At 44.5% G+C, this 144,179-nt stretch overlaps 2 protein-coding genes across 9 annotated transcripts; both read right to left on the reverse strand.

Annotated features, from left to right (window-relative positions):
- Positions 1-241: 241 nt before the first annotated feature.
- Positions 242-29,478, reverse strand: p2ry6 (pyrimidinergic receptor P2Y6). Of its 4 annotated transcripts, none has more exons than XM_029773764.1 (4): positions 29,165-29,478; positions 13,912-14,018; positions 2,217-2,655; positions 242-2,023 (listed from the first exon to the last, which is right to left on the reverse strand). In XM_029773764.1, exons 3-4 carry the CDS (start codon positions 2,636-2,638, stop codon positions 1,318-1,320), a joined length of 1,128 nt encoding a protein of 375 aa, XP_029629624.1. In that variant the 5' UTR covers positions 2,639-2,655; positions 13,912-14,018; positions 29,165-29,478; the 3' UTR covers positions 242-1,317. The 4 variants fall into 4 exon arrangements, with proteins under 4 accessions (XP_029629624.1, XP_029629623.1, XP_029629625.1 ...); XM_029773763.1 differs by lacking the exon at positions 29,165-29,478 and adding an exon at positions 14,789-14,870; XM_029773765.1 differs by lacking the exon at positions 29,165-29,478 and adding an exon at positions 14,311-14,329.
- Positions 29,479-44,410: 14,932 nt separating this feature from the next.
- Positions 44,411-111,364, reverse strand: fam168a (family with sequence similarity 168 member A). 5 transcript variants are annotated; one of them, XM_029773767.1, is made up of 10 exons: positions 111,076-111,361; positions 86,061-86,132; positions 85,224-85,331; positions 82,629-82,720; positions 73,560-73,640; positions 47,120-47,292; positions 45,562-45,606; positions 45,280-45,460; positions 44,892-45,027; positions 44,411-44,614 (listed from the first exon to the last, which is right to left on the reverse strand). In XM_029773767.1, the coding sequence occupies exons 3-9, from the start codon at positions 85,283-85,285 to the stop codon at positions 44,912-44,914; spliced, it is 750 nt and encodes a 249-aa protein (XP_029629627.1). In that variant the 5' UTR covers positions 85,286-85,331; positions 86,061-86,132; positions 111,076-111,361; the 3' UTR covers positions 44,411-44,614; positions 44,892-44,911. The 5 variants fall into 5 exon arrangements, with proteins under 5 accessions (XP_029629627.1, XP_029629628.1, XP_029629626.1 ...); XM_029773768.1 differs by lacking the exons at positions 86,061-86,132; positions 111,076-111,361 and adding exons at positions 96,761-96,766; positions 100,266-100,275 and having other exon boundaries at positions 85,224-85,332; XM_029773766.1 differs by lacking the exon at positions 86,061-86,132.
- Positions 111,365-144,179: the final 32,815 nt, after the last annotated feature.

The raw sequence follows: 144,179 nt of genomic DNA on the forward strand, positions 1-144,179 counted from the left end.
ATATATATATATATATATATATATATATAGAAAACGGGTGGGTCTAATCCAGAGTGCTGATTGATTAAAACCACATTCCAACAGGTGTCTATTCCGCAAGTTACCACTGGCCAAATCTATGACATTAAAATGTCTATTTACTCTGTTCCATCTGACTGCACAATCCACCATCTCATCAACCCAGCCAGGTAATGTATAAACTTGATCTCCACTATAAAAAGCATCTAGACATTATTTCACATTTCTTTTAGATTAACATTCAGTTTTCAACAGGGGAGATTTGTATAAACCTTGCTGTCTGTATCTCCGACATTTGCAACATTGTTTCAATAATTCCCTCATAGCCAGTGTTTGCGGGATATATGGCGTGGTTTGCTGGCACTCGACTTTGCCTCGGGGCTAACAACACCCGTGCCAATATGTCCTTCAAAGACCAGCTTCTCGGCGCAAATATCACTTAAATATCATCATGACAAAGTACACATTTCACTTAGATATGCTCAAATCTAAAACACTGCACCAATTTATTCATCTCAGTTTTCTCCTTCAAGTACCATCTCACAATGCGCACTGTTTGTCTGTGGGAATGGCTCACTGTTGCCATAGCAACGTCTTCTGTCCTCACTCTTGGCAGAGAGGAACTGCAAACACGGTGAGATAGACTCCTAAATTGTTAGTGCAGGTTGTTCAGGTGATTTTACAGCTAACTAGCTACTTTACATGCTGATATTGACTTTGCCATTGTTGTGTGTAGCTATGTTTGCTAGCTAGCCAGCCCAGAAAGAGAGCATTGCATCTTTTGTAGTTGCGTGAGCTGCAAAAGACACCACATCGATTTTCACATTGCTAAAAATGAAACATTTGTTTAAAAACAACATTGTTTTCATATATTAGTGTTATACACTGTTAATCATAGGAATTTGTGGTTTGGGGTGGATTATCCCTTTAAGGCTATGGGACATGTAGGTAATACACGCCACCTAGTGGCTCATAGGGTAAACAACTAGCAGTATGCTCAGACATACAGGATGCACTACATAATACTATGGCAACCAAACACAGTGTTATGGCTGACTACTTCATGCATTTCAGCATACAGTCACAAGCAAACACAGTAACAAACACACTGGCTTGTTGCCATGCTGGCAGAGCAGAAGTCAATGAGGGTTCTGGATTGGTTCTAGGTACCCAGAACCCATGTATCTAGGTGTAATACAACTGTGGACTATGGATGTTTCACACACACCTTAGTTATTTTGTCTCAAAGTGAGTTTACCATTGAATGAACTTCTAGTTAAACACATGGGTTCTAAATAATCAAGGGTTCTTGGTGAGGTTTTTCACTTTCTCACATCTTGGTTCCCTGTCTCTGAGAGTGGTGATCTTGGTGACCAGTATTCTGGTGCTCCTGCGGAACCGTGGCTGTGTGAAATAGAACAGTATAGGATCTAGAACGCTGTTCATGCTGGCGAACGGCCTGGTGCACTTGTAGATCACTGAGAACAGGTTCCGTGTCTCACACGGAGCACCTGGTAAAGTTCGTACCAACAGGTACATGGTCTTAGTAAGGTGGAACGGCAGGAAGCTCACAGCGAAAACCGTCACCACGATGATTATCATCTTCACCGCCTTGTCCCGTTTCTCCATTGAGGCGGCCATGTTAACACCCTGATGGGACGGCGGGCGGCAGAGGAGGCGACCCATGCGACAGTAGCACGCCACCACGCCCATAAAAGGCAACAGGAAGCCCAGGCAGGTCAGAGCCATCCCATAGGGGTAGTAGTCAGCCGAGTGCTCCGGTCGACTCAGGTCGTAACAGACGGTACGGTTACGTTGTGTTCCTGTGGAGGTGTAGTGGAAAGTGGGGGCACAGAGGACGGCGACCACCAGCCACACTCCCCCACAGACCACCCATGCCAGCCTGCGACCCCCCTGCTTGTGCCAGCCGGCCATAGGGTGGCAGATGCCCACGTAGCGCTGGAGGCTGATACAGGTCAGGAACAGGATACTGCCATGCAGGTTACTGTGGAAACAATAAATAATATCACTGATGTTATGACAGGGTTCTCTCTCTACCATCCACTCAAAGCTCTCTCCGCAGAAAGGTAACATGCAGTGTATGACTCATTATTACTTGTAGAACTGTAAGTATGAGTTTTTCAAATAATCTATAAAACTATGATTTGAATATGTCAGTAAATGAGTAGCTATACTACCTGTAGAACTGAAAGCGGACCAGTTTGCAGGCCAGCTCTCCAAAGGGCCAGTAGTCATGACTAGCGTAGTTGTAGATGAGCAGAGGTAGTGACATCACATACAGGAAGTCAGCCGTGGCCAGGTTGAGCATGTAGACATTGCTCCGGGTCAGGTTGGGTCGTGACCTCCAGATCTTCAGGATGACCACCCCGTTCAGAGGCAGACCAATCAGGAAGACCACACTGTAGATGGCAGGAAGTAGGAAGCGCTTAAAATCCTCCTTATAGGTGCAGTCTGACCCTGTGACATTGTTGTCACCCAAGGCGACGAGGTTGTCGCCCAAGTGGGGTTCTGTGTATGGTCCAGAGGAGGAACCTTCTGCTGTGAATGTTCCATTTAGGAACGGTTCCGTAGAGAACACTTCTAGAGAGGATATTGACATGGCAACAGCTTCACATTCTGAAACAGGGAAGAGAGGAGTGGGTTAATTGCATCAAAGTTGACAACCCTGCAGTGTTGCGCAATTAACCAAAACTTTTTTTTTGTGGTTATTAAATAACTAATTGACTGACATCAGTTCAATTACTTGAATTCCATTTAGTTTTTATTGTGAGCCCAAAGCAAAATCAAATAATTCACGAGAGAAATCAAGTCAAGAACTATGTGGAATGCAGGGCTGAAGGCAGTTGTAGTTTTCAACCGAGTTCAAGGCAGAAACGTGGTAATTAACTACAATGACCATAATCCATTGTGCCCGTTCTTTTAGGCTCAGACAGAGATACATACACCTTTACGCTATGTTAGGTCAGATACACACAGACCCACTGGCATCATGAACCACACAAATCTGAGGGGGCACAAAGTACATAAGGATGGCCTGTAGAGGAGCTTGGACCCCCGTCCGTAAATTGGAGAATATAGGATTTTTCAAACACCTGAAAACACCTTTTTCCTGCAATCTACAGCCATAAGCATTATGTTTTATTCCATGTCAAATATCTATTTATTTTTCTGCTGACTAAATATGCTTTCTTCTCTGCATCTCTGATGGGGCAAAAGGAGTGGCTAATAAATGTGACTACAAATTAAGGAATAATGTGACTACACTCAACAAAACAAGGAAGAAACTGTATTATGAAGCCAAGATCAATGATAAATATAAAACAAAAATTGAAATCAAAATGGCTTATTCATCAGAAAACCATTTGATGTTGCCAATTACAGTAATGATTACTTCATTGACAAAGTGGGCAAACGTAGGCAGGAAATGCCAACAAAGAACAGTAAGCCATGGTATTAAGGTATAAAAAAAAAAAAATAATTTCAAGTTTGAATTTTGTAAAGTTAGTGTGGGAGAGGTGGAAACACTATTTCGATGAATAATGACAACCGTCCTGGCATTGACATGTTAGATGGAAAGATACTGAGGATGGTAGCTGACTCTATAGACACTCCTGTCAGTCATATCTTTAATCTGAGCCTAGAGGAAAGTCTTTGTCCTCAGGCCTGGAGGGAAGCCAGTCATTCCACTACCAAAGCGTGATAAAGCGGCCATTACTGGTTCTAACAGCAGACCTATCAGTTTGCTGCCAGCTCTTAGCAAACCGTTGGAAAAATTGTGTTTGACCAAATACAATGCTACTTCTCTGTAAACAAATGAACAACAGACTTTCAGCATGCTTATAGAGAAGGGCACACAACTGCACTGACACAAATGACTGGTGATTGGTAGAAAGAAATTGATATTAAGAAGATTGTGGGAGCTGTACTGTTAGATTTCAGTGCAGCCTTTGATATTATTGACCATAACCTGTTGTTGAGAAAACTTGTGTTATGGCTTTTGGAATAAATCATTCCCTAAGTTGTAGACCTCCACTGAATCTGGTAATGAATGGTGTGGCTGTTGAACAAGTTGAGGAGACTAAATTACTTAGTGTTACATTAGATTGTAAACTGTTATGGTCAAAACATATAGATTCAATGGATGTAAAGATGGGGAGGGGTCTGTTCATAATAAAGAGATGCTCTGCTTTTTTGACACCACACTCCACAAAGCAAGTCCTGCAGGCTCCAGTTTTATCTTATCTTGATCATTGTCCAGTCGTGTGGTCCAGTGCTGCAAGGAAACACCTAGTTAAGCTGCAGCTGGCCCAGAACAGAGCACCACGTCTTGCTCTTCATTGTAATCAGAGGGCTGATATAAATACTAAGCATGCCAGTCTCTCTTGGCTCAGAGTTAATTAAGGAAAGACTGACTGCGTCACTTGTTGTTTTTATAAGAAACATTAATGTGCTGGAAAATCCAGAACAGTAGTTTAGCAGTGGGCCTGTCTGTCTGTCAGCCCCCCACTACCCACTCTTGGATTGTATGCCTGTGGTATCAAGATCTATCGCTTATTCTAGCCCCTTCACCACCACCATCATTGTATTATCCTATCCCCTTCACCCCCACCACCATTGTATTATCCTAGCCCCTTCACCACCACCATCATTGTATTATCCTAGCCCCTTCACCCCCACCACCATTGTATTATCCTAGCCCCTTCACCCCCACCACCATTGTATTATCCTAGCCCCTTCACCCCCACCATCATTGTATTATCCTATGCCCTTCACCCCCACCACCATTGTATTATCCTAGCCCCTTCACCCCCACCACCATTGTATTATCCTAGCCCCTTCACCCCCACCACCATTGTATTATCCTATGCCCTTCACCACCTTCACCATCATTGTATTATCCTAGCCCCTTCACCCCCACCACCATTGTATTATCCTAGCCCCTTCACCACCATTGTATTATCCTAGCCCCTTCACCACCACCATCATTGTATTATCCTAGCCCCTTCACCATCATTGTATTATCCTATCCCCTTCACCACCTTCACCATCATTGTATTATCCTAGCCCCTTCACCACCTTCACCATCATTGTATTATCCTATCCCCTTCACCACCACCACCATCATTGTATTATCCTAGCCCCTTCACCACCTTCACCATCATTGTATTATCCTAGCCCCTTCACCACCTTCACCATCATTGTATTATCCTAGCCCCTTCACCACCACCACCATCATTGTATTATCCTAGCCCCTTCACCACCACCACCATCATTGTATTATCCTATGCCCTTCACCCCCACCACCATTGTATTATCCTAGCCCCTTCACCACCTTCACCATCATTGTATTATCCTATCCCCTTCACCCCCACCACCATTGTATTATCCTAGCCCCTTCACCCCCACCACCATTGTATTATCCTAGCCCCTTCACCCCCACTGTATTATCCTATGCCCTTCACCCCCACCACCATTGTATTATCCTAGCCCCTTCACCACCTTCACCATCATTGTATTATCCTAGCCCCTTCACCCCCACTGTATTATCCTAGCCCCTTCACCCCCACCACCATTGTATTATCCTATCCCCTTCACCACCATCATCATTGTATTATCCTATCCCCTTCACCACCACCACCATCATTGTATTATCCTAGCCCCTTCACCACCACCACCATCATTGTATTATCCTAGCCCCTTCACCACCTTCACCATCATTGTATTATCCTAGCCCCTTCACCACCTTCACCATCATTGTATTATCCTATCCCCTTCACCACCACCACCATCATTGTATTATCCTAGCCCCTTCACCACCTTCACCATCATTGTATTATCCTAGCCCCTTCACCACCTTCACCATCATTGTATTATCCTAGCCCCTTCACCACCACCACCATCATTGTATTATCCTAGCCCCTTCACCACCACCACCATCATTGTATTATCCTATCCCCTTCACCACCACCACCATCATTGTATTATCCTAGCCCCTTCACCACCACCATCATTGTATTATCCTAGCCCCTTCACCACCACCACCATCATTGTATTATCCTAGCCCCTTCACCACCACCATCATTGTATTATCCTAGCCCCTTCACCACCACCACCACCATCATTGTATTATCCTAGCCCCTTCACCACCATTGTATTATCCTAGCCCCTTCACCACCACCACCACCATCATTGTATTATCCTAGCCCCTTCACCACCATTGTATTATCCTAGCCCCTTCACCACCATTGTATTATCCTAGCCCCTTCACCACCATTGTATTATCCTATCCCCTTCACCCCCACCACCATTGTATTATCCTAGCCCCTTCACCCCCACCACCATTGTATTATCCTAGCCCCTTCACCCCCACTGTATTATCCTATGCCCTTCACCCCCACCACCATTGTATTATCCTAGCCCCTTCACCCCCACCACCATTGTATTATCCTAGCCCCTTCACCCCCACTGTATTATCCTATGCCCTTCACCCCCACCATCATTGTATTATCCTATCCCCTTCACCCCCACCACCATTGTATTATCCTAGCCCCTTCACCCCCACCACCATTGTATTATCCTAGCCCCTTCACCCCCACTGTATTATCCTATGCCCTTCACCCCCACCACCATTGTATTATCCTAGCCCCTTCACCACCTTCACCATCATTGTATTATCCTAGCCCCTTCACCCCCACCACCATTGTATTATCCTATCCCCTTCACCACCATCATCATTGTATTATCCTAGCCCCTTCACCATCAACATCATCATTATCAACCACATATCTCTCTCAGTCCAAACCACAAGTCAGCTCTAGCAATCTCAGACAAACATACTCTGGTTCTATTGTCTGAACACTGACGCATGGTTTCACAACATTTCATACCAGGAATGACAAGTGAGGGGGATGGAAAGGGAGTGCCAATATTCCACATCACAGTGTGTGTGTGTGTGTGTGTGTTGGTTGAAGTACTCTCTCTCTCTCTCTGTGAATGTGTGTGTGTGATGGTTGAAGTACTCTCTCCCTCTCTGTGAATGTGTGTGTGTGATGGTTGAAGTACTCTCTCCCTCTCTGTGAATGTGTGTGTGTGATGGTTGAAGTACTCTCTCCCTCTCTGTGAATGTGTGTGTGTGATGGTTGAAGTACTCTCTCCCTCTCTGTGAATGTGTGTGTGTGATGGTTGAAGTACTCTCTCCCCTCTCTGTGAATGTGTGTGTGTGATGGTTGAAGTACTCTCTCCCTCTCTGTGAATGTGTGTGTGTGATGGTTGAAGTACTCTCTCCCTCTCTGTGAATGTGTGTGTGTGATGGTTGAAGTACTCTCTCCCTCTCTGTGAATGTGTGTGTGTGATGGTTGAAGTACTCTCTCCCTCTCTGTGAATGTGTGTGTGTGATGGTTGAAGTACTCTCTCCCTCTCTGTGAATGTGTGTGTGTGATGGTTGAAGTACTCTCTCTCTCTCTGTGAATGTGTGTGTGTGATGGTTGAAGTACTCTCTCCCTCTCTGTGAATGTGTGTGTGTGATGGTTGAAGTACTCTCTCTCTCTCTGTGAATGTGTGTGTGTGATGGTTGAAGTACTCTCTCCCTCTCTGTGAATGTGTGTGTGTGATGGTTGAAGTACTCTCTCCCTCTCTGTGAATGTGTGTGTGTGATGGTTGAAGTACTCTCTCCCTCTCTGTGAATGTGTGTGTGTGATGGTTGAAGTACTCTCTCCCTCTCTGTGAATGTGTGTGTGTGATGGTTGAAGTACTCTCTCCCTCTCTGTGAATGTGTGTGTGTGATGGTTGAAGTACTCTCTCCCTCTCTGTGAATGTGTGTGTGTGATGGTTGAAGTACTCTCTCCCTCTCTGTGAATGTGTGTGTGTGATGGTTGAAGTACTCTCTCCCTCTCTGTGAATGTGTGTGTGTGATGGTTGAAGTACTCTCTCCCTCTCTCTCTCTGTGAATGTGTGTGTGTGATGGTTGAAGTACTACTCTACTCTCCATCTCTGTGGTCATGTAGTGTTGTGATGTTGAAGTATTCTCCTCTCTGTGAATGTGGTTGTGTGATTGGTTTGAAGTACTCTCGCGCTCTCTGTGAATGTGTGTGTGTGATGTTGACGTAACTCTCTCCCTCTTCTCTCTGTGAATGTGTGTGTGTGATGGTGGAAGTAACTCGCTCTCTCTCTCTCCTCTCTGTGAATGTGTTGTGTGAATGGTTGAAGTAACTCTCCTCACTCTCTTCTCTCGTCTCGCTCTCTCTGTGAATTGTGTGTGTGATGTGTGAAGTACTCTCTCTCTCCCTCGTCTGTGAATGTGTTGTGTGTGATGGTTTTGAAGTACTCTTCTCTCTCTCTCTCTGTGAATGGTGTGTGTGATGGTTGAAGTACTCTCTCTCTCTCTCCTCTGTGAATGTGTGTGTGTGATGTTGAAGTACTCTCTCTCTCTCTCTCTCTGTGAATGTGTGTGTGTGATGGTTGAAGTACTCTCTCTCTCTCTCTCTCTGTGAATGTGTGTGTGTGATGGTTGAAGTACTCTCTCTCTCTCTGTGAATGTGTGTGTGTGATGGTTGAAGTACTCTCTCTCTCTCTCTCTCTGTGAATGTGTGTGTGTGATGGTTGAAGTACTCTCTCTCTCTCTCTCTCTGTGTGTGTGTGTGTGTGATGGTTGAAGTACTCTCTCTCTCTCTCTCTCTGTGAATGTGTGTGTGATGGTTGAAGTACTCTCTCTCTCTCTCTCTCTGTGAATGTGTGTGTGTGATGGTTGAAGTACTCTCTCTCTCTCTCTCTCTGTGAATGTGTGTGTGTGATGGTTGAAGTACTCTCTCTCTCTCTCTCTCTCTGTGTGAATGTGTGTGTGTGATGGTTGAAGTACTCTCTCTCTCTCTCTCTCTCTGTGAATGTGTGTGTGTGATGGTTGAAGTACTCTCTCTCTCTCTCTGTGAATGTGTGTGTGTGATGGTTGAAGTACTCTCTCTCTCTCTCTCTGTGAATGTGTGTGTGTGATGGTTGAAGTACTCTCTCTCTCTCTCTGTGAATGTGTGTGTGTGATGGTTGAAGTACTCTCTCTCTCTCTCTGTGAATGTGTGTGTGTGATGGTTGAAGTACTCTCTCTCTCTCTCTGTGAATGTGTGTGTGTGATGGTTGAAGTACTCTCTCTCTCTCTCTGTGAATGTGTGTGTGTGATGGTTGAAGTACTCTCTCTCTCTGTGAATGTGTGTGTGTGATGGTTGAAGTACTCTCTCTCTCTCTGTGAATGTGTGTGTGTGATGGTTGAAGTACTCTCTCTCTCTCTGTGAATGTGTGTGTGTGATGGTTGAAGTACTCTCTCCCGCTCTGTGAATGTGTGTGTGTGATGGTTGAAGTACTCTCTCCCGCTCTGTGAATGTGTGTGTGATGGTTGAAGTACTCTCTCCCGCTCTGTGAATGTGTGTGTGTGATGGTTGAAGTACTCTCTGTGAATGTTTGTCATCACCAGCCCCCCGTAGTGCTGCCATGGCCCTTTGGGGAAAGTGTTTGCCCAACGCCTCATCTTATTGGAAACATCTCTGAAGAGTGTGTGCATTTCCAATAAAAAGCTCCAGATTGACCACCTAACATGGTGTTTTATCCAGAGAATTCTCAGAAAGCATAGACAGGTGCAAACTCAGACTGCAGAAGCTGTCAGACACACGTCATTTGTGCATGCCGAGATTACACACTCAGGCACACGCACTTATTTCTAAACTGCATGAGCAGGTGACCAAAACCAGACACATCAGATATTTTAACAAGATAACATTAAGCCTCATCTTCCATTTGCCCTTTCTCATGCACAGTGATTACACACACACACACACACACACACAATAATGACATTCTCTGATTAAATCCCTGACCATGCGAGGAAGGCATCTTTTCCTCAGCCTAATCAATGACTAATGCTGCTGTCTCCTCTTCAGTCTGATTTTACTGGATGGATGAGAGGGGGTGGTCACCCTGTCTACGGCTCTGACACACACACACACTTTAAAGCCAAGGCCATATCTCATTTAATCAATTTACATCATCAATCAATCTGGACAGACGTTGTAACCTTAGAAACACACCCCATCAATCAATCTCAGGACAGACGAGGTATAACTCTAAAATAGACATAAGAGAGAAAGTGGAAATTACCAGGGTTTATTTTTAACGCAAACCTGACCCTCACCTAACCCAGCGGGGACACCAACACTTCAAGATACTGACCCTCACCTAACCCAGCGGGGACACCAACACTTCAAGATACTGACCCTCACCTAACCCAGCGGGGACACCAACACTTCAAGATACTGACCCTCACCTAACCCAGCGGGGACACCAACACTTCAAGATACTGACCCTCACCTAACCCAGCGGGGACACCAACACTTCAAGATACTGACCCTCACCTAACCCAGCGGGGACACCAACACTTCAAGATACTGACCCTCACCTAACCCAGCGGGGACACCAACACTTCAAGATACTGACCCTCACCTAACCCAGCGGGGACACCAACACTTCAAGATACTGACCCTCACCTAACCCAGCGGGGACACCAACACTTCAAGATACTGACCCTCACCTAACCCAGCGGGGACACCAACACTTCAAGATACTGACCCTCACCTAACCCAGCGGGGACACCAACACTTCAAGATACTGACCCTCACCTAACCCAGCGGGGACACCAACACTTCAAGATACTGACCCTCACCTAACCCAGCGGGGACACCAACACTTCAAGACAACAAGTTGTGTCCAGATTTCTGTGTGCTACTGTGGGTCAATATTACAACAAACAATACCTAACATTACTGTCATCAGAGCTGGCTTCTCCCCCTGGGATGACACAGTTAGGAGAACATGGAGTGACTGGTCAGAGGCTAAAAATCAGATCTGCCCTGCCCGGCGCCCCGACGCCGGTCTGCCCTGCGCCCCGACGCCGGTCTGCCCTGCGCCCCGACGCCGGTCTGCCCTGCGCCCCGACGCCGGTCTGCTCTGCTAGGTGCAACATCAAGCTATCTGATGTCATAGTGAGTAGACCAGCTTATTCAGCATGTAGCTCAATACCAATTCTTCAAACGACTTATTTTTAGTCTCCAACCCCCTGCAGTCTTACAGCTCCTGACTTTCAGTTACAGCCAAAAGGAGATCCTACAGGGGTGTTTAGGCACTTACGCTGTGAAGAGCCCTCTCCAGTGCATCGTCAAGGGATTTGTAGAGATACCTCTGTCACCGAGGCAGAAGTTGTCATGGTTTCACAAGGCGAGGAGGAAGTGAATGTGCAGCTGGTGAAACTACAGAGACATGCAGGACAGTTAACTCTGATCAATAAATGAAAGGACCGTTATTAAAACTACAGAGACATGCAGGACAGTTAACTCTGATCAATAAATGAAAGGACCGTTATTAAAACTACAGAGACATGCAGGACAGTTAACTCTGATCAATAAATGAAAGGACCGTTATTAAAACTACAGAGACATGCAGGACAGTTAACTCTGATCAATAAATGAAAGGACCGTTATTAAAACTACAGAGACATGCAGGACAGTTAACTCTGATCAATAAATGAAAGGACCGTTATTAAAACTACAGAGACATGCAGGACAGTTAACTCTGATCAATACATGAAAGGACCGTTATTAAAACTACAGAGACATGCAGGACAGTTAACTCTGATCAATACATGAAAGGACCGTTATTAAAACTACAGAGACATGCAGGACAGTTAACTCTGATCAATACATGAAAGGACCGTTATTAAAACTACAGAGACATGCAGGACAGTTAACTCTGATCAATACATGAAAGGACCGTTATTAAAACTACAGAGACATGCAGGACAGTTAACTCTGATCAATACATGAAAGGACCGTTATTAAAACTACAGAGACATGCAGGACAGTTAACTCTGATCAATAAATGAAAGGACCGTTATTAAAACTACAGAGACATGCAGGACAGTTAACTCTGATCAATAAATGAAAGGACCGTTATTAAAACTACAGAGACATGCAGGACAGTTAACTCTGATCAATACATGAAAGGACCGTTATTAAAACTACAGAGACATGCAGGACAGTTAACTCTGATCAATAAATGAAAGGACCGTTATTAAAACTACAGAGACATGCAGGACAGTTAACTCTGATCAATAAATGAAAGGACCGTTATTAAAACTACAGAGACATGCAGGACAGTTAACTCTGATCAATAAATGAAAGGGGGGGGACACCTAGTCAGTTGTACAACTGAATGCCTTCAACTGAAATGTGTCTTCCTCATTTAATCCAACCCCTCTGAATCCCCGGGGGGGGGAGCAGTGGGTTAACTGCCCGGGGGGTTAACTGCCCGGGGGGGAGCGGTGGGTTAACTGCCCGGGGGGGGGGAGCGGTGGGTTAACTGCCCGGGGGAGGGAGCGGTGGGTTAACTGCCCGGGGGGTTAACTGCCCGGGGGGAGCAGTGGGTTAACTGCTTTGTTCAGGAAACCATGTTAATGGATTGTATTGTTAGTCCTCACCAGGTCTCAAAGCACTTTAATCTGTAGGAGAGGAACTCCCCAAGTCCACCATCTGTAGCAATGGCACCGACATGTATAGTCCGTCCATCCCTGAATGAACGTTACCCCCATCAGACCAGGAGAGAGGCAGTTAACATAGAATACACATTGCTTCTCAATCTCCCTCCATCCTCTATGTCAACTATGTCTGTGCCAGTGGAGCCAGAGAAAGCAGCCACAGGACCCTGACTAATGTCTGATGTGGTCTGACCCAACAGGACTTTTACTGGAAACACAGCTGTGGTCACTATACACATATTATGTTTTCCATCACAGAAGATGCACACACAGGTGTACACAGACAGACACTATTCTGTTGCTGTGAGGTGTTAAAGAGAACACTGTCATAGCACCAACTCTATATCATTCATCAACCATGTGTTTTATTAAAAATTAGCAGTGTTTCCCCTAGGAATTTATTCAGCAGAGGAGGAAGAGTTAGCAGGAGTCCACGATAAATGTCACTGCTAAACGCATATAGGGGAAATGGGAAACAATGAGTAGCCTAAACATGTCTGGAACAGAAGGATGGAAAGCTGTAAAACTGAGTAGGTGCTGTACTCCATATGCACAACATAGTCCTCGCTGTTTCTAATCAAATATTATTGAATCTCAAACAAAGTGTGTGTGCTTGAGGAAAGAGTAACTCAAAGGTTGGCTTTATCAATGCGCTGCTCTAAAGTGCACCACCAAAACAGCATTTCCTGTTTCTCCGAAACACAGCAATAGAACTACAAATTCCCAACCATTCACCGTGACACAGTGAAGGTTATTGAACAGCAATATTAGGACACCTCGTGTTGTTGACATGTGAAGACAGGTTCAAATAGCTATGTGGTTTAAAGGGGTAATATGCGGATCAAACAATACCATAGGAGTTACCGCACCACTGTTTGGGTAAACAACAGAGAGATTGGATACATTTCTCAAGTCCTCTCTCAAATTCACAGACACCGTTATGGATGAAAGCACTGACCAACCATGAAACAAGATTATAGTTTTAAAACGTGTTTTGAGGCTATACAGTATTGGTTTACATTACTTTATTTACAAACAATGGAGTAAAACAAGTGTATATTTTGTGTTCTGATGAGGTACCACAGTTGAACTAAGCTAATTAGGCATTTATCAATTATATTCTTCAAGAATGAATGGGTCAAAAAATTGTCCCGAAGATTTGATCATATTTAATTCAGAGAGCCATTGCCAAAATGATTTCTATTCTATGGAAACATGTTTCAGACTACTATGGTATAATGACTATACAATGTGCCAAATAGGTTATTTAAAGTCGTCTGCATTTAAATTTAAATTGTAACTCTTACCTCTGCAGCTGCGACAAAATATCGACTTTCTCTGTAGCTGTCAACAAGTGGGAGATCCAACCCTGCGAGGGTGCCTCGGTCTACCTCGTGTTTGACCAGGCAGTCGCCTAGTAGCACAAACAAAGAAGTACTTTCATGAGAAAAAGAAGTAAGCCAATCATTGGAGATCCTTCATAAAGTCCAACTGATTTTTATGTTTTTCGCAACACAAGAGAGCATAATATCAATGAAATGTGGCGAATTCGATTATCATGAGCCGCGCGGCACCGGTCTATAAGGCCCGTGACATGAACTGGCAAAACCACGGAGGGAGGAGCGCCGGTGTCAACAAGGCAGCATTGTGCATCGTCCAGAAACATGCGTATCTTTTCCATAAAATAAATAAATATATACGTTTACATTTTCGAACTACTTTTCATTGCGAAGGCAGATAAAGAGTTTGTCGAAAGCAATCACTTTTGCATGTGGAAACAGAATCCTACTCATTACGCCGTGCTAATTAGTTACATGGGCCTTGAACAGGGCACCTTGCTCACACCCAGGAGGCAGCCCCAGTGGGGTAGTGGAGGGTATACGCCATATACCCACTTATTTTTCAGTGGGCATTGCTTATACTCACTTCTTAATCCCCACTGATACGTATAAAAAAGAATTGCCTCCACGTTTCTATAGTGGGATTTTTGTCTATAGGCTACTTTGAAGCAAGGTAAACATGCCTGATAATACAAAGTAAAACGTTCAGGTTTCAAACAATTAAGGAACAGGACAAATATAGTGATGCTAATGATACCACTAACAGGCTTCTGGTAGATAGAAAGACTTTCCCAAAATCCTTCTCTATTAAATGTTAACTAGCTACAAAGTAGCCCATGCCTACCTGTCAGAAAGATATCACGATTATCTGCATCAATCCGGTGGCCAGTTCATTTGCAAACTCCACCTCACGTGCTACAGAACCACCGCTAATTAAACAGTAGCGCCACGTGCCTGCACTCTTCAATTAAAGGGTAACTACTCTCAAAAATCTTCATTTTATTAGATTTTTTTCCCCCAGACTTCAAAAGTGGTCTCCTGGTGTGGTTTAAGCATTGTTATGGACTTAGACTATATAATTGTTTTGCTGTTAAAAAAAAGTGTGACTTTGAGAACTAAAACCTGAAAAAAATGGTGGAACATCTGATACCTGTGAATTTCTGACTCAGTTTATTTACATTTTAGTCATTTAGCAGACACTCTTATCCAGAGCGACTTACAGTAGAGAATGCGTACATTTCATTTCATGCATTATTTTATTTTTTTCCTCTGTGCTGGCCCCCCATGGGAATCGAACCCACAACCCGGGCGTTGCAAACACCATGCTCTACCAACTGAGCTACAGGGAAGGCCCATGCAGGTGTAACAGTGTAGGTTCCGTCCCTCTCTTCGCCCCAACCCGGGCTCGAACCAGGGACCCTTGCACACATCAACAACTGACACCCACGAAGCATCGTTACCCATCGCGCCACAAAAGCCGCAGCCCTTGCAACGCAAGGGGAAACCCTACTTCAAGTCTCAGAGCGAGTGACGTCACTGATTGAAATGCTATTAGCGCGCACCACCACTAACTAACTAGCCATTTCACATCGGTTACACAGGGTGATTTAGAATTGCATTGGAGCGTACTTATTTCACCTTATGGAACAATGGCATGGGGTGTCAGTGACACACAGAGAAACTCAGCATCGTAGCTCGAATTTTTATTTAACTAGGCAAGTCAGTTAAGTTCTTATTCAGGGTTAACAGCCTTGTTCAGAGGCTGAACGATAGACGTCAGCTCGGGGATTCGATCTTGCAACCTTCCAGTTACAAATCCAACGCTCTAACCACTAGGCAACCTGCCGCCCTACTACTGTTTCAATAGTAGGCCTACTATTAGCCTAATGCATAATACAGCTTGGGTTGGCCTGACTGTGAAAGACCAATATGACCAGTACAGCTTGTGTTGGCCTGACTGTGAAAGACCAATATGAACAGTACAGCTTGGGTTGGCCTGACTGTGAAAGACCAATATGAACAGTACAGCTTGGGTTGGCCTGACTGTGAAAGACCAATATGAACAGTACAGCTTGGGTTGGCCTGACTGTGAAAGACCAATATGACCAGTACAGCTTGGGTTGGCCTGACTGTGAAAGACCAATATGAACAGTACAGCTTGGGTTGGACTGACTGTGAAAGACCAATATGACCAGTACAGCTTGGGTTGGCCTGACTGTGAAAGACCAATATGACCAGTACAGCTTGGGTTGGCCTGACTGTGAAAGACCAATATGACCAGTACAGCTTGGGTTGGCCTGACTGTGAAAGATCAATATGAACAGTACAGCTTGGGTTGGCCTGACTGTGAAAGACCAATATGAACAGTACAGCTTGGGTTGGCCTGACTATGAAAGACCAATATGAACAGTACAGCTTGGGTTGGCCTGACTGTGAAAGACCAATATGACCAGTACAGCTTGGGTTGGCCTGACTGTGAAAGACCAATATGAACAGTACAGCTTGGGTTGGACTGACTGTGAAAGACCAATATGAACAGTACAGCTTGGGTTGGCCTGACTGTGAAAGACCAATATGAACAGTACAGCTTGGGTTGGACTGACTGTGAAAGACCAATATGAACAGTACAGCTTGGGTTGGCCTGACTGTGAAAGACCAATATGACCAGTACAGCTTGGGTTGGCCTGACTGTGAAAGACCAATATGACCAGTACAGCTTGGGTTGGCCTGACTGTGAAAGATCAATATGAACAGTACAGCTTGGGTTGGCCTGACTGTGAAAGACCAATATGAACAGTACAGCTTGGGTTGGCCTGACTGTGAAAGACCAATATGAACAGTACAGCTTGGGTTGGCCTGACTGTGAAAGACCAATATGAACAGTACAGCTTGGGTTGGCCTGACTGTGAAAGACCAATATGAACAGTACAGCTTGGGTTGGCCTGACTGTGAAAGACCAATATGACCAGTACAGCTTGGGTTGGCCTGACTGTGAAAGACCAATATGACCAGTACAGCTTGGGTTGGCTTGACTGTGAAAGATCAATATGAACAGTACAGCTTGGGTTGGCCTGACTGTGAAAGACCAATATGAACAGTACAGCTTGGGTTGGCCTGACTGTGAAAGACCAATATGAACAGTACAGCTTGGGTTGGCCTGACTGTGAAAGACCAATATGAACAGTACAGCTTGGGTTGGCCTGACTGTGAAAGACCAATATGAACAGTACAGCTTGGGTTGGCCTGACTGTGAAAGACCAATATGGGATTTATCATTTTGGCTAATTTAGAGGGAATGTCATATGCACAATAGGTTGACTGGTGAGCTTAATGTGGCTCATTTCACAGAGTAGACTGATACCCCATTTCATGGGTGCACCCTCCACAGGTAATGCTGAACAGTGCATATACAGTGTATATATGCACTGTATGAATGCCCCCAATGCATTTATGCAGTCTAATAAATCCACAGTGGGATTTGAACGTTTTTTTGTTGTTGTTGCTGTTTGTAAAATGTATATTAAAAAAACTTTTAAAGTTATATAAACAACATTCCAACCTTTTTTTCAGCATTGTCTTGTCCAAATATGGCATTATTCCACTATTTGTATCCGTTTTGGATTATTTTTAATTGGAGACTTTTATTTTGAAGGCAAACTGTAAATTCCACTACTGTGACTATTCCTTATTGTGGCTAGCTTCCCACAGGTGTGCTCTGCTTGTATCAATTTCTCACAAGAAGTTGAGTTCACGTGTAAAAAGGAGGGGGAGGGCTGTCACACTGTAAGACTTTTCTGTAATTTCAACAGTAAAACACTAGAATGCACAGTCAAATATCAAAACATTTATTTAACAACAATAATGCTGTAGGTTTCACCGCAGCAACTCTGCTGCCAGTATAATGCTGTAGGTTTCACTGCAGCAACTCTGCTGCCAGTATAATGCTCTAGGTTTCACTGTAGCAACTCTGCTGCCAGTATAATGCTGTAGGTTTCACTGCAGCAACTCTGCTGCCAGTATAATGCTGTAGGTTTCACTGCAACAACTCTGCTGCCAGTATAATGCTGTAGGTTTCACTGCAGTAACTCTGCTGCCAGTATAATGCTGTAGGTTTCACTGCAACAACTCTGCTGCCAGTATAATACTGTAGGTTTCACCGCAGCAACTCTGCTGCCAGTATAATACTGTAGGTTTCACCGCAGCAACTCTGCTGCCAGTATAATGCTGTAGGTTTCACTGCAGCAACTCTGCTGCCAGTATAATGCTGTAGGTTTCACCGCAGCAACTCTGCTGCCAGTATAATGCTGTAGGTTTCACTGCAGTAACTCTGCTGCCAGTATAATGCTGTAGATTTCACCGCAGCAACTCTGCTGCCAGTATAATACTGTAGGTTTCACTGCAGCAACTCTGCTGCCAGTATAATGCTGTAGGTTTCACTGCAGCAACTCTGCTGCCAGTATAATACTGTAGGTTTCACTGCAGCAACTCTGCTGCCAGTATAATGCTGTAGGTTTCACTGCAGCAACTCTGCTGCCAGTATAATACTGTAGGTTTCACTGCAGTAACTCTGCTGCCAGTATAATGCTGTAGGTTTCACTGCAGCAACTCTGCTGCCAGTATAATACTGTAGGTTTCACTGCAGTAACTCTGCTGCCAGTATAATGCTGTAGGTTTCACTGCAGCAACTCTGCTGCCAGTATAATACTGTAGGTTTCACTGCAGCAACTCTGATGCCAGTATAATGCTGTAGGTTTCACTGCAGCAACTCTGCTGCCAGTATAACACTGTAGGTTTCACTGCAGCAACTCTGATGCCAGTATAATGCTGTAGGTTTCACTGCAGCAACTCTGCTGCCAGTATAATACTGTAGGTTTCACTGCAGCAACTCTGATGCCAGTATAATACTGTAAACCTAAAGTCCAGAAGATGATGGATGAGCTTCATCACGTTCTCTCCAGAGGGAAAACAATCGAAATAATACAACACGCCTCTGGCCCTGTCTCAACTTTTATTACCTTTTTATTGAATCTGTCAATACTGAAGCCTGGCTGCTGTTCAGGATCCGGTAGCCTTGAAGAAATATGTCCTCAACTGAAATATAGCTTAACCCACTGTATGTTCTCAATGAACACCATACTGCATCAAATTATATAATGTTTGAATAAAATGCACATTTCACGTTGTCTGCTAATTGAATGAAGGAATAATAAATAAACAAACAGATGAATCCATAAATATATACAGCGTTTTCATTTTAATTTCATGTCCTGCACCAACAATGGCATCATGTGAATGAATAAATGAATGGAAATGAATGGAAAACACCTTGATAGAGATGGTTAACCCAGAGCAGAATAACATAATAATAAAATGAACTAACAGCCTTGCCGTAGTTACAGTAACACTGACACTACTGTTCTCACTAGAGGTCGACCGATTATTATTTTTTTTTTACGCTGATACCGATACCGATTATTGGAGGACCAGGACAATTACAACAATACTGAATGAACAATGAACACTTTTATTTTAACTTCATATAATACATAACTAACATTTATTTAGTCTCAAATAAATAATGAAACATGCTCAATTTGGTTTAAATAATGCAAAAACACAGTGTTGGAGAAGAAAGTAAAAGTGCAATATGTTCCTTGTAAAAAAGCTAACGTTTAAGTTCCTTGCGCAGAACATTCCCAGTTAAGAAGTTTTAGGTTGTAATTATTATAGGAATTATGCCGCGTCGACTATTTCTCTCCATGCCATTTGTATTTCATATACCTTTGACTATTGGATGTTCTAATAGGCACTTTAGTATTGCCAGCCTAATCTCAGGAGTTGATAGGCTTGAAGTCATAAACAGCATGTGAATCAAGCATTGCTAAGAGCTGCTGGCAAACGCAGTAAAGTTTGAATGAATGCTTACGAGCCTGCTGGTGCCTACCATCGCTCAGTCAGACTGCTCTATCAAATATCAAATCATAGAATTAATTCTAATATTAAACACAGAAATACGAGCCTTTGGTCATTAATATGGTTAATCCGGAAACTATTATTTCGAAAACAAAAGTTTTATTCTTTCAGTGAAATACGGAACCGTTCCGTATTTTATCTAACGGATGGCATCCCTAAGTCTAAATATTGCTCTTACATTGCACAACCTTCAATGTTATGTCATAATTATGTACAATTCTGTCAAATTAGTTCGTAATGAGCCAGGCGGCCCAAACTGTTGCATATAGACGGACTCTGTGTGCAATGAACGCAAGAGAAGTGACACAATTTCCCTAGTTAATATTGCCTGCTAACATACATTTATTTTAACTAAATATGCAGGTTTAAAAAAATATACATCTGTGTATTGATTTCAAGAAAGGCATTGATGTTTATGGTTAGGTACATTTGTGCAACGATTGTGCTTTTTTCGCAAATGTGCTTTTGTTAAATCATCACCCTTTTGGCGAAGTAGGCTGTGATTCGGTGATAAATTAACAGGCACCGCATTGATTATATGCAACGCAGGACAAGCTAGTTAACCTAGTAATATCATCAACCATGTGTAGTTAACTAGTGATTATGTGAAGATTGATTGTTTTTTATAAGATAAGTTTAATGCTAGCTAGCAACTTACCTTAGCTTCTTGCTGCACTCGCATAACAGGTGGTCAGCCTGCCACACAGTTTCCTTGTGGAATGCAATGTAATCGGCCATAATGCTGATTACTGATTGTTATGAAAACTTGAAATCGGCCCTAATTACTCGACCATGCCGATTAATCGGTCAACTTCTAGTTCTCACTAACACTATACTTTACAGAGAGCTACTTTATTGAGGAAAGTTTTACTTGCCACGACTGTGATATGCATTCAGACCCCTTGACTTTTTCTTCATTACAGCCTTATTCTAAAATGTATTAAATTACATTCAATCTACACATAATACCATAATGACCAAGCAAAAACAGGTTTTTTAGAAATTCTACTAAGCTATATGGAATTGTTTTAAGAAGCTCATACAAAGGATAATTTAGCTATTTGACATTGAATTTTAAGACTCCTTTAAGTATACAAAATATATTTAAAAATATTATTTGATTAGCATTTATTTTGGCCTTACTGCTATTAGCCCATACAAACACATTGAATAACAGATAGTCCCCCCCCCAGAAATCAAGTTTGTTTGTTCTGAAGTGTCTGTCCTATAAATCTGAGAGATATAAGAAAGATCAGGAAACATTTATATACTTTTTTGTACATGTATTTAACCCCTTATTTTTGGCATTAAACAGTCTCCATATATATAATCCATATATTTTTTCAACTGGCACCAGGGGATCTTCAGACGAGTCTTGTGAGGCCTGTGGTCCTCCTAGAACAAAACAATTGAGTTTGACCTTTCCACAGAGGGGTCATTAGTGTCTAACTCAAACAGCTGGGACGCTACAGACAGAAGTTGGCAGAAGGGATGTACCGACTTCAGACGAGTCCCAAGACACTTGTGGGGGTCGTAGAGCTAAACGGAGAACACCATTATGTCTGTGAGAGTCTCATCTTTCCATAAAGGGGTCATAATAGTTTGTATTTGAGATGTCTCATGGTCTGCCAAACACCGCTCTAGCTCTGTCGTCTTTCACCCCAGATGCGGACGTCCGACATCAGCTGATGCGGTGGACTGAGACGCATCCAATGCAAAAAAACAGATATCTCTACCTTAAACTGACAGATTTTTATGTGGGTTTTGTTATTATGCTAATTACATGTCCGTGGGGGCGCAGACATCGACCTTAAGGGGTAAGATGGATGCACTAACTGTAAGTTGCTCTGGATAAGAGCGTCTGTTAAATGATTAAAATGTAAATGTAACTCTTACACCCTGATCCAAAAGGATCACTTAGAGGAGCTGGTCTCCCAGGGGAGGATTCTTGAGAAACCCTGGAAGATTGCTATGTTGTTTTCTCATAATAACCCTTTGCATTTAAATGTTGTGACACTGGGTCACAAATCTTTCCACTCGTTCCCTGAAAGAAGAGGTGATATGTCTGTAGCCTGTATCGATAAATAAGAGGTGATAGTGTTAATCAGAAGAGACTGTCTAGTTTAGCCTGTTTGTCAAATAGAAATAATGGATAATACACACAATATACAGTACCAGTCCAAAGTTTGGACACACCTACTCATTCCAGGGTTTTTATTTGTTTTTACTATTTTCTACATTGTAGAATAATAGTGAAGACATCAAAACTATGAAATAACACATATGGAATCATGTAGTAAGCAAAAAACAGTTAAGCAAAGTAGCCACCCTTACCCTTGATGACAGCTTTGCACACTCTTGGCATTCTCCCAACCAACTTCATGAGGTTGTCACCTGGAATGCATTTCAATTAACAGGTGTGCCTTGTTAAAAGTTAATTTGTGGAATTTCTGAGCCAATTAGTTCTGTTGTGAAAAGGTAGGGGTGATGTACACAAGATAGCTCTATTTGGTAGAAGACCAATTCCATATATGGCAACCAAAGAGAAATGACAGTCCATCATTACTTTAAGACATGAAGGTCAGTCAATCTGCAAAGTTTCAAGAACTTCAAACGTTTCTTCAAGTACAGTCACAAAAACCATCAAGCACTATGATGAAACTAGCTCTCATGAGGACTGCCACAGGAATCGCAGAGGATAAGTTCATTAGGGCAAGGTGACCGGAAACATAACTGAATACAAACAGTGTAGCTATTCCCTCCGCAAGGCAACCAAACAAGCTCAGCGTCAGTATAGAGACAAAGTAGAGTCGCTATTCAACGGCTCAGACATGAGAGGTATGTGGCAGGGTTTACAGTCAATCACGGACTATAAAAGGAAAACCAGCCCCGTCGCGGATCACGATGCCCTGCTCCCAGAAAAACTAAACAACTTCTTTGCTCGCTTTGAGGACAATACAGTGCCACTGACACGGCCCGCTACCAAAACCTGCGGGCTCTCCTTCACTGCAGCCAATGTGAGTAAAACAGCATCCCCAGCCGCGTCCTCAGAGCATGCGCAGACCAGCTGGCTGGTGTGTTTACGGACATATTCAATCAATCCTTACCCCAGTCTGCTGTTCCCACATGCTTCAAGAGGGCCACCATTGTTCCTGTTCCTAAGAAAGCTAAGGTAACTGAGCTAAATGACTATCACCCCGTAGCACTCACTTCCGTCATCATGAAGTGCTTTGAGAGTCTATTCAAGGACCATATCACCTCCACCCTACCTGACAACCTAGACCCACTCCAATTTTCTTACCGCCCCAATAGGTCCACAGACGACGCAATCGCAATCACACTGCCCTAACCCATCTGGACAAGAGGAATACCTATGTAAGAATGCTGTTCATCGATTACAGCTCAGCATTTAACACCATAGTACCCTCCAAACTCGTCATTAAGCTCGAGACCCTGGGTCTCGACCCCGCCCTGTGCAACTGGGTCCTGGACTTCCTGACGGGCCGCCGCCCAGGTGGTGAGGGTAGGTAACAACATCTCCACCCCGCTGATCCTCAACACTGGGGCCCCACAAGGGTGCGTTCTCAGCCCTCTCCTGTACTCCCTGTTCACCCATGACTGCGTGGCCATGCACTCCAACTCAATCATCAAGTTTGCAGACGACACTACAGTGGTAGGCTTGTTAACCAACAACGACGAGATGGCCTACAGGGAGGAGGTGAGGGCCCTCGGAGTGTGGTGTCAGGAAAATAACCTCACACTCAATGTCAACAAAACAAAGGAGATAATCGTGGACTTCAGGAAACAGCAGAGGGAGCAGCCCCCTATCCACATCGACGGGACAGTAGTGGAGAAGGTGGGAATTTTTAAGTTCCTCGGCGTACACATCACGGACAAACTGAAATGGTCCACCCACACAGACAGCGTGGTGAAGAAGGCGCAGCAGCGCCTTAAGAGGCTGAAGAAATTCGGCTTGTCACCAAAAACACTCACAAACTTTTACAGATGCACAATCGAGAGCATCCTGTCAGGCTGCATCACCGCCTGGTACGGCAGCTGCTCCACCCACAACCGTAAGGCTCTCCAGAGGGTAGTGAGGTCTGCACAACGCATCACCGGGGGCAAACTACCTGCCCTCCAGGACACCTACACCACCTGATATCACAGGAAGGCCAAAAAGATCATCAAGGACAACAACCACCCGAGCCACTGCCTGTTCACCCTGCTACCATCCAGAAGGGGAGGTCAGTACAGGTGCATCAAAGCTGGAACCGAGAGACTGAAAAACAGTTTCTATCTCAAGGCCATCAGACTGTTAAACAGCCATCACTAACATTGAGTGGCTGCTGCCAACATACTGACTCATCTCTAGCCACTTTAATAATGACAAATTAATGTGATAAATGTATCACTACCCACTTTGAACAATGCCACTTTATATAATGTTTACATACCCTACATTACTCATCTCATATGTATATACTGAACTCCATACCATCTACTGCATCTTGCCTATGCTGTTCGGCCATCGCTCATTCATATATTTTTATATACATATTCTTATTCATTCTTTTACACTTGTGTGTATAAGGTAGTTGTGAAATTGTTAGGTTAGATTACTTGTTAGATATTACTGCATGGTTGGAACTAGAAGCACCAGCATTTCGCTACACTCGCATTAACATCTGCTAACCATGTGTATGTGACAAATAAAATTTGATTTGATTTGATTTTGTGTTAGCCTCAGAAATTGCAGCCCAAATAAATCTTCAGAGAGTTCAAGTAACAGACACATCTCAACATCAACTGTTCAAAGGAGACTGCCTGAAATCAGGCCTTCATGGTCGAATTGCTGCAAAGAAACCACTACTAATGGACACCAATAAGAAGAGCAACACATCTGCCACGCTGATCCTCAACACTGGAGCTCCCCAGGGGTGCGTGCTCAGTCTCCTCCTGTACTCCCTGTTCACCCACGACTGCATGGCCAGGCACGACTCCAACACCATCATTACATTTGCAGACGACACAAACAGTGGTAGGCCTGATCACCGACAACGACGAGACAGCCTATAGGGAGGAGGTTAGAGACCTGGCCGGGTGGTGCCAGAATAACAACCTATCCCTCAATTAGAGGTCTACTGATTAATCGGAATGGCCGATTCATTATGGCCGATTTCAAGTTTTCATAACAACCGGAAATCGGTATTTTTGGACGCCAATTTGGCCAATCATTTTTTTTTAAATACATGTTTTGGTTATTTTCTCTCTTTTTTTAGACCTTTATTTAACCAGGCAAGTCAGTTAAGAACACATTCTTATTTTCAATGACGGCCTAGGAACGGTGGGTTAACTGCTTTGTTCAGGGGCAGAACGACAGATTTTTACCTTGTCAGCTCAGGGATTCAATCTTGCAACCTTACGGTTAACTAGTCCAACGCTCTAGCCACCTGCTTTACATTGCACTCCACGAGGAGCCTGCCTATTACGCAAATGCAGTAAGAAGCCAAGGTAAGTTGCTAGCTAGCATTAAACTTATCTTATAAAAAACAATCAATCAATCATAATCACTAGTTAACTACACATGGTTGATGATATTACTAGTTTATCTAGCCTGTCCTGCGCTGCATATAATCGCTTAGGTACACGTTGCTCCAACCATAAACATCAGTGCCTTTCTTAAAATCAATACACAAGTATATATTTTTTAACCTGCATATTTAGTTAATATTGCCTGCTAACATTAATTTATTTTAACTAGGGAAAATGTGTCACTTCTCTTGCAAACAGAGCCAAGGTACATGCAGCAGTTTGGGCCGCCTGGCTCGTTGCGAACTGTGAAGACTATTTCTTCCTAACAAAGACAGCCGACTTCGCCAAACGGGGGATGATTTAACAAAAGCACATTTGCGAAAAAAGCACAATCGTTGCACGACTGTACCTAACCATAAACATCAATGCCTTTCTTAAAATCAATACACAGAAGTATATATTTTTAAACCTGCATATTTAGCTAAAAGAAATCCAGGTTAGCAGGCAATATTAACTTGGTGAAATTGTGTCATTTTGCGTTCATTGCATGCAGAGTCAGGGAATATGCAACAGTTTGGGCCGCCTGGCTCGTTGCGAACTAATTTTACAGAATTTTAGGTAATTATGACATAACATTGAAGGTTGTGCAATGTAACAGCAATATTTAGACTTAGGGATGCCACCCGTTAGAGAAAATACGGAACGGTTCTGTATTTCACTGAAAGAATAGACGTTTTGTTTTCGAGATGATAGTTTCTGGATTCGACCATATTAATGACCTAAGGCTCGTATTTCTGTGTGTTATTATGTTATAATTAAGTCTATGATTTGATAGAGCAGTCTGACTGAGCGATGGTAGGCAGCAGCAGGCTCGTAAGCGTTCATTCAAACAGCACTTTCTTGCGTCGATGTGTTCCTGGTTCGAGCCCAGGTAAGAGCGAGGAGAGGGACGGAAGCTATACTGTTACACTGGCAATACTAAAGTGCCTATAAGAACATCCAATAGTCAAAGGTATATGAAATACAAATCGTATAGAGAGAAATAGTCCTATAATTCCTATAATAACTACAACCTCAAACTTCTTACCTGGGAATATTGAAGACTCATGTTAAAAAGAACCACCAGCTTTCATATGTTCTCATGTTCTGAGCAAGGAACTTAAACGTTAGCTTTTTTACATGGCACATATTGCACTTTTACTTTCTTCTCCAACACTTTGTTTTTGCATTATTTAAACCAAATTGAACATGTTTCATTATTTATTTGAGGCTAAATTGATTTTATTGATGTATTATATTAAGTTAAAATAAGTGTTCATTCAGTATTGTTGTAATTGTCATTATTACAAATAAGTTTCAAAAAAATCGTCCGATTAATCGGCATCGGCTTTTTTGGGCCTCCAATAACCGGTATCGGTATCGGCGTCGAAAAATCATAATCGGTCAACCTCTACCCTCAGTGTAACCAAGTCTAAGGAAATGATTGTGGACTTCAGGAAAAGGAGGACCGAGCACGCCCCCATTCTCATCGACGGGGCTGTAGTGGAGCAGGTTGAGAGCTTCAAGTTCCTTGGTGTCCACGTCAATAACAAACTAGAATGGTCCAAACACACCAAGACAGTTGTGAAGAGGGCACGACAAAGCCTATTCCCGCTCAGGAAACGAAAAAGATTTGGCATGTGTCCTGAGATCCTCAAAAGGTTCTACAGCTGCAACATCGAGAACATCCTGACTGGTTGCATCACTGCCTGGTACGGCAATTGCTCGGCCTCTGACCGCAAGGCACTACAGAGAGTAGTGCGTACGGCCCAGTACATCTCTGGGGTTAAGCTGCCTGCCATCAAGGACCTCTACACCAGGCGGTGTCAGAGGAAGGCCCTATAAATTGTCAAAGACCCCAGCCTCCCCAGTCATAGACTGTTCTCTCTACTACCGGAGTGCCAGGTCTAGGACAAAAAAGCTTCTCAACAGTTTTTACCCCCAAGCCGTAAGACTCCTGAACAGGTAATCAAATGGCTACTCAGACTATTTGCATTGTGTGCCCCCCAACCCCCCCAACCCCTCTTTTTACACTGCTGCATACTACCTCAGTTGGGCCGACCAACCAGTGCTCCCACACATTGGCTAACCAGGCTATCTGCATTGTGTCCCACCACCCGCCAACCCCTCTTTTACGCTACTGCTACTCTCTGTTCATCATATATGCATAGTCACTTTAACCATATCTACATGTACATACTACCTCAATCAGCCTGACTAACCGGTGTCTGTATGTAGCCTCGCTACTTTTATAGCCTCGCTCGTATATAGCCTGTTGTTTTATTTCTTTACTTACCTATTGTTCACCTAATACCTTTTTTGCACTATTGGTTAGAGCCTGTAAGTAAGCATTTCACTGTAAGGTCTACACCTGTTGTATTCAGCGCACGTGACAAATAAACTTTGATTTGATTTGACTTGACTTGCTTGGGCCAAAAAACATGTGCAATGGACATTAGACTGGTGGAAATCTGTCCTTTGGTCTGATAAGTCAAAATTTGAGATTTTTGGTTGCAACCTCTGTGTCTTTGTGAGACGCAGAGTAGGTGAACGGATGATCTCCGCATGTGTGGTTCCCACCGTGAAGCATGGAGGAGGAGGTGTGATGGTGCTTTGCTGGTGACACTGTCAGTGATTTATTTAGAATTCAAGGCACACTTAACCAGCATGGCTACCACAGCATTCTGCAGCAATATGCCATCACATCTGGTTTGGGCTTAGTGGGACTATCATTTGCTTTTCAACAGGAAAATGACCCAACACACCTCCAGGCTGTGTAAGGGCTATTTGACCAAGAAGGAGAGTGATGGAGTGCTGCATCAGATGACCTGGCCTCCACAATCACCCGACCTCAACCCAACTGATATGGTTTGCAATGAGTTGGATCGCAGAGTGAAGAAAAAGCAGCTAACAAGTGCTCAGCATATGTGGGAACTCCTTCAAGACTGTTGGAAAAACATTCCAGATGTTAATATTTTGATTTGTTTATCATTTTTTTGGTTACTATATGATTTCATGTGTGTATTTCATAGTTTTGATGTCTTCACTTTTATTCTACAATGTAGAAAATAGTAAAATAAAGAAAAACCCTTGAATGAGTAGGTGTGTCCAAACTTTTGACTGGCACTGTTTACACATGTCACAGCACAGGGGAAAACCAACCAATAATACCTCATACAATGATAATGACAGAGCGACACAGAGGTGACTACATTAGAACCCAGTCATCAACATTAGAGGATTTACAATAATCTGTATTCATTCCCAGAGTGAGGAGTGAGTGTGATGCAGGACTGTGTGTGTGTGTGTCTGGTAGCAGTTCCCTCTCTCTCTACTACTCCTTTCAGAGTGTAAATAGCTGCCTGGTGCACCAACAAAAACATCTTTATCTTTCCCCCTCTTATTGCTTCAGCCTGTTCAGACAGAAACTCTGTCCATCCTGCGTATTACTTACAGATTTTTGGCTAAATACCCGATGGTATGTCAGATAGTTTTTATTGAAAGAGATATGACTAATTCCTCTCCTTTCATCCTCCTCTTTACAGTATTTCAACAGTGACCAGGGAGAAGTGTCATTGATTTGAATGGGATCCAAATATTGATCATAACAAACTGTTAGGCAATCTATCAAAACAGCCTTAAAAATGAATGTTGAATGTATGATATTGGCACATACCTCATCACAACAACCACTGCAAAGTCTTCAGAACGAAAATATTGTATGGATTCTAGTGTTAGAGTTGACTGAAAGATCCCAGAGTGGTCATAGTTTGGTTTATTTTCATTGGAGTTGCACAAGTTTTGTGGGTACAGGCTCAAGCACATCCTCGCGCTGCATGTGTGTGTGGGGTTGTGTGAGTTGTGTTGTGTCAGCATGGTTTTTGAAAAGACAACCCCTGGCACACCTTGAGACAAGCAAGTAGAGTTCACATGAACGGGTGATAAACAGTAGAAGAACACACTGAACCAGTTTGTGTGTGGGGTTTAGAAATGTACATAAAAAACATTTGGTAAGTGTTATCATAATGTACCGAAATAGCTTGGTAAGCCAAGGAGAGTGGTCTGCTTCCGTCATTAAAATGCACTTACGTATGTCTGTGTATATCTACTCATATCAGACCAGATATGTGGACTGTACTCTGCTGCATCCTTCTATAGGTCACTTCACCTGTTTACACAGTAACTCCATTTAAACTCTGGCACTAAATTTGTGTTTCATTAGTGCCAAAATGTAAACTGCTTCAGAAATATTAAAGCTGCTTGAAATGCCAGCCGTCTTAAATCAAACACACTAAGTAAATCAGAGCTTTCTATTTAATCAACTTTAAAAAATCAACTAAATGAGCCTTGCTTATGACATGGATTATTTTTATGCAATATAGCAGCCTTGAATCAAATATGTGTGTGTGTGTGTGTGTGTGTGTGTGTGTGTGTGTGTGTGTGTTGAAGGAATGCAATATTGCACAATGTTGCTTGAGCAATAATGACAGTTAGAATTAAAACAGGAAGTGCCAAGGACCTGCTGTCCTCTTCATGTTACAGCTTCCTGAAAAAGGAACGGAGTATCTTAAATAACACCACAATAACCCCCCTCCTCCCCCCCCACATAAAAATAATAATCATAAAATAATAATAATACAAATTGCCTTTTGTTATCTAACACTCAGTTACCCCCCACCCCCCACTACTAGCTCTGACTTTGCTGATACTTTATTGAGGAAAAATGTACTTACTATGACTGAGATATGTGGTTGTCCCACCTAGCTATCTTAAGATGAACCGTAAGTCGCTTTGGATAACACTAAAGGACAAACATGTAAAATGTAAAAATGTGAAAGGTTACATTACAGATAACACATGACCTGACCAAGATAAATGAACCCCTATCCATGACATTATAACAGATTATTGACATGAGAATTTATCATGGTGGAATGGGAATTGCTGTGAAGGATCCTTCAGAACCGGTATTACAGCATGTACTGTATTCCAGGTTAGTACTGTACACAGGTATTACCGTAACCATTTCTCTCCTGCAGGGTGTGACTGCTGGGATTAATAGCAGTTTTTCCCGTAGTAATCATGTTCCAACGGACTTCTTCCATCACCCCCAGGCCTGAACCTGTATAGCTACTGCGTGTCAGCTATTTTCCATAGGGATTTATGATGTCAGGTCACCAGTGTGTGATCATTAATGTAACAGCTAGTCAAACAGGTGTGTATGTTTTATGCCCGACTCTGACTTTAAATGGTGTTGTGACGAATGGGTGAAAGTACTTGGCAGATACACTACATGACCAAAAGTATGTGGACACCTGCTCGTTGAACATCTCATTCCAAAACCATGGGCATTACTATGGTCCCCCTTTGCTGCTATAACAGCCTCCACTCTTCTGGGAAGTTATTCCACTAGATGTTGGAACATTGCTGTGGGGACTTGCTTCCATTCAGCCACAAGAGCATTAGTGTGGTCGGGCGCTGATGTTGGGCGATTAGGCCTGACTCGCAGTCGGTGTTCCAATTCATCCCAAAGGTGTTCGATAGGGTTGAGGTCAGGGTTCTATGCAAGCCAGTCAAGTTCTTCAACACCGATCTCGACAAACCATTTCTGTATGGACCTAGCTTTGTGCATGGGGGCATTGTCATGCTGAAACAGGAAAGGGCCTTCCCCAAACTGTTGGCACAAAGTTGGAAGCACAGAACTGTCTAGAATGTCATTGTATGCTGTAGCATTAAGATTTCCCTTCACTCGAACTAAGAGGCCTAGCCCGAACCATGAAAAACAGCCCCAGACCATTATTAATCATCCACCAAACTTTACAGTAGGCACTATGCATTCGGGCAGGTAGTGTTCTCCTGGCATCCGCCAAACCCAGATTTGTCCGTCAGACGGCCAGATGGTGAAGCGTAATTCACTGCTCCAGAGTCCAATGGCAGTGAGCATTACACCCCTCCAGCAGACGCTTGGCATTGCGCATGGTGATCTTAGTCTTGGAAAGCCATTTCTGAAGCTCCTGATGAACAGCTTTTGTGGTGACGTTGCTTCAAGAGGCAGTTTGGAACTCGGTGGTGAGGACAGACGATAAGAGCTTCGGCACGTTGACATTCCGTTCTGTGAGCTTGAGTGGCCTACCACTTTGCGGCTGAGCCGTTGTTGCTCCTAGATGTTTCCACTTCACAATAACAGTACTTACAGTTGACCGGGGCAAATCTAGCAGGGCAGAAATTTGACAAATTGACTTGTTGGAATGGTGGCATCCTATGACGGTGCCATGTTTATAGTCAATGAGCTTTTCAGTGAGACCATTTTACTGCCAATGTTTGTCTATGGAGATTGCATGGCAGTGTACTCGATTTTATACACCTGTCAGCAATGTGGCTGAAATTGCCAAATCCACTCATTTGAAGGGGTGTCCACATACTTTTGTATATACAGTACGAGTCAAAAGTTTGGACACATCTACTCATTTAAGGGTTTTTCTTTATTTTTACTATTTTCTACATTGTACAATAATAGTGAAGAAATCAAAAGACATGAAGGTCAGTCAACACGGAAAATTTCAACATTTCAAGTTTCTTCAAGTGCAGTCGCAAAAACCATCAAGCACTAAGATGAAACTGGATCTCAAGAGGACCGCCACAGGAAAGGAAGACCCAGAGTTACAGTTGAAGTCAGAAGTTTACATACACTTAGGTTGGAGTCATTAAAACTCATTTTTCAACCACTCCACAAATTTCTTGTTAAAACAAACTATAGTTTTGGCAAGTCGGTTAGGACATCTACTTTGTGCATGACACAAGTCATTTTTCCAACAATTGTTTACAGACAGATTATTTCACTTATAATTCACTGTATCCCAATTCCAGTGGGTCAGAAGTTTACATACATTAAGTTGACTGTGCCTTTAAACAGCTTGGAAAATTCCAGAAAATGATGTTATGGCTATAGAAGCCTATGATTGGCTAATTGACATCATTTGAGTCAATTGGAGGTGTAGCTGTGGATGTATTTCAAGGCCTACTTTCAAATCAAATCAAAGTTTATTTGTCACATGCACCGAATACAACAGCTGTAGACCTTACAGTGAAATGCTTACTTACAGGCTCTAACCAATAGTGCAAAAAAGGTATTAGGTGAACAATAGGTAAGTAAAGAAATAAAACAACAGGCTATATACGAGCGAGGCTATAAAAGTAGCGAGGCTACATACAGACACCGGTTAGTCAGGCTGATTGAGGTAGTATGTACATGTAGATATGGTTAAAGTGACTATGCATATATGATGAACAGAGAGTAGCAGTAGCGTAAAAGAGGGGTTGGTGGGTGGGTGGGACACAATGCAGATAGCCCGGTTAGCCAATGTGCGGGAGCACTGGTTGGTCGGCCCAATTGAGGTAGTATGTACATGAATGTATAGTTAAAGTGACTATGCATATATGATAAACAGAGAGTAGCAGCAGCGTAAAAAGAGGGGTTGGGGGGGCACACAATGCAAATAGTCCGGGTAGCCATTTGATTACCTGTTCAGGAGTCTTATGGCTGGGGGTAAAAACTGTTGAGAAGCCTTTTTGTCCTAGACTTGGCACTCCGGTACCGCTTGCCATGCGGTAGTAGAGAGAACAGTCTATGACTGGGGTGGCTGGGGTCTTTGACAATTTTTAGGGCCTTCCTCTGACACCGCCTGGTCCTGGATGGCAGGCAGCTTAACCCCGGTGATGTACTGGGCCATACGCACTACCCTCTGTAGTGCCTTGCGGTCCGAGGCCGAGCAATTGCCGTACCAGGCAGTGATGCAACCAGTCAGGAAGCTCTCGATGTTGCAGCTGTAGAACCTTTTGAGGATCTCAGGACCCATGCCAAATCTTTTTAGTTTCCTGAGGGGGAATAGGCTTTGTCGTGCCCTCTTCACGACTGTCTTGGTGTGTTTGGACCATTCTAGTTTGTTGTTGACGTGGACACCAAGGAACTTGAAGCTCTCAACCATCTCCACTACAGCCCTGTCGATGAGAATGGGGGCATGCTCGGTCCTCCTTTTCCTGTAGTCCACAATCATTTCCTTAGTTTTGGTTACGTTGAGGGATAGGTTGTTATTCTGGCACCACCCGGCCAGGTCTCTGATCTCCTCCCTATAGGCTGTCTTGTCATTGTCGGTGATCAGGCCTACCACTGTTGTGTCGTCTGCAAACTTAATGATGGTGTTGGAGTCGTGCCTGGCCATGCAGTCGTGGGTGAACAGGGAGTACAGGAGAGGACTGAGCATGCACCCCTGAGGAGCTCCAGTGTTGAGGATCAGTGTGGCAGATGTGTTGCTACCTACCCTTACCACCTGGGGGCGGCCCGTCAGGAAGTCCAGGATCCAGTTGCAGAGGGAGGTGTTTAGTCCCAGGATCCTTAGCTTAGTGATGAGCTTTGAGGGTACTATGGTGTTGAACGCTGAGATGTAGTCAATGAATAGCATTCTCACATAAGTGTTCCTTTTGTCCAGGTGGGAAAGACCAGTGAGGAGTGCAATAGAGATTGCATCATCTGTGGATGTGTTTGGGCGGTATGCAAATTGGAGTGGGACAATTGTTTCTGGGATAATGGTGTTGATGTGCCAGTTGGTCAGCACATGCCCGGAGCACACGTCCTGGTAATCCGTCTGGCCCCGCAGCCTTGTGTATGTTGACCTGTTTAAAGGTCTTACTCACGTCGGCTACGGAGAGCGTGATCACACAGTCATCCGGAACAGCTGATGCTCTCATGCATGCCTCAGTGTTGCTTGCCTCGAAGCGAGCATAGAAGTGATTTAGCTCGTCTGGTAGGCTCGTGTCACTGGGCAGCTCTCGGCTGTGCTTCCCTTTGTAGTCTATAATAGTTTGCAAGCCCTGCCACATAAGACGAGCGTCGGAGCTGGTGAAGTATGATTCAATCTAAGCCCTGTTTTGACGCTTTGCCTGTTTGATGTTTCGTCGCAGGGCATAGCAGGATTTCTTATAAGCTTCCGGGTTAGAGTCCCGCACCTTGAAAGCGGCAGCTCTACCCTTTAGCTCAGTACGAATGTTGCCTGTAATCCATGGCTTCTGGTTGGGGTATGTACGTACAGTCACTGTGGGGACGACGTCCTCAATGCACTTATTGATAAAGCCAGTGACTGATGTGGTGTACTCCTCAATGTCATCGGAAGAATCCCGGAACATGTTCCAGTCTGTGATAGCAAAACAGTCCTGTAGTTTAGCATCTGCTTCATCTGACCACTTTTTTATAGACCGAGTCACTGGTGCTTCCTGCTTTAATTTCTGCTTGTAAGCGGGAATCAGGAGGATAGAGTTGTGGTCGGATTTACTAAATGGAGGGCGAGGGAGAGCTTTGTACGTGTCTCTGTGTGTGGAGTACAGGTGATCTAGAATTTTTACCCTCTGGTTGCACATTTAACATGTTGATAGAAATTTGGTAGAACTGGTTTAAGCAAAAACAAAGAAAAATCCTTGAATGAGTAGGTGTGTCCAAACCTTTGACTGATACTGTATAGTGTATATCTATGCTATCATGCACAACATAACAAACTGTTTTTTTAAACCTTTATTTGCCCACGTCAGTTATTGAAAACTAGCGACATAAAGGAGATTAGCATAAGATAACAATCCCCGACAGGTTCATGGAGGATCCCACCACCATGGAGACAGGGCCAGCTGTACTGCCTCAGACGCTAGGTAAGGATGGAGACAGAGCCAGCTGTACTGCCCCAGACGCTAGTGGAGGATGGAGACTGAGCCAGCTGTACTGCCCCAGACGCTAGTGGAGGATGGAGACTGAGCCAGCTGTACTGCCCCAGACGCTAGTGGAGGATGGAGACAGAGCCAGCTGTACTGCCCCAGACGCTAGTGGAGGATGGAGACAGAGCCAGCTGTACTGCCCCAGACGCTAGTGGAGGATGGAGACAGAGCCAGCTGTACTGCCCCAGACGCTAGTGGAGGATGGAGACAGAGACAGCTTTATTATAATAGATATGAGGGATGGTCGGTGGTCATCACCATTTGACATGAATAATAACCTCAGTATCTCGGTCATGATGATCTAACAGCTAGGTCTGGAAACTTGCTCTGCAGCTGTGTTTAAGAAGGAATCAGCCATTACCCCACTAATGGTGTTCAAGCTCTTGTTGTGGGAAACGTACTAAGATGAATATCAGGAGATTTCATTTTTTTTAAAGTTCTGTTGGAGCTATCTAAAGTTCTGTTGTATGTTCGTGCAAAGATCAATGTCCCCTGGACACCTGAAGACAGCTTGCTCTGTAGCTGTGTTCAAGAGAGAGTCAGCCACTACATTTACATTTTACATTTTAGTCATTTAGCAGACGCTCTTATCCAGAGCGACTTACAGTAGTGAACGCATACATTTCATTTTCATTTCATACATTTTTTTTTTCGTACTTGGCCCCCCGTGGGAATCGAACCCACAACCCTGGTGTTGCAAACACCATGCTCTACCAACTGAGCTACGGGGAAGCCACTACCCACCCATGGGTCCTAACCCACCGTTTGGTAAACCTAATAAGACCTAACGTTAGAATCAGGATATTTGTTGGAACTATCAGGTATTTTCCCCACAAAGATCATGGTCTCCCTGGACCGTGTGTATGTTGGATGCCACTGCAGCGGAAATGTCTGTTCTGACCTCTGCACTGATCATCTACTCTTCTGACTGGAAATGAAACCTTTCCTTCATGGACATTCATTCCATTTCTGGACATTTGGTTGTAGATGTACTGACACTGATGTGAATGTTTTGAGACAGGCCTAGATCAGATTTCTGACGCCTCTCTGTATCGGTGTCTCAGCTTCACTCCTCCATCGGTCTGGGCTCTCAGCTTCACTCCTCCATCGGTCTGGGCTCTCAGCTTCACTCCTCCATCGGTCTGGGCTCTCAGCTTCACTCCTCCATCGGTCTGGGCTCTCAGCTTCACTCCTCCATCGGTCTGGGCTCTCAGCTTCACTCCTCCATCGGTCTGGGCTCTCAGATTCACTCCTCCATCGGTCTGGGCTCTCAGCTTCACTCCTCCATCAGTCTGGGCTCTCAGCTTCACTCCTACATTAGTCTGGGCTCTCAGCTTCACTCCTCCATCAGTCTGGGCTCTCAGCTTCACTCCTCCATCAGTCTGGGCTCTCAGCTTCACTCCTCCATCAGTCTGGGCTCTCAGCTTCACTCCTCCATCAGTCTGGGCTCTCAGCTTCACTCCTCCATCAGTCTGGGCTCGCAGCTTCACTCCTCCATCAGTCTGGGCTCGCAGCTTCACTCCTCCATCAGTCTGGGCTCGCAGCTTCACTCCTCCAGCGATCTGGGCTCTCAGCTTCACTCCTCCATCAGTCTGGGCTCTCAGCTTCACTCCTCCATCAGTCTGGGCTCTCAGCTTCACTCCTACATTAGTCTGGGGTTGATGACAGAGCTGACAGAGACCCTTGGGGTTCATCAGGTCCTAATACAGGCACTTGTCATATCCTGTTTGGACTTCTGAAACTCTGTTGGCTGGACTCCCCGCTTGTGTCATCAGTGTGTGTATGTATAGGGAGTGGTGTGTATTGCTCAACTACCTATAAAGCCTGCCGGGGGCTTGGATGGAGAAGTGAAAGACAGACAGAAGTCTCTTACTCAATCAGTTACTTCTACACAAACACACTTTCACTGTCTGTAGTATCAGCAGCACGAGTTCTACAATATGTGCTCAAGGCAATGGGACCTAACTGAAATGTATAGGCTTAAACAAACCATCACTAGTCAGAGACTACGGATGCACCTCTACTATTACTTAAAGCAGTTCTAATGTCACCACACCTTATAGTACCCACCCACATCTCCATTCATCTATCACTATTGTTAGTCATAACACTGCTCGTAATACACACCTATATTCCACAGAACCGAAAAACTTCCACTCTGAAAGGAGAGACTAAGACAGAATTCCTTTTATAGGAACATTTTAATAGTTATTCAATGGCCTACATCTTACAGTAAATATTATACAATTACAAACTTGGCTTAGTTATGGTACGAAGATCACTAACTGGTCTTCAAAAAAAAAAAAAAAAAAAAAAAAAAAAAGAAGAAAAAAAAAAAAAGAAAAACAGATTTACACTTCATATCACAAGCCTGACATGGGTCCGCAACGCTGGACCAATAGCTAACATACAATTCAGTTCACGCAACGTTGAGAAAACGCTGTGCCATGGTTTGCCACAACTGTAGGGTAATGTTACCATTGTTTGTGCAAACTGGGTACCAAACTTCAAGGGGGTTGTTCCTAAACTCGCTCCAGGGATAAAAGTATTTTGGAAGACGAGGAATTTCCACTTTTTGCATCACATTTTAGTTTTCAAATTATTATTTTAGAAATAATAAGCTGCAGAACATTGAGGGGAAAAAACATCAAAAATAAGTCCACTATACCTTCAATAGTAGGGTTTTCATTTGAGGAAACTGCTAAGACATGACCACTGATGTAAAAGAAGAGTCAGAAAAAGAGAAGTGGGGGAGAGGTCATGTTTGAGGGTATATTTCAACATACAAACACCATTTTGACTTCCCATAGTTGTGAAGAAATGAATAATACACAAACATCAACAACAAATAATCATTTAACATCTTCAAAAGGATCTTTAACTTCTTTCACACATTTTTGGAAACGTTTTCAGAGATGGAATGATACAAAAGGTGAAGGAATCATAAGTTGATAGTGTACGAATAAAAATACCTTAAAATATATCCCCCTTTGAGCTCTGCAGGTGTTTATCAGGGTTCAGGTCAATTCCATTTCAATTCAGAGAACAAGTTGAAATTCAGTTCCCTTCCTGAAATGACAGAGTGGAAGTGGAATTGACCCCAAACCTCCTGAAATCAAAAACACAGTCATGCGAACAAGTGACAGCGTGTGTGTGTGTGTGTGTGAGAGAAAATCTGCAACGAGACCCATCAGAGTGAGTGTGTTAGCAGAACCGCTGAAACTTGTGCCATAGAATAATAAAATACCAAATCGCAGTTTAAACCTTAAATAACACTTCTGGTAAAAAAGCGCTCAACTTTACACGGCTCAGGAAATCCAACATTCTGTTCCCTGTTTTAGGCCGAGGTGTAGAATAATCGGCCGTTCCAAAATCACCCCCCTTTTTTTGTTGCTCTTAAAGCACATGATGGGTTTAAGCAACATGGTAATAGCTCCACCTACAGTAGCCTTCTGGATGATTCAGTAGAGTTGAACATCCATCTTGCTTCAACCCACCCAATCCTCTCAGATCCTCATGAGTTAGAGATTGATGTTAGACTGGTGGTTTAGTGGCACCACATCCAGAGATAAACCTCAGATTGGACGACATGAGACACCTACAGTCTTGGTTATCTACATGGTTCCAGTCTGCCTTTACACCTCACTTCTCACGACCTGTGTCATCAAGCAGAGGGCTGCTCTTTACCAACGCTTAAAGGGGGAGAGCGAGTGAGAGAGCTGGAGCACAGAGCCACAGACAGAGGGGGGGTAACATTCAGGAAGAGAGATACAGAAATCGAGAAACGCAGACCAGTTCCAACCCCAATGGCAGGATATTTTTATTTATTTATTTTATTTGACCTTTATTTATTTAACTAGGCAAGTCAGTTAAGAAAAAAAATCTTATTTTCAATGACAGCCTAGGAACAGTGGGTTAACTGCCTTGTTCAGGGGCAGAACGACAGATTTATACCTTGTCAGCTCGGGGATTCGATCTAGCAACCTTTGGGTTACTAGTCCAACGCTCTAACCACTAGGCTACCTGCCGCCCAGATATGGAGGTCATTACTAACTAATTATTACATTAGAACTGACTGGAACAGATTTTCAGACAGATCATGTTTGGGATTCGACAAAGACCAACAACTGGATTTACAAGTAACTTATTAAATAACATTTACTAAAATACACCACTGAGAAGGAAAGACAAACCAGTATGTAAAGGAAGGAGGGACAGCGTGAGAAAGGGAGAGAGGGAGGGAGAGAGACAGTGTGAGAGAGAGAGAGGGACAGCGTGAGAGAGGGAAGGAGGGAAAGGGACAGCGAGAGAGAGAGGGACTGTGAGAGAGAGAGAGAGAGGGAGAGGTGTGAGAGAGAGGGACAGCGTGAGAGAGCGAAGGAGAGAGGGACAGCGTGAGAGAGCGAAGGAGAGAGGGACAGCAAGAGAGAGAGCGTGAGAAAGGGAGAGAGAGAGGGAGGGAGAGAGACAGCGTGAGAGGAGGGAGCGAAGGAGAGAGAGGGACAGTGTGAGAGAGGAAAGACAGAGCGAGGGAGAGAGAGCGAGGAGAGAGAGGGACAGCGTGAGAGAGAGAGAGGGTAATGTCTGATTTCTTAGATTCTAAAAGGTAGTGGATTTCTTCATGTTGATTCAAGCATGCTTTGCAGTAACACACAACCACTCAGTGTATAAATAGACTGCATTGTGATGCATGATGCTCCATGCTACACTACACCTGAAAATGAACCATCCCCACGCTCAAAAGACCACGGAAGGAAAAACACATCTTTTTTTCTTAACCTCAGTGTGAAGCAACACTGAAATAGTGGTTGATTAAATAAATGCTCATGAACAACAATAAGCCATTTTCTTTTGTTGAGAATTATACTAACTAGTACAAACATTACCAGGACTAAGGACACCTTACTGAACGCTTAATATCGATTGTTTTGTTTTCTTAAATGACAGTTTAAACTGCCTCTCTCTGTTTCACTATGAAGTCTAGCTACCTGGTACCTAGTAGAAATTATTGTCGTCAGGTTATTTATTGTGCCACGCTTCCTTGTGAGATTATTACAATAACTCTGATATGTACTGCTGCCACCTCAGAATACAGTAACAGTGAACTCTGATCTGTACTGCTGCCACCTCAGAATACAGTAACAGTGATTCAAAGGGATTGAGGCTGGATACAGAGCCCATAATGCAGATTTAAGGATGACCAGAATTAGGATTTAAAAATGATCTTAATTCTAAATGACTATAAAATAATGACTGTGCGGTAACCGTATAACGAGGAATTTTCTCTTATTATTGCAAGTAAACGACTTGATCTACTTGGATACACTGTAAATGCTTTGTAATGACCCGTGCCTCACAGATCCTAACTGTGATTCATACTCATCTATTAAAACCCTGAAACATGGCACACACACCGTTCCCTGATGCTCTCCTCTCCCCTCCTGACCCAACACTCCCCTCCCCTTCTGACCCACCACTCCTCTTCCCTCCTGACCCACCACTCCCCTCCTCTCCTGACCTACCACTCCCCTCCTCTCCTGACCCACCACTCCCTTCCCCTCCTCTCCTCTCCTGACCCACCACTCCCCTCCCTTCCCTTCCCCTGACCCACCACTCCTCTCCTCTCCTGACCCACCACTCCCCTCCTCTCCTGACCTACCACTCCCCTCCTCTCCTGACCCACCACTCCCTTCTCCTCCTCTCCTCTCCTGACCCACCACTCCCCTCCCTTCCCTTCCCCTGACCCACCACTCCTCTCCTCTCCTGACCCACCACTCCCCTCCTCTCCTGACCTACCACTCCCCTCCTCTCCTGACCCACCACTCCCTTCTCCTCCTCTCCTCTCCTGACCCACCACTCCCCTCCCTTCCCTTCCCCTGACCCACCACTCCTCTCCTCTCCTGACCCACCACTCCTCTCCTCTCCTGACCCACCACTCCCCTCCCTTCCCCTCCCCTGACCCACCACTCCTCTCCTCTCCTGACCCACCACTCCCTTCCCTTCCCCTCCTCTCCTGACCCACCACTCCCTTCCACTCCTCTCCTCTCCTGACCCACCACTCCCCTCCCTTCCCCTCCCCTGACCCACCACTCCTCTCCTCTCCTGACCCACCACTCCACTCCTCTCCTGACCCACCACTCCACTCCTCTCCTCTCCTGACCCTTCCCTCCTCTGCCATGTCACCCTGCCCAGTGCTTCCACATGTTCATCAACAGACTATCAGTCCGAGTGGTAGTCTAATGTACTGTGTGTGTGTGACCATGTGTTTGTGTGTGTGTTTAACTGTGTTGGCACACGTTTGATTCCACATATGATTATTTGATTGACATTAAGTGATCCTGCTTGAAGTATGACTTGTGTGTATTTATAGAATTTTGAATGGGACTGAATTGTGTGTCCCAACAAGGTTAGTTAAACAAGACTGTGTATCTGTGTGTGTAATTGTGTGACTGTGTGCATGACCACACATCCTGTACACACATACAGCTATATAAATATATATATATATATATATATATATATATATAGTAATTTATAGGTTTAAGCTTAATGACAAAATACCTCTAGATTGAAATGAATTCAGTAACTGGTAAGTACTGTGTCTAGTCAGACAGCGGATCTAGTCATTACAGATTTAGTCAGACAGCGGATCTAGTCATTACAGATCTAGTCAGACAGCGGATCTAGTCATTACAAATCTAGCCAGACAGCGGATCTAGTCATTACAGATCTAGTCAGACAGCGGATCTAGTCAGACAGCGGATCTAGTCAGACAGTGCATCTAGTCATTACAGATCTAGTCATTACGGATCTAGTCAGACAGCGGATCTAGTCAGACAGCGGATCTAGTCATTACAGATCTAGTCAGACAGCGGATCTAGTCATTACAGATCTAGTCAGACAGCGGATCTAGTCATTACAGATCTAGTCAGACAGCGGATCTAGTCATTACAGATCTAGTCAGACAGCGGATCTAGTCATTACAGATCTAGTCAGACAGCGGATCTAGTCATTACAGATCTAGTCAGACAGCGGATCTAGTCATTACAGATCTAGTCAGACAGCAGATCTAGTCATTACAGATCTAGTCAGACAGCGGATCTAGTCATTACAGATCTAGTCAGACAGCGGATCTAGTCATTACAGATCTAGTCAGACAGCGGATCTAGTCATTACAGATCTAGTCAGACAGCAGATCTAGTCATTACAGATCTAGTCAGACAGCGGATATTACAGATCTAGTCAGACAGCGGATCTAGTCATTACAGATCTAGTCAGACAGCGGATCTAGTCATTACAGATCTAGTCAGACAGCGGATCTAGTCGTTACAGATCTATCTAAGAAACAGCTAGAAGCTGGAAGACACCCCTTGTTATCAGAAGTGGAAGATGAACTGAAGATCAGAAGGACGGGATGTAAAGAAAAACGACAGGTACGCTGTTCCAACGCACAGGATGTAAAGAAAAACGACAGGTACGCTGTTCCAACACACAGGATGTAAAGAAAAACGACAGGTACGCTGTTCCAACACACAGGATGTAAAGAAAAACGACAGGTACGCTGTTCCAACACACAGGATGTAAAGAAAAACGACAGGTACGCTGTTCCAACACACAGGATGTAAAGAAAAACGACAGGTACGCTGTTCCAACACACAGGATGTAAAGAAAAACGACAGGTACGCTGTTCCAAAACACAGGATGTAAAGAAAAACGACAGGTACGCTGTTCCAACACACAGGATGTAAAGAAAAACGACAGGTACGCTGTTCCAACACACAGGATGTAAAGAAAAACGACAGGTACGCTGTTCCAACACACAGGATGTAAAGAAAAACGACAGGTACGCTGTTCCAACACACAGGATGTAAAGAAAAACGACAGGTACGCTGTTCCAACACACAGGATGTAAAGAAAAACGACAGGTACGCTGTTCCAAAACACAGGATGTAAAGAAAAACGACAGGTACGCTGTTCCAACACACAGGATGTAAAGAAAAACGACAGGTACGCTGTTCCAACACACAGGATGTAAAGAAAAACGACAGGTACGCTGTTCCAACACACAGGATGTAAAGAAAAACGACAGGTACGCTGTTCCAACACACAGGATGTAAAGAAAAACGACAGGTACGCTGTTCCAACACACAGGATGTAAAGGAAACGACAGGTACGCTGTTCCAACACACAGGATGTAAAGAAAAACGACAGGTACGCTGTTCCAACACACAGGATGTAAAGGAAAACGACAGGTACGCTGTTCCAACACACAGGATGTAAGAAAAACGACAGGTACGCTGTTCCAACACACAGGATGTAAAGAAAAACGACAGGTACGCTGTTCCAACACACAGGATGTAAAGAAAAACGACAGGTACGCTGTTCCAACACACAGGATGTAAAGAAAAACGACAGGTACGCTGTTCCAACACACAGGATGTAAAGAAAAACGACAGGTACGCTGTTCCAACACACAGGATGTAAAGAAAAACGACAGGTACGCTGTTCCAACACACAGGATGTAAAGAAAAACGACAGGTACGCTGTTCCAACACACAGGATGTAAAGAAAAACGACAGGTACGCTGTTTCAACACACAGGATGTAAAGAAAAACGACAGGTACGCTGTTCCAACACACAGGATGTAAAGAAAAACGACAGGTACGCTGTTCCAACACACAGGATGTAAAGAAAAACGACAGGTACGCTGTTCCAACACACAGGATGTAAAGGAAAACGACAGGTACGCTGTTCCAACACACAGGATGTAAAGAAAAACGACAGGTACGCTGTTCCAACACAGTGCTTTGTTGGAAAGGAAAAGTAAGGGATTAAAACAAATCTAAATAAATTCAATCAAAGCACTGTGCTGATCTCTAATGGTTAGAACATTTGGCAGCATAAGCTGGTGATGATAAAGATGGTGATGATGGCAGGGATGGAGCAGGACGGGGCCAGTACATTCCCACCACTGACACACAGCAGCACACAGTACACGAGCAGAGCAACAGACACTCGTGATTGGTCAATCACTCTGGAGTTCCAATGATGATGTAAGAAGGTAAAAAACAAAAAACAAGGAAAAGAATGTAATGACAAGACATATTGGCGAATCAAAGGAGAAAAAGAAAATAATCGTTGAGTAAACAATTAAATATCAAGCAGCTTTTGTAAAACCCTAGAGAATGCAGCAAGTGTCCGTTGCTCTTTAGTTTTGTTGTTGCAGACAGGTGTGAGGTTGCCATGGTGACCGTAAGAAGCCTCTGTAACACTTTAGTTTTGTTGTTGTAGACAGGTGTGACGTTGCCATGGTGACCGTAAGAAGCCTGTGTAAGACTGGAGTAGTTGCATACCATGTCGGACTCCAGATCTGAAACGACAGAGAAAGTGAGAAGACATTGGATTGATTTGAGAGTGGAATGTGGACATTTGGAAATATAAGATGACTTGAAAAGATTCTGAAAAGGTTCCGGGGTGAAAGAGAGAGAGAGGAGAGAAATGAGGAAAGCGAAAGAAAGAGAGAAGGAGAGAAATGAGGAAAGAGAAAGAGAGAGAGGAGAAATGAGGAAAGCGAAAGAGAGAGAGAGGAGAGAAATGAGGAAAGAGAAAGAGAGAGCTAGTAAAAAAGTGCTAGTCCCATGACTTACTTCTCGTGGGGTGGGGGGGTCTACCAGTGGGGAGGGACATAGCTGTAACCAGGTGTGCCCTGGGGCCGGTACTGTGGCATGGTGACGTGTTGGTGCGTTCCCAGCTGAGCGTGCTGAGGCGTGGTCAACAGGGTTCCTACAGGACCACACACGAATCATTATCGTTGGATGTCATTTTGACCGCAGCACTGTGGTCAATATGGCACCGACCAAAACTAATACAACTTACACCAAAAAAACACACAATAGCAATATAATCATTTTAGCATAACTTAAGCATAATCAGTTTAGCATAGGAAATGAAATCATTCAAAAAAGTATTTAATATGAAAATATCTTCAACAACACATGCTGTAGATACATCAGATTCCTCAGTCGTCAACCCGACCTGCACTCATAGCCATGGTGGTCCCGGCAACCATCCCCATGGCAGCCATTCCGTTGTTTCTAGGGGCTTGGACCGGGGCGGGGTAGAGGGCTGAGGGAAGGCTGTTTGGCTGAACCACTGTGGTGTGGTGGATTACATGTGGCTGAGGTTGAGCAGCATACACAGGCTGGGTGTAATACGCCTACAGACACAGAGACAGAGGTTAGAGTGTGTCTGTGGTAGAGTGTGTCTGTGTTAGTGTGTGTTTATATGTGTGTACATGTGAGTAGTGTGTTGATTTACATAGGGCTGAGCCGCATACACTGGCTGGCCATAATACGATGCTGCCTACAGGGAGACAGAGAGAGAGGTTAGGGTGTGTGTGTGTGTGTGTGTGTGTGTGTGTGTGTGTGTGTGTGTGTACCAGTACATAACGTTTCTACTGAGGGTAGACGTTGAGAGAGTAGGGTGTGTGTGTGTGTGTGTGTGTGTGTGTGTGTGTGTGTTTACCAGTACATAAAGGTTCTACTGAGGGTAGACGTTGAGGGAGTAGGGTGTGTGTGTGTGTGTGTGTGTGTGTGTGTATGTGTGTGTGTGTGTGTGTGTGTGTGTTTACCAGTACATAACGTTTCTACTGAGGGTAGACGTTGAGGGAGTAGGGTGTGTGTGTGTGTGTGTGTGTGTGTGTGTGTGTGTTTACCAGTACATAAAGGTTCTACTGAGGGTAGACGTTGAGGGAGTAGGGTGTGTGTGTGTGTGTGTGTGTGTGTGTGTGTGTGTGTGTGTGTGTGTGTGTGTGTGTTTACCAGTACATAAAGGTTCTACTGAGGGTAGACGTTGAGGGAGTAGGGTGTGTGTGTGTGTGTGTGTGTGTGTGTGTGTGTGTGTGTGTGTGTGTGTGTGTTTACCAGTACATAAAGGTTCTACTGAGGGTAGACGTTGAGGGAGTAGGGTGTGTGTGTGTGTGTGTGTGTGTGTGTGTGTGTGTGTGTGTGTGTGTGTGTGTGTGTGTTTACCAGTACATAAAGGTTCTACTGAGGGTAGACGTTGAGGGAGTAGGGTGTGTGCGTGTGTTTACGAGTACATAAAGGTTCTACTGAGGGTAGATGTTGAGGGAGTAGGGTGTGTGTGTGTGTGTGTGTGTGTGTGTGTGTGTGTGTGTGTGTGTGTGTGTGTGTGTGTGTGTGTTTACCAGTACATAAAGGTTCTACTGAGGGTAGACGTTGAGGGAGTAGGGTGTGTGCGTGTGTGTGTGTTTACGAGTACATAAAGGTTCTACTGAGGGTAGATGTTGAGGGAGTAGGGTGTGTGTGTGTGTGTGTGTGTGTGTGTGTGTGTGTGTGTTTACCAGTACATAAAGGTTCTACTGAGGGTAGACGTTGAGGGAGTAGGGTGTGTGTGTGTGTGTGTGTGTGTTTACCAGTACATAAAGGTTCTACTGAGGGTAGACGTTGAGGGAGTAGGGTGTGTGTGTGTGTGTTTACCAGTACATAAAGGTTCTACTGAGGGTAGATGTTGAGGGAGTAGGGTGTGTGTGTGTGTTTACCAGTACATAAAGGTTCTACTGAGGGTAGACGTTGAGGGAGTAGGGTGTGTGCGTGTGTGTGTGTGTTTACGAGTACATAAAGGTTCTACTGAGGGTAGATGTTGAGGGAGTAGGGTGTGTGTGTGTGTGTGTGTGTGTGTGTGTGTGTGTGTGTGTGTGTGTTTACCAGTACATAAAGGTTCTACTGAGGGTAGACGTTGAGGGAGTAGGGTGTGTGTGTGTGTGTGTGTGTGTGTGTGTTTACCAGTACATAAAGGTTCTACTGAGGGTAGACGTTGAGGGAGTAGGGTGTGTGTGAAGGGTATGTGTGCTTACCTGTGCATATAAGTTCTGCAGGTTCTGCATGCTCTGCAGGTTCTGCTGGGGGTAGGCACTTCTGATGGGGTACATGGCTGTTTGGTAGGGGTTGGGGGAGGGGGAGTAGGGTGGGGGGGCTCCGTTCATCTGGGTGGGGGGAACTTTATATGGAGTACCCGCTGTTGTGTACCCTACACACACACACACACAGAGAGAGAGAGAAGCAACATAAGTCCAACAGCCAAGACACATGTATCAGGGTAACACAGCCTTCCTCTCAGTCCTAATGAGGTACCATAGCACAGTATTCATTTTGTCAACAAACATTGTGACTAAAATATTCGTCAAACACACATTTTTCCAGTGGCAATTGAAGACACTATTACTGAGTAAATAGACCCAGAAAATAAACGATAACTAAATGAAAATTATTTTTCATTTCTGTTGACTAAAAATAGAGACAAAACTATCTCTGACTAAATCTGACGATTAAGTCTACCCGCGCTACGTTCTATTTATTTATATTGTGACGCGCCGCATTTTACATTCATAAAGCCGTTGTAAAACTAGGCTACTTGCGGACCGGATCGTTAACCGTTTGTTTAGGCTACACCTTGTTCAGTCACGTTACCTCATTAGCTAGCTATGGCTAACAACCTGGGCTGAACGCAGTCATGGCAACATTACCAGTAGTCTACTGAACGTAGTCAGGGTAACATTACCAGTAGTCTACTGAACGTAGTCAGGGTAACATTACCAGTAGTCTACTGAACGTAGTCATGGTAACATTACCAGTAGTCTACTGAACGTAGTCATGGTAACATTACCAGTAGTCTACTGAACGTAGTCATGGTAACATTACCAGTAGTCTACTGAACGTAGTCATGGTAACATTACCAGTAGCCTACTGAACGTAGTCATGGTAACATTACCAGTAGTCTACTGAACGTAGTCATGGTAACATTACCAGTAGTCTACTGAACGTAGTCATGGTAACATTACCAGTAGCCTACTGAACGTGGCCCTGGTATTCGGACAAGGCTATGTATGCACATGGAAGTCAGTTATTTAATGTTTACTATAGGTTAATGAGGCAATACAAATCTGATGACAAAAATTAAAGGGAATTTAGTTGACTAAAATGGCCCACTTTTTGTCATTGACAATAACTATACAATCGTTATTAAAATGACAAAAATGTGACTTGATATTTTAGTCAAAATGACTAAAACCAGAATAAATCTAAAAACAATTAACACTGTCATCAGTCAGCATATGACTAGTCAGTGTCTCCTCCTAGTGGTAGAGCCTCATCCCTACAGTCTCCTCCTAGTGGTAGAGCCTCATCCCTACAGTCTCCTCCTAGTGGTAGAGCCTCATCCCTACAGTCTCCTCCTAGTGGTAGAGCCTCATCATTACAGTCTCCTAGTGGTAGAGCCTCATCATTACAGTCTCCTCCAAGTGGTAGAGCCTCATCACTAGTCTCCTCCTAGTGGTAGAGCCTCATCACTAGTCTCCTCCTAGTGGTAGAGCCTCATCACTACAGTCTCCTCCTAGTGGTAGAGCCTCATCACTAGTCTCCTCCTAGTGGTAGAGCCTCATCACTACAGTCTCCTACTAGTGGTAGAGCCTCATCATTACAGTCTCCTAGTGGTAGAGCCTCATCACTAGTCTCCTCCTAGTGGTAGAGCCTCATCACTAGTATCCTCCTAGTGATAGAGTCTCATCACTACAGTCTCCTAGTGGTACAGTCTCATCACTACAGTCTCCTCCTAGTGGTAGAGCCTCATCACTACAGTCTCCTAGTGATAGAGCCTCATCATTACAGTCTCCTAGTGGTGATAGAGCCTCATCACTACAGTATCCTCCTAGTGGTAGAGCCTCATCATTACAGGCTCCTAGTGGTAGAGCCTCATCACTACAGCCTCCTCCTAGTGGTAGAGCCTCATCACTAGTCTCCTCCTAGTGGTAGAGCCTCATCATTACAGTCTCCTAGTGGTAGAACCTCATCACTACAGTCTCCTCCTAGTGGTAAAGCCTCATCATTACAGTCTCCTAGTGGTAGAGCCTCATCACTACAGTCTCCTCCTAGTGATAGAGCCTCATTACTACAGTCTCCTAGTGGTAGAGCCTCATCACTACAGTCTCCTAGTGGTAGAGCCCCATCATTACAGTCTCCTAGTGATAGAGCCTCATCATTACAGTCTCCTCTTGGTGGTAGAGCCTCATCATTACAGTCTCCTAGTGGTAGAGCCTCATCACTAGTCTCCTCCTAGTGGTAGAGCCTCATCATTACAGTCTCCTAGTGGTAGAGCCTCATCACTACAGTATCCTCCTAGTGGTAGAGCCTCATCACTACAGTATCCTCCTAGTGGTAGAGCCTCATCACTACAGTCTCCTAGTGGTAGAGCCTCATCATTACAGTCTCCTAGTGGTAGAGCCTCATCACTACAGTCTCCTAGTGGTAGAGCCTCATCACTACAGTCTCCTAGTGGTAGAACCTCATCATTACAGTCTCCTCCTAGTGGTAGAGCCTCATCACTACAGTCTCCTAGTGGTAGAGCCTCATCACTACAGTCTCCTAGTGGTAGAGCCTCATCATTACAGTCTCCTAGTGGTAGAGCCTCATCACTACAGTCTCCTCCTAGTGGTAGAGCCTCATCACTACAGTCTCCTCCTAGTGGTAGAGCCTCATCACTACAGTCTCCTCTTAGTGGTAGAGCCTCATCACTACAGTCTCCTCCTAGTGGTAGAGCCTCATCACTACAGTCTCCTCCTAGTGGTAGAGCCTCATCATTACAGTCTCCTAGTGGTAGAGCCTCATCACTACAGTCTCCTAGTGGTAGAGCCTCATCACTACGGTCTCCTCCTAGTGGTAGAGCCTCATCACTACAGTACCCTCCTTGTGGTAGAGCCTCATCACTACAGTCTCCTCCTAGTGGTAGAGCCTCATCACTACAGTCTCCTAGTGATAGAGCCTCATCATTACAGTCTCCTAGTGGTGATAGAGCCTCATCACTACAGTATCCTCCTAGTGGTAGAGCCTCATCACTACAGTCTCATCCTAGTGGTAGAGCTTCATCACTACAGTCTCATCCTAGTGGTAGAGCCTCATCACTACAGTATCCTCCTAGTGGTAGAGCCTCATCACTACAGTCTCCTCCTAGTGATAGAGCCTCATCATTACAGTCTCCTAGTGGTAGAGCCTCATCACTACGGTCTCTCCCTAGTGGTAGAGCCTCATCATTACAGTCTCCTAGTGGTAGAGCCTCATCATTACAGTCTCCTCCTAGTGGTAGAGCCTCATCACTACAGTCTCCTCCTAGTGGTAGAGCCTCATCACTACAGTCTCCTCCTAGTGGTAGAGCCTCATCACTACAGTCTCCTAGTGGTAGAGCCTCATCACTACAGTCTCCTCCTAGTGGTAGAGCCTCATCACTACAGTCTCCTCCTAGTGGTAGAGCCTCATCACTACAGTCTCCTCCTAGTGGTAGAGCCTCATCATTACAGTCTCCTAGTGGTAGAGCCTCATCACTACAGTCTCCTCCTAGTGGTAGAGCCTCATCACTAGTCTCCTCCTAGTGGTAGAGCCTCATCATTACAGTCTCCTAGTGGTAGAGCCTCATCACTACAGTATCCTCCTAGTGGTAGAGCCTCATCACTACAGTATCCTCCTAGTGGTAGAGCCTCATCATTACAGTCTCCTCCTAGTGATAGAGCCTCATCATTACAGGCTCCTAGTGGTAGAGCCTCATCACTACAGCCTCCTCCTAGTGGTAGAGCCTCATCACTACAGCCTCCTCCTAGTGGTAGAGCCTCATCACTAGTCTCCTCCTAGTGGTAGAGCCTCATCATTACAGTCTCCTAGTGGTAGAACCTCATCACTACAGTCTCCTCCTAGTGGTAGAGCCTCATCATTACAGTCTCCTAGTGGTAGAGCCTCATCACTACAGTCTCCTCCTAGTGATAGAGCCTCATTACTACAGTCTCCTAGTGGTAGAGCCTCATCACTACAGTCTCCTAGTGGTAGAGCCCCATCATTACAGTCTCCTAGTGATAGAGCCTCATCATTACAGTCTCCTCTTGGTGGTAGAGCCTCATCATTACAGTCTCCTAGTGGTAGAGCCTCATCACTAGTCTCCTCCTAGTGGTAGAGCCTCATCATTACAGTCTCCTAGTGGTAGAGCCTCATCACTACAGTATCCTCCTAGTGGTAGAGCCTCATCACTACAGTATCCTCCTAGTGGTAGAGCCTCATCACTACAGTCTCATCCTAGTGGTAGAGCCTCATCATTACAGTCTCCTAGTGGTAGAGCCTCATCACTACAGTCTCCTAGTGGTAGAACCTCATCATTACAGTCTCCTCCTAGTGGTAGAACCTCATCATTACAGTCTCCTCCTAGTGGTAGAACCTCATCATTACAGTCTCCTCCTAGTGGTAGAGCCTCATCACTACAGTCTCCTAGTGGTAGAGCCTCATCACTACAGTCTCCTAGTGGTAGAGCCTCATCATTACAGTCTCCTAGTGGTAGAGCCTCATCACTACAGTCTCCTCCTAGTGGTAGAGCCTCATCACTACAGTCTCCTCCTAGTGATAGAGCCTCATCACTACAGTCTCCTCTTAGTGGTAGAGCCTCATCACTACAGTCTCCTCCTAGTGGTAGAGCCTCATCACTACAGTCTCCTCCTAGTGGTAGAGCCTCATCATTACAGTCTCCTAGTGGTAGAGCCTCATCACTACAGTCTCCTAGTGGTAGAGCCTCATCACTACGGTCTCCTCCTAGTGGTAGAGCCTCATCACTACAGTATCCTCCTAGTGGTAGAGCCTCATCACTACAGTCTCCTCCTAGTGGTAGAGCCTCATCACTACAGTCTCCTAGTGATAGAGCCTCATCATTACAGTCTCCTAGTGGTGATAGAGCCTCATCACTACAGTATCCTCCTAGTGGTAGAGCCTCATCACTACAGTCTCATCCTAGTGGTAGAGCTTCATCACTACAGTCTCATCCTAGTGGTAGAGCCTCATTACTACAGTCTCCTAGTGGTAGAGCCTCATCACTACAGTCTCCTAGTGGTAGAGCCCCATCATTACAGTCTCCTAGTGATAGAGCCTCATCATTACAGTCTCCTCTTGGTGGTAGAGCCTCATCATTACAGTCTCCTAGTGGTAGAGCCTCATCACTAGTCTCCTCCTAGTGGTAGAGCCTCATCATTACAGTCTCCTAGTGGTAGAGCCTCATCACTACAGTATCCTCCTAGTGGTAGAGCCTCATCACTACAGTATCCTCCTAGTGGTAGAGCCTCATCACTACAGTCTCCTAGTGGTAGAGCCTCATCATTACAGTCTCCTAGTGGTAGAGCCTCATCACTACAGTCTCCTAGTGGTAGAACCTCATCATTACAGTCTCCTCCTAGTGGTAGAACCTCATCATTACAGTCTCCTCCTAGTGGTAGAACCTCATCATTACAGTCTCCTCCTAGTGGTAGAGCCTCATCACTACAGTCTCCTAGTGGTAGAGCCTCATCACTACAGTCTCCTAGTGGTAGAGCCTCATCATTACAGTCTCCTAGTGGTAGAGCCTCATCACTACAGTCTCCTCCTAGTGGTAGAGCCTCATCACTACAGTCTCCTCCTAGTGATAGAGCCTCATCACTACAGTCTCCTCTTAGTGGTAGAGCCTCATCACTACAGTCTCCTCCTAGTGGTAGAGCCTCATCACTACAGTCTCCTCCTAGTGGTAGAGCCTCATCATTACAGTCTCCTAGTGGTAGAGCCTCATCACTACAGTCTCCTAGTGGTAGAGCCTCATCACTACGGTCTCCTCCTAGTGGTAGAGCCTCATCACTACAGTATCCTCCTAGTGGTAGAGCCTCATCACTACAGTCTCCTCCTAGTGGTAGAGCCTCATCACTACAGTCTCCTAGTGATAGAGCCTCATCATTACAGTCTCCTAGTGGTGATAGAGCCTCATCACTACAGTATCCTCCTAGTGGTAGAGCCTCATCACTACAGTCTCATCCTAGTGGTAGAGCTTCATCACTACAGTCTCATCCTAGTGGTAGAGCCTCATCACTACAGTATCCTCCTAGTGGTAGAGCTTTATCACTACAGTCTCCTCCTAGTGATAGAGCCTCATCATTACAGTCTCCTAGTGGTAGAGCCTCATCACTACAGTCTCCTAGTGGTAGAGCCTCATCACTACGGTCTCTCCCTAGTGGTAGAGCCTCATCATTACAGTCTCCTCCTAGTGGTAGAGCCTCATCACTACAGTCTCCTCCTAGTGGTAGAGCCTCATCACTACAGTCTCCTCCTAGTGGTAGAGCCTCATCACTACAGTCTCCTAGTGGTAGAGCCTCATCACTACAGTCTCCTCCTAGTGGTAGAGCCTCATCACTACAGTCTCCTCCTAGTGGTAGAGCCTCATCACTACAGTCTCCTCCTAGTGGTAGAGCCTCATCATTACAGTCTCCTAGTGGTAGAGCCTCATCACTACAGTCTCCTCCTAGTGGTAGAGCCTCATCACTAGTCTCCTCCTAGTGGTAGAGCCTCATCATTACAGTCTCCTAGTGGTAGAGCCTCATCACTACAGTATCCTCCTAGTGGTAGAGCCTCATCACTACAGTATCCTCCTAGTGGTAGAGCCTCATCACTACAGTCTCCTAGTGGTAGAGCCTCATCATTACAGTCTCCTAGTGGTAGAGCCTCATCACTACAGTCTCCTAGTGGTAGAGCCTCATCACTACAGTCTCCTCCTAGTGATAGAGCCTCATCACTACAGTATCCTCCTAGTGGTAGAGCCTCATCATTACAGTCTCCTAGTGGCACAGCCTCATCACTACAGTCTCCTCCTAGTGGTAGAGCCTCATCACTACGGTCTCCTACTAGTGGTAGAGCCTCATCACTACAGTCTCCTCCTAGTGGTAGAGCCTCATCACTACAGTCTCCTCCTAGTGGTAGAGCCTCATCACTACAGTCTCCTAGTGGTAGAGCCTCATCACTACAGTCTCCTCCTAGTGGTAGAGCCTCATCACTAGTCTCCTCCTAGTGGTAGAGCCTCATCACTAGTCTCCTCCTAGTGGTAGAGCCTCATTACTACAGTCTCCTAGTGGTAGAGCCTCATCACTACAGTCTCCTAGTGGTAGAGCCCCATCATTACAGTCTCCTAGTGATAGAGCCTCATCATTACAGTCTCCTCTTGGTGGTAGAGCCTCATCACTACAGTCTCCTAGTGGTAGAGCCTCATCATTACAGTCTCCTAGTGGTAGAGCCTCATCACTACAGTCTCCTAGTGGTAGAGCCTCATCACTACAGTCTCCTAGTGGTAGAGCCTCATCACTAGTCTCCTCCTAGTGGTAGAGCCTCATCATTACAGTCTCCTAGTGGTAGAGCCTCATCACTACAGTATCCTCCTAGTGGTAGAGCCTCATCACTACAGTATCCTCCTAGTGGTAGAGCCTCATCACTACAGTCTCCTAGTGGTAGAGCCTCATCATTACAGTCTCCTAGTGGTAGAGCCTCATCACTACAGTCTCCTAGTGGTAGAGCCTCATCACTACAGTCTCCTAGTGGTAGAACCTCATCATTACAGTCTCCTCCTAGTGGTAGAGCCTCATCACTACAGTCTCCTAGTGGTAGAGCCTCATCACTACAGTCTCCTAGTGGTAGAGCCTCATCATTACAGTCTCCTAGTGGTAGAGCCTCATCACTACAGTCTCCTCCTAGTGGTAGAGCCTCATCACTACAGTCTCCTCCTAGTGGTAGAGCCTCATCACTACAGTCTCCTCTTAGTGGTAGAGCCTCATCACTACAGTCTCCTCCTAGTGGTAGAGCCTCATCACTACAGTCTCCTCCTAGTGGTAGAGCCTCATCATTACAGTCTCCTAGTGGTAGAGCCTCATCACTACAGTCTCCTAGTGGTAGAGCCTCATCACTACGGTCTCCTCCTAGTGGTAGAGCCTCATCACTACAGTCTCCTAGTGATAGAGCCTCATCATTACAGTCTCCTAGTGGTGATAGAGCCTCATCACTACAGTATCCTCCTAGTGGTAGAGCCTCATCACTACAGTCTCATCCTAGTGGTAGAGCTTCATCACTACAGTCTCATCCTAGTGGTAGAGCCTCATCACTACAGTATCCTCCTAGTGGTAGAGCCTCATCACTACAGTCTCCTCCTAGTGATAGAGCCTCATCATTACAGTCTCCTAGTGGTAGAGCCTCATCACTACAGTCTCCTAGTGGTAGAGCCTCATCACTACGGTCTCTCCCTAGTGGTAGAGCCTCATCATTACAGTCTCCTAGTGGTAGAGCCTCATCATTACAGTCTCCTCCTAGTGGTAGAGCCTCATCATTACAGTCTCCTCCTAGTGGTAGAGCCTCATCACTACAGTCTCCTCCTAGTGGTAGAGCCTCATCACTACAGTCTCCTAGTGGTAGAGCCTCATCACTACAGTCTCCTAGTGGTAGAGCCTCATCATTACAGTCTCCTAGTGGTAGAGCCTCATCACTACAGTCTCCTAGTGGTAGAGCCTCATCACTACAGTCTCCTCCTAGTGATAGAGCCTCATCACTACAGTCTCCTAGTGGTAGAACCTCATCATTACAGTCTCCTCCTAGTGGTAGAGCCTCATCACTACAGTCTCCTAGTGGTAGAGCCTCATCACTACAATCTCCTAGTGGTAGAGCCTCATCATTACAGTCTCCTAGTGGTAGAGCCTCATCACTACAGTCTCCTCCTAGTGGTAGAGCCTCATCACTACAGTCTCCTCCTAGTGGTAGAGCCTCATCACTACAGTCTCCTCTTAGTGGTAGAGCCTCATCACTACAGTCTCCTCCTAGTGGTAGAGCCTCATCATTACAGTCTCCTAGTGGTAGAGCCTCATCACTACGGTCTCCTCCTAGTGGTAGAGCCTCATCACTACAGTATCCTCCTAGTGGTAGAGCCTCATCACTACAGTCTCCTCCTAGTGGTAGAGCCTCATCACTACAGTCTCCTAGTGATAGAGCCTCATCATTACAGTCTCCTAGTGGTGATAGAGCCTCATCACTACAGTATCCTCCTAGTGGTAGAGCCTCATCACTACAGTCTCATCCTAGTGGTAGAGCTTCATCACTACAGTCTCATCCTAGTGGTAGAGCCTCATCACTACAGTATCCTCCTAGTGGTAGAGCCTCATCACTACAGTCTCCTCCTAGTGATAGAGCCTCATCATTACAGTCTCCTAGTGGTAGAGCCTCATCACTACAGTCTCCTAGTGGTAGAGCCTCATCACTACGGTCTCTCCCTAGTGGTAGAGCCTCATCATTACAGTCTCCTAGTGGTAGAGCCTCATCATTACAGTCTCCTCCTAGTGGTAGAGCCTCATCATTACAGTCTCCTAGTGGTAGAGCCTCATCACTACAGTCTCCTCCTAGTGGTAGAGCCTCATCACTACAGTCTCCTAGTGGTAGAGCCTCATCACTACAGTCTCCTAGTGGTAGAGCCTCATCATTACAGTCTCCTAGTGGTAGAGCCTCATCACTACAGTCTCCTAGTGGTAGAGCCTCATCACTACAGTCTCCTCCTAGTGATAGAGCCTCATCACTACAGTCTCCTAGTGGTAGAACCTCATCATTACAGTCTCCTCCTAGTGGTAGAGCCTCATCACTACAGTCTCCTAGTGGTAGAGCCTCATCACTACAGTCTCCTAGTGGTAGAGCCTCATCATTACAGTCTCCTAGTGGTAGAGCCTCATCACTACAGTCTCCTCCTAGTGGTAGAGCCTCATCACTACAGTCTCCTCCTAGTGGTAGAGCCTCATCACTACAGTCTCCTCTTAGTGGTAGAGCCTCATCACTACAGTCTCCTCCTAGTGGTAGAGCCTCATCATTACAGTCTCCTAGTGGTAGAGCCTCATCACTACGGTCTCCTCCTAGTGGTAGAGCCTCATCACTACAGTATCCTCCTAGTGGTAGAGCCTCATCACTACAGTCTCCTCCTAGTGGTAGAGCCTCATCACTACAGTCTCCTAGTGATAGAGCCTCATCATTACAGTCTCCTAGTGGTGATAGAGCCTCATCACTACAGTATCCTCCTAGTGGTAGAGCCTCATCACTACAGTCTCATCCTAGTGGTAGAGCTTCATCACTACAGTCTCATCCTAGTGGTAGAGCCTCATCACTACAGTATCCTCCTAGTGGTAGAGCCTCATCACTACAGTCTCCTCCTAGTGGTAGAGCCTCATCACTACAGTCTCCTAGTGGTAGAGCCTCATCACTACGGTCTCTCCCTAGTGGTAGAGCCTCATCATTACAGTCTCCTAGTGGTAGAGCCTCATCATTACAGTCTCCTCCTAGTGGTAGAGCCTCATCATTACAGTCTCCTAGTGGTAGAGCCTCATCACTACAGTCTCCTCCTAGTGGTAGAGCCTCATCACTACAGTCTCCTAGTGGTAGAGCCTCATCACTACAGTCTCCTAGTGGTAGAGCCTCATCATTACAGTCTCCTAGTGGCACAGCCTCATCACTACAGTCTCCTCCTAGTGGTAGAGCCTCATCACTACAGTCTCCTACTAGTGGTAGAGCCTCATCACTACAGTCTCCTAGTGGTAGAGCCTCATCACTACAGTCTCCTCCTAGTGGTAGAGCCTCATCACTACAGTCTCCTCCTAGTGGTAGAGCCTCATCACTACAGTCTCCTCCTAGTGGTAGAGCCTCATCACTACAGTCTCCTCCTAGTGACAGTGCCTCATCATTACAGTCTTCTATACATCCTGCTTTGTCACCTAGCTCCCCACCCACATACCACTAGGCTATTGTACTGTTTACATTTGGTGCATGTCAACAGTCCTATATCCTCTAATAGTCCTTCCTTTATATGCACTGCACTAATGGACCAAGACTGGTAGAAGGCTTAAAGGAGAAGTTCATTTTTACAACCAAACCTACATTTTTTATGTAATGAGAATATTACAGATGGGTACAGAAACCTTTTCTGTGATTTCACATGTTTAAAAAAAATAAAAATGTATATCCTCATCCATCTACACACAATACCCCATAATGACAAAGCGAAAACAGGTTTTTAGCAAATGTATTAAAAATAAAAACAGAAATACCTTATTTACAAACGTATTCAGACCCTTTGCCATGAGACACGAAATTGAGCTCAGGTGCATCCTGTTTCCATTGATCATCCTTGAGATGTTTCTTCAACTTGACTGGAGTCCACCTGTCTATATAAAGGTCCCACAGTTGACAGTGCATGTCAGAGCAAAAACCAAGCTATGAGGTCAAAGGAATTGTCCATAGAGCTCCAAGACAGGATTATGTCGAGGCACAGATCTGGAGAAGGGTACCAAAACATTTCTGCAGCATTGAAGGTCCCAAAGAACACATCATTCTTAAATGGAAGAAGTTTGGAACTACCAAGACTCTTCCTAGAGCTGGCCACACAGCCAAACTGAGCAATCTGGGGAGAAGGGTCTTGGTCAGGGAGGAACCCGATTGTTACTCTCCCAGAGCTCCAGAGTTCCTCTGTGGAGATGGGAGAACCTTCCAGAAGGAGAAGCATCTCTGTAGCACTTTATGGTAGTGGCCAGATGGAAGCCACTCCTCAGTAAGAGGCACATGACAGCCCGCTTGGAGTTTGCCAAAAGGCACCTAAAGGACTCTCAGACCATGAGAAGCAAGATTCTCTGGTCTGATGAAACCAAGATTGAACTCTTTGGCCTGAATGCCAAGGGTGACATCTGGAGGAAACCTGGCACCATCCCTACGGTGAAGCATGGTGGTGGCAGCATCATGCTGTGGTGATGTTTTTCAGCGGTAGGGACTGGGAGACTAGTCAGGATCGAGGGAAAGATGAAAGGGGCGAAGGTTCACCTTCCAACAGGACAACGACCCTAAGCACACAGCCAAGACAACGCAGGAGTGGCTTCAGGACAAGTCTCTGAATGTCTTTGAGTGCTCAGCCTAAGCCTGGACTTGAACCCGATCAAACATCTCTGGTGAGACCTGAAAATAGCTGTGCAGCAATGCTCCACATCCAACCTGACAGAGCTTGAGAGGATCTGCAGAGAAGAATGAGAGAAACTCCCCAAATACAGGTGTGGCACGTTTGTAGTGTCATACCCAAGAAGACTCGAGGCTGTAAATCACTGCCAAAGGTGCTTCAACAAAGTACTGAGCAAAGGGTGTGAAAACGTACGTAAATGTAATTTCACTTTTTATACATTTGCAAACATTTGACAAAAAAAACTGTTTTTGCTTTGTCATTATGGGGTATTGTGATGTCATTATGGGGTATTGTGATGTCATTATGGGGTATTGTGTGTAGATTAACGAGGAACATATTTTTTTCAGCAATTTTAGAATAAGGCTGTAAAGTAACAAAATGTGGAAAAAGTCAAGGGGTCTGAATACCTTCCGAATGCACTGTATGCGCACACACACACACGCACACGCACACGCGCACACACACACGCGCACACACACACGCACGCACGCACGCACGCACGCACACACACACACACACACACACACACACACACACACACACACACACACACACACACACACACACACACACACACACACACACACACGCACACACACACACAGCTTTCGGAATGTATTCAGACCCCTTCCCTTTATCCACATGTTGTTATGTTACAGCCTTATTCTAAAATGGATGAAATAACAAATCTACACCCAACACCCCATTCCAAAGCAATTTGAATGGAATTGCTGGAGACAGAGAAACTGCTCGCGCATGCTGTAATTCAACGCAACAATATTGGAGGGATAAGCTGTTTTAAAACTCTGCAGCTGCAAAAATATAAATATCTTTACAATAAAACAATTAGGTGAGCCCCAAAAGCCAGATGGAGATGTATAAATTAGACGTGTATTCGGTCCTTATATTACTGTAGAATAGACCACGCTGCAGCAAATGTAGGTCAACCTGTCACAAAAAAACAAGTTACAATGAGACGATCGGTCTACATGCATTGTGAACTGTGCTTCATACTGAGATGAGCTGTCTGTCTGTCCCCAACGTGAGAAGAGCTGTCTGTCCCCAACATGACATGGGCTGCCTGTCCCCAACGTGAGATGGGCTGTTTGTCCCCAACGTGAGATGGGCTGTCTGTCCCCAAAGTGAGAAGAGATGTCTGTCCCCAAAGTGAGATGGGCTGCCTGTCCCCAACGTGACATGGGCTGCCTGTCCCCAACGTGACATGGGCTGCCTGTCCCCAACATGACATGGGCTGCCTGTCCCCAACATGACATGGGCTGCCTGTCCCCAACATGACATGGGCTGCCTGTCCCCAACGTGACATGGGCTGCCTGTCCCCAACGTGACATGGGCTGCCTGTCCCCAACGTGACATGGGCTGCCTGTCCCCAACGTGACATGGGCTGCCTGTCCCCAACGTGACATGGGCTGCCTGTCCCCAACGTGACATGGGCTGCCTGTCCCCAACGTGACATGGGCTGCCTGTCCCCAACGTGACATGGGCTGCCTGTCCCCAACGTGACATGGGCTGCCTGTCCCCAACGTGACATGGGCTGCCTGTCCCCAACGTGACATGGGCTGCCTGTCCCCAACGTGACATGGGCTGTCTGTCCCCAACGTGACATGGGCTGTCTGTCCCCAACGTGACATGGGCTGTCTGTCCCCAACGTGACATGGGCTGTCTGTCCCCAACGTGACATGGGCTGTCTGTCCCCAACGTGACATGGGCTGCCTGTCCCCAACATGACATGGGCTGCCTGTCCCCAACATGACATGGGATGCCTGTCCCCAACGTGACATGGGATGCCTGTCCCCAACGTGACATGGGCTGCCTGTCCCCAACGTGACATGGGCTGCCTGTCCCCAACGTGACATGGGCTGCCTGTCCCCAACGTGACATGGGCTGCCTGTCCCCAACGTGACATGGGCTGCCTGTCCCCAACGTGAGATGGGCTGTCTGTCCCCAACGTGAGATGGGCTGTCTGTCCCCAAAGTGAGAAGAGCTGTCTGTCCCCAACGTGAGATGAGCTGTCTGTCCCCAACGTGAGATGGGCTGCCTGTCCCCAACGTGACATTGGCTGCCTGTCCCCAACGTGACATGGGCTGCCTGTCCCCAACGTGACATGGGCTGCCTGTCCCCAACGTGACATGGGCTGCCTGTCCCCAACGTGACATGGGCTGCCTGTCCCCAACGTGACATGGGCTGCCTGTCCCCAACGTGACATGGGCTGCCTGTCCCCAACGTGACATGGGCTGCCTGTCCCCAACGTGACATGGGCTGCCTGTCCCCAACGTGAGATGGGCTGCCTGTCCCCAACGTGAGATGGGCTGCCTGTCCCGAACGTGAGATGGGCTGTCTGTCCCCAACGTGAGATGGGCTGTCTGTCCCCAACGTGAGATGGGCTGTGTGTCCCCAATGTGAGAAGAGCTGTCTGTCCCCAACGTGAGATGGGCTGCCTGTCCCCAACGTGACATTGGCTGCCTGTCCCCAACGTGACATGGGCTGCCTGTCCCCAACGTGACATGGGCTGCCTGTCCCCAACGTGACATTGGCTGCCTGTCCCCAACGTGAGATGGGCTGCCTGTCCCCAACGTGAGATGGGCTGTCTGTCCCCAACGTGAGATGGGCTGTCTGTCCCCAACGTGAGATGGGCTGTCTGTCCCCAACGTGAGAAGAGCTGCCTGTCCCCAACGTGACATGGGCTGCCTGTCCCCAACGTGACATGGGCTGTCTGTCCCCAACGTGACATGGGCTGTCTGTCCCCAACGTGACATGGGCTGTCTGTCCCCAACGTGACATGGGCTGTCTGTCCCCAACGTGACATGGGCTGTCTGTCCCCAACGTGACATGGGCTGCCTGTCCCCAACGTGACATGGGATGCCTGTCCCCAACGTGACATGGGCTGCCTGTCCCCAACGTGACATGGGCTGCCTGTCCCCAACGTGACATGGGCTGCCTGTCCCCAACGTGACATGGGCTGCCTGTCCCCAACGTGACATGGGCTGCCTGTCCCCAACGTGACATGGGCTGCCTGTCCCCAACGTGAGATGGGCTGTCTGTCCCCAACGTGAGATGGGCTGTCTGTCCCCAAAGTGAGAAGAGCTGTCTGTCCCCAACGTGAGATGGGCTGCCTGTCCCCAACGTGACATGGGCTGCCTGTCCCCAACGTGACATTGGCTGTCTGTCCCCAACGTGACATGGGCTGCCTGTCCCCAACGTGACATGGGCTGCCTGTCCCCAACGTGACATGGGCTGCCTGTCCCCAACGTGACATGGGCTGCCTGTCCCCAACGTGACATGGGCTGCCTGTCCCCAACGTGACATGGGCTGCCTGTCCCCAACGTGAGATGGGCTGCCTGTCCCGAACGTGAGATGGGCTGTCTGTCCCCAACGTGAGATGGGCTGTCTGTCCCCAACGTGAGATGGGCTGTGTGTCCCCAATGTGAGAAGAGCTGTCTGTCCCCAACGTGAGATGGGCTGCCTGTCCCCAACGTGACATTGGCTGCCTGTCCCCAACGTGACATGGGCTGCCTGTCCCCAACGTGACATTGGCTGCCTGTCCCCAACGTGAGATGGGCTGCCTGTCCCCAACGTGAGATGGGCTGTCTGTCCCCAACGTGAGATGGGCTGTCTGTCCCCAACGTGAGATGGGCTGTCTGTCCCCAACGTGAGATGGGCTGTCTGTCCCCAACGTGAGAAGAGCTGTCTGTCCCCAACGTGACATGGGCTGCCTGTCCCCAACGTGACATGGGCTGCCTGTCCCCAACGTGACATGGGCTGCCTGTCCCCAACGTGACATGGGCTGCCTGTCCCCAACGTGACATGGGCTGCCTGTCCCCAACGTGACATGGGCTGCCTGTCCCCAACGTGACATGGGCTGCCTGTCCCCAACGTGACATAGGCTGCCTGTCCCCAACGTGACATGGATTGCCTGTCCCCAACATGACATGGATTGCCTGTCCCCAACATGACATGGGCTGCCTGTCCCTAACATGAGATGGGCTGCCTGTCCCCAACGTGACATGGGCTGCCTGTCCCCAACGTGAAATGGGCTGCCTGTCCCCAACGTGACATGGGCTGCCTGTCCCCAACGTGAAATGGGCTGCCTGTCCCCAACGTGACATGGGCTGCCTGTCCCCAAACGTGACATGGGCTGCCTGTCCCCAAACGTGACATGGGCTGCCTGTCCCCAACGTGACATGGGCTGCCTGTCCCCAACATGACATGGGCTGCCTGTCCCCAACATGACATGGGCTGCCTGTCCCCAACATGACATGGGCTGCCTGTCCCCAACATGACATGGGCTGCCTGTCCCCAACATGACATGGGCTGCCTGTCCCCAACATGACATGGGCTGCCTGTCCCCAACATGACATGGGCTGCCTGTCCCCAACGTGACATGGGCTGCCTGTCCCCAACGTGACATGGGCTGCCTGTCCCCAACGTGACATGGGCTGTCTGTCCCCAATGTGACATGGGCTGCCTGTCCCCAACGTGACATGGGCTGCCTGTCCCCAACGTGACATGGGCTGTCTGTCCCCAACGTGACATGGGCTGTCTGTCCCCAACGTGACATGGGCTGTCTGTCCCCAACGTGACATGGGCTGTCTGTCCCCAACGTGACATGGGCTGTCTGTCCCCAACGTGACATGGGCTGTCTGTCCCCAACGTGACATGGGCTGTCTGTCCCCAACGTGACATGGGCTGTCTGTCCCCAACGTGACATGGGCTGCCTGTCCCCAACGTGAGATGGGCTGTCTGTCCCCAACGTGAGATGGGCTGTCTGTCCCCAAAGTGAGAAGAGCTGTCTGTACCCAACGTGAGATGGGCTGCCTGTCCCCAACGTGACATGGGCTGCCTGTCCCCAACGTGACATTGGCTGTCTGTCCCCAACGTGACATGGGCTGCCTGTCCCCAACATGACATGGGCTGCCTGTCCCCAACGTGACATGGGCTGCCTGTCCCCAACGTGACATGGGCTGCCTGTCCCCAACGTGACATGGGCTGCCTGTCCCCAACGTGACATGGGCTGCCTGTCCCCAACGTGAGATGGGCTGCCTGTCCCCAACGTGAGATGGGCTGCCTGTACCCAACGTGAGATGGGCTGTCTGTACCCAACGTGAGATGGGCTGTCTGTCCCCAACGTGAGATGGGCTGCCTGTCCCCAACGTGACATTGGCTGTCTGTACCCAACGTGACATGGGCTGCCTGTCCCCAACGTGACATGGGCTGCCTGTCCCCAACGTGACATTGGCTGTCTGTCCCCAACGTGACATGGGCTGCCTGTCCCCAACGTGACATGGGCTGCCTGTCCCCAACATGACATGGGCTGCCTGTCCCCAACGTGACATGGGCTGCCTGTCCCCAACGTGACATGGGCTGCCTGTCCCCAACGTGACATGGGCTGCCTGTCCCCAACGTGACATGGGCTGCCTGTCCCCAACGTGACATTGGCTGCCTGTCCCCAACGTGAGATGGGCTGCCTGTCCCCAACGTGAGATGGGCTGCCTGTCCCCAACGTGAGATGGGCTGTCTGTCCCCAACGTGAGATGGGCTGCCTGTCCCCAACGTGAGATGGGCTGCCTGTCCCCAACGTGAGATGGGCTGCCTGTCCCCAACGTGAGATGGGCTGTCTGTCCCCAACGTGAGATGGGCTGTCTGTCCCCAACGTGAGAAGAGCTGTCTGTCCCCAACGTGAGATGGGCTGCCTGTCCCCAACGTGACATGGGCTGCCTGTCCCCAACGTGACATGGGCTGCCTGTCCCCAACGTGACATGGGCTGCCTGTCCCCAACGTGACATGGGCTGCCTGTCCCCAACGTGACATGGGCTGCCTGTCCCCAACGTGACATGGGCTGCCTGTCCCCAACGTGACATGGGCTGCCTGTCCCCAACGTGACATGGGCTGCCTGTCCCCAACGTGACATGGGCTGCCTGTCCCCAACGTGACATGGGCTGCCTGTCCCCAACGTGACATGGGCTGCCTGTCCCCAACGTGCCATGGGCTGCCTGTCCCCAACGTGACATGGGCTGCCTGTCCCCAACGTGACATGGGCTGCCTGTCCCCAACGTGACATGGGCTGCCTGTCCCCAACGTGACATGGGCTGCCTGTCCCCAACGTGACATGGGCTGCCTGTCCCCAACGTGACATGGGCTGTCTGTCCCCAACGTGACATGGGCTGTCTGTCCCCAACGTGACATGGGCTGTCTGTCCCCAACGTGACATGGGCTGTCTGTCCCCAACGTGACATTGGCTGTCTGTCCCCAACGTGACATGGGCTGCCTGTCCCCAACGTGACATGGGCTGCCTGTCCCCAACGTGACATGGGCTGCCTGTCCCCAACGTGACATGGGCTGCCTGTCCCCAACGTGACATGGGCTGCCTGTCCCCAACGTGACATGGGCTGCCTGTCCCCAACGTGACATGGGCTGCCTGTCCCCAACGTGACATGGGCTGCCTGTCCCCAACGTGACATTGGCTGCCTGTCCCCAACGTGAGACGGGCTGCCTGTCCCCAACGTGAGACGGGCTGTCTGTCCCCAACGTGAGACGGGCTGTCTGTCCCCAACGTGAGACGGGCTGTCTGTCCCCAACGTGAGATGGGCTGTTTGTCCCCAACGTGAGATGGGCTGCCTGTCCCCAACGTGAGATGGGCTGCCTGTCCCCAACGTGAGATGGGCTGTCTGTCCCCAACGTGAGATGGGCTGTCTGTCCCCAACGTGAGAAGAGCTGTCTGTCCCCAACGTGACATGGGCTGCCTGTCCCCAACGTGACATGGGCTGCCTGTCCCCAACGTGACATGGGCTGCCTGTCCCCAACGTGACATGGGCTGCCTGTCCCCAACGTGACATGGGCTGCCTGTCCCCAACGTGACATGGGCTGCCTGTCCCCAACGTGACATGGGCTGCCTGTCCCCAACGTGACATGGGCTGCCTGTCCCCAACGTGACATGGGCTGCCTGTCCCCAACGTGACATGGGCTGCCTGTCCCCAACGTGACATGGGCTGCCTGTCCCCAACATGACATGGATTGCCTGTCCCCAACATGACATGGATTGCCTGTCCCCAACGTGACATGGGCTGTCTGTCCCAAACACGACATGCCTGTCCCCAACATGAGCGTTGATGATTGATCTTGCAGAGAGAAGACCGCAGAGAGGCAAGATGTCGACATTGCATATAATTTAACAGTTCCATTTCACGTCATGCTGTTGATATCATTTATTATAATTTACCGGTTTCTCGCAGTTATTTATCCCGGGAAACGGGAGTGGTTTTGGGCAGTAAATCTCAGTAACCGGGTTCCTGCCATTCAACCCTACTCTATACCTTTGTTTAGTACTTTAAGTGTAGTACTCTGCTAGAACCACCAGGGGGCAGCTGACTTGTGTACTACTCTAATAAAACCACAAGGGGGCATCTGACTTGTGTACTACTCTAATAAAACCACAAGGGGGCAGCTGACTTGTGTACTACTCTAATAAAACCACAAGGGGGCAGCTGACTTGTGTACTACTCTGCTAGAACCACCAGGGGGCAGCTGACTTGTGTACCTCTCTAATATAACCACAAGGGGGCAGCTGACTTGTGTACTACTCTATATGTAGTACTCTGATAGCTGCCCCTTGGTGGTTCTGACTCGTGTAGTACTCTAATATAACCACCAGGGGGCAGCTGACTTGTGTACTATATATGTAGTACTCTGATAGAACCACCAGGGGGCAGCTGACTACTCTATAAACAGGGTTTACAACCTTTTCTAGCATGAGAGCTACTTTTAAAAATGAAACATGTCCCGAGCTACAACATTTTTTCTAGCTTTCAAATAGGCACATTCTTCTCTTCTCCTCTCCCCTCCCCTGGGTCCTTAGTGTACAAGAGAAAGTAGTGCACGGTTTTCTGTCAATATACATGGTAAAATAATGGTTAATAAATAACTAAGGGGGGGCCTATACAATCTGGGGTTTCCCCAAATTATGTTCAGTTAAAATGTTCCTGGTTTAAGATTTTGTTTTTCACTCTCAAAATTACAATTGTTCATAGAGAATTGTTTTGGGGACATGTTCTGAGTCCATGTCAATGTTTAAATCACATCAGAACACAATTTTATTTATTTTGGTCTGGAAGAAAACGTTCATATTTTTTTTATTTAACCTTTATTTAACTAGGCAACTCAGTTAAGAAAATTGTTTTTTTTTCAATGACGGCCTAGGAACACCGTCTGTAGCCAGTTGGTGTGAGTTGACAGACACTTCCTCAAAACCTTCTTAATTAAATGTTAACTGCAAAGTTATTATACCTGCACATTCCTCACTCGCTAGATGTGCAATTAAAGGGCTCCTGAGTGGCGAAGCATCTCAGTGCAAGAAGCATCACTGCAGTCCCTGGTTCGAATCTAGGCTGCGTCACATCCGGCCGTGATTAGGAGTCCCATAAGGTGGCCCAGCGCTGTCCGGGTTTGGCTGGGGTAGGCCGTCATTGTAAATAAGAATTTGTTCTTAACTGACTTGCCTAATTAAATAAAGGTAAAATAAAAAAAATAGACAAACGTGCATATATCACAAACAGCCAGAGGCAATATTGCTGGAAATTAATTGTCAGATATTGTGTTAGGTTTGGCTTTAGTGGCTAACCAAGGGTGGGATAATGTCAATGTTGCATAAATTAGATAGAAACTGTGAGCTTGCGTCGTCTGATACTTGTGAGATTTGTTTATGACAGTTTTCAGTGGAAAAGATAAAGAATGTAATGTATTTTCAGAATTGCTTGGCGAGCTACTCATATGTTGGCTGCGAGATCAGGGGTCTCCTGTAGATCAGGAGACCCCTGATCTACAATTGATGTGGGAAGTTTACATACACCTAGGTTGGAGTCATTAAAACTCGTTTTTCAACCACCACAAATGTCTTGTTAACAAACTATCGTTTTGGCAAGTCGGTTAGGACATCTACTTTGTGCATGACACAAGTAATTTTTCAAACAATTGTTCACAGATTATTTCACTTATAATTCACTGTATCACAATTCCAGTGGGTCAGAAATTTACATACACTAAGTTGACTGTGCCTTTAAACAGCTTGGAAAATTCCAGAAAATGATGTCATGTCTTTAGAAGCTTCTCATAGTCTAACTGAAATCATTTGAGTCAATTGGAGGTGTACCTGTGGATGTATTTCAAGGCCTACCTTCAAACTCAGTGCCTCTTTGCTTGACATCATGGGAAAATCAAAAGAATTCAGCCAAGACCTCAGAAAAAGAATTGTAGACCTCCACAAGTCTGGTTCATCCTTGGGAGCAATTTCCAAACGTCTGAAGGTACCACGTTCATCTGTACAAACAATAGTACGCAAGTATAAACACCATGGGACCACGCAGCCATCATACCGCTCAGGAAGGAGACACGTTCTGTCTCCTAGAGATGAACGTACTTTGGTGCGAAAAGTGCAAATCAATCCCAGAACAACAGCAAAGGACCTTGTGAAGATGCTGGAGGAAACAGGTACAAAGATATCTATATCCACAGTAAAACGAGTCCTATATCGAAATAACATGAAAGGCCGCTCAGCAAGGAAGAAGCCACTGCTCCAAAACTGCCATAAAAAAGACAGACTACGGTATGCAACTCCACATGGGGACAAAGATCGTACTTTTTAGAGAAATATCCTCTGGTCTGATGAAACAAAAATAGAACTGTTTGGCCATAATATGCATCGACTGGTGCACTTCACAAAATAGATGGCATCATGAGGTAGGAAAATTATGTGGATATATTGAAGCAACATCTCAAGACATCAGTCAGGAAGTTAAAGCTTGGTCGCAAATGGGTCTTCCAAATGAACAATGATCTCAAGCATACTTCCAAAGTTGTGGAAAAATGGCTTAAAGACAACAAAGTCAAGGTATTGGAGTGGCCATCACAAAGCCCTGACCTCAATCCTATAGAAAACTTGTGGGCATAACTGAAAAAGCGTGTGCGAGCAAGGAGGCCTACAAACCTGACTCAGTTACACCAGCTCTGTCAGGAGGAATGGGCCAAAATTCACCCAACTTATTGTGGGAAGCTTGTGGAAGGCTACCCAAAACGTTTGACCCAAGTTTAAATTGTTTAAGGCAATTCTACCAAATACTAATTGAGTGTATGTAAACTTCTGACCCACTGGGAATGTGATGAAAGAAATAAAAGCTGAAATAAATCAATCATTCTCTCTACTATTATTCTGACATTTCACATTCTTAAAATAAAGTGGTGATCCTAACTGACCTAAAACAGGGAATTCTTACGTGGATTAAATGTCAGGAACTGCGAAAAACTGAGTTTAAATGTATTTGGCTAAAGTGTATGTAAACTTCCGACTTCAACTGTATACCTTTGTGTAGTACTCTGTTAGAACCACCAGGGGGCAGATGAAGGTCATTCAGTAAAGTGCTGCTCTGCTCAGAGGCTTCTTGAACACAGAGCCAAGGACACAGGAACAAAGAGAGAGATGCTGAGGAGCTCCAGTATGCATCACCATCAACCAGCTCTGAAAGGCAGCATCAGCGTACAGCCGATACCAATCTGTGTTATTGTGTCCAGTCTGAAGGCCATGGGTGAATGAATAGTATGTGGACAATGTATTAATCACGACGCTGCCCTCTAAAATTGACTTGAGGGCGTAGTCTATTCAGAACGTTGAAGTCTAGTGCTGAAAACATGAAGTCCTCATGTAACTCACCAGAGAATCACTAGGGCCAGAAAGTGGAGATGGGCCAGAAGGTGGAGACGGGCCAGAAGGTGGAGACGGGCCAGAAGGTGGAGACGGGCCAGAAGGTGGAGACGGGCCAGAAGGTGGAGACGGGCCAGAAGGTGGAGACAGGCCAGAAGGTGGAGACGAGACAAGGTTATGTTGGCTTTAGATTCCGGGAAAAGAAAAGGAAAAGCCACTAGTAGCTCCGACGCAATCATTTATATTCACCAACGTTTCAACAGGAAGCTGTTCATTTATATTCACCAACGTTTAAACAGGAAGCTGTTCATTTATATTCACCAACGTTTAAACAGGAAGCTGTTCATTTATATTCACCAACGTTTCAACAGGAAGCTGTTCATTTATATTCACCAACGTTTCAACAGGAAGCTGTTCATTTATATTCACCAACGTTTCAACAGGAAGCTGTTCATTTATATTCACCAACGTTTAAACAGGAAGCTGTTCATTTATATTCACCAACGTTTCAACAGGAAGCTGTTCATTTATATTCACCAACGTTTCAACAGGAAGCTGTTCATTTATATTCACCAACGTTTAAACAGGAAGCTGTTCATTTATATTCACCAACGTTTCAACAGGAAGCTGTTCATTTATATTCACCAACGTTTAAACAGGAAGCTGTTCATTTATATTCACCAACGTTTAAACAGGAAGCTGTTCATTTATATTCACCAACGTTTCAACAGGAAGCTGTTCATTTATATTCACCAACGTTTCAACAGGAAGCTGTTCATTTATATTCACCAACGTTTAAACAGGAAGCTGTTCATTTATATTCACCAACGTTTAAACAGGAAGCTGTTCATTTATATTCACCAACGTTTCAACAGGAAGCTGTTCATTTATATTCACCAACGTTTAAACAGGAAGCTGTTCATTTATATTCACCAACGTTTAAACAGGAAGCTGTTCATTTATATTCACCAACGTTTCAACAGGAAGCTGTTCATTTATATTCACCAACGTTTCAACAGGAAGCTGTTCATTTATATTCACCAACGTTTCAACAGGAAGCTGTTCATTTATATTCACCAACGTTTAAACAGGAAGCTGTTCATTTATATTCACCAACGTTTCAACAGGAAGCTGTTCATTTATATTCACCAACGTTTAAACAGGAAGCTGTTCATTTATATTCACCAACGTTTAAACAGGAAGCTGTTCATTTATATTCACCAACGTTTCAACAGGAAGCTGTTCATTTATATTCACCAACGTTTCAACAGGAAGCTGTTCATTTATATTCACCAACGTTTAAACAGGAAGCTGTTCATTTATATTCACCAACGTTTCAACAGGAAGCTGTTCATTTATATTCACCAACGTTTCAACAGGAAGCTGTTCATTTATATTCACCAACGTTTCAACAGGAAGCTGTTCATTTATATTCACCAACGTTTAAACAGGAAGCTGTTCATTTATATTCACCAACGTTTAAACAGGAAGCTGTTCATTTATATTCACCAACGTTTAAACAGGAAGCTGTTCATTTATATTTCACCAACGTTTCAACAGGAAGCTGTTCATTTATATTCACCAACGTTTCAACAGGAAGCTGTTCATTTATATTCACCAACGTTTCAACAGGAAGCTGTTCATTTATATTCACCAACGTTTCAACAGGAAGCTGTTCATTTATATTCACCAACGTTTAAACAGGAAGCTGTTCATTTATATTCACCAACGTTTCAACAGGAAGCTGTTCATTTATATTCACCAACGTTTGTGGAGCATGAGGACCACTGCTAGCCCAGCTGCTGTGAAGACAGACCGAGGAACAGACCCTTTCACCAGTGAGCCTGTCAGTCAGACTACAGTCACTATCACTCCGAGACCTTCAGAATATATACTGGCCAGCAATGCATTTACCTCCTACCTAGAGCAGGGATGGGCAACTTTGATGGGGGTAGGGTCCACAAACAAGCTGAACTCATTATGAGGGGCGCAGTTGCTTGTGTGTCTGTGGGTACCTACACCATACCGCCTCCACCACACACATTGAGAGCCAATTTCTTTTAGCTTCCCCCTTCTTGACAGCAGACAGTCATTTTTACACTTTAGAGTTAATTTTGGGCAATTCTACACACTTTGCCATGGGGCACAGAGAACATTTTGCCATTTTATAACCAATTTCCTGCAATTCTACACATTTTGACATAAGGTGGAGAGAAATGTTTGCAGTTTTTAATATGATATCTGAGTGAGACTGACTAACAAAATCAATGAGGAACCCTCGGCAGGTAATTGGACCATGATTACTAAGTTTAGAGAGCTGGCCGCTAGACTAATTTACCAATCTAGTTATGTTTGCTGACATGGGCTAACTGAGTAACTATCAGTGACTGACATGAGAGAAAAACTGATAATGCACAACCAAATATTCTACTATACTAACTTGCAAACAGTAAATTGAGAACCAAACTGAGCAGATTGACAGCTCCAGCAGTAACTCTACCACCTAGAGCTAGCTGACAGGTACAGCAGTAACCCTACCTCCTAGAGCTAGCTGACAACTCCAGCAGTAACCCTACCTCCTAGAGCTAGCTGACAGGTACAGTACTAATCCTACCCTCTAGAGCTAGCTGACAGGTACAATAGTAACCCTACCTCCTAGAGCTAGCTGACAGCTCCAGCAGTAACCCTACCTCCTAGAGCTAGCTGAAAGCTCCAGCAGTAACCCTACCTCCTAGAGCTAGCTGAAAGCTCCAGCAGTAACCCTACCTCCTAGAGCTAGCTGACAGCTCCAGCAGTAACTCTACCTCCTAGAGCTAGCTGACAGGTACAGTAGTAACACTACCTCCTAGAGCTAGCTGACAGCTCCAGCAGCAACTCTACCTCCTAGAGCTAGCTGACAACTCCAGCAGTAACCCTACCCCCTAGAGCTAGCTGACAGCTCCAGCAGTAACTCTACCTCCTAGAGCTAGCTGACAGCTCCAGCAGTAACCCTATCTCCTAGAGCTAGCTGACAGCTCCAGCAGTAACCCTACCTCCTAGAGCTAGCTGACAGCTCCAGCAGTAACTCTACCTCCTAGAGCTAGCTGACAGCTCCAGCAGTAACTCTACCTCCTAGAGCTAGCTGACAGCTCCAGCAGTAACTCTACCCCCTAGAGCTAGCTGACAGCTCCAGCAGTAACCCTACCCCCTAGAGCTAGCTGACAGCTCCAGCAGTAACTCTACCTCCTAGAGCTAGCTGACAACTACAAGTGTCACTGCTATAAGCCTCAAGTATAGCTAGGTGATGATTTATGAAATTGTTAATAACCACTGCGATAATCCGTTTTCTACATGTGTGTGTGTGTTCATACCCAGTGGGTACCAGGACTACATGTTTGGTAGAAGTTGTGTATGTTCTTACCTGGTGGGTACCCTGGACTACCCGTTTGGTAGAGGTTAGGTGTGTGTGTATGTTCTTACCTGGTGGGTACCCTGGACTACCCGTTTGGTAGAGGTTAGGTGTGTGTGTATGTTCTTACCTGGTGGATACCCTGGACTACCCGTTTGGTAGAGGTTAGGTGTGGGTGTATGTTCTTACCTGGTGGGTACCCTGGACTACCCGTTTGGTAGAGGTTAGGTGTGTGTGTATGTTCTTACCTGGTGGATACCCTGGACTACCCGTTTGGTAGAGGTTAGGTGTGTGTGTATGTTCTTACCTGGTGGGTACCCTGGACTACCCGTTTGGTAGAGGTTAGGTGTGTGTGTGTGTGTATGTTCTTACCTGGTGGGTACCCTGGACTACCCGTTTGGTAGAGGTTGGGTGTGTAGGTGGGAGCAGCAGTGGGGTAACCTCCTGGGTAGCCTACAGACAGAGGACAAGAGAGAGTCTTAAGGCGTCCGCAAGCTTCCCATCCGAAACAGTTTGAAACAGTTCATATATGATGAGAATTTGACAATGTTTTTGTTCGTTTTAGTCTTCGGCAAAAGGTTTTTTCGGCTGTTCGTGAACACAATTTTTTTCCTTGAAGGCGAGCCGAAGTCCATGCCCCTTTGTCTGCGATTGGTCAACAGTATGGATTCTTCAATGAAGTGTTTGTTTTCATTCAACGAGCGAGAACACATTTTTTTCACTTGAGAAACACTGCACCAGACATCTTAGACGTACAATTTTCAGACTAAGACCTCGCAAAAACATCAACATTAATGACATATTTCTTGATTGATCTTAGATTGATTGACTATTTTGAGGAAGTCTTACTGGGTATGTTGTTGGTATGGGGTCTCAAGAGGGACAAACACTAAACATCTTTCTTGTTTTCCTAGCGAAGGTATTTTAAGGGAGTATGGGAGCACAGATATTCACTTCGAGTTCAGCTAGAAGCAAACCGAACCTAGGTATGCGGACGCAACACACACAGTCATACAGCACACTGGAATACAACACACACTGGGCTAAACGCAACACACACAGTCATACAACACACTCTGGGGTGGAATACAACACACACTGGAATACAACACACACTGGAATACAACACACACTGGGGTAAACGCAACACACACAGTCATACAACACACTCTGGGGTGGAAGCAACACACACTGGAATACAACACACTCTGGGGTAAATGCAACACACACACTGGTATACAACACACATACATCTGGTATACAACACACACACACACACACACACACTGGTATACAACACACACACACACACACTGGTATACAACACACACACACACATACATCACACACACACACACACTGGTATACAACACACACACACACACACACACACTGGTATACAACACACACACACACACACTGGCATGTTGAACAGTGTCTTTAATACACCAGGATACTGCAGCATGTTGAACAGTGTCTAATACACCAGGATACTACAGCATGTTGAACAGTGTCTTTAATACACCAGGATACTACAGCATGTTGAACAGTGTCTTTAATACACCAGGATACTACAGCATGTTGAACAGTGTCTTTAATACACCAGGATACTACAGCATGTTGAACAGTGTCTAATACACCAGGATACTGCAGCATGTTGAACAGTGGTTCTGGCTGTTAATCTGTCTTCATTGAGAGGTGTTTCACACAACCAGACAACTAGAACCAGACTGTGTTTGTAAGTGTGTGTTTGTGTGTAAGTGTGTGTGTGTGTTTGTGTGTAAGTGTGTGTGTAAGTGTGTGTAAGTGTGTGTGTGTGTAAGTGTAATGATGAGATGAAACAGACGGCTAATCGGCTCACCAATTAGCAGACATTACAACCTCCAGTATAACCCCTAACGAGACAAGGAATTGTTTATGTCTTTTCAGTGATTACACTGTGTGGGAGGAAGGTGAGAAATGAGAGAGGGAGGGAATGAGGAAGAGAGAGATGGAGAGAGAGATGGATGGAGAGAGAAGGTTGGATGGAGAAAGCGAGAGATGATGAGAGGGACGGATGAGAGAGAAAGGGATGGATGGAGAGAAAAAGAGGGAGAGGGATGGATGAGAGAGAGAAGGATGGAGATAGATGGAGAGAGGGGGATGGAGAGAGAGGAATGATAGATAGAGAAGAAGCATGACACACAGGCAGCATCCATGTTGCTGTGTGTGTGTGGTATGTGGAGGTGACAGCTGTGTGGTTGGGGACAGTCATACATTCTGATAGATATCACACTCAGTCCCATCACACTGTGACATACAGGCCTGTCATAACCCTGTTATAGTGAATGGTAGCATCACACTGTGACACAGGCCTGTCATAACCCTGTTATAGTGAATGGTAGCATCACACTGTGACACAGGCCTGTCATAACCCTGTTATAGTGAATGGTAGCATCACACTGTGACACAGGCCTGTCATAACCCTGTTATAGTGAATGGTAGCATCACACTGACATACAGGCCTGTCATAGCCCTGTTATAGTGAATGGTAGCATCACACTGACATACAGGCCTGTCATAACCCTGTTATAGTGAATGGTAGCATCACACTGTGACATACAGGCCTGTCATAACCCTGTTATAGTGAATGGTAGCATCACACTGACATACAGGCCTGTCATAACCCTGTTATAGTGAATGGTAGCATCACACTGTGACATACAGGCCTGTTATAACCCTGTTATAGTGAATGGTAGCATCACACTGACATACAGGCCTGTCATAACCCTGTTATAGTGAATGGTAGCATCACACTGTGACATACAGGCCTGTAATAATGAATGACTGTCATACCATCTCCAAAGGCAGTCTATGAACCATCAAATAGTTGTACAGGGGACTGATAGATCTGAACAGGCCACTTCCTGAACGTCTGCTGTCGGCGTAGGGATTGGGGGGCGTAAACGTTTAAATGTTCAAACTCTTAAACAAAATTGGGATCCTTAACTTTGAGAAAGATCCTGAAGGAAAATGGTTTTTTTTCTCTCTTTTCTTCTTCAAATGAAAATCCCGGTGCAGCTGGCTCACCTGCTCTTTCTCCTCGCTAATGATGCCAGCGTGTTCAGTCTTCGGTCTGTTGCATGTAGAATATCCTAGCCTATTCATTGATGACATGCTCTGCTTTACTGAAGTCGCGAGACATTACAAGCCAAGATATTGTGAAATACAGCATCCCATTGTAAGATACAGCTTTTGATTGCAGATAGTCAGAACCGTGCACTTGGCCCGTCTGCCTGATGGCTGAACCTACAAACACTGCGCCCCTCCCCTCTCTCTCCGTCCCTCGCTAGCTCGCTATCAAAGATGCAAGTGTTTGTGTTCTCGGAAATACGGAAACTTATCAGTCTCCTCCGTTTAAAAAATTCTGAATCTTAAGGAGTTGATTCCTACCGGAAGATGGAAGATGTGTTTTGGCTGACCCCATTTAATCGATTGGTCAATTGTTTGGTCGATAGGCTGTTGGTCGACCAAGGTTTGGAGTATATATAAATATAATGCTGTACAAGACACCTGTCTGATTCACGCCTGTCTGAGTGGACTGATCCATTGTGGAGTTCGTGGGGATGGCACAGTCCATCACTCTATGTCATCTGATATTGAAATTGGATATGGTTATATTATGTAAGAACAATGGTGCAACACTAATAAAAATTATATTATTTTAACAAATGTGCTTTCTCCCGCGTTAGATAGCGGTTGCTGTCCGCGGTTCAGAAACACTTCAGTGCGCTGTTTACTTGGTGCCTTTTCCTAGACCATGTTGCTGTGTGCATAATATCAAAGTTAACCAGCATATTGGTGTTGAGAACAATGTGGCGGAGGTAGCAGCAGAACGAGGAGATGAGAAAACAGCACTTGCCTTAACTGTCTAAGAAAAGAGAGGAGAGAGGAAACCAACTTAATTAGGTCTATAATCAATAACATTTCTGTTAAATACGCCTGGCTTAATAAATCATCCATATCTACAGAAATAACACAGATCCTGCTTCTGTTTGAGTGTTTAACTGCCTACTGATTCCATGATGACATGTCAAGGAAAGAATTCCACAAATGTGTCCGTTTTTAATCTTTGCTTTGCTGTAATAAAGGTTTTACACTTTTTTTAGGGGTAGAACGGCCTCTGGTATTACTTCGATTTTTTTGTCAGAAAAATAATATTTATAATAATAATAATAATAATAATAATGTTCCATTTTCTTGATCTTCTTATTGTTCTTATTACTATCATCATTATAATAATAAGTAATGTCATTTTCATTAGTAGACTTAGTTAGAGGTCGACCGATTAATTGGAATGGCCGATTAATTAGGGCCGATTTTCAAGTTTTCATAACAATCGGTAATCGGTATTTTTGGCCACCGATTTGCCGATTAATTTTTAATTTTTATTAATAAATATTTTTTAACCAGGCAAGTCAGTTAAGAACACATTCTTATTTTCAATGACGGCCTAGGAACGGTGGGTTAACTGCCTTGTTCAGGGGCAGAACGACAGATTTTTACCTTGTCAGCTTGGGGATTCAATCTTGCAACCTTAAGGTTAACTAGTCCAACGCTCTAACCACCTGCTTTACATTGCACTCCACGAGGAGCCTGCCTGTTACGCAAATGCAGTAAGAAGCAAAGGTAAGTTGCTAGCTAACATTAAACTTATCTTATAAAAAACAATCAATCAATCATAATCACTAGTTAACTACACATGGTTGATGATATTACTAGTTTATCTAGCCTGTCCTGCGTTGCATATAATCGATGCGGTGCGCATTTGCGAAAAAGGACTCTCGTTGCTCCAACTTGTACCTAACCATAAACATCAATGTCTTTCTTAAAATCAATACACAAGTATATATTTTTAAACCTGCATATTAGTTAATATTGCCTGCTAACATGAATTTATTTTAACTAGGGAAAATGTGTCACCTCTGCAATAGAGTCAGGGTATATGCAGCAGTTTGGGCCGCCTGGCTCGTTGCGAACTGTGTGAAGACTATTTCTTCCTAACAAAGACAGCCAACTTCGCCAAACGGGGGATGATTTAACAAAAGCGCATTTGCGAAAAAAGCACAATCGTTGGACGACTGTACCTAACCATAAACATCAATGCCTTCCTTAAAATCAATACACAGAAGTATATATTTTTAAACCTGCATATTTAGCTAAAAGAAATCCAGGTTAGCAGGCAATATTAACCAGGTGAAATTGAGTCCCTTCTCTTCCGTTCATTGCACGCAGAGTCAGGGTATATGCGACAGTTTGGGCCGCCTGGCTCGTTCCGAACTAATTTGCCAGAATTTTACGTAATTATGACATAACATTGAAGGTTGTTCAATGTAACAGGAATATTTAGATTTAGGGATGCCACCCGTTAGATAAAATACGGAACAGTTCCGTAAAGAATAAACGTGATAGTTTCCGGATTCGACCATATTAATGACCTAAGGCTCGTATTTCTGTGTGTTATTATGTTATAATCAAGTCTATGATTTGATAGAGCAGTCTGACTGAGCGATGGTAGGCACCAGCAGGCTCGTAAGCATTCATTCAAAACAGCACTTTCGTTTTGCCAGCAGCTCTTCGCTGTGCTTCAAGCATTGCACTGTTTATGACTTCAAGCCTATCAACTCCCAAGATTAGGCTGGTGTAACCGATGTGAAATTGCTAGCTAGTTAGCCGGGTGCGCGCTAATAGCGTTTCAAACGTCACTCGCTCTGAGACTTGGAGTAGTTGTTCCCCTTGCTCTACATGGGTAACGCTGCTTCGAGGGTGGCTGTTGTCGATGTGTTCCTGGTTTGAGCCCAGGTAGGAGCGAGGAGAGGGACGGAAGCTATACTGTTACACTGGCAATACTAAAGTGCCTATAAGAACATCCAATAGTCAAAGGTATATGAAATACAAATCAAATAGAGAGAAATAGTCCTATAATTCCTAGAATAACTACAACCTAAAACTTCTTACCTGGGAATATTGAAGACTCATGTTAAAAGGAACCACCAGCTTTCATATGTTCTCATGTTCTGAGCAAGGAACTTAAACGTTAGCTTTTTTACATGGCACATATTGTACTTCTACTTTCTTCTCCAACACTGTGTTTTTGCATTATTTCAACCAAATTGAACATGTTTCATTATTTATTTGAGGCTAAATTGATTTTATTGATGTATTATCACTGCTCCAAAAAATAAAGGGAACACTTAAACAACACAATGTAACTCCAAGTCAATCACACTTCTGTGAAATCACACTGTCCACTTAGAAAGCAACACTGATTGACAATACATTTCACATGCTGTTGTGCAAATGGAATAGACAACAGGTGGAAACTATAGGCAATTAGCAAGACACCCCCAATAAAGGCGTGGTTCTGCAGGTGGTGACCACAGACAACTTCTCAGTTCCTATGCTTCCTGGCTGATGTTTTGGTCAATTTTGAATGCTGGCGGTGCTTTCACTCTAGTGGTAGCATGAGACAGAGTCTACAACCCACACCCCACACAAGTGGCTCAGGTAGTGCAGCTCATCCAGGATGGCACATCAATGCGAGCTGTGGCAAGAAGGTTTGCTGTGTCTGTCAGCGTAGTGTCCAGAGCATGGAGGCGCTACCAGGAGACTGGCCAGTACATCAGGAGACGTGGAGGAGGCCGTAGGAGGGCAACAACCCAGCAGCAGGACCGCTACCTCCGCCTTTGTGCAAGGAGGAGCAGGAGGAGCACGGCCAGAGCCCTGCAAAATGACCTCCAGCAGGCCACAAATGTGCATGTGTCTGCTCAAACGGTCAGAAACAGACTCCATGAGGGCCCGACGTCCACAGGTGGGGGTTGTGCTTACAGCCCAACACCGTGCAGGACGTTTGGCATTTGCCAGAGACACCAAGATTGGCAAATTCGCCACTGGTGCCCTGTGCTCTTCACAGATGAAAACAGGTTCACACTGAGCACGTGACAGAGTCTGGAAACGCCGTGGAGAACGTTCTGCTGCCTGCAACATCCTCCAGCATAACCGGTTTGGCGGTGGGTCAGTCATGGTGTGGGGTGGCATTTCTTTGGGGGGCCGCACAGCCCTCCATGTGCTCGCCAGAGGTAGCCTGACTGCCATTAGGTACCGAGATGAGATCCTCAGACCCCTTGTGAGACCATATGCTGGTGCCGTTGGCCCTGGGTTCCTCCTAATGCAAGACAATGCTAGACCTCATGTGGCTGGAGTGTGTCAGCAGTTCCTGCAAGAGGAAGGCATTGATGCTATGGACTGGCCCGCCCGTTCCCCAGACCTGAATCCAATTGAGCACATCTGGGACATCATGTCTCGCTCCATCCACCAACGCCACGTTGCACCACAGACTGTCCAGGAGTTGGCGGATGCTTTAGTCCAGGTCTGGGAGGAGATCCCTCAGGAGACCATCCACCACCTCATCAGGAGAATGCCCAGGCATTGTAGGGAGGTCATACAGGCACGTGGAGGCCACACACACTACTGAGCCTCATTTTGACTTGTTTTAAGGACATTACTTCAAAGTTGGATCAGCCTGTAGTGTGGTTTTCCACTTTCATTTTGAGTGTGACTCCAAATCCAGACCTCCATGGGTTGATAAATTGGATTTCCATTGATTCTTTTTGTGTGATTTTGTTGTCAGCACATTCAACTATGTAAAGAAAAAAGTATTTAATAAGATTATTTATTTCATTCAGATCTAGGATGTGTTATTTTAGTGTTCCCTTTATTTTTTTGAGCAGTGTATTAAGTTAAAATAGTGTTCATTCAGTATTGTCGTAATTGTCATTATTACAAATAAATAAATAATAATTTAAAATAAATATATATATAAAAAAAAATGGCCGATTAATCGGTACCGGCTTTTTTTGGTCCTCCAATAATCGCTATCGGTGTTGAAAAATCATAATCGGTCGACCTCTAGACTTATCATTAGTAGACTTAGTATAGCAGCCTTGTATAACCACCATGTCATTATCATTAGTAGACTTAGTATAGCAGCCTTGTATAACCACCATGTCATTATCATTAGTAGACTTAGTATAGCAGCCTTGTATAACCACCATGTCATTATCATTAGTAGACTTAGTATAACAGCCTCGTATAACCACCATGTCATTATCATTAGTAGACTTAGTATAGCAGCCTCGTATAACCACCATGTCATTATCATTAGTAGACTTAGTATAGCAGCCTCGTATAACCACCATGTCATTATCATTAGTAGACTTAGTATAGCAGCCTCGTATAACCACCATGTCATTATCATTAGTAGACTTAGTATAGCAGCCTCGTATAACCACCATGTCATTATCATTAGTAGACTTAGTATAGCAGCCTCGTATAACCACCATGTCATTATCATTAGTAGACTTAGTATAGCAGCCTCGTATAACCACCATGTCATTATCATTAGTAGACTTAGTATAGCAGCCTCGTATAACCATGTCATTATCATTAGTAGACTTAGTATAGCAGCCTCGTATAACCATGTCATTATCATTAGTAGACTTAGCATACGAGTCATTCATGATTTGAAATGCAATCGAGCATTTTAGTTTCAAAATAAAATAAAGCGAGCCTTGAATAATTAGCTTAAACAACAAATAAACAGTTCAATTTCAGGAATATGACTGTTTTCAGTCTTAATAGATTTTTGGATTGACACTTAGTGATGGACTTCAGAAGCGCCGTTCCTTTACAGACAAGTAAAATGCCCGTTCAGTGGCTCTTCGAAATGATCTCCAGAGAAGAGAAGGTTTTGTGTAGGCATTTAAATTTCGTGGTATGGAATTGGTAGTTACAATCTTGTCTCATCGTTGAGAGGCGAAGGTCGAGTGCCAACCAAGCCGTACTGCTTCTTGACACAATGCCCACTTAACCCGGAAGCTAGACGCACCAATGTGTCGGAGGAAACACCGTACACCTGGTGACTGTGTCAGCGTGCACTGCGCCCGGCCCGCCACAGGAGTCGCTAGTGCGCGATGGGACAAGGACATCCCTGCCGGCCAAACCCTCCACTAACCCGGACGATGCTGGGCCAATTGTGCGCCGCCCCATGGGTCTCCCGGTCGCGGCCGGGTGCGACAGAGCCTGGATTCGAACCCAGAATCTCTAGTGGCACATATCTGTGCCACTCGGGAGGCCCTACACATTCCTAATAGGACCATTATTCTGCATTGTGAATTGATGAGGAATTTTATGATTTTCTCTTATAATTTTAATGGGAAAAGGATAGAAAATGGCAATTTAAACGTTAAGTAAATTTCCTAGTAAGGATCAAGCAGGACACATCTTAGACCAGATAGATCTGTTTACTTCTGTCATTTCTGTCTACCGTTAGCTAGCTCAATCACTTCAGTTTGATTAGAGGGTGTTGATTGGTGGGTGGGAGCAAGGTAATGTGTGTCTCACCTGTGTAGGCCATGTTCTTGGGGTTACCGTAGGGAGCTCCAGGCTGAACAGGACTGTAGACAGGATTCATACTGCTGGATAATCTGTTCTTACTGAGGGGGAGAAAGTGTAGGGGAGAGAGATAGATAGGCGGGGGATAGGGGGAGAGAGAGAGAGAGAGAGACGGGGATATGGGGAGAGAGAGAGAGAGGGATATGGGGAGAGAGAGAGAGAGAGACGGGGATATAGGGAGAGAGAGAGAGAGACGGGGATATAGGGAGAGAGAGAGAGACGGGGATATAGGGAGAGAGAGAGAGAGACGGGGATATAGGGAGAGAGAGAGAGAGACGGGGATATAGGGAAAGAGAGAGAGAGACGGGGATATAGGGAAAGAGAGAGAGACGGGGATATAGGGAGAGAGAGAGAGAGACGGGGATATAGGGAGAGAGAGAGAGAGACGGGGATATAGGGAGAGAGAGAGAGAGACGGGGATATATAGAGAGAGAGAGAGAGAGAGAGAGAGACGGGGATATAGGGAGAGAGAGAGACGGGGATATAGGGAGAGAGAGAGAGACGAGGATATAGGAGAGAGAGAGACGGGGATATAGGGAGAGAAAGAGAGATGGGAAAAAGGGAAGAGACGGATGGGGAGAGAGACGGGGAAGAGAGGGGATAGGGGGAGAGAAAGAGAGATGGGGAAAAGGGAAGAGACGGGTGGGGAGAGAGACGGGGGAAGAAACAGGGGATGGGGAGAGAGAGAGACGGGGGATTGAGAGAGAGAGACGGGGGATTGAGAGAGCGAGACGGGGGATAGGGGGGAGAGAGAGAATAGGGACAGGGGCAGAGAGAGAGAGATGAGGGACAGGGGCAGAGAGAGAGAGACGAGGGACAGGGGCAGAGACAGGGATAGGGAGAGAGAGAGAGAGACGGGGATATAGGGAGAGAGAGAGAGAGACGGGGATATAGGGAGAGAGAGACCAGGGATAATGGGGGAGAGAAACGAGGGACAGGAGCAGAGAGAGAGAGAGACAGGGGCAGAGAGAGAGAGACAGGGGCAGAGAGAGAGAGAGACCGGGGATAAGGGGAGAGAGACAGGGATAGGGAGAGAGAGAGACGGGGATATAGGGAGAGAGAGAGAGAGACGGGGATATAGGGAGAGAGAGAGAGAGACGGGGATATAGGGAGAGAGAGAGAGAGAGAGAGAGAGACGGGGATATAGGGAGAGAGAGAGAGAGAGAGAGACGGGGATATAGGGAGAGAGAGAGAGACGGGGATATAGGGAGAGAGAGAGAGACGGGGATATAGGGAGAGAGAGAGAGACGGGGATATAGGGAGAGAGAGAGAGACGGTGATATAGGGAGAGAGAGAGAGACGGTGATATAGGGAGAGAGAGAGAGACCAGGGATAATGGGGGAGAGAAACGAGGGACAGGGGCAGAGAGAGAGAGACAGGGGCAGAGAGAGACCGGGGATAAGGGGAGAGAGAGACCGGGGACAGGGACAGAGAGAGACCGGGGATAAGGGGAGAGAGAGAGACGGGGAGAAGGGGGGGAACATGTTAGAGCACATAGCAGGACAAGCGGGGTCTCTTTGATAGTTACTCAGTCAAAAACAACAGGACAAGCCGGGTCTCTACATTCATAAAGAGGAGATGAACAGAGCGAATCATACCGTCTATAACCATCCTCATCATGTGTGTACTTACCTCATCCTCATTACCTCATCCTACCGTGTAGGTCTTACTGGTGTGAGAGTGCCTGGTTAGTACCTGGCCATGTGTGTTGTACCTCGTGTGTGTGTGTGTCTATTATACCTCGTGTGCGTATTATACCTCGTGTGTGTGTGTGTATTGTACCTCGTGTGTGTGTGTCATACGTTGTGTGTGTGTCATACCTTGTGTGTGTGTCATACCTTGTGTGTGTGTCATACCTTGTGTGTGTGTCATACCTTGTGTGTGTGTGTCGTACCTCGTGTGTGTATTGTACCTTGTGTGTGTGTATTATACCGCGTGTGTGTGTATTGTACCTCGTGTGTGTGTGTGTGTGTGTGTGTGTATTGTACCTCGTGTGTGTGTGTGTGTGTGCTGTACCTTGTGTGTGTGTGTATTGTACCTCGTGTGTGTGTGTGTGTGTGTGTGTGTATTATACCTTGTGTGTGTGTATTATACCTCGTGTGTGTGTGTGTGTGTGTGTATTGTACCTCGTGTGTGTGTGTATTGTACCTTGTGTGTGTATTATACCTCGTGTGTGTGTTTGTGTGTGTATTATACCTTGTGTGTGTGTGTGTGTGTGTGTGTATTGTACCTCGTGTGTGTGTGTGTGTGTGTGTGTGTATTATACCTTGTGTGTGTGTATTATACCTCGTGTGTGTGTATTGTACCTCGTTTGTGTGTGTGTGTGTGTGTATTGTACCTCGTGTGTGTATTATACCTCATGTGTGTGTGTGTGTGTATTATACCTTGTGTGTGTGTGTGTGTATTGTACCTCGTGTGTGTGTGTGTATTGTACCTCGTGTGTGTGTGTGTATTGTACCTCGTGTGTGTGTGTGTGTGTGTGTGTGTGTGTGTGTGTGTATTGTACCTCGTGTGTGTGTGTGTGTGTGTGTGTGTGTGTCGTACCTCTTGTGCGTGTCTGGTTGGTACATGAAACTGTATTTGTCAGTGGGGTGCCCGCTCGCCATTCTCGCTGTATGCAAATGAGGAAGAGGTGGGAGTGGATATGCAAATCTGAAATTAAAACAGCAACAGAACATGATTATAATGAAAGTAAAGCACATCAATCACAGTCATGGTAGAGGCCTGCGTTCGTTTATGTTGAGGGATCGTATGCTGAACGGTTGTACTAGTGTGTGTGTGTGTGTGTGAGAGAGAGTTGCATGTTCACAGTTGTATTAATTGATTTGTGTGTTTATGTCCACTGAGGGTACAAACATTCTGAAAGCCTTTCCATGACACAGCTTTTATCTGGATTCACCTGGTCAGTCTATAATCCCTTATTAATGTCACCTGTTAAATCCTCTTCAAATCAGTGTAGATGAAAGGGAGGAGACGAGTTAAAGAAGGATTTTTAAGCCTCGACACAATGGAGACATGGATTGTGTATGTGTGTCATTCAGAGGGTGTCAAGAACAGCAACGCTGCTGGGTTTTTCACACTCAACAGTTTCCTGTGTGTATCAAGAATGGTCCACCACCCAAAGGACATCCAGCCAACTTGACACAACTGTGGGAAGCATTGGAGTCAACATGGACCAGCATCCCTGTGGAATGCTTTCAACACCTTGCAGAGTCCATGTCCAACGAATTGAGTCTGTTCTGAGGGGAAAAGGGGCTGCAACTCAATAGTAGGAAGGTGTTCTTAATGTTTTGTCCACTCAGTGTATATGTCTCTGTCTCTCTGTATGTGTGTATATGTAGGCATCTGTGTGTGTGTGTGTGTGTGTCCATGCAAAGCAACCTTCAGACAGGCGTAGCCCCAATGCACACCAGCAAAACAATGGAGGCAGCAAAGCAAACACACCATCTGCCACTGAGAAGGAACAAAAAGATAGAGAAAGAAAGAGATCGAGAGAGGAAGAGAGAGATCGAGAGAGGAAGAGAGAGAGAATATAGGGATTTGCCAAATGATCCACCAAGCAATGGATCAATACACAGATGAGCTGATCACAGCAAATGTGTCCAGAGTCAAGTGTGTGAGTGCGCCAGTCAGTCAGTCAGTCAGTCAGTCAGTCAGTCAGTCAGTCAGTCAGCTTGAATTTGTGTGCCCCATATGTATTTTACTGCTGAGTGTAGACTGCATACATGTTATTTAGTGTTGACTCAGTGTGTGTGTGTGTGTGTGTGTGTGTGTGTGTGTGTGTGTGTGTGTGTGTGTGTGTGTGTGTGTGTGTGTGTGTGTGTGTCTGATTAATCAGGCATTGACAGGATCACGTCCTGCTGCTGATAGAAAATAAAGGTTCCCCATGTGCTCTCCCTCCCTCCCTCCCTCCCTCCACTCTCTGCCTCTCTTTCTCGCTCCCTCGTTCGTAGGGTCAGGGGGGGTTATAGAGTCCGTAGGGTCGGGGGGGTGTTCTAGACTCGGCAGGGTCGGGGGGGGTTCTAGACTCGGCAGGGTCGGGGGGGTTCTAGACTCGGCAGGGTCAGGGGGGGGTTCTAGACTCGGCAGGGTCAGGGGGGGGTTCTAGACTCGGCAGCGTCAGGGGGGTCTAGACTCAGCAGCGTCAGGGGGTTCTAGACACAGCAGCGTCAGGGGGTTCTAGACACAGCAGCGTCAGGGGGTTCTAGACACAGCAGCGTCAGGGGGGTTCTAGACACAGCAGCGTCAGGGGGGTTCTAGACACAGCAGCGTCAGGGGGTTCTAGACTCAGCAGCGTCAGGGGGTTCTAGACTCAGCAGCGTCAGGGGGTTCTAGACTCAGCAGGGTCAGGGTTCTAGACTTTCTACAAGGCTACTGAAAAAGTGTTGTTTTCAATAGGTGTAAGGTGTTGCAATGTGAACATGTTCAAATGCACTGTGTTGTGGGGGTATTTTGTGTTGTTGAGTTTTGGGGAAACATTTGTTTTTACGCTAATGCATAAATATTTGGCAGGCCGATACTTACCATCAACAGACAATTACATTCACACCCACTGGTAACTGACGAGAAAAACTCCTTGTTGAGGAATGTGCTTACTTTGCTTCTTTCTTGTAAATATTTGAGGTCTTTATTACTTTGCATTTGTAAATGTTTTATAATTTGTGTACATGCAGGGCTCCCATGCAAAACAGGCCTCGGTCTCAATGGGATATCAACTTAAAATACACAAAAACATCTGGTGGTTTAAACACTGTGGCTGTGAGGAACTGGAGTTGCATCTGCACTCACTGGAGGCCTCAGACACACACTACTGTTAATGGGAAACCCTTTAGAAACTGGTAGCTGGAGACTAGTGGAGGCCCATCTCTCTCCACCCATCCACTGTTCTCTACCTCGTCTCTCCTACCACCCTATACGGCCCCAGGCAGACACACAGCCTGAGGCTCCATCCAGGCAGAGCAGGTATGTGCACACATATGCACAAGCAGACAGGCTGACACACACAATCACAAGCCTGCAGGATAACCTGCACTGATCCATCGCCTCATCTCCTCTTCAACAACTCTCACTCCTTTCTTCAGATTCACTCTAAATCCTTCCCCCTCTTTCCCAGAGAGAGGCAGAGAGAGAGAAAGAGTGGCAGAGAGAGCGAGGCAGAGAGCGAGAGAGGGGTAGGGAGAGCGAGAGGGGCAGGGAGAGCGAGAGAGGCAGGGAGAGGCATGGAGAGCGAGAGAGGCAGAGAGAGCGAGAGAGGCAGAGAGACAGAGAGGCAGAGAGACAGAGAGGCAGAGAGACAGAGAATGAATAAGGCCAGGTATAAATTATTCAGATGCTGACTGCTGAGAGGAACACTGTAGCAGCATAGTAAGCCAAGAGTGTGTGCCACCCTGGGTGTGCCACCCTGCGGGAACCCTGGGTGTGCCACCCTGCGGGAACCCTGGGTGTGCCACCCTGCGGGAACCCTGGGTGTGCCACCCTGCGGGAACCCTGGGTGTGCCACCCTGCGGGAACCCTGGGTGTGCCACTCTGTGGTAGAGGTCGACCGATTAATCGGAATGGCCGATTAATTAGGGCTGATTCCAAGTTTTCATAACAATCGGTAAATCGGTATTTTTGGCCACCGATTTGCCAATTTGTAAAAAAAAATTTTTTTACACCTTTATTTAACTAGGCAAGTCAGATTAAGAACACATTCTTATTTACAATGACGGCCTAGAAACGGGGGTTAACTGCCTTGTTCAGGGGGGATTCGTTTTTGCAACCTTCGGTTACCAGTCCAACGCTCTAACCACCTGCCTTACATTGCACTCCACGAGGATTAACAGGCTGACTACCTGTTACGCGAGGGCAGCAAGAAGCAAAGGTAAGTTGCTAGCTAGCATTAGACTTATAAAAAACGATCAATCTTCACATAATCACTAGTTAACATTTACATTTAAGTCATTTAGCAGACGCTCTTATCCAGAGCGACTTACAAATTGGTGCATTCACCTTATGATATCCAGTGGAACAACCACTTTACAATAGTACATCTAAATCTTTTAAGGGGGGGGGTTAGAAGGATTACTTTATCCTATCTACACACGTTGCTTATAATCGATGCGGTGCCTGTTAATTTTCATTGAATCACAGCCTACTTCGACAAACGAGTGTTGATTTAACAAGCGCATTTGCAAAAAAAGTACTGTCGTTGCACCAATGTACATAACCATAAACATCAATGCCTAACAGGAATATTTAGACTTAGCCACCCGTTAGATAAAATACAGAACGGTTCCGTATGTCACTGAAAGAAAAAAACGTTTGTTTTCGAGATGATAGTTTTCGGATTCGACCATATTAATGACCTAAGGCTCGTATTTCTGTGTGTTTATTATATTATAATTAAGTCTATGATTTGATAGAGCAGTCTGACTGAGCGATGGTAGACAGCAGCAGGCTCGTAAGCATTCATTCAAACAGCCCTTCGCGGTGCTTCAAGCATTGTTTATGACTTCAACCCGGGTGGGTATAATATGTGTAAATTTCCAACAGGAATCTATTCCAAAAACTTCGTAAATAACAAGGTTGCCAAAAAACAACGCATACAAAGTTGTATAGCGGCAGAATAAGATACCGGGTAGGGAGTGGTCTATTTCATTGCGTTTTTCACTCATCACGTTTATTCCGAAAAATGTCTGTCCTCACTCTGGTTGCCTATGGACAAACATTAAGATTAAGCTACGTGGTGAGTTGATGCCTATTCGGCAGCTAGTTAGCTAGGTTTGTATGCGTTGCTACTTTGTATGCGTTGTTGGTTGGCAACCTTTTACTTTACGTTTTTTGGAACAGATTCCTGTTGGAACGTTCCACAAATTATACCCACCCCTTCAAGCCTGTCAACTCCCAAGATTAGGCTGGTGTAACCGATGTGAAATGGCTAGCTAGTTAGCGGGTGCGCGCTAATAGCGTTTCAAACGTCACTCGCTCTGAGACTTGGAGTAGTTGTTCCCCTTGCTCTGCATGGGTAACGCTGCTTCGAGGGTGGCTGTTGTCGATGTGTTCCTGGTTTGAGCCCAGGTAGGAGTGAGGAGAGGGACAGAAGCTATACTGTTACACTGGCAATACTAAAGTGCTTATAAGAACATACAATAGTCAAAGGTATATGAAATACAAATCGTATAGAGAGAAGTAGTCGTATAATTCCTATAATAACTACAACCTAAAACATCTTACCTGGGAATATTGAAGACTCATGTTAAAAAGGAACCACTAGCTTTCACATGTTCTCATGTTCTGAGCAAGGAACTTAAACATTAGCTTTTTTACATGGCACATATTGCACTTTTACTTTCTTCTCCAACACTTTGTTTTTGCATTATTTAAACCAAATTGAACATGTTTCATTATTTATTTGAGGCTAAATTGATTTTATTGATGTATTATATAAGTTAAAATAAGTGTTCATTCAGTATTGTTGTAATTGTCATTATTACAAAAAAATATTTAAAAAAATAAAAATCGGCCGATTAATCGGCATCGGTTTTCCCAGCCCTCCAATAATCAGTATCGGCGTTGAAAAATCATAAATCGGCCAACATCTACTCTGTGGGAACCCTGGGTGTGCCACCCTGAGGGAACCCTGGGTGTGCCACCCTGTGGGAACCCTGGGTGTGCCAGTCCTGTTGGTTAACTAGCTATCGCTGGCCAAAGGACCGGTTCAGAGGCAGCCTCTGACACACACACACACAGACACGATGAGTTGACTTGTGTGTTAATGCTGGGCTTGAACCTGGACACTGCCACTCCAGACCCCTGGTTCCATGCTAAGTGTCATTGATTGGAAGTGAAGAAGAGAGATAGCAGGTCAGAGTCACTGATTGGAACCCACTCAACCTCAATCAATCAGATATATTCCTCTCTCCCCCTCTCTTTACCCCTTCCATACTCTCGTTTTCTCTCCTTCCCGCTTGCCTTCTCTCCCTTTCCCCATTCCATCACAGCCCCCCCCCCCCCCCCCAGGTATCCATGGTGACGGCTGGCTCACACTTGATAAAGGAGGTTGTCAGTACAATCTAATTGCAGTGTTTCTAATTCAATAAGACAGAGGGAACCAACCCACCGTGATACCACTAATCTACCCCCACACACATACACAGTCTGCTACCACTACTGTTGCCACTCAAATCCAACATTAAATACTGTCTTAAACAAGTACTGCTGCTTTTCTTTCCTCGCTGGTAGTTAGGCTAATTGATAGTTTATTATCCTGTTAGGGTATAGGGGGCAGTATTTTCACGGCTGGATAAAAAAAATACACCCGATTTAATCTGGTTACTAATCCTACCCAGTAACTAGAATATGAATATACTTATTATATATGGATAGAAAACACCCTAAAGTTTCTAAAACTGTTTGAATGGTGTCTGTGAGTATAACAGAACTCATTTGGCAGGCAAAACCCTGAGACAGATTCTGACAGGAAGTGGATACCTGATGTGTTGAATTGACTTTAAGCCTATGCCATTGAAAAACAAAGGGGCTGAGGAATGTTTTGGCACTTCCTATTGCTTCCACTAGATGTCACCAGCCTTTACAAAGTGTTTTGAGTCTTATACTGAGAGATCTGACCGAACAAGAGCCATGGAACGGTGATGGCCCATTACACACCTGGCGCGCAAGTTCATGTTGGGTACTCTCGTTCCAATACGGTTTAAAAGAGAACGCAATCGTCCGCCTTGAATTTTATTCATGTTCTGGTTAAAAAAGGCACTAATGATTTATGCGATACAACGTTTGACATGTTTGAACGAACGTAAATATATTTTTTCCGTTCGTGAAGTGAAGTCCGGCTGGCTTAGATCATGTGCTAACAACACGGAGCTTTTTGGACATAAATGATGAGCTTTTTTGAACAAAACTACATTCGTTATGGACCTGGGATTCCTGGAAGTGACATCTGATGAAGACAATCAAAAGGTAATGGATTATTTACATAGTATTTTCGATTTTAGATCTCTCCAACATGGCGGTTAGTCTGTATCACAAAGCGTATTTTTCTGGGCGCAGTGCTCAGATTATTGCAAAGTGTGATTTCCCAGTAAGGTTATTTTTAAATCTGACAAGTCGATTGCGTTCAAGAGATGTAAATCTATAATTCTTTGAATGACAATATAATATTTTACCAATGTTTTCTAATATTAATTAATTATTTTGTTGTCATGACTTGACTGCCGGTTATTGGAGGGAAACGATTTCCTGAACATCAACGCCATAGTAAAACGCTGTTTTTGGATATAAATATGAACTTGATAGAACTAAAAATGCATGCATTGTCTAACATAATGTCCTAGGAGTGTCATCTGATGGAGATTGTAAAAAGTTAGTGCATAATTTTAGCTGATTTTATGGTTTTGGTGACGCCTGTCTTTGAATCGTCAATACATTACACACAGCTATTGTCAATGTACTCTCCTAACATAACCCAACTTTATGCTTTCGCCGTAAAACCTTTTTGAAATCGAACAACGTGGTTAGATTAAGGAGATGTTTATCTTTCAAAGGGTGTAAGTTAGTTGTATGTTTGAGAAATTTGAATTTTGACATTTATTTGGTTTCAAATTTGCCGCTCTTGAAATGCACCTGCTGTTGATAGGGTGCGCCACGGGTGGCACGCTAACGTCCCACATAGCCCCAAGAAGTTATAAACTGGGTGGTTGGAGCCCTGAATGCTGATTGGTTGACAGCTGTGGTATATCAGGCCATATACCACGGGTATGACAAAATATTTATTTTTACTGCTCTAATTACGTTGATAACAGTTTATAATAGCAATAAGGCACCTCGGGGGTTTGTGGTATATGACCAATATACCATGGCTAAGGGCTGAGTCCAGGCACTCCGCGTTACGTCGTGCCTAAGAACAGCCCTTAGCCGTGGTATATTGGCCATATACCACACCACCTCGAGTCTTGTTGCTTCATTAATTGGCCAGAGATTCTGCTCAACCGTCATGTTCAGTAGTCAGGAAACAGGGAAAAACCTCTTCAAATTGAAAGACCTCTATCTACCCATCATTGGCACATCAAATCAAATTTAATTTGTCCCATGTGCAGAATAAAACAGGTCTCGACCTTACAGTGAAATGCTTACTTACAAGCCCTTAACTAATAACGCTTTAAAATTTTAAAAAATAAGTGTTAAGTCAAAAATAGAAAATAAAAGTAACAAGTAATTAAAGAGCAGAAGTAAAATAACAAGCAAGGCTAAATACAGGGGGTACCGGTACAGAGTCAATGTGCGGGGGCACCGGTTAGTCGAGGTAATTGAGGTAATATGTATATGTAGGTATAGTTAAAGTTACTACGTATAGACAATAAACAGAGAGTAGCAGCATCGTAAAAGAGGGGTCTGGATAGCCCTTTGATTAGCTGTTCAGGAGTTTTATAGCTTGGGGATAGAAGCTGCTAAGAAGCCATTTGGAACTCAACTTGGCGCTCTGGTATCGCTTGCTGTGCGGTAGCAGAGAAAACAGTCTATGACTAGGGTGGCTGGAGTCTTTGACAATTTTTAGGGCCTTCCTCTAACACCGCCTAGAATAGAAGGTCCTGGATGGCAGGAAGCTTGACCCCAGTGATGTACTGGGTCATATGCAACACCCTTTGTAGTGCCTTGCGGTCGGAGACCGAGCAGTTGCCATACAAGGCAGTGATGCAACCCGTCAGGATGCTCTTGATGCTGCAGCTGTAGAACCTTTTGAGGATCTGAGGACCCATGCCAAATCTTTTCAGTCTCCCGAGGGGGAATAGGCTTTGTCGTGCCCTCTTCACGACTGTCTTAGTGTGTTTGAACCATGATAGTTTGTTGGTGGTACTTGAAGCTCTCAACCTGTTCTACAACAGCCCTGTCATTGAGAATGGGGGCGTACTTGGTCCTCCTTTTCCTGTAGTCCACAATCATCTTCTTTGTCTTGATCACACTGAGGGAGAGGTTGTGGTCCCGGCACCACACGGCCAGGTCTCTGACCTCCTATCCTATAGGCTGTCTCGTCGTTGTCGGTGATCAGGCCTACCACTGTTGTGTCATCGGCAAACTTGATGATGGTGTTGGAGTTGTGCCTGGCCATGCAGCCATGAGTGAACAGGAAGTCAGGAGGGGACTGAGCACGCACCCCTGAGGGGCCCCCGTGTTGAGGATCAGCGTGTCGGATGTGTTGTACCCTACCCTTACCACCTGGGGGCAGCCCGTCAGGAAGTCCAAGTAGTGATGAGCTTTGAGGGCACTATGGTGTTGATTGCTGAGCTGTAGTCAATGAATAGTATTCTCACATAGGTGTTCCTTTTGTCCAGGTGGGAAAGGGCAGTGTGGAGTGCAATAGAGATTGCATCATCTGTGGATCTGTTGGGGCGGTATGCAAATTGGAGTGGGTCTCAGGTTTCTTGGATAATGGTGTTGATGTGAGCCATGACCAGCATTTCAAAGCACTTCATGGCTACAGACGTGAGTGCTACGGGGCGGTAGTCATTTAGGCAGGTTACATTAGTGTTCTTGCGCACAGGGAGTATGGTGGTCTGCTTGAAACATGTTGGTATTACAGACTCAGTCAGGGACAAATTGAAAATGTCAGTGAAGACACTTGCCAGTTGGTCAGCGCATGCTCGGAGTACACGTCCTGGTAATCCGTCTGGCCCTGCGGCCTTGTGAATGTTGACCTGTTAAAAGGTCTTAACTCACATAGGCTATGGAGAGCGAGATCACACAGTTGTTCCGTCACCTTATCATCAACACCACCTGCTTTCTACCCTCTTTCTGTCTATCATCCTCTAACTCCTTCTTGTACTTAAGGCATCAGCATGCTTTGGTTTGGCTGGCGCCTAGCCGAATAGGTGAACCGAATGAGAGTGCTCGCATACTCCCTTAATTCTTAAAAGTCTAAGCCGTTGGGGGGTGGGGATCTAATTTAGAATTGTTTTAAGATGGTTATACTGCGAATCATTTAGCCATTTGATTTGGAATTTTAGGACACCTTTAGGTAGAAAAATAATATATATAAAAAAATGATTTGATAAAATATAGAATTTAACTTTTACTACTATAGCACAGAGAAACGCATTGAATAACACATTCTTATACAATGGGTGGGTCTAATCCTGAGTGCTGATTGATTAAAACCGCATTCCAGCCAGTGTCTATTCCAGAAGTTACCACTGGCTAAATCTATGACATTAAAATGTCTATTTACTCTGTTCCATCTGACAGCGCAATCCACCATCTCATCAACCCAGCCAGGTAATGTATAAACTTGATCTCCACTATAAAAAGCATCTAGACATTATCGCACATTTCTTTTAGATAAGCATTTGATTTTCAACAGCTGATATTTGTATCGACCTTGCCTTCTGTCTCTCCCGACATTTGCAAAAAACATTCTATATTGAAATCTCCTGCTGTCCCATAGTAATGAACATGTCAGGACGAGAGACAGACAGGTAGTGTTTCGCAGCCAGTCGAAATCCTGAATCATTTGGATATATACGAAGAAATGTCAATAGAAACAGGTAAAATGAAATGAAGTGCAGCTAGTTTGCTGTCTTTCCAGCTTCAGTTTGAATGATTGTGTTAGCTGTGTTTGTTGGCTCTGAACAACAGTGTCCTGATGAGAAAGCACATTTTCTATGCCAGGCGAAACCGCGCATCATTAGCTCATTGTTATGGATGTATCCAAATAAATGTCACGAGAAAACAGCTTAAACAAACGCAAATGCAGCTACTTTGCTGTTATTCTGGCTGCATTGTTTGGCGTGACTGTAAGTTAGCCGTAGTTGGCTAGCTAGCAAGCAAGGGATAAGAATGATGCCAGCCACTATGGCAATGGGACATTTAGAATGAACGACTGGGTCGCGTCCATAGATACAGAACAAAAAGACTGAACGACTGGGTCGCGTCTCTGGCAACTGAACCAATAGAACAAACGACCAGCAAGCTTGTGTAGCAACCCTAGATTTGTGTCGGGACTATATCTTGTGTTAGCATGAAATGGTATTAATAAATTCATCAAAATAAGGTTTTAAATGAAAATATTTCAATCATTGTTTGAATATGTTGGTAACCCGTTGTATACAAGTGATAATGCCCTCGAAGACGGTGTTTGGTGGATATATTGGCACAAATCCTCCAAACACCGGCTTCTCGGGCATTCACTTAAATAAATGGCAAAACATAGACATAAAATAAATCTTAACAAACAAGGTTTTGAAGAGTTTGTCCTATGTCTAGGAGATACAGTTGAAGTCGGAAGTTTACATACACTTAGGTTGGAGTCATTAAAACTCTTTTTTCAACCACCACACATTTCTTGTAATCAAACTATAGTTATGCCAAGTCCGTTAGGACATCTACTTTGTGCATGACACAAGTAATTTTTCAAACAATTGTTTACAGACAGATTATTTCACTTATAATTCCCTATATCACAATTCCAGTGGGTCAGAAGTTCACATACACTAAGTTGACTGTGCCTTTAAACAGCTTGGAAAATTCCAGAAAATGTCATGGCTTTAGAAGCTTCTGATAGGCTAATTGACATCATTTGAGTCAATTGGAGGTGTACCTGTGGATGTATTTCAAGGCCTACCTTCAAACTCAGTGCCTCTTTGCTTGACATCATGGGAAAATCAAGAGATCAGCAAAGACCTCAGACAAAAATTGTAGACCTCCACAAATCTGGTTCATCCTTGGGAGCAATTTCCAAATGCCTGAAGGTACCACGTTCATCTGTACAAACAATAGTACACAAGTATAAACACCATGGGACCATGCAGCCGTCATACCGCTAAGGAAGGAGACACGTTCTGACTCCTAGAGTTGAACGTACTTTGGTGCGAAAAGTGCAAATCAATCCTAGAACAGAAGCAAAGGACCTTGTGAAGATACTGGAGGGAACAGGTACAAAGGTATCTCTATCAACAGTAAAACGAGTCCTATATCGACATAACCTGAAAGGCCGCTCAGCAAGAAAGACGCCACTGCTCCAAACCCGCCATAAAAAAGCCAGACTACAGTTTGCAACTGCACATGGGGACAAAGACTGTACTTTTTGGAGAAATGTCCTCTGGTCTGATGAAACAAAAATAGAACTGTTTGGCCATAATGACGATCGGCATGTTTGAAGGAAAAGGGGGAGGCTTGCAAGCCGAAGAACACCATCCCAACCGTGAAGCACAGGGGTGGCAGCATCATGTTGTGGGGGTGCTTTGCTGCAGGAGGGACTGGTGCACTTCACAAAATAGATGGCATCACGAGGGAGGGAAATGATGTGGATATATTGAAGCAACATCTCAAGACATCAGTCAGGAAGTTAAAGCTTGGTCGCAAATGGGTCTTCCAAATGGACAATGACCCCAAGCATACTTCGAAAGGTGTGGCAAAATGGCTTAAGGACAACAAAGTCAAGGTATTGGAGTGGCCATCACAAAGCCCTGACCTCAATCCTATAGAAAATATGTGGGCAGAACTGAAAAAGCATGTGCGAGCAAGGAGGCCTACAAACCTGACTCAGTTACACCAGCTCTGTCAGGAGGAATGGGCCAAAATGTACCCAACTTATTGTGGGAAGCTTGTGGAAGGCTACCTGAAACGTTTGACCCAAGTTAAAAAATTTAAAGGCGATGTTACCAAATACTAATTGAGTGTATGTAAACTTCTGACCCACTGGGAATGTGATGAAAGAAATAAAAGCTGAAATAAATAATTATCTACTATTATTATGACATTTCCCATTCTTAAAATAAAGTGGTGATCCTAACTGACCTAAGACAGGGAATTTTTACTAGGATTAAATGTCAGGAATTGGGTTTAAATGTATTTGGCTAAGGTATATGTAAACATCCGACTTCAACTGTATAAGAAAGCTCAGGAAATATATAGATTTTTGGTTTTTACACATATTTAACCTAATTTCTTGGGTAGGCACAAAACTACCTTCACACTTTTTTAAAACCAAGAACGGTTACCTTCAGACAAGTCCCGTGACACTACTAGAGCAAAACAGAGACCATCATCGTTTCCGTAGAGTGGTCATAATAGTTCTTAGGTCAAACTGTTAGGAGGACGCTACAGACGTTTTCGTGAGAAGACTGATTTTCAGGATGTCTCATGGTCTGACCAACACCGCTCTAGCTCTGCCACCTTTCACCGCAGATGCGTAAGTGCGACATCAGCGGATGCGGTGGATTGAGACGTAGCCAATGCAAAAAACAAGATCTCTAGCTTAAATTGACAGGTGCATTAAACACCTCTAGTCGTTCACTTGAAAAATGATAAAAAAGGCAGAAATAGTCATGTTTGTCCATCTTGAGACGCCGTAGTCTGTATACATGTCATCAAAACAGTCAGAATTAAACTAAGATAACTCAGGAAATCGTCCGAGGAGATCTTGGTTGTGCAATTTTACATCTGACTAAGATGTTTGCTGCAGTATTTCTCAAGTGAAAAAAATGTGCATGAAAAAAAAGAGTTGACTCATTGAATGACAAACACTTCATTGAAGAATCTCTACTGTTGACCAATCACCGCTGAAGGGGCGTAAAAATTGTGCGCACAAACAGTAAAAAAACGACAAAAAATAAACTTGCCGACCTCCAAAAACGTCACAAAATGTCATGTCTGCACAAACTGTTTCAGATGGGAAGCACGCGGATGCCTTTCCTCCCTCCCACCATCACCTCCCTTCAGAAACCTCCCTTCTCCCCTCACCTCCCCTCAGAAACCTCCCTTCACCTCCCCTCAGAAACCTCCCTTCTCCCCTCAGAAACCTCCCTTCTCCCCTCAGAAAGCTCCCCTCAACTCCCCTCAGAAACCTCCCTTCACGTCCCCTCACAAATCTCCCTTCACTCATTCAGTACATGTACACAGAACGCACAATAATCCTCCCTTCACCCCCACAGAGCAGTGGACAGGTGGCTAATCTAGCCCTGGGGGTCCTATACTGTCCCGTGACTTAGGCTGTGCGTTAAATCAAATTCATTTAATTAATTCGAATTTAGAATCAAGGTTTTGTTCATTTTTTGTTTTTATGAGCGTTTATGTCCGCTTCTTCTCATGTTGTATTTTTGGTCTCGTCTCCTTCGCTCCACTGTGTGCACCTTCCCATTTACACCAGAGATCTGTATATAATGAAGAGATGTACGTCTCTGCCCCAACAATGGGAGTCGTTGTCCGCAAGTCCAAAATAAACCCATAGAAACACATTGGCCATATTTTGGACAGACGTTAGCGAGACTGAAAAAGCTCTCGCTTTGCCTCTTCCTCTATGGTTTACACACACACACATACCAAGCCCCTCCCTCTGCCTGTCACGCAAACCACCCCAAAAAGTTGAGAGATCTTCATCCTGTATTTGAGGTTTGGTCCAATGGAAAATCGGTCATATGGACACCAAAACACATTTTTACTGTAATAGTGGAGTTCATTTTCCTAACGATACCCTTTTTACAACTCAACTAAACAAATTACGCAGAGCAGACACTACTAAAACGAGAGTATCAATGAACGTTGATTGTGGAAAATTAATGTTCATTGGGGTACACTTACTGCTAGCAGCATTTTAGCCAAAGACTGTTGCCGTCTAGTCTTTATAAGCATAAAACACAATTATATAAGGAATTGGCAACTCGTTCTCATTCTGAGAAATAAGGTAGTTCCACCTGATTTCAACATCTGAACAAAGCGGACAGAATAACATGCTTTTCAAAACAGTCGGAGACAGACAGTTCAACCATGTTAGCTAGCAAATAGATCCGAGATGGCTGTCACAATCTTCTTCGTCTGAAGATATGAGAAATCATCGTCGGAGAAAGTGGACCAATACGCAGCGGGGTTGTGTGTACTCATCTTCTTTTTATTATGGATAAGAAGGTAAACCGAAAACAAAACACGTACACAGGAAAAACACGACGACGACGAACAGGCTTGTAAGGCCCAAAGCTATACACAGCAATTAATCTCCCACAACTCACAAACCCAAACCTATATATAGGACTCTCAATCAGAGGCAACTAGAAACACCTGCCTCCAATTGAGAGTCCAACACCCAAACCTAAACATAGAAAACTAAACAGAACGTAGAAATACAAACCTAGAACAACCCAAAACCCAGAACTAACAAATCAAACACCCTAATACACAACCAAACATCCCGAACCACATAAAACAAATACCCTCTGCCACGTCCTGACCAAACTACAATTACAAATAATCCCTAATACTGGTCAGGACGTGACAATGGCTAAACTTGAAATATAAAGATTAGCTGGCTAATCACTAGCACGTGGGCTTGAGAGATTGTTGATGAGACCTGTGTTCATTCTCTAATGCCTGCTACAAGATGTTAGTCAGTATTAGTGAATCTGCATTATGCATGGTTCTAGTTACGAAAAAAGGGCATTTTTCATAGAAAGACTTGAAAGCCAGATCAATGATCATTGCAAAAAAAAAAGCAGGTTAAACTACACTGCTCAAAAAAAATTAAGGGAACACTTAAACAACACAATGTAACTCCAAGTCAATCACACTTCTGTGAAATCAAACTGTCCACTTAGGAAGCAACACTGATTGACAATAAATGTCACATGCTGTTGTGCAAATGGAATAGACAACAGGTGGAAATTATAGGCAAGTAGCAAGACACCCCCAATAAAGGAGTGGTTCTGCAGGTGGGGACTACAGACCACTTCTCAGTTCCTATGCTTCCTGGCTGATGTTTTGGTCACTTTTGAATGCTGGCGGTGCTTTCACTCTAGTGGTAGCATGAGACGGAGTCTACAACCCACACAAGTGGCTCAGGTAGTGCAGCTCATCCAGGATGGCACATCAATGCGAGCTGTGGCAAGAAGGTTTGCTGTGTCTGTCAGCGTAGTGTCCAGAGCATGGAGGCGCTACCAGGAGACAGGCCAGTACATCAGGAGACGTGGAGGAGGCCGTAGGAGGGCAACAACCCAGCAGCAGGACCGCTACCTCCGCCTTTGTGCAAGGAGGAGCAGGAGAAGCACTGCCAGAGCCCTGCAAAATGACCTCCAGCAGGCCACAAATGTGCATGTGTCTGCTCAAACGGTCAGAAACAGACTCCATGAGGGTGGTATGAGGGCCCAACGTCCACAGGTGGGGGTTGTGCTTACAGCCCAACACCGTGCAGGACGTTTGGCATTTGCCAGAGAACACCAAGATTGGCAAATTGGCCACTGGCGCCCTGTGCTCTTCACAGATGAAAGCAGGTTCACACTGAGCACATGTGACAGACGTGACAGAGTCTGGAGACGCCGTGGAGAACGTTCTGCTGCCTGCAACATCCTCCAGCATGACCGGTTTGGCGGTGGGTCAGTCATGGTGTGGGGTGGCATTTCTTTGGGGGGCCGCACAGCCCTCCATGTGCTCGCCAGAGGTAGCCTGACTGCCATTAGGTACCGAGATGAGATCCTCAGACCCCTTGTGAGACCATATGCTGGTGCGGTTGGCCCTGGGTTCCTCCTAACGCAAGACAATGCTAGACCTCATGTGGCTGGAGTGTGTCAGCAGTTCCTGCAAGAGGAAGGCATTGATGCTATGGACTGGCCCGCCCGTTCCCCAGACCTGAATCCAATTGAGCACATCTGGGACATCATGTCTCGCTCCATCCACCAACGCCACGTTACACCACAGACTGTCCAGGAGTTGGCAGATGCTTTAGTCCAGGTCTGGGAGGAGATCCCTCAGGAGACCATCCGCCACCTCATCAGGTGCATGCCCAGGCGTTGTAGGGAGGTCATACAGGCACGTGGAGGCCACACACACTACTGAGCCTCATTTTGACTTGTTTTAAGGACATTACATCAAAGTTGGATCAGCCTGTAGTGTGGTTTTCCACTTTAATTTTGAGTGTGACTCCAAATCCAGACCTCCATAGGTTGATAAATTGGATTTCCATTGATTATTTTTGTGTGATTTGTTGTCAGCACATTCAACTATGTAAAGAAAAAAGTATTCAATAAGATTCTTTATTTCATTCAGATCTAGGATGTGTTGTTTAAGTGTTCCCTTTATTTTTTGGAGCAGTATATATAATGATAAAATATTAGTAGTGGGTCTTATGACTGTGGAAGGCCTATATTTAGCCTAGGTATGACTGAATTCATTAGATTTTTGCTGACTGTTTGAAATGCAGTGTATTTGACCTTTAAATGTACAACACTTATTTTGAGAAAAAAAATATTTTTTAGATTTTATATATATATATATATATATATATATATATATATATAGTGAATCGCCCATAAGTTTGAAAAAAATAGAGATAGGATTTTTAGACCATATCGCCCAGCCCTACCCAGGACCCCATGGCACGTCCTAGCTGTGCCTGAATAAAAAGACAAGGTGAAGTGTCTGTGTGTCAGAGTATGACAGTGTGTGTCTGTGTGTTTTAACTGGTTGATGTTAAGTGTTTTTGGCCCCTTGGTTGTGAAAAGCCATTCTTCCCCTAAGCCCTCCATTCCACAGACCACTTAAAACTATTCTTCACAGGACAATGACACTGAACCAACACATCAGAATGAGACGGAGAGATCTTTAAATTCCTACAGGCATTATGAGTGATCGACACCTTTGTGTCAGAGCTATAGTTCACACAACTACAATGTCACACAACCATATGATGGGGCATATGAGGGGGGGGGCGATTACGTGCAACACACCTGATCCCAGACGAGCGGCTAGGTGGACTTAATTAACCTCTCTGGTACATGTGGGACGATTTCGTCCCACCTACGTAACAGCCACTTCAATCCAGTGGCGCGATTTTTGAATCGTTAGAAATGCTATAACTTCAATTTCTCAAACATATGACTATTTCACAGCTATTTAAAGACAAGAATCTCGTTAATCTAACCCCACTGTCCGATTTCAAAAAGGCTTTACAACAAAAGCAAAACATTAGATTATGTCAGCAGAGTACCCAGCCAGAAATAATCACACAGCCATTTTTCAAGCTAGCATATCATGTCACATAAACCCAAACCATATCTAAATGCAGCACTAACCTTTGATGATCTTCATCAGATGACACACCTAGGACATTGTGTTATACAATACATGCATGTCTGTTCAATCAAGTTCATATTTATATCAAAAACAAGCTTTTTACATTAGCATGTGACGTTCAGAACTAGCATTCCCACCGAACACTTCCGGTGATTTTACTAAATTACTCACGATAAACGTTCACAAAAAGCATAACAATTATTTTAAGAATTATAGATACATTACCCCTCTATGCACTCGATATGTCCGATTTTAAAATAGCTTTTCGGATGAAGCACATTTTGCAATAATCTAAGTACATAGCCCGGCATTACAGGGCTAGCTATTTAGATACCCACCCAGTTCAGCCTCCACCAAAATCACATTTCCTATAAGAAAAATGTTCTTACCTTGCTTGTTCTTCATCAGAATACACTGCCAGGACTTCTACTTCAATAACAAATGTTGGTTTGGTCCCAAATAATCCATCGTTATATTCCAACAGCGACGTTTTGTTCGTGAGTTCTAGAATGCTTCTTCGCGGTGTCGCGCATGGCGCATTGGCGTGTCAAAAATGTCTAAATATTCCATTACCGTACTTCGAAGCATGTCAACCGCTGTTTAAAACCAATTTTTATGCCATTTATGTCGTAGAGAAGTGTTAATATTCCGACCGGGAGTATGCATTGAGCCTAAACAGCCGAATAAAATTTCTCCTCAGAAGCGACTCATGCACGCGCATCATTGAAAGGTCCTCCGAGCAGCCACTTACAAAAGGCGATAATATATTTCAACCTGAGGTTCCCTCGTAAACCTTCAGTTATTTCGCGGGCTCTGAGAGCCTATTGGAGCCCTGGGAATTGTCACGTTACAGCTAAGATCCTTACTTTTCAATAAAAAGAGGTAAGACGCACGACTCCTTGTCAGACAGGGTACTTCCTGCTTGAAGCCTTGTCAGGTTTTTGCCTGCCATAGGAGTTCTGTTATACTCACAGACACCATTCAAACAGTTTTAGAAAATTCAGAGTGTTTTCTATCCAAACCTGAACAATAATATGCATATTCTAGCTTCTGAGTTGGTGTAGGAGGCAGTTAAAAATGGGAACATATTTTTTCCAAAATTCTCAATACTGCCCCCTATACCAAACAGGTTAAGCAGAACACACTCAGTGGCCATGGGGCACAACAATAACAGAGAGAGCAGCTGTTCCTAGCCTGGTGATGTGCACAGCTACATGCTAACAGCTACATGCTAACACTGTGTATGCAGGAGCAGGTGTTTTTTGTTCTCCTTCCCTTGGGTTCTCTAGTGGGCCTAGTTGGTAGTTATGGAGGGGGAGGGTGAAGAGGGAAGGGGTGATTACAATGAAAAGAATATAAACGTATATTCTCCCCCCTCGCCTCACCCAGCATCTGCTGTCTGGGCAGCCTTGTGTTATTAAGGCATAATGACATACACTCCTCCCCCTCTCACTCTGAAATAACCCTGGGCTCTGTAGTGTCAGTAGCATATAGCCCTCTACTAGATTCACGTTACAGACACACGTGAGAGGGAGGCACTTTCTTGCCACAAGGACTGATTCAAGCTCTGATAAGAGGTGGTGGGCGTCATCCACGGACTGAACGTTTGAAACTCTATTGGCCATCTAAGGCTTTACCTAAATACAGCCTTCATGAAGGATTAACGTGTGAAGAGTGGATTAAGAGAGATGACTACGTGGAATACCTCATTAAATGCAGATTACATTCTTATACGAAATCATTTCCTTTTGTCACTGCCGTGTATATTACCACCCAGGCGGACACCGCGACGGCCCCAGGCGGACACCGCGACGGCCCCAGGCGGACACCGCGACGGCCCCAGGCGGACACCGCGACAACTATTTGCAAACTTGAAACCGCATATCCCGAGGCTGCATTGATTGTAGGCTGACATTACCAAAAGTATGTGGACACCTGCTCGTCTAACATCTCAATCCAAAATCATGGGCATTAATATGGAGTTGGTCTCCCCTTCTGCTGCTGAAACAGCCTCCACTCTTCTGAGAAAGCTTTCCACTAGATGTTGAAATATTGCTGCGGGGACAACAGCATTAGTGAGGTCGGGCACTGATGTTGGGTGATTATGCCTGACTTGCAGTTGGCGTTCCAATTCATCCCAAAGGTGTTCGAAGGGGTTGAGGTCAAAGCTTTTTGCAGGCCAGTCAAGTTCTTCTACACCGATCTCACAAACAATTTCTGTATGGACCTCAGTTTTTGCACTGAAGCATTGTCATCCTGAAACAGGAAAGGGTCTTCCCCAAACTGTTGCCACAATGTTGGAAGAACAGAATCATCTAGAATGTCATTGTATGCTGTAGTGTTAAGATTTCACGTCACTGGAACTAAAGAGGCCTAGCCCAAATCATGAAAAACAGCCCCAGACCGTGATTCATTCCTCCACCAAACTTAACAGTTGGCACTGTGCATTGGGGCAGGTAGCGATCTCCTGGCATCTGCCAAACCCAGATTAATCTGTCGGACTGCCAGATGGTGAAGCTTGCTTCATAGCTCCAGAGAAAGCATTTCCACAGCTCCAGAGTCCAATGGCAGCGAGCTTTACACCACTCCAGCCAACACTTGGCATTGCGCATGGTGATCTTAGGCTTGTGTGCAGCTGCTCAGCCATGGAAACCCATTTCATGAAGCTCCCGACTAACAGTTCTTCCGCTGACGTTGCTTCCAGAGGCAGTTTGGAATGTGGTAGTGAGTGTTGAAACCAAGCATAGCCGATTTTCACGCGCTACCCACTTCAGCACTTGGCGGTCCAGTTCTGTGAGCTTTTGTGGCCTACCACTTCGTGGCTGAGCCGTTGTTCCTCCTAGACGTTTCCATTTCACAATAACAGCACTTACAGTTGACTGGGGCAGGAAAATCAAAAGAAATCAGCCAAGACCTCAGAAAAAAGTTGTAGACCTCCACAAGTCTGGTTCATCCTTGGGAGCAATTTCCAAACGCCTGAAGGTACCACGTTCATCTGTACAAACAATAGTACGCAAGTATAAACACCATGGGACCACGCAGCCGTCATACTGCTCAGGAAGGAGAAGCATTCTGTCTCGTAGAGATGAACGTACTTTGGTGCGAAAAGTGCAAATCAATCCCAGAACAACAGCAAAGGACCTTGTGAAGATGCTGGAGGAAACAGGTACAAAAGTATGTATATCCACAGTAAAACGAGTCCTATATCGACATAATCTGAAAGGCCTCTCAGCAAGGAAGAAGCCACTGCTCCAAAACCACCATAAGAAAAGCCAGGCTACGGTTTACAACAGCACATGGGGACAAATATCATACTTTTTGTCTACTGGTTTGATGAAACAAAAATAGAACTGTTCGGCCATAATGACCATTGTTATGTTTGGAGGAAAAAGGGTGAGGCTTGCAAGCCGAAGAACACCATCCCAACCGGGAAGTACAGGGGTGGTATTGGAGTGGCGATCACAAAGCCCTGACCTCAATCGTATAGAAAATTTGTGGGCAGAACTGAAAAAGCGTGTGCGAGCAAGGAGGCCTACAAACCTGACTCAGTTACACCAGCTGTCAGGAGGAATGGGCCAAAATCCACCCAACTTATTGTGGGAAGCTTGTGGAAGGCTACCTGAAACATTTAACCCAAGTTAAACAATTTAAAGTCAATGCTACCAAATACTAATTGAGTGTATGTAAACTTCTGACCCACTGGGAATGTGATGAAAGAAATAAAAGCTGAAATAAATCACTGTACTATTATTCTGACATTTCAAATTCTTAAAATAAATTGGTGATCCTAAGTGACCTAAGACAATTTTTACTAGGATTAAATGTCAGGAATTGTGAAAAACTGAGTTTAAATGTATTTGGCTAAGGTGTATGTAAACTTCCGACATCAACTGTAAGTATTCAGACCCTTTGCTATGAGGTTCAAAATTGAGCTCAGGTGGATCCTGTTTCCATTGATCATCCTTGAGATGTTTCTACAACTTGATTGGAGTCCACCTGTGGTAAATTGTATTGATTGGACATGATTTGGAAAGGCACACACCTGTCTATATAAGGTCCCACAGTTGACAGTGCATGTCAGAGCAAAAACCAAGCTATAAGGTTGAAGGAATTGTCCGTAGAGCTCCAAGATTTTGTCGTGGCACAGAACTGGGGAAGGCTATCAAAAAATGTTTGCAGCATTGAAGGACCCCAAGAACACAGTGGCCTCCATCATCATCATCATCATCATCATCATGGGGCGGCAGGTAGCCTAGTGGTTAGAGCGTTGGACTTGTAACCGAAAGGTTGCAAGATCAAATCCCCCGAGCTGACAAGGTAAACATCTGTCGTTCTGCCCCTGAACAAGGTAGTTAACACACTGTTCCTAGGCCGTTATTAAAAATAAGAATTTGTTCTTAACTGACTTGCCTAGTTAAATAAAAGGTAAATGGAAGAAGTTTGGAACCATCAAGACTCTTCCTTAATTAAGCTGGCTGCCCAGCCAAACTGAACAATCTGAGGAGAAGGCCTTGGCCAGGGAGGTGACCAAGAACCTGATGGTCACTCTGACAGAGCTCCAGATTTCCTCTGTGGAGATGGGAGAACCTTCCAGAAGGACAACCATCTCTGTGGCACTCCACCAATCAGGCCTTTATAGCAGAGTGGCTCGACGGAAGCCACTCCTCAGTAAAAGGCATGACAGCCCACTTAGAGTTTGCCAAAAGGAACCTAAAGGACTCAGGCCATGAGAAACAAGATTCTTTGGTTTGATGAAACCAAGATTGAACTCCTTGGCCTGAATGCCAGCGTTACCTGGCCAATACCATCCCTTCGGTGAAGCATGGTGGTTGCAGCATCATGGTGGTTGCAGCATCATGCTGTGGGGATGTTTTTCAGCGGAAAGGACTTGGAGACTAGTCAGGATTTAGGGAAAGATGAAATTAGCAAATTACAGTGAGATCCTTGACGAAAACCTGCTCCAGAGCGCTTAGGACCTCAGACTGGGGCTAAGGTTCACCTTCCAACAGGACAACGACTCTAAGCACACAGCCAAGACAAGGAGTGGCTTCAGGACAAGTCTCTGAATGCCCTTGAGTGGCCTAGCCAGAGCCTGGACTTGAACCCAATCAAACATCTCTGGAAAGACCTGAAAATAGCTGTGCAGCGATGCTCACCATCCAACCTGACAGAGCTCGAGAGGATCTGCAGAGAAGAATGGGAGAAACTCCCCAAATACAGATGTGCCAAGCTTGTAGTATCATACCCAAGAAGACTTGAGGCTGAGCTTTTTGAGCTTTTTATACATTTGCAAACATTTCTAAAAACCTGTTTTTCCTTTGTCATTATGGGGTATTGTGTATATAGATTGATGAGGGGGAAAAAAACAATTTAATACATTTTAGAATAAGGCTGTAACGTAACAAAATGTGGAAAAGTGAAGGGGTCTGAATACTTTCCAAATACACGGTATACTCTGGACTCTGACATTGCTCGCTCTGATATTTCTTAACTTCTTTCTTTTTACTCATGGATTATGCGCAGATTGTTTTGTATTGCTGCACTGTTGGAGCTAGAAGCACAAGCATTTCACTGCACCCGTGATATCTACAAATCTGTGTACGCGACCAATAAAGTTGGATTTTATTTGATTCAAGAGGTGAGCTCATTTATTCCTCTTCTGAAAAGCAGTAACCCTGAAGCTGTCATATTCTGGGATGGACAGCTAAAGAAGATGACATGAGACAGCAATCATCAATTATAAATCAACCAGGACCCCTAGTTGGCTTCTATTGAGACCATTCCAGGGCTGGGCCAGTGGGCCTTCTAAAAACACACATGGCTCCACCAGGGAACATGAATGAGGGAAGGATAGAAACGTGTGAATCAAATATTGACTGTTGGTATTCAATAAAAACAGGGGTCTAGACCAGACTAACATCAATATTCATATTGTTTACGCTTATGGGGTGTCCTGATTGGTCATGGCGGTGTCCCGCATCTAGAAGGTTGTAGTTGGTGGCAGACAACTTGTTGTTACTAGAGAAGAGAGGGAATGCCTACACACACACACCTCTCTGTAGCAGTGTCTCAGAGAGCAGACTGAAAGGATGACTAGCCCACTGGTCACAGCATGGCTGGACAGCATGACTGACTCACAGACCTGGCCTTGGACTTGAGCACTTCTGTCTGTCTCTCTGGCTGGTGGGAGAAGCTCACCTTTTGGGGATAGCACAGAAAATAGGGTGTAGGCCAGAACTAACCTCTCACAAGGCAAGAGGACAGAGAGGCCATTAAAACTGATTTGGCAGACACTACAGAGGCCGATGAGTGATTGTCACCAACAAGAAGCAGCACCGTCAGGTAGGGCAAGGGATAACAAGACACAGAGGTGGGCCAGCACACGCTGTCACACTTGACTGGACTATCCATGGGTTCATCTCCAGGTGTAGGAGGAACACAGGAAACGAATGATCCTGTGGTGGAAGTAGGGTTGAGAATAAGAACACAGAAATGCCCGGCTTCCAGTTTCCACTCTGGCACCTCCACCACCAGTACAGAAAGACACACAGGATTGTTTCATCCTGGCAAACACATAGCGAGAGATGTTCAACAACACACACACACACACAACAGGTCAAGAAGCACACTTATCATGCATTAGAACACTGAGGACACTGACAGCATAATTTCACCTAAAAATTCACATGTAGTCGAAGGGAAAACTGGAATGAACATTCTGTCAACTCATTTCTGCAGACATTTGACGATTAAGCCTATTTCAAAAATCCACCTGCCACTGAAACATCAAAACAAACACCTTCAGAAATCAAAACAAGACAACACTAATGTTCTGAAGTCAGGAAGCTGTTCAAATACAGGCCATTCAAGTCGTTGACAGGTGAACATTCATTCAACACACAAAGAAAACTATGTAAATATTCGGCCTCTGATGAAACGATTCCTCCTGAATTGAGAGTAAGTAGCCTGTACTAATCCACTGGTCCTATTCACAAGCAGAATGATCAAACAGAAGAGAAGTCTATTCCTGTCTATTCCTTGGTCCTGTAGGGCCCTCTTCCTTTCTCCCTCCCTGTGAACGTTTTATGGCTGCATTCATTGTTCCCGATCTGCCTACCTTCCAAGCACATAACAATAAATAACTCACGCACAAAGGTACACGTGGTTTCAAGCTTTATGGGGTTAAATAATTGTAGCTTGAGTGCCATCCACTTTCTCTATAGCTAATCTTTTAATTACTGTAAATGTATTTTCTTTGTGTCAAGGTATGCAGGTATGGATAAAACGCACAATGACATGAATTGTCCCACTCACTTTGGATAGCCAGACGCAAGTGGTTTTATTACTGCTTGGGCCGTGAATAATTTTCAGTGATGCGTTATAACGTTATTACTAGCAATATCTAGACCAAATAAAAAAATATGTTCAGCATTCAAATGTCGTCATTATTATAGTGCCTGTCGTGATTGATTGCACAAATTCCAACACGGGTTATAACGTCAGTCAGTAGCCATAAAACCTGCGATAAATCCCTATTATAAACCGGATAATCGGAAATTCGCAGATTAGGCTCACGTCAAGACAATAATCCAGAAAGGATTTGACCTGTTAACGTTTCTCTTTCAACACGCATCTGAAATTGTTGATTGCCTTGTTAAACCGAAACAATACCAGGTTAATTGATAACGCAATGGCCAATTCAGTTATTCAAGGTTTGAGGCCGGTAAACAAAAATTACATTATTATTTTTTTTTTTACAAAACGCTTTGATAAAGTGATTTAGCTACCTAAAATCCACACCCGCAGCAATAGTTTAAACGAGTTACGCTAGTTAGCTACATTCCAACATGATTCATTCAACCAAAACAGAGATGGTTTAACAAAAATGGGCTCACAAGCTTCCGACACCATTTTGAAAAAGCTCTGTTCTTTACTGCGCTGTGTGGTTTAAAAATGCGTGACCAGCGAGCTGTTGGAAAGTAGTAGCTAGCTAGGCACTAGACACTTCCACCGCAACCATACCACATCCCATCTGCTAGCATCAGTCACACACTGTCCCTTCTCTTACAATCTGTCAATAGATACGTAGATTGGCTAGCTATTTTATCTCAAACGATGGAGGAAGTGCATTACATTTCGTCAAATAAAATAGCTACACTTATGATGCCCATCGCTGAAATATGTATTTTGTCCACCTACTAAGATAGCGCTAGCTAGCTCGCTAATGCTAGTTATCCTCCACCATCAATACATTTTCCAAGTACCATGCCATATCGGTGTCGGACAATTGACAGAAAAAAAGGGGGAAAGAGCAGAGATGACACAACAATATTCAACGGGCGAGCCTTACCAATGTCTGATGGACAAATGTTGTTATCTAAATTCCTTATTTTGTTCAGGTATCTTCAAGCTCGTTGGCACTGGCTATATGTTAACGCTGTCGGTGTTCTAGCTTCTCACTTTGGCTACTGCGATTTCGGGCTATCAGCGGCGTTGGGAACACCGCGGAGTGGGGGATGGGGGTGCCGAGATTGGGAGTGATGGGTGGAGAGAGGGGCCGTGAGCAGGCAAACAAACATTGGATGGTGATGGGCTTTTCAGCCTCCCAAAATTACAAAAAGGACACCACCTCTAGAACTACAACTTAAGCTTGAAATGGGGTAAAGATATCAGTTTGGAAGTAACTCATTTTTAAAGAGAATGAAAATTGAAATGATTTGGTCAGGAGGATAAAGACCGTCGAGGTTGAAACTTGAGTTTGTTTGAGCAAAAGAAAAACTACATTTCCCATCAACGTATTTTAGAGTGCGGCGCCATTTTATGACGTTTTGTAGGCAATGGATGGCTCTTGAGCGGCACGTTTGGATTTTTCCCAAACATAATGAAACAAACTAGCACAGTCACAAAAAACGACGAGATAAAATGTTTGTGTTTGTTTGTGAGAAATTGAAATCAACATAGAGTTTTGTTAGGCTGAATAAACGTGAAAGGGTAGGAATATAGTTTTGGGACTCTAATTAGTAGATAACGGTTAAAAGACAACGGGGGCGTTAATTAAAAAATATATATACATTTTATTTGTATTACCCATATAGAAAAGTCTGTATATATACAATAAGTACATAAATAGACAGTGATAACATATGCTAAGAGGTACAAGAAACACATATTGATTGTTTTAACAGCTTTCTTATTAGAAGAATGTAGAATGGTCTTAATGTACTGCTCGAACACCTTATAGAAAACACGGAAGAGTGTTTTTTTTATTCGTGAATTTAAATTTTTGAATATGACATTTTTCCGTTAGCACAATTAGATTTATGAGGTAAATTTGTTTTTCTTTATCTTTATTGTGGTTAAGGAAACCGAGCAGCACATTCTCCCATAACAAACAAAAGTAATCAAATATATTAACAATTATAAAACTATAAATATCTTTCCATAATTGTTTTACATGTAGACAATGCCAAAATAAATGCGAAACTGCTTCTGGATGCTCAACACAAAAAGTACAATCAATGTAAATGTCTATTTTAAGTTTCATCAGGTAATGTTTCGCAGGGTAATACTTATGGATCATTCTGAAAGAGACCTCTTTGACCTTGTTAAAAACAAAGTATTTGTGTGGTAATAACTAGACTTTTTTCCCAACAGATATTAGTGACCAATGTATTCCAGTAAGTTGTGACATAAGGAATGGATACAATCTCCCTTTGAAATAAAGCCCGTATAGATCTGTTGTTCTGAGGGAGTGAGGAGAAACATATTTTCCCTATTGGAGAGTCAACTGGATGAAGCGAGGGTAGGTCAAGAAGGTGAGGTCTGGCTACACCTCTAAATAACATGAGAGTTCCAGATGGAATAGCATCAAAGACTGGCGAACTCTCTAGGTGTTACAGGGGTATTGTAACGAGATAAAAATTCCTCATAATTGAGTAACAGTCCTTCTGCATTAAAAAGCTGACTCACCAGCAGGATATGATTATTGAACCAGTTCTTAAAAAATGATAACATATGCTAGGGGGTTTTAATAGTACTACAAAATAATTCCCCAAAACCAAATTTCTCAAGGGAGAGAAATAGAAACTCATGTTCCACTGTATCGAAGGCTTTATAAAAGTCTAAGAAGACAATAAAACTATCTTCAAAGATTAAATCAGAATAGTCAATAAGGTCTAACACCTCGTCAGATATTATTAGATATATGTCTATTCCTCATGAAGCCAGATTGGGTCTCTTCTATACTTGAGTCCAATACTGCCTTCATTCTTTTTGCAAATATAGAGGCTAATATTTTGTAGTCATTATTGAGCAGACAGATTGGACGCCAATTATCGAGGAGAAGCAAGTCTTTCTTGGGCTTAGGTATTAATGTAATCAGACCTTGAGTCAAACTGGGAGGGAGAGCATTATTTGTAATGCTTTCAGAAAAGACCTCCAACAGAAATGGGGCCAACTGTTGAGAAAAAGTTTTGTAAAACTCAGCAGATATACCATCAGTCCCAGGAGACTTATTATTTTGAAGGTGTTCAATAGAATAAATGATCTCTTCAACTAAAATAGTCATCACAATGTTCCCTCTCAGCTTCCCCAATTGATTTCACATCCCCAAGAGAGTTAAAAAAAAGATTTGAGGAAACTTCAAAATACTTAGAACTATTTAAATTCCTGTAGAAGTTGCAACTAAAGTTAGAGATTAATTTGGGATCATCTGCGATGAGACCATTAATATTTAATTGTTGAATTGTATTATTTTTAGAGTGGTATTTTTCTAACCTGAAAAGATAAGATTAATTTAGTTCACCCTCCTCTAGCCACTTCTTCCTAGATCTGACAAAGGCTCCCTCTGCTTTCAGTTCATACAGGCTCCCTCTGCTTTCAGTTCATACAGGCTCCCTCTGCTTTCAGTTCATACAGGCTCCCTCTGCTTTCAGTTCATACATATCATCCAACTTGTTTTGTAGCTCAAGCAGAACAGACTTGTCCTCCTCTGAGAGACTTTCAACAGGCTTTTGAACAAGAGAGGTGATCTTTGTAATTACACTTTCTTCTTCAGCTCTCCTTGTCTTGGCAAGAAAACTCCCATATTTTCTTAAATATTTTCCAACCTCATATTTAAAAAGCTCCCAGTTATTACTGTTTGAATTGTCACTTATAGCTTTGTTCCAAAAGTGTGTAATTAAATTGTTTATCTCCATTTTGACCAACTCATGTTTTAATATAGAGCTATTAAGGTTCCAGTAGGATGTTCTGCCAAGGCCATTATCAGAGATAAAAAGTTTCATGTTAATATAAATCGCTCTATGATCAGTAAGGGGAGTGGCATTGATGTTAACAGACATACCCTGTTTATCAAAACCTGTAGACACCAGCCAGAAATCTATGCGTGATTGTCTGGATCATGCCTTATTACTCCATGTGAAAGACTTGTCATTAGGAAACTTTACTCTCCAAATATCTATAATATCAAACCTTTCCATAAACTGCCTCAAACTTGTATTCATAGAAGTGGACTGTTCCGGAGGCAATCTATCAATTCAATTATTCGGAGAAATATTAAAATCCCCACCTACTATAAGTAAAGCATTCGGGAACTTGGTTAGCCAATGGAGAATAAGCTTTTCTAAAGATTCAAGTCAGTGAACATTTTCAAGTTTGGAATAGTAACCATAAATGTTGGTAATAATAATGATGATGCTGTCACAGTTGATAACAAGACAAATAAAGTGACCAAAAGGGTCATAGTCGGAGTGCAAAGTACTTCCATTGAAATGATCCTTTAGAGTGGTAACTCCAGCAGAGAGCTCAGAACCATGAGAGAGCCTTACATCATTTCCCCTCTGAGATCTCCAGAAGTTGATGTCGGTAGCAACTGAATGAGACTCTTGAAAAAAATATAAATCTGTTTTAAGCTGTTTGGCAAATAAAAATAATGCTTTGCGTTTTACATTATTTCTTAACCCCCTAGCATTGAGTGAAACTATAGACAACAACAAAGTGGAATATAGAACAAAGTACTATGAGCTAAACAACAATAGCAAATCGAAAAAGAATGAAATGAAACCAGCGTTGCATACCATATAGATATAAATGATTGAGTGAGAATACAATGGGGGCATTCAAGTGGATTCCTCTTGTCAAGTTGATGACCATCATTGGTCAACTCTGGTCTCCTCGACTTTTGTCTACAGTCAGTTGCTTTCGCCTTATCACTCAGGAGCTCATAAAAAAGCCATTTAGATCAGGTGAGACCTTTCAGCTGTGGAGTCTGTGGGTGTGTTCATGCGGTAAGCCTAATGAAGTCGAATGTAGATGAAAGTCAGCGAGTATGGTTGGTTGGTGCATCTGTGATAGCCGAAAGTCGGACATTTGCTGCATTCACGTGCTAGCTAGGAAACTTGGAAATTTCCGACTTGCTAACTGGTTGTAGTTATACATGTGCCGCGTTCAACGAATCAGCAAGTCAGACATTTCTGAGTTTCGTAGTTTCGACTAGCATGTGAACACGTCAACTTTAGTGGTTTTCCAACAGCAAAGCTCAGCTCAGCTCAACATGGCAGTGTCAACATAGCTTCTATTGAGGGCCTCCCGAGTGGCGCAGCGGTCTAAGGCACTGCATCGTAGTGTTGAGGCTTCACTACAGCCTGTGGTTCAATCCCATTACTTGGCTCGTCGTGCTCTAACGACTCCTTGTGGTGGGCCGGGCGCCTGCAAGCTGTCAGTGTTTCCTCCGATAATTTGTTGCGGTTGACTTCTTGGTTATAAGACGCTTGGCGGGTCATGTTTCGGAGGATGCATGACTCGACCTTTGTATCTCCCGAGCTCGTTGGGGAGTTGCAGCGATGAGACAAGATCATAATTGGATCACAATTGAATATCACAAAATTGTGGAGAAAAAAGGGGGTCAAATTACTAAAAAATGAAATATAAAAAAATACGTATTGCTTGTTTATATATATATTTAAAAAACTCAGTATAAATGTTGAAATAAAACTTTTCTATAACCCATATTATACACTCACAAATTGAAAACATATGTGTAAAATTTATAAAATTATAAAAATGTAAAATTATCACTTTCATGTGTATCCCCTGTAGCTTTAGAATCTCAGCCAATTTCGCAGCACACTGTGCCAATTCATGCTCGGAAATCGTGAGACAGAACAATATGTCCTCGTGAATAGCATCCCCCGACATGTATAGACAACAAAAGTCAATGCATGGGCATCTAGGCCCTCACAGGTAACGTTCATTTGGAGAGCATAAGCTGGGGAGTTTTTGAGTCGTTCAGTCAGAGCATAAATTCTTTGTTTAAAAGTGTTATCTGAGTATTGATGTGATTTTCTGTGCCTCTGCCTCCCCACACATTGTTTTTACCATATCAATTGTGGCCGGTAATATCAAAGTCTCTGCAATAGTGTGTGGTTTCATAGCCTAGCCATTCACCAAGGGAATGATTCAATTGCAACGGTGCGGCCTTTTCCCATGATTTAAGGGCGCTCTCTCATAGAATTTTATCTTTTTAGATTGGATTAATTTCGATTTTTAAAACCCAGAGGTCATAAGAACAAAAGTATTTTTATGCGTCAGGTAATTCTTCAGTCAGGTAATTGTTCCTTCACATTTTGTCATGGCTGTCATGGATATTTATTTATTTTATTCAACTAGGCAAGTCAGTGAAGAACAAATTCTTATTTTCAATGAGGGTCTAGGAACAGTGAGTTAACTGCCTTGTTCAGGGGCAGAACAACAGATTTTTACCTTGTCAGCTCGGGGATTCGATCTAGCAACCGTTTGGTTACTGGCCCAATGTTCTAACCACTAGGCTAGGTTATGTGCAAAAACACCACTTCAGAGCAAATAAATCTGATCTGAGCGTCCAGAAAGAGGTTGCATATGGAGGATGGGGTTTGTATCAGTATTCAGAGCCACAATGGCTGCGTTTACACAGACAGCCCAATTCTGATATTTTTTCCACTAATTGTTCTTTTGACCAATCACATCAGATCTTTTTCAGTTCTGATCTGATCGGTCAAAAGACCAATTACTGAAAAAAGATCCGAATTGGGCTGCCTGTGTAAACGCAGCCGTATGGAGGTGGTATTGAACTGGAAGTTCAAAGATCAGATTCCATGTATTTTTTGGTGTTTACACATTAGGTAATATATAGGTATGCAAATAATTGGCAAAATATCTGAATTAGGTTGCTTGTGTAAAGGCAGCCATTGTTGCACAGCAGTTGAATGTACACTGAGTATACAAAACATTAAAATAAGCTGATCTTTCCATGACATATACTGACCAGGTGAATCCAGGTAAAAGCTATAATACTTTATTTATGTCTCTTGTTAAATTCACTTGGATAAGTGTAGACGAAAGGGAGATACCTAGTCAGTTGTCCAGCTGAATGTATTCAACTGAAATGTGTCTTCTGCATTTAACCCAACCCCTCTGAATCAGAGAGGTGGGGGGGGGGGCTGCCTTAATTGACATCCACGTCTTCAGCGCCCGGGGAACAGTCGGTTAACTTCCTTGCTCAGGGGCAGAACGACAGAAGGGAGGAAGACAGGTTAAAGAAGGATTTTTAAGCCCTGAGACAATTCAGACATGGATTGTGTATGTGTGTCATTTAGAGGGTGAATGGGCAAGATAAAAGAGTTAAGTGCCTTTGAAGCGCACAGGAGGTTGGTGGCATCTTAATTGGGGAGGATGGGCTTGTGGTAATGGCTATAGGGGAACAGGTGGAATGGTATCAAATACATCCAGCACATGGTTTCCATGGTTTCCATGTGTTTGATGTCATTCTATTCGCTCTGTTCCAGACATTATTATGAGCTGTCCTTCCCTCAGCATCCGCCTGTGTTGAACAGTGTATGGTAGTAAGTGCCAGGCACCTATTGCAACGCTGCTGAGTTTTCACGCTCAACAGTTTCCCGTGTCTATCAAGAATGGTCCACCACCCAAAGCTCATCCAGCCAACTTGGAGTCAACATGGGCCAGCATCGCTGTGGAATTCTTTCAACACCTTGTAGAGTTCATGACCCGACGAACTGAGGCTGATCTGAGGGCAAACTCAATATTAGGAAGGTGTTCTTAATGTTTTGTACACTCTGTGTATATGCGGCACTGCTCCTAATGTCTTAATAAGTTTGACATGAGAAGTATTGGTTCTTGCGTGTATCACTTACGCCCACTGGTGGATTTCAGCATTCATTTCCCCTCAGAACATTCTGAAACAGTGAATCTGAGTGCTAAACAATTGTGTGTTTGTGTATGTGTGTGTGTGTGTGTGCGTGTGTGTGTGTGTGTGTGCGCGTGCGCGTGTGTGTGTGTGTGCGTGTGTGTGTGCGTGTGTGCGTGCGTGTGCGTGTGTGCGTGTGTGTGTGGGTGGGGAATAGCAAGCCTCTAGACTATTGAGGTGCACCCAGAGTCTGCTGTTCTGTAGTGATTTAATGTCGTCTGATACAGGGGCAGGTCTGTTGCTGCTATGATGCAGAGGATCCTCTAGAGGGCGATGTGACTCCACAGCACCTCAGACATACTGACAGATAGACAGACATGGCTCCTTGGGAAGCCCAGAGGTTTCCATGGTTCCCATGGCATCAATAACACTGACACACTCACAGCTGAGCGTTGCCGTGTGGGTGGGAGAGTTAGTTATTGACACAGAACAGATGTTGCCTGCTAGTTGTCAGGACTAAGGAGAACCATTGACACTCAGTTTATCAGGGGAATTAACTTTAAAGTGGTTAGTTGAAAAAGCAAGATTGTGGTTGTTCTCAGCTGTCCGGTTCTTTCATGAACGTGCAGATGAAGGAGAGGAGACAAGGTGAAGACACGTCTTTAGACTTTGTCTCCTTTCCTACATGCACCCTTGATCAGTCTTTTGACAAGGGCATATTTATCTAGCAGATACAGTTTTAGAGGAATTACACAGCCTCTGCAGCTGTTCCACTGTGCTGCAACCCAGTAGGGAACTACTACAGCACTGTTCACAGCCTCCTCTTCGTCTAACCAAAGAGCACAGGCTCCTCTCCCTCTAGCCAAGGAGCACAGACTCCTCTTCGTCTAGCCAAGGAGCACAGACTCCTCTTCATCTAGCCAAGGAGCACAGACTCCTCTTCGTCTAGCCAAGGAGCACAGGCTCCTCTCCCTCTAGCCAAGGAGCACAGACTCCTCTTCGTCTAGCCAAGGAGCACAGACTCCTCTTCATCTAGCCAAGGAGCACAGACTCCTCTTCGTCTAGCCAACCTCTCCCTCTAGCCAAGGAGCACAGACTCCTCTCCCTCTAGCCAAGGAGCACAGACTCCTCTTCGTCTAGCCAAGGAGCACAGACTCCTCTTCGTCTAACCAAAGAGCACAGACTCCTCTTCGTCTAGCCAAGGAGCACAGACTCCTCTTCGTCTAGCCAAGGAGCACAGACTCCTCTTCGTCTAGCCAAGGAGCACAGACTCCTCTTCGTCTAGCCAAGGAGCACAGACTCCTCTCCCTCTAGACAAGGAGCACAGACTCCTCTTCGTCTAGCCAAGGAGCACAGACTCCTCTCCCTCTAGCCAAGGAGCACAGACTCCTCTCCCTCTAGCCAAGGAGCACAGACTCCTCTCCCTCTAGCCAAGGAGCACATACTCCTCTCCCTCTAGCCAAGGAGCACAGACTCCTCTCCCTCTAGCCAAGGAGCACAGACTCCTCTCCGTCTAGCCAAGGAGCACAGACTCCTCTCCGTCTAGCCAAGGAGCACAGACTCCTCTTCGTCTAGCCAAGGAGCACAGACTCCTCTTCGTCTAGCCAAGAGCACAGACTCCTCTTCGTCTAGCCAAGGAGCACAGACTCCTCTCCCTCTAGCCAAGGAGCACAGACTCCTCTTCGTCTAGCCAAGGAGCAGAGACTCCTCTTCGTCTAGCCAAGGAGCACAGACTCCTCTCCCTCTAGCCAAGGAGCACAGACTCCTCTTCATCTAGCCAAGGAGCACAGACTCCTCTTCGTCTAGCCAAGGAGCACAGACTCCTCTTCGTCTAGCCAAGGAGCACAGACTCCTCTTCATCTAGCCAAGGAGCACAGACTCCTCTTCGTCTAGCCAAGTAGCACAGACTCCTCTTCGTCTAGCCAAGAAGCCAATATCGGTGCGTGGGTAAAATCACTGGGAAGCCAGAAAAAAAGCCATTTGACAATCTATGTGTTGAACTATTTAGTTCAATCAACGTAAGCTAGGTATGTGTCTGTCCATGGTATTGATTTCTGTGTGTGTGTCGTGTGTGTGTGTGTAGCTGCAAGTAGAAAAACTGTTGACTTACGCCAATGCCATCCTTCTCTTTCATGTTGCCTAAACCGTCTATGACTCTGTTATACAATACAGGCTTGTAGTTTTTGTTGTCCTAGGTTTCCTGGCTAAATTGTTTACTTGCTAGCCTAACTTCCTTTCATGTTCAGCAATGTGCCAGGCCAGCTAGTTAACATTAGCATACTACATCTAGCTACATGTTGAACTTCCATCCTCTCAGGTCTGGGGCACAATGTATGAATTAATGGTTAGATCACAATCACCGTTATAATCATTAGCCAGTACGGAGAATTAAGTAAAACCACAAGTCCAAATCCCTTTCTCCATCCATGGCTAATTTAGGAAAGGGAGATTTTATCTACATAGCTAGCCACCGGAAGACAACAATACAACGAGATGCAACAATTCAAGTTTATTTCTGTCAATGATGTTTGGCTTCTGATATGAATTGATTGGTCCGAAGCTAAATCCACACTGGCTTCTCTTTACACTGTTTTTTGGTGCACCAGGACCATTCACAGCTGAGCTTAGCTCAACGCTGACTGGCTATATGCTTGCTGGCTTTCCTTGCATTCAAGGCAATGAGCGACAACAATGTCATACTCTTTTTGACCAGACAGCATCAGATCGATACACTACTCATACTGAGACAGAGAGGCGCTGTTTCGTTCGATGAGATGATTCTCCGGTGAGATGCATTCAGTTACTTGGTGAAGTGAAGGAAATTTAGGAACACAGAGAGATTTTTTTCCTTGGTCCATTTTTCGGTTTTCATGGTTCAATACATGCCCCTGCAAGGAGCACAGACATACTGTATCTTCATCTAGCCAAGGAGCAAAGATGATAGTGTGTTTTGTCTGTGTGCTGTGATCTGACTTGGCTCCCGTCTGAAAAGTCACTGTTGTTTTTGTTGTCTCTCGCAGTGATTTGACGTTCAAACATTTATGGAACATAATATCAACTGTGTAGCTGAATCATCTCACCATGGCATGGTACATGTGACTGAGGGTAATGGAATGTGTTTCTATGGAGACCAGCTCACCATGGCATGGTACATGTGACTGAGGGTAATGGCATGTGTTTCTATGGAGACCAGCTCACCATGGCATGGTACATGTGACTGAGGGTAATGGCATGTGTTTCTATGGAGACCAGCTCATCATGGCATGGTACATGTGACTGAGGGTAATGGAATGCATGTTTCTATGGAGACCAGCTCATCATGGCATGGTAAATGTGACTGAGGGTAATGGAATGCATGTTTCTACGGAGACCAGCTCACCATGGCATGGTAAATGTGACTGAGGGTAATGGAATGTGTTTCTATGGAGACCAGCTCACCATGGCATGGTAAATGTGACTGAGGGTAATGGAATGCATGTTTTTATGGAGACCAGCTCATCATGGCATGGTAAATGTGACTGAGGGTAATGGAATGCATGTTTCTATGGAGACCAGCTCACCATGGCATGGTAAATGTGACTGAGGGTAATGGAATGCATGTTTCTATGGAGACCAGCTCATCATGGCATGGTAAATGTGACTGAGGGTAATGGAATGTATGTTTCTATGGAGACCAGCTCACCATGGCATGGTACATGTGACTGAGGGTAATGGAATGTGTTTCTATGGAGACCAGCTCACCATGGCATGGTAAATGTGACTGAGGGTAATGGAATGTATGTTTCTATGGAGACCAGCTCACCATGGCATGGTAAATGTGACTGAGGGTAATGGAATGTGTTTCTATGGAGACCAGCTCACCATGGCATGGTAAATGTGACTGAGGGTAATGGCATGTGTTTCTATGGAGACCAGCTCACCATGGCATGGTACATGTGACTGAGGGTAATGGAATGTGTTTCTATGGAGACCAGCTTACCATGGCATGGTAAATGTGACTGAGGGTAATGGAATGTATGTTTCTATGGAGACCAGCTCACCATGGCATGGTAAATGTGACTGAGGGTAATGGAATGCATGTTTCTATGGAGACCAGCTCACCATGGCATGGTACATGTGACTGAGGGTAATGGAATGTATGTTTCTATGGAGACCAGCTCACCATGGCATGGTAAATGTGACTGAGGGTAATGGAATGCATGTTTCTATGGAGACCAGCTCACCATGGCATGGTAAATGTGACTGAGGGTAATAGCATGTGTTTCTATGGAGACCAGCTCACCATGGCATGGTACATGTGACTGAGGGTAATGGAATGTGTTTCTATGGAGACCAGCTCACCATGGCATGGTAAATGTGACTGAGGGTAATGGAATGCATGTTTCTATGGAGACCAGCTCACCATGGCATGGTAAATGTGACTGAGGGTAATGGAATGTGTTTCTATGGAGACCAGCTCACCATGGCATGGTAAATGTGACTGAGGGTAATGGCATGTGTTTCTATGGAGACCAGCTCACCATGGCATGGTACATGTGACTGAGGGTAATGGAATGTGTTTCTATGGAGACCAGCTTACCATGGCATGGTAAATGTGACTGAGGGTAATGGAATGCATGTTTCTATGGAGACCAGCTCACCATGGCATGGTAAATGTGACTGAGGGTAATGGAATGCATGTTTCTATGGAGACCAGCTCACCATGGCATGGTACATGTGACTGAGGGTAATGGAATGCATGTTTCTATGGAGACCAGCTCACCATGGCATGGTACATGTGACTGAGGGTAATGGAATGTGTTTCTATGGAGACCAGCTCACCATGGCATGGTAAATGTGACTGAGGGTAATGGAATGTATGTTTCTATGGAGACCAGCTCACCATGGCATGGTACATGTGACTGAGGGTAATGGATATGTATATTTCTATGGAGACCAGCTCACCATGGCATGGTAAATGTGACAGGGTAATGAGATGTATGTTTCCATGGTGACCAGCTCACCATGGCATGGTACATGTGACTGAGGGTAATGGAATGTATGTTTCTATGGAGACCAGCTCACCCTGGCATGGTACATGTGACTGAGGGTAATGGAATGTATGTTTCTATGGAGACCAGCTCACCCTGGCATGGTACATGTGACTGAGGGTAATGGAATGTATGTTTCTATGGAGACCAGCTCATCATGTCTTCCATTCACATCCCTCTTCTTGTCCCTCTCTTCTGGCTGACTGACACCCCAGACACTTTGATCACTCTTCATGTTTGTACAGCTCTGTAGAGACTGGTAATGACAGTGAGCGGGAGAACGAGATTGAGTCAGAAAAGGAGAAAAATACCACCCCTCCTTTTGTTTTTTTCTGAGCGTCGTGCGTCTATGGAGACCGAGGCTCTTTGAGGGGAATCTGAGGTCTCTCTCTGACTTCTAAAAGTCTTCCAGCGGCCTGACACACATACACACGCTGCAGTGCTCTTATCCAGACATACACACCAAGCTACCAAAGGAAAAGTAGAGGGGGAGAGACAGAGGGGAGAAACCTAAGGATGCGAAGAAAGGGAACGTTAGAGAAACCAAAGACTGAGGAGGATGGGGGAGAGAGGGATGGTGAGAACGAGGGTGAGAGATGGAGAAACCAAAAACTGAGGAGGATGGGGGAGAGAGGGATGGTGAGAACGAGGGTGAGAGATGGAGAAACCAAAAACTGAGGAGGATGGGGGAGAGAGGGATGGTGAGAACGAGGGTGAGAGATGGAGAAACCAAAAACTGAGGAGGATGGGGGAGAGAGGGATGGTGAGAACGAGGGTGAGAGATGGAGAAACCAAAAACTGAGGAGGATGGGGGAAAGAGGGATGGTGAGAACGAGGGTGAGAGATGGAGAAACCAAAGACTGAGGAGGATGGGAGAGAGCGAGGGTGAGAGATGGCGAAACCAAAGACTGAGGAGGATGCGGGAGAGAGAGAGGGTGAGAGATGGAGAAACTAAAGACTGAGGAGGATGCGGGAGAGAGCGAGGGTGAGAGATGGAGAAACTAAAGAGTGAGGATGGGGAGAGAGAGGGGGAGAGACAGAGAGAGATGATAGAGATGTACTTTAAAAGAACAAGGACAGACATGAGAAAGCTGTCAAGGTGACAACAGATGGCAGCTCTCTTCAGAGTGTGCGTGTGTTTGTCCTTTGATGTCTGGCTGGGTTGAGACTGCGGTTAAATGCGTTGCCAAGTGGAGGCAACAGCCGCACTGTACGTGCCTCAGGTAGTTGCGGACACATCAAGGACACACCACTGCTCAATGCGAGAGCTGCCTGTTCAGAAGACATTGGGCACATCTTAATAGTCTAAAATTGCTTCCTCGTTTAATTTCCTTTCCTTCCTCTCCGCTGATATGAAAACATAGGATAGGTAAAGACTGGATAGGTAGAGACTGCAACGTGAATGCTGTAATGTACCGACTTGACTCTGACTCACGGGAATCATTAACCTGTACTTTATTCTTGGTCTCAAAACCCATCCAACTTTATACCCCAAGCCTAGCCCCATCCGTTCCTCACGTGCCTCATAGTCCCTGCTGGTATTGCACCACTTGGTGTCTCTAAATACACTACATCCCTTCTCTTCTGAGATGTTTGACTAACCATTATGATGACACTAACCATTTTGACACTAACCATTATGATGATACTAACCATTATGACACTAACCATTATGATGACACTAACCATTATGACACTAACCATTATGATGACACTAACCATTATGATGACACTAACCATTATGACACTAACCATTATGATGACACTAACCATTATGACACTAACCATTATGATGACATTAACCATTATGATGACACTAACCATTATGACACTAACCATTATGATGATACTAACCATTATGACACTAACCATTATGATGATACTAACCATTATGACACTAACCATTATGATGATACTAACCATTATGATGATACTAACCATTATGATGATACTAACCATTATGATGACACTAACCATTATGATGATACTAACCATTATGATGATACTAACCATTATGATGACACTAACCATTATGATGATACTAACCATTATGATGACACTAACCGTTATGACACTAACCATTATGATGACACTAACCATTATGATGATACTAACCATTATGATGATACTAACCATTATGATGACACTAACCATTATGATGATACTAACCATTATGATGATACTAACCATTATGATGACACTAACCATTATGATGATACTAACCATTATGATGACACTAACCGTTATGACACTAACCATTATGATGACACTAACCATTATGATGACACTAACCATTATGATGACACTAACCATTATGATGATACTAAACATTATGATGATACTAACCATTATGATGATACTAACCATTATGATGACACTAACCATTAGGATGATACTAACCATTATGACACTAACCATTATGATGATACTAACCATTATGATACTAACCATTATGATGACACTAACCATTATGATGACACTAACCATTATGATGATACTAACCATTATGATGACACTAACCATTATGATGACACTAACCATTATGATGACACTAACCATTATGATGATACTAACCATTATGATACTAACCATTATGACACTAACCATTATGATGACACTAACCATTATGATGATACTAACCATTATGATGACACTAACCATTATGATGACACTAACCATTATGATGATACTAACCATTATGATGACACTAACCATTATGACACTAACCATGATGACACTAACCATTATGATGACACTAACCATTATGATGACACTAACCATTATGATACTACCCATTATGATGACACTAACCATTATGATGACACTAACCATTAGGATGACACTACCCATTATGATGACACTAACCATTATGACACTAACCATTATGATGACACTAACCATTATGATGATACTAACCATTATGATGGCACTACCCATTATGATGGCACATCTCCACACTCCAGATCAATGTGTTATAATGTAACAAAACATTATCTGGTACTCAAAATAAAGTATGTCTTGTATACAGTATTTACACATTTTCCAACAACAACATACTGTAATGTCCTACTTTTATTTTCCTTAAACTCCGAACCATAACACTGGTTAAATCGCTGGAACTCTTTAAACTACCAACCATAACACTGGTTACATCACTGGAACTCTTTAAACTACCAACCATAACACTGGTTACATTGCTGGAATGCTTTTGTTGACAATGTTAATTTAATAAGAAATGTTCTGTGATGGCAAGGGGTAGACTGCCCTGCCATTGAGACTGTGCCAGAGATTATTCTGCTCCATTATGGCAACATGTCTATCTAACATAGTCCTTCAGATGCACCGCTTTTTGTCTGAGTCTTCGGGGTCGAGGCTGTAGTTGAATGGCCTCGTCAGGTGCAGGCACTTGTCTAGGCAGCGTGTCAGGTTCTGCTCGGTCAGTGTCTCTGTCACTTGTAGTCCATTGTCCTGATTGTGGTTGTATCCACAGTTTCACAAAATAAACATGTCGCATGGCCCTCTTGCTATTCCTTTCCAGGACAACAGAGTTCCCCTTCCTGTCCACGTCGGTCTATGGCTCTGGTTCGAAGGTAGTTGACAACTTGTTCTGCGTTGGTTGCTGTTGCAGAATCATGTCACCTTGCTGGATTTTGCTTTCAGTTTCTCTCCTACATCTGCTGATGTGGTTCAGCTCCTGGCTGCATGTCGGCTGATTGCTCTGGCAGTTTGGTTCAAATTTGGCCGTTGAACAACAGTCACATTGGTCACATACACATATTTAGCAGATGTTATGGCAGGTGTAACTAAATGCTTGTGTTCCTAGCTCCAACAGTGGAGTAATATCTAATAATTCACAACAATACACACAAGTCTAAAGTAAAATCATGGAATTAAGAAATATATAAATATTAGGACGAGCAATGTCTGAGTGGCATTGACTAAAATACAGTATATACATATGAAATGAGTAAAACACTATGTAAACATTGTTAAAGTGATCAGTGATTCCATTTCTATGTACATCACATTTGTCACTGTTGAGGGTGAGGCCCCTCTCCTGCAGTTGTCTCAGGACACTAACCATTATGTCGTTTTTGTTGTCTTCTTGTGTGTTCTTCCCAAACACAATGATATCATCTGAGATGTTGTGGACCCCCTCGATGTCTTGTAGGACTTGGTAGATGATGTGCTGATATGTCTCTGGAGCAGAGGAGACACCAAACATCAGTCTCTTGTAGGACTTGGTGGATGATGTGCTGTTTTGGTTCTGGAGCAGAAAAAAGCCACAAACCTGTGTGAGTCATAACTGTGCTCAGGGAACGAGACTCTGGTTTCAGTTTGAGCTTAATGATATCTCCACTTTAGGTCCAGCTTTGAGAAGACCACGGCTCCTGACATGTCCTCCTGGATCTTGTCGATGGTGGGGGTGTCGCTCCAGGACAACAGCTTCATTTGCTCTACGCATGTCAACACATACTCTGATGTCACCGGTTTTCTGTACTACAACTAATGGTGAAGGTCCCTTCACTTTCTCAGTAACATCCTTGTCCTCTAGCTCGTTCATCTTCTCTTCCACCAGCTTGCTGATACTGAATGGTATTCTGCTTACTGGATGTGCAACAGGTGTGACAGTCTCATCTACATGAATTCCTAACTGGAAATCTTTCAATTTTCCCATCCTTGTGAAACAGTCTTTTGTATTCCTCTTGCAGTGCAGCTTTGAATGTCTGTGTGTCATCATCTTGGACTGAGTTTGTGTGCTTTTGGCCCTATGTGCAAAATGCCAATAGCAACTGCTGTTCTCTTTCCCAGTACATATGTCTCTTTCCCAGTACAGATGTCTGTGCATCTTTCATGACTAGAATGTCATGAAAGTTACCAACTGTTGTAATGTTGGCAGTGAACAAGCTCTCAAAAGGCTTCAAGTTCCTTGGCGTACACATCACTGACAAACTGAAATGGTCCACCCACACAGACAGTGTGGTGAAGAAGGTTGCAACAGCGCCTCTTCAACCTCAGAAGGCTGAAGAAATTTGGCTCGGCCCCTAAGACCCTCACAAACTTTTACAGATGTACAATTGAGAGAATCCTGTCGGGCTGTATCACCGCCTGGTATGGCAACCGCACCGCCCACAACCGCAGGGCTCTCCAGAGGGTGGGGGAGGATCAACCACCCGAGCCACTGCCTGTTCACGCCGCTATCATCCAGATGGCGAGGTCAGTACAGGTGCATCAAAGCTGGGACCGAGTGACTGAAAAATAGCTTCTATCTCAAGGCCATCAGACTGTTAAATAGCCATCACTAGCCAGCTACCACCCGGTTACTCAACCCTGTACCACAGAGGCTGCTGCCCTATATAGATAGACTTGGAATCACTGGTCATTTTAATAATGGAAAACTAGTCACTTTAATAATGTTTACATACTGTTTTACTCATTCATTTGTATATACTGTATTATATTGTATTTTTGTCAATGCCACTCCGACATTGCTCGTCCTAATATTTATATATTTCTTAATTCCATTCTTTTACTTTTGGATTTGTGTGTATTGTTGTGAATTATTAGATATTACTGCACTGTTGGAGCTAGGAACACAAGCATTTCGCTACACCCGCAATAAAATCTGCTAAATGTGTGTATGTGACCAATGACATTTGATTTGATTTGAACTGCTAATGGTTGTGTTGAACCATATGGGTAAAGTCTCTTGGATGTTGGTTTCAATTGCACATTGCATTTGGTCTGCAAATGACTGAATGTTGCTGTCCCACAATATTACAGCTAACCCCAGAGTCAATTAACATGTTACCTGGCTGGCCATTGACTAATAACTGTATTTTAGCATCATCAGTACTGCTGGGAAGTGTGAACATATGTTCATCATTGTCATTGTCTGTTTTATTTTGTATAGCACGTATGTTTGGGACTTGATTTTTATTCCGTTTTGTCTTTGTCCTGCACATTTTGGAGAAATGTCTATCTTTGTCACATTTGTTGCATTGTTTACCTTTTGTGATGGAACTTGCCTATCCTCTATGGCCCTCCTCAACACATCTGAAGCATTTTACAGTGTGGTCATCATTAGATGGCTTATCCTCCTGAACACATTTGAAACATTTTACAGTGTGGTCATCATTAGATGGCTTGCCCTTGTCGTGGAATATTCTAATGAAGTGAGAGAGACTTTGTCATTTCTTCAAACAATCATCTTTATTCGATATCGATTCATTATTCCAATGATGAAACTGGTCGATCCCATCACACACTCTCGAGTGTTGGACCGAGAGTTCCACCAGCAGAACTGAGCCACAGCATTTTATAGTTAAGACACATCCTCTTGAATACATGACAAACAACAGATGTGTGGAATGGGTCAAAAGGTTTGGATTGTTATGAAAGAAATGCATAATTCACAGCAGACAGTATCTGCTGTGGACTGTTCTCATTGTATGGAAACCAGGGTTTGGCCCCCCAAGACGAGGTTCTCCTTATCAGCTATTCGTAAAAGATCTCGTCCCTGGTACCTTACAACCACATAGACACTAATTCAGTCTATGAAATGCAGACTCAGTCAGACCGGAGACATCTCCCTCACATGCACCACTAGTCATAGAATGGAAGAGGCTCAACTGAGTTTACACAGACACAGATAAGAGAGTTCTGAGAACTCTATTCTATTGCATGAAACAACCATTCGATGCATAAACAGTATTATAACATAATCATGCCATTTTTCTAACATACCCTCCTGACCACATCTGAAGCATTTGACAACGGAGCCATCATTGGATGGCTTGTCCATCTGACCACATCTGAAGCATTTGTGTTCCTGAGTGGCGCAGCGGTCTAAAGCACTGCATCTTAGTGCTTGAGGTGTTACTACAGACAACCTGGTTCAAATCCAGGCTGTATCACAATTGGCTGTGATTGGGAGTCCCATAGGGCGGTGCACAATTGGCCCAGCATCGTCCAGGTTTGGCCGGTGTAGGCCGTCGTTGTAAATAAGAATTTGTTCTTTACTGACTTGCCTAGTTAAATAAAAGTGAGAAAAACATTTGGACAGCGTGGTCATCATCTTAGATGAAGAACATTTTGTTCCATTCACGTCTGGGTTATTTTTGTTCTCTTTTCCCCTGTTGAATTGCATTGACAATGTCTTTCCATTCTGTCCGCCTGCTGGTCAACAGCCTCCATTGTTCTTGCTTTATCCATTAGAGTGGTGAGAGAGAGGTCCCTCTCGCGTAGAAGCCGCTTGCGCAACACATTTGAGTGACACTGGTCAATCACTCGGTCCCTTAGTCACATGTAACAGCAAACTGTTTGTCTGCTCACAAACGTGTCCACTGATTTCCCCCTGCGCTTGTTCAGCTTGCCTAAACAAATGTCTCTCATAGGGAATGTTTTTTTTTGTGTGGAATGAAGTACTCGTTTAGATTTGTCAGCGTGATCTCATAGACCTTGTCTTCCGCATGTCCTCTAACATGGTGAATATATTCTGCTCATCCTAACCTCCCAAGTGCAATATAAGAGCTTGTTTTCATGCTGCATCTTTGACTCCTGAATCAGTGACGAACAGTTTGAAACTAGTAATCCATTTTGCCCATAGCAAACCAACACTGACTTTGTCAGAATGTACATCAAACAGCGGAAGAGAAGGTAAGCTCAGTGCCATTGTTCTTAGCTTCTTTTGCTAGCTAGCACATTTGTTTGCTGGTTAGCTCTGTTAACTGAACAGTTTGGCTAGATTTTCATGAAAAGTCCCTTTACAAATTAACTTTTCCTGCACTCACCCAGCTTCTTGAGTGGATAATGTTTATTTTTATTTCCACATCATCATCGCCATTTGTAATGTATCGACTTGACTCAGACTCACAGGAATCATTGACCTGTACTCATAGTGTCTCATAGTCCCCGCTGGTATGGCACCACTAGGTGTCACTAATACACTACGGATGCCTACCAGGTATTTGCTTTGGTCACCTGTGGAAGATTTCACATCAGTACTGAAAAGGGACATATCAAAGACTCAAGGAGAGGAAGCCATTACCGTCCAGTCCTCCCAAACACAAACCAATAGACTTCAGAAGTCTTAAGGTACAACTGGGGTTTGAACCGGCAACCTTTCTCCTGTTAAAGAGGATGATGTTGCGGGATCAAACAACTTCACGGTCAGTCAGCTAACCTGTCGCTTCATTAAAGATGAAAGCCGGAAGGAATACCCCCCCCGCCTGAGGGAACACACAAACGCACCGCATGCACACACACACGCACGCACGCACACATGCGCGCACACGCACAGATGGAAACTTTGTTTTGGTTCTGACCTGACTTCAGAAGAGTTTGACACAGACACCATCAACTCTCTCATTATCTAACACAACGAGACACTCACAGACCTGACGATCAAAAGAAAAGAACAGGTTCTGCTCTCTCTTTCTCCCTTTCACTTCCCCCCTTTCTCTTTCTACTCTGTCTGTCAGTCTCTCTCCTCTGAGCGCAGTCAGGACATCAAAGGGGTCAGTAGCGAAATGAGGGCTATCTAAATGGAAAACATAAGAGCAGTGAGTGAAGCTGTAATCTCTGCCTCCCTGCACTGTAATGATGTCTGGAGAGATGCGGTGGAGGTACTCTGAAAGGGCAGTTTAAACAGATAAAAGAAGCTAGTGTGTCAGTAAACAGACATGTTATCTTTGTTCAAGCATGATGAAGACCTGCAGGGGTGGAAAACGCTACTCATATCACGACCAGGCATACAGCTGAGTAGCCTTATGGAGTACTGAGAGACAGAGAACTTCAGACACCTCCAATGGGTACTGAGAGAGAGAACTTCAGACACCACTGAGTACTGAGAGAGAGAACTTCAGACATCTCCACTGGGTACTGAGAGAGAGAGAGAACTTCAGACACCTCCACTGAGTACTGCCCTTCATCTCCCAATACAAGCACACACTCTCTCTCTCTCTCTCTCTCTCTCTCTCTCTCTCGTTACCCCTCTCAATTCTCTCCTTCCCTCTGTTTATCTAAGGTGAAAGCAGGGAATGGAGAAGGAAAACAGTATGATATCAGACCCGTTCGGTTCACAGTACATGCTTAACTCTTCTTCCCCCTGCTGTAGACAGATCTAATAGCTTTTCATTCGATTCAGAGGGTAAGACCAGGACTTCTCCAACAGTTCACGGAAAGAAGGGTACACTCACTCGTTCCAACAGTGAAAAGGAGAATAATCTTATTAACATAGGATTCCAATAAACCTAATTTGCTGTATGGTGGAACATCAAGGTAAACACATAGCTGTTTAAGGGATACAGTGTGGATTACACCATGCACTGCGCCCCAGCCCTTAAATTACACCGTTTCCAAAATAATAATCTCAATGTGTGATGATGAGAGAAGACACACCGCACAAACCACACATACACACAGGCCAGGGAAAGCTCCTCAGAAGAGGAAGGGGAGGACCATCCTCCTCAGTGAATTTCATAAAAATAAGATTAAAACATTTAAAAAGTTATACTTTTTAGATAAAACTATACAAAATATAATCACCTGTCGCCAAATAATTGATTAAAACACACTGTTTTGCAAAGAATGTCTACAGTAGCCTCAACAGCACTCTGTAGGGCAGCACCATGGTGTAGCCAGAGGACAGTTAGCTTCCATCCTCCTCTGGGTACATTGACTTCAATACAAAACCTAGGAGGCTCATTGTTCTCAACACCTTCTATAGACTTACTCAGTAATTATGACAACTTCCAGAGGACATCCTCCAACCTATCAGAGCTCTTGCAGCATGAACTGACATGTTGTCCACCCAATCAAAGTATCAGAGAATTAATCTAGTACTGAAAGCATAAGCTCCAGCTAGCGCTGCAATGCATAAAATGTGGTGAGTAGTTGACTCAAAGAGAGAGAAAGACAATAGTTGAACAGTTTTGAACAGATGAATTTCTTCCAAACTGCAGCTAGCTAGTTCAGCCTACAGAAACACGCTGTTCAAACAGAGGGATGCTATGTTAGCTAGCTGGCTATGACTATCCAACACAACACTGGAACTCTTCCAAGTCAAGGTAAGCTTCTGGTTTTACTAATTTATTGCCACCGGGTGTAACTGCTTACTGACTGTATACTGTAACGTTACTGCATGATTGTAGCGGGTTTACTAACAAGTTTGTTTCTATTCGCTTTACTGTGTTCGATGTTACTTTATCAAATATGGTGACAATGATGTAGGCTGTGTGTAGCGGTTTGGCTTGGAAAGGTTTTTTTGCCAGGTCACATACAGCTGATGTGTTGTGCATTGAAGTCAAGTGAAGGGAAGAGGTGAGAAGCGGAGAGCGCATGCGAGAAGGAATACAACGTGGCTGCTATGAAAGTGAACTGTGTGTTTACGTGTGATCAGCGGTGTATTCATTCTGCTGATTCTGTTGAAAAACAGTTCTTAAATGGAAGTAAACAGAACAAAACAGGGATAAACATACCTGAATTTGACCAATAGAAACTCTTGTTTGCAACTGTTGGACTAATGATTACACCCTATATCAGCTAGGTGCAGGCAAGAGTGTGCAAGGCGGTCACATCAAATTTGTCTCTTAACCTGTGTGCACTTACAAATGACAATCATCAAATATGCTGTAATAGAAATAAGGCCATGCTCATGAAAAAAAACAATTGTCCTCCCTCACATTAAACGGCACTGACCGCCACTGATACAGGCAGATTTTCAAATGAACCTCTTTCTTCTCACCAAACTCCACGAGAGACAGCAGGAGCTAGGTAGCACTCATCTTTCTCATCTCTGTCAGTTTTTTCCTTTCCCCATTTTTTTTTTTTACATTTCAAAGAGACAGCATTCAAGAGGCTAACATTCATAGCTTTATTTGAGACATTAGGAAGTGAAGTGAGAGCACTTCAATGGTTTTGTGTGTGCCTGTGTGAGTGCGTGTGTGGTGCTTTGATGGCAGCTGATCCACTGGTGATGTGATCAGTGGGGATGGAAAGCAATTTGTTTCATGGGGAGAGAGCTTTGGTAACTGCTGGTAACCACTGTGTAGAGCCAGGTTTATAGGATGGTGACAGTCAGAAAACACAGATCAGAGGGAAATAGACCTCCTCTATGTTGAGAACTCTTTACAACTGTTCATAAGTGTTCATAAGTCTTCATAAGTGTTCACAAGTGTTCATTAGTACAGCCATACAGTGCCTTCAGAAAGTATTCATACCTCTTGAATTATTCCACATTTTGGTGTTACAGCCTGAATTCAACATGGATTAAATTGATTTCTTTCTCTCACCCATTTACACACAATACCCCATATTAGAAAATGTATTGAAAATGAAATGCAGAAATATCTCATTTATATAAGTATTCACACCCTTGAGTCAATACTTTGTAGAAGCACCTTTTGGCAGTGATTAGAGTAAGTCTCAAAGCGCTTTCCACACCTGGATTGTGCAACATTTGCCCATTATTATTTTCAAAATTCTTAAAATTCTGTCAAATTGGTTGTTGATCATTGCTAGACAAACATTTTCAGTTCTTGCCATAGATTTTCAAGTAGATTTAAGTAAAAACTGTAACTCGGCCACTCAGGAACTTTCACTGTCTTCTTGGTATTCACTGCTTTAGCACACTCCGCCAACCCTGATGTCCTAGACACGTCTGAATCCAGGCTTAGGAAGGCCACCAAAAATTCGGAAATTTCCATCCCCAATTACAACATTTTCCGTCAAGACAGAACTGCTAAAGGGGGAAGAATTGCAATCTACTCTAGAGATAGCCTGCAGAGTTCTGTCCTACTATCCAGTTCTATGCATGCCCAAACAGTTCGAGCTTCTACTTTTAAAGATCCAACTCCTCAGAAATAAGTCCCTCACTGTTGCTGCTTGTTATAGACCCCCCTCAACTCCCAGCTGTGCCCTGGACACCATATGTGAATTGATTGCCCCCATCTATCGTCAGAGTTCGTACTGCTAGGTGACCTAAATTGGGATATTCTTAACACCCGTCCTACAATCTAGCACTCAATCTCACACAAATTATCAAAGAACCTACCAGGTACAACCCCAAATCCGTAAACATAGGCACCCTCATAGATATCATCCTGACCAACTTGACCTCTAAATACACAAAAACACTCTGTGGCGTACTGCACTTCCATCGAATAGTGCCTGCGATATGCAACTTTCAGGGAAGTTAGAAACCAATACACACAGTCAGTTAAGAAAGCAAAGGCTACCTTTTTCAAACAGAAAGTTGCATCCTGCAGCACTAATTCCCCAGAATTTTGGGACACTGTAAAGTCCATGGAGAATAAGAGTACCTCTTCCCAGCTGCCCACAGCACCGAGACGAGGAAACACTGTCACCACTGATAAATCCACGATAATTGAGAATTTTAATAAGAATTTCTCTACGGCTGGCCATGCTTTCCACCTGGCTACCCCAACCCCGGCCAACAGCTCTGCACCCCCTGCAGCAACTGGCCCAAGCCCCCCCGCTTCTCCTTCACCCAAATCCAGACAGCTGATGTTCTGAAAGAGCTGCAAAATCTGGATCCCTACAAATCAGCTGGGCTAGACAATCTGGACCCTGTCTTCCTAAAATTATCTGCCGCCATTGTTGCTACCCCTATTACTAGTCTGTTCAACCTCTCTTTCGTATCTTCTGAGATTCCTAAAGATTGGAAAGTGGCTGCGGTCATCCAACTCTTTAAAGAGGGAGACACTCTAGACCCAAACTATTACAGACCTATATCCATTCTGCAAACATATCCCCGAATATTTCGAATCCCACCGTCCCTTCTCCGCTATGCAATCTGGTTTCCGAGCTGGCCGATGGTGCACCTCAGCCACGCTCAAGGTCCAAAACGATTTCATAACTGCCATCGATAAAAGACAGTACAGTGTAGCCATCTTCATCGACCTGGCCAAGGCTTTCGACTCTGTCAATCACCGTATTCTTATCGGCAGACTTGGTTTCTCTAATGACTGCCTCGCCTGGTTCGCTAACTACTTCTCAGATAGAGTTCAGTGTGTCAAATCAGAGGGTCTGTTGTCCGGACCTCTGGCAGTCTCTATGGGGGTGCCACAGGGTTCAATTCTCGGGCCGACTCTTTTCTCTGTACGTACAGTTGAAGTCGGAAGTTTACATACACCTTAGCCAAATACATTTAAACTCAGTTTTTCACAATTCCTGACATTTAATCCTACAAAAAATTCCCTGTCTTAGGTCAGTTAGGATCACCACTTTATTTTAAGAATGTGAAATGTCAGAATAACAGTAGAGAGAATGATTGATTTCCGCTTTTATTTATTTCATCACATTCCCAGTAGGTCAGAAGTATACATACACTCAATTAGCATTTGGTAGCATTGCCTTTAAATTGTTTAACTTGGGTCAAACGTTTCGGGTAGCCTTCCACAAGCTTCCCAAAATAAGTTGGCCCATTCCTCCTGACAGAGCCGATGTAACTGAGGCAGGTTTGTAGGCCTCCTTGCTCGCACACACTTTTTCAGTTCTGCCCACAAATCTTCTATAGAATTGAGGTCAGGGCTTTGTGATGGCCATTCCAATAACTTGACTTTGTTGTCCTTAAGCCATTTTGCCACAACTTTGAAGTATGCTTAGGGTCGTTGTCCATTTGGAAGACCCATTTGCGACCAAGCTTTAACTTCCTGACTGATGTCTTGAGATGTTGCTTCAATATATGCACATAATTTTCCTCCCTCATGACGCCATCTATTTTGTGAAGTGCACCAGTCCTTCCTGCAGCAAAGCACCCCCACAACATGATGCTGCCACCCTCGTGCATCACGGTTGGGGTGGTGTTCTTTGGCTTGCAAGCCACCCCCTTTTTCCTTCAAACATAACGATGGTCATTATGGCCAAACAGTTCTATTTTTGTATAATCAGACCAGAGGACATTTCTCCAAAAAGTATGATCTTTGTCCCCATGTGCAGTTGCAAACCGTAGTCTGGCTTTTTTTATGGTGGTTTTGGAGCAGGGCTTTCTTCCTTGCTGAGCAGCCTTTCAGGTTATGTCGATATAGGACTCGTTTTACTGTGGATATAGATAGTTTTGTACCTGTTTCCTCCAGCATCTTCACAAGGTCCTTTGCTGTTGTTCTGGGATTGATTTGCACTTTTCGCACCAAAGTACGTTCATCTCTAGGAGACAGAACACGTCTCCTTCTTGATGGCTGCATGGTCCCATGGTGTTTATACTTGAGTACTATTGTTTGTACAGATGAACATGGAACCTTCAGGCATTTGGAAATTGCTCCCAAGGATGAACCAGACATGTGGGGGTCTACAATTTTTTTCTGAGGTCTTGGCTGATTTCTTTTGATTTTCCCATGATGTCAAGCAAAGAGGCACTGAGTTTGAAGGTAGGCCTTGAAATACATGCACAGGTACACCTCCAATTGACTCAAATTATATCAATTAGCCTATCAGAAGCTTCTAAAGCCATGACATAATTTTCTGGAATTTTCCAAACTGTTTAAAGGCACAGTCAACTTAGTGTTTGTAAACTTCTGACCCACTGGAATTGTGACACAGTGAATTATAAGTAAAATAATCTGTCTGTAAACAATTGTTTGAAAAATTACAAAGTAGATGTCTTAACCTACTTGCCAAAACTATAGTTTGTTAACAAGAAATTTGTGGAGTTGTTGAAAAACTAGTTTTAATGACTCCAACCTAAGTGTATGCAAACTTCTGACTTCAACTGTATAAATGATGTCGCTCTTGCTGCGGTTCTTTGATCCACCTCTATGCAGACAACAGCATTCTGTATACATCTGGCCCTTCTTTGGACACTGTGTTAACAAACCTCCAAACGAGCTTCAACGCCATACAACACTCCTTCCATGGCCTCCAACTGCTCTTAAATGCTAGTAAAATGAAATGCATGCTCTTCAACCGATCGCTGCCTGCACTCGCCCGCCGGACTAGCATCACTAATCTGGACGGCTCTGACTTAGAATATGTGGACAACTATAAATACCTAGGTGTCTGGCTAGACTATAAACTCTCCTTCCAGACTCACATTAAGCATCTCCAATCCAAAGTTAAATCTGCAGTCAGCTTCCTATTTCGCAACAAAGCATCCGTCACTCATGCTGCCATACTTACCCTCGTAAAACTGACTATCCTACTGATCCTTGACTTCGGCGATGTCATTTACAAATTAGCCTCCAACACTCTACTCAGCAAATTGGATGCAGTCTATCACAGTGCCATCCGTTTTGTCACCAAAGCCCAATATACTACCCACCACTGCGACCTGTATGCTCTCGTTGGCTGGTCCTCGCTACATATTCGTCGCCAAACCCACTGGCTCCAGGCCATCTATAAGTCTTTCCTAGGTATAGCTCCGCCTTATCTCAGCTCACTGGTCACCATAGCAACACCCACCCGTAGCATGCGCTCCAGCAGGTATATCTCACTGGTCATCCCCAAAGCCAACACCTCCTTTGGTCGCCTTTCCTTCCAGTTCTCTGCTGCCAATGACTGGAACGAATTGCAAAAATCGCTGAAGCTGGAGACTCCTTCATTAACTTTAGACATCAGCTATCTGAGCAGCTAACCAATCGCTGCAGCTGTACATAGTCCATCTATAAATAGCCCACCCAATCTACATACCTCATCCCCATATTGTTTTTATTTACTTTTCTGCTCTTTGCACCCCAGTATCTCTACTTGCACATCATCATCTGCTCATCTATCACTCCAGTGTTAATCTGTTTAATTGTAATTACTTCGCTACTATGGCCTATTTATTACCTACCTCCTCACGCCATTTGCACACACTGTATATAGACTTTCTTTTTTTCTATTGTGTTATTGACCAATAGTTCCCTTTTTTGCAAGGCATTGGAAAACCTCCCTGGTGTTTGTGGTTGAATTCCCATCTCACCTGAGGGACCTTCCAGATAATTGTATGTGTGGGCTACAGCGTTGAGGTAGTCATTCAAAAATCATGTTAAACATTACTATTGCACAGAGTGAGTCCATGCAACTTATTATGTGACTGTTAATCCTAACTTATTTAGGCTGGCCATAAAAAAAAAAGCTTGAATGCTTATTGACATTTCAGGTTTTAATGTTTTATTAATTTGTACAAAATTTTAAAAACATAATTCCACTTTGACATTATGGGGTATTATGTATAGGCCAGTAACAAAAACATATACATTTAATAAAATGTTTAATTCCTCCCTCCCTTCCTTGCTCCTTCCTCCTCTTTGGTCACACAAAAAAATCTGAACCAAAGTGAGCTAGGCCTAATCATCTGTTTAATGAAGTCTGTTAGCTTACTTTGTCAGTAGCTTGTGTAATGTCGTAATTAACAGACTGACATGCAGGCACACACACACACACGCACACGCACACACACGCACACACACGCACACTCACACACACACACAGAATGCTTCCCTCTTAGATCAGAAGTACATGGGGTCAGACAGCAATTATAATGGTGGCGTGTCCTCAGGGTAGTGAGACTACTGACATGTGTTACCCTGAACAGTCTATAATGAGGGCTGAAGATATTTAAAAGTCTAAGGCGAACCCTCTGGAACACCTTGTTTGTATTTTATTAAAACCCCACTAGGCTACCAAACACTACATTCCTTAAATATTGTGTTGTCGTGACGTAACTTTCATTAATCTGATGACTATAATTTATTTAATCCACTATGTTTAATTGTTACTCGATTTAAATTAATCATGTAACAATTAACTCATTAGGAATTTGGGGCACCATGGGAAGAGTTGTTTAACGAGTTAGCATCTCCATTAAACTCAAGATGATATGTAAGATATATCGATAACAGTCATTTATTAATCATTACCTCATACCAGTCTCATTCTGAATGTTGCAGACTTCTTGAATCCATAAGAACCCCAGCCTTTTCTGATTATTCAGTTCTAGACAAATTGATTTAGTTATTTATTTACTAACTAACTAAATAATAACATGGAATACACATTCACACTTACATGAGACAAAAGTTCCTAGTGGACTGACAAGATATGACGGCTTGATACACAATGGAGAGGTGGTGGGGAAAGAGAGAGAGCTAGAGAAAGGGACATTTATCGTGGATACATTCTATAACTATTCTCACATTAATCATATACCTTGCACATGAACCACTGCCCGTCTCGGTAAGAAATGTAATGTACTTACCTGTAGATGTCTTTGCTCGTTGTCTCTCTGTAGCAACCACTCAATCCTTCTGTGGGAAGGACTCGATGGGTGTAAGGCTTTGGTTGTCCACCAGAGGTCACAATGTCCTTCTTAGTTGTCTGTGGCTTCAATGATTCACCAGTGATCGTCTGAGGTGAGCTTCTTGCCTCTTTTCTCGGGTAGATAGTCAAAGTTCTAGATCCCTTTACATGCACAGCTGCAGACTGTCAAACGTTCTGGTCTAGTCTTTATCTTCTTCACCTTGTGTGGAGATTCAAAGTTTTAAATCTTTTTATCCGTGTAGCCACAGCTACATGTTTTCTGGTCTTAGAGTTTCATCCATTTGTAACGTTTAGCTCATGCTTCACGTCTGCTGGTCTGTTAATTATTAGCGAGTCCAATTAAGCACTCTGGTTGAAAAGGGCGGTTCCATCACACTGACACACTTTTCTGACCTCATTCTGGGCGTGGCTTAGCTAATGTGCAACGGACATGAAACTATGGTCTCGTTAGAAAACTAAAATCACATTCCTATCTTAACAAAAATAGTTTAATCGTTCTTCAAATTGTATTGACGTCATATTGGATGGAAACTTAACAGCCGAAGGGGGTTTCCTTCCTAAGTTACAGTATTTGGTTCATACAGTTTTTAATAACGTCACAAAATGAAAAGCGATATGACATGATTATTCTTTAGATCCCCACTGACCATTCTTAACATTCCTATCTTAGACATATTGTTCCAAAGTTCACTCTTTGGACATTAGAATTTTTTGGGTGTCAACATGTCACACCCTGATCTGCTTCACCTGTCTTGTGCTTGTCTCCACCACCCTCCAGGTGTCATCCATTTTCCCAATTTCCCCTATGCATTTATACCTGTGTTTTCTGTTTGTCTGATGCCAGTTCGTCTTGTCTCGTCAAGCGTACCAGCATTTTCCCATACTCCTGTTTTTCTCTCTAGTCCCTGTTTTCTAGTTTTCCTGGTTTTGACCATTCTGCCTGACCTGACCCTGAGCCTGCCTGCCGTTCTGTACCTTGTGACACTGCCCTGGATTACTGACCTCTGCCTGCCCTGACCCTGAGCCTGCCTTCCGTTCTGTACCTTGTGACTCTGTTCTGGATTACTGACCTCTGTCTGCCCTTGACCTGTTGTTTGCCTGCCCCCTGTTTTTGTTATAAACTTTTGTTACTTTGCACTCTCTGCATCTGGGTCTTATCCTGAGGTCTGATAAAATGTCTCTGTAACATAGACATTCCAACATTGATACTAAAAAGCACGAGAGGGTTCTCTACTGCATAAGATATATACGATTGCCGTGAGGTGTCATAAAACCGGCCCATCCTCCCCTCTCCTGTAGGAGAGAGGGGGTCTGGCTGTCAGCCATTTTCCAAGCTCATCTAAGGCCTTGGATCCTTGACCAGGAGAGTCATAACAGTGTTGTATAACTGAGTTTCTGCACTGTGACACACCTAAAGGATTTAGAGTTCTGTTGTGACACACCTAAAGGATTTAGAGTTCTGTTGTGACACACCTAATGGATTTAGAGTTCTGTTGTGACCCACCTAAAGCATTTAGAGTTCTGTTGTGACCCACCTAATGGATTTAGAGTTCTGTTGTGACCCACCTAAAGGATTTAGAGTTCTGTTGTGACCCACCTAAAGGATTTAGAGTTCTGTTGTGACACACCAAGTTAACAGCCTATATATGTTTCTAGTCAGGACCCAGTCTGTAGCTGTGACATACAGCCTACTGAACAACCGGTTCAAAATATACCACATAGTAGATATAGCTACGAAAACAGACTACGGTCTCGACGAGACAGTCTGGTCAATTAAAGCTTAGAGACAGAAAGTGATCTTTTTATTATCCACCATCTTGATAGTGTTTGGGAGGTGGGGACGCTGAGTCATTTGTTTCCTAGATGGGGAAGGAAAAGTGACAAGAGGGAACGGACTGATAGGATGTGACTTGGCAAGTAGGCGTCAGTATTGGAACAAACAACTGTGATGACAGTGTATGTGTGTGTGTGTTCATTAATTCTGGAGTAACTCTAGGTGCCAATACTGTGCCCCATATTCACTAGTCACTGGAGCAGATACCATGTGTTCCCTCACACATCACTTTTCATTTCAACTCCCTTTTCAGGGAGGGAGAGAAAATGAAAAAAATAAATGAACAGATTTTCACCAAGACTTTTCTCCTGATTGGCCTCTGTATTTACAGACGTCTCTCCTGATTGGCCTCTGTATTTACACGACATATCTCCTGATTGGCCTCTGTATTTACAGACGTCTCTCCTGATTGGCCTCTGTATTTACAAGACGTATCTCCTGATGGGCCTCTGTATTTACAGACGTATCTCCTGATTGGCCTCTGTATTACAGACGTATCTCCTGATTGGCCTCTGTATTTACAGTCGTATCTCCTGATTGGCCTCTGTATTTACAGATATCTCTCCTGATTGGCCTCTGTATTTACACGACATATCTCCTGATTGGCCTCTGTATTTACAGACGTATCTCCTGATTGGCCTCTGTATTTACAGTCGTATCTCCTGATTGGCCTCTGTATTTACAGATGTATCTCCTGATTGGCCTCTGTATTACAGACGTGTCTCCTGATTGGCCTCTGTATTTACAGACGTATCTCTTGATTGGCCTCTATGTTTACAAGACGTATCTCCTGATTGGTGGTGGGGAAAGAGAGAGAGATAGAGAAAGGGACATTTATCGTGGATACATTCTATAACTATTCTCATATTAATCATATACCTTGCACATGAACCACCTCCCGTCTCGGTAAGAAATTGAATGTATTTATGTGTGGATGTCTTTGCTTGTTGTCTTTGTTGCAACCACTCAATCATTCTGTGGGAAGGACTCGATGGGTGTAAGGCTCTGGTTGTCCACCAGAGGTCACAATGTCCTTCTTAGTTGTCTGAGGCTTCAATGATTCACCAGTGATCGTCTGAGGTGAGCTTCTTGCCTCTTTTCTCGGGTAGATAGTCAAAGTTCTAGATCCCTTTACATGCACAGCTGCAGACTGTCAAATGTTCTTCTTCACCTCGTGTGGAGATTCAAAGTTTTAAATCTTTTCAGCTGTGTAGCCACAGCTACACGTTTTCTGGTCTAGTCTTTATCTTCTTCACCTCGTGTGGAGATTCAAAGTTTTAAATCTTTTCAGCTGTGCAGCCACAGCTACATGTTTTCTGGTCTTTAGTGTTTCATCCATTTATAACAAATTTACAAGCCAAGAAAATGAAATGAGAAATTGAAAAGGAAAAAAATTAAGATGATAAAACTAATTTCTTTACAAATGTCAGGACATTTTCAAAACGTACATTTCTTAACACTCTTTTCACAGCTCGTAACAAGAGTGTACTTATATATGAAGAAGGCTGCCTGCTGGCAGTAAGCACACACAGACCAATTGGTTCCTGACAACTTTTCAGTAGGCATAAGCCTGATTTTTCTATTTCTGTGTGTTGAGAGAGAGAGAAAGAGAGAGAGAGAGAGAGAGAGAGAAAGAGAGAGAGAGAGAGAGAGAGAAAGAGAGAGAGAGAGAGAAAGAGAGAGAGAGAGAGAGGGGAGAGAGAGAGAGAGAGAGTAAGAGAGAGAGAGAGAGGAAGGTGTTGCCCTAAAGCACACAAAAAAACCTATACATACCTCGGTGTCACATCCTGGTCAGTATAAGGGTTAATTAGTATTGTAGTTTGGTCAGGACGTGGCAGAGGGTATTTGTTTTATGTGGTTCAGGGTGGTGTGTTTGTTAAAAGGGTGTTTGAATAAGTATTCCGGGGTTTTTGGGCACTGTTTGGTTTTCATGTATTTCTATGTTTAGTCTAGTGTGTGTGGTTCTATGTTGAGTTAATTGGGGTTGGACTTCCAATTGAAGGCAGCTGTTTGGTGTTGCCTTTGATTGGAAGTCCTATATTAGTTGGGTGTGTTTGTCTTGTATTTTGTGGGAGATTGTTCTGTGTTTAGCCTTGTGCCTTACCAGACTGTTTTTTTTTCGATCGTATTTCTGTTTGTTATTTTGG

The sequence above is a fragment of the Salmo trutta genome, chromosome 13 (assembly GCF_901001165.1).
Source record: "Salmo trutta chromosome 13, fSalTru1.1, whole genome shotgun sequence".
In the NCBI taxonomy this organism is placed as follows: domain Eukaryota; kingdom Metazoa; phylum Chordata; class Actinopteri; order Salmoniformes; family Salmonidae; genus Salmo; species Salmo trutta.

What these genes read in the sequence shown, in the direction of transcription:
- p2ry6 (XM_029773764.1), bottom strand. Translation starts at nt 2,638, where the DNA reads ATGTCAATATCCTCTCTAGAAGTGTTCTCTACGGAACCGTTCCTAAAT. An exon ending in GTCCGCTTTCAGTTCTACAG is followed by an intron (nt 2,024 to 2,216) that starts GTAGTATAGCTA and finishes TTGTTTCCACAG; the next exon opens with TAACCTGCATGGCAGTATCC.
- fam168a (XM_029773766.1), bottom strand. Translation starts at nt 85,285, where the DNA reads ATGGCGAGCGGGCACCCCACTGACAAATACAGTTTCATGTACCAACCA. An exon ending in TAGTCCAGGGTACCCACCAG is followed by an intron (nt 47,293 to 73,559) that starts GTAAGAACATAC and finishes GTGTGTGTGTAG; the next exon opens with GGTACACAACAGCGGGTACT. An exon ending in TGCAGAACTTATATGCACAG is followed by an intron (nt 45,607 to 47,119) that starts GTAAGCACACAT and finishes GTCTCCCTGTAG; the next exon opens with GCAGCATCGTATTATGGCCA.